The 144179-nt window shown below is 37.7% G+C and overlaps 2 protein-coding genes across 8 annotated transcripts; one reads left to right on the forward strand and one right to left on the reverse strand.

The window, feature by feature from the left end:
- Positions 1–746: 746 nt before the first annotated feature.
- LOC113053449 (unconventional myosin-Ib-like) lies at positions 747–69134 on the reverse strand. 5 transcript variants are annotated; one of them, XM_026218468.1, is made up of 32 exons: positions 68895–69134; positions 59288–59428; positions 55409–55524; positions 36628–36722; positions 33668–33772; positions 32014–32060; positions 29474–29537; positions 24039–24137; positions 23313–23416; positions 20052–20199; positions 18547–18665; positions 17624–17710; positions 17164–17229; positions 14835–14939; positions 13173–13235; positions 12691–12891; positions 12180–12406; positions 11034–11234; positions 9991–10084; positions 8866–9015; positions 8675–8743; positions 8510–8596; positions 8195–8281; positions 7474–7560; positions 6222–6308; positions 4533–4607; positions 4039–4173; positions 3835–3941; positions 3619–3751; positions 3015–3167; positions 2808–2938; positions 747–2732 (listed from the first exon to the last, which is right to left on the reverse strand). In XM_026218468.1, exons 2-32 carry the CDS (start codon positions 59411–59413, stop codon positions 2603–2605), a joined length of 3498 nt encoding a protein of 1165 aa, XP_026074253.1. In that variant the 5' UTR covers positions 59414–59428; positions 68895–69134; the 3' UTR covers positions 747–2602. The 5 variants fall into 5 exon arrangements, with proteins under 5 accessions (XP_026074253.1, XP_026074254.1, XP_026074255.1 ...); XM_026218469.1 differs by lacking the exon at positions 7474–7560 and having other exon boundaries at positions 68895–69133; XM_026218470.1 differs by lacking the exons at positions 7474–7560; positions 8195–8281 and having other exon boundaries at positions 68895–69132.
- Positions 69135–72236: 3102 nt separating this feature from the next.
- LOC113053450 (uncharacterized protein C3orf38-like) lies at positions 72237–86502 on the forward strand. Of its 3 annotated transcripts, none has more exons than XM_026218476.1 (4): positions 72237–72432; positions 72620–72795; positions 74684–75252; positions 86488–86502. In XM_026218476.1, exons 1-3 carry the CDS (start codon positions 72306–72308, stop codon positions 75236–75238), a joined length of 858 nt encoding a protein of 285 aa, XP_026074261.1. In that variant the 5' UTR covers positions 72237–72305; the 3' UTR covers positions 75239–75252; positions 86488–86502. The 3 variants fall into 3 exon arrangements, with proteins under 3 accessions (XP_026074261.1, XP_026074259.1, XP_026074258.1); XM_026218474.1 differs by lacking the exon at positions 86488–86502 and adding an exon at positions 80041–80568; XM_026218473.1 differs by lacking the exon at positions 86488–86502 and having other exon boundaries at positions 74684–75640.
- The last annotated feature ends 57677 nt before the right edge of the window (positions 86503–144179 follow it).

A 144179-nucleotide genomic window follows, 5' to 3' on the forward strand; every position in this document is an offset into this window, starting at 1 on the left:
CCAGACTGTCTTTGATCATCCTGGAGGTGATCATTGGCTGAGCCTTTGCCATTCTGGTTATTCTTCTATCCATTTTGATGGTTGTCTTCCGTTTTCTTCCACGTCTCTCTGGTTTTGCTCTCTATTTTAAGGCATTGGAGATCATTTTAGCTGAACAGCCTATCATTTTTTGCACCTCTTTATAGGTTTTCCCCTCTCTAATCAACTTTTTAATCAAAGTACGCTGTTCTTCTGAACAATGTCTTGAACGACCCATTTTCCTCAGCTTTCAAATGCATGTTCAACAAGTGTTGGCTTCATCCTTAAATAGGGGCCACCTGATTCACACCTGTTTCTTCACAAAATTGATGACCTCAGTGATTGAATGCCACACTGCTATTTTTTTGAACACACCCCTTTCAACTAATTGCCCAATTGCACAGCCTTAAGAGCGTGCATATCATGAATGCTGGGTCTCATTTGTTTTCTGAGAATCTACTGAACCTACTGGTAACTTGTTTGCCACGTAGCAATAAAAAAATGTACGAAAAACCTTGATAATTCTGGTTAGTCAAATTGTACTGCTATTATTTTGAACAATACTGTATTGCCCAATCTGGGTATACTGCATCAAACGGCTCCTAATGTACGTTAACACTGAGAAATGTGCAATGTTTAGTACTGATTTACAACCAAAAATAAATCCTGAACTCAAATTCTGATACATTCATCTTACTTCACAACACTATCAAGTCACCAAACCACACTGATTATCCAAAGTCATTTATTTATTGCTTTAATTTAAAAAGAAAATGATTACTTGTCATTTGTTACACATAGTAGTTAATGAAACACTTCCACGTTATCTGTCTTTCAGAACAGGTTTAGGCACACAACAATGCATACAACAATTATTTTCCTCTCTTTCAATTTAAACGCACAATTCTAGATCATAAAGTAATTCAGCTTCCACAATGATAATCCACTCCCCTAAACTCTTGTTATGCTTTTACCATAAAACAAAAAAACACAAACTCAACAAAAAGCATTGTAGAACTGAAGCAGAGAAGTTATTTTTGTGGGCACTGTCTTCAAAAGATCAGGAGGACACAAATTCATTAAACGTGAGAAAAGATCACATTAAATACGACTTAAAAAAAAAAGAATCCACAACCTTGGTAAACAACATATACTTAAGCAAAGTGTATTGTGTGCCTTCAGTCCAGAGAATGCATGAGGAAAAAAATAAAATAAAAAATAAAACTCCATGCTGTGGGTCAAATCCTAAACCACTGCTTTTATTATTAGCAGATTTGATCCAAAAATAAAATGATGCAGCTCACATTCCAGTGGCAAAAAAAGCATATAGATTTTGGCAAAATACAGCTATATGACAACATACCACCTACTATTATTAGCCTCCTTCCATACAAGGTCCAGGCATATTTAACAGCTCATGTACATGCAGCTTTAAGTAAAGGGACTGACTGAAGCAGACTTAGCAAAGATCGTACCAGCGTTTATTAGCATCATTTTTTTTCTGTAAGGCCTTCTGAAACAAGCATTCCCCAGCTGTCTTGACTGCTGGTCTAGGTCAACCCAGACGTGACAATCAAGTCTTCCTGATGTATGGAGGCATTTCCACATCAGCATAATTGCCTTGGAGATCTTTTTAGTGGAGATTTTTACTGCATTGAAAATTCCATCATAAATGCAGGGCCATGGTCAGTATTTGGGTCCAATGAATAAAATTATGCTCTGCATGAATATTTACGAACAATGCCGGTATAGTACATTGCATTTCAGTGAAAAGTGTTTTTTATGATAATACCCTGATTTAATGTAAAGAATAAAGCAAACATTTATAAACATGAAAAAGCAGGATTCAAAATGATATTGTTTGGCATTTACCATGAAACTGGAAAGAATCCTTATTATTTGGCTTATATAACTAAGTGTCAGCACTATAACATACATAGGATAATGTCTTTCTCCTGGGAAGGAACAGCTAAATAGCACGAGGTTTTGGATTGTAAAAACGCCTTATCATTTGGCAAAAGTCAGAAGGGATTTTATTTTATTCAATAAATGCGCTAGAAACACAAGATGAGAATAGAACAAAAAAATAAACAAACCAACCAACCAACAAGTCTTTTCTGACCACCACCCTAGTGAAAAAGTGCAATATTTAATTTTGTAGCTTTTCAGCATTCAACAAAACCCTATCAGCATCTCTATTTACAAAATTTCTCCCAGCAAGAGGCTCACACAAAACTCAATGGTTTCAAACACATGGCTATCGCTGAGCAGAGTGAGTTTTCAGCCAATGCCAGCCTCAAAGCATTTGGCTGTAATCATAACGGTTATTATTATTATCATTTCAATTAAATACTAGTTCTCATGAGTCCCACAAACTGGGAAGAGAGAATGATGCACTTTCACCTCACTGTTAAAAACAGGTAGGCATTAAATTATTTAGGTGCCAAAAAACCTGCTGCTTTGACTATATAGAATCAAAAATGACAATGACAGGATCAATGTAATTGCACGATTGTTGCAAGGGTGAGGGAGGGTAAAGAATCTCATAGATGACACCACTCAGTAGGCCGAGCTGATCCGCTGCTTACGGTGATGGAACGGACACTTCCAGAAGACGGTTGTTTTTACGCTTGCAGGCGACACCGTTGCCGTTCTTTGGTGTTCCCTGGATGAATTTTACACACACTTTGTCCTGCTTGAACTGCACTAAGAACCTGAAATGGAGAGAGTTAGTTAAGCTACAAGAGTGATACTGAAAAATCAATATGCAATACATATTGGACACTTACTCGTCTGAAATATCGACTTTTAACTGTTTTTTGTCAGCTGAAGTAGCACCAATGCAATGAAGTTTGGTGATAATCTCAATCAGTCGATCACTGCTCAGCAAGAAGTCCCCTTTGGCTGCAGACGTAGATCCCTAAAGAGAGAGCACGGTCAGTAGTAGTCCTAACTCACATGGTGCCCAACTGGAGATGAGTTATCATATGTCATACCTCTTTGATCTTGAGGGCGAAAAAGCCATCATTCTGTGTGCTGACAGAAACACTGCTGAGGTCCGGCAGGGGAACGCTGGCCTTCACCTGGCCCGTCTTCAGATCGGCTAGAAACAAGCTCTTCTTGGTCAGGAGGAAAACTCTTGGAGCTCCCTAAAAATGAATAAGACTAAGATTAGGCTGTACCTTACGATGTAAATGTAGAGATGTTTTACTTTTGTATGATCAATCAAAATCTGCAAGTTTAGTTGTTCATGCTGTCTACCGCAGAGTCTGAGCTAGTACTTGCATTTTTTCAATATTACTTGCTGGTTTTGGGAATAGAATGACAAAAACTCCATTCACTAGCCTCTTCATTACATTCACATTTATTTATTAGCTGACGCTTTTATCCAAAGCGACTTACAATTGCTATACATGTCAGAGGTCGCACGCCTCTGGGGCAACTAGGGGTTAAGTGTCTTGCTCAGGGACACATTGGCGTCTCACAGTGGATTCGAACCCAGGTCTCTCACACCAAAGGCATGTGTCTTATCCACTGCGCCATCAACACCCCCAACCTCTGCGTTGTAATGTCCATTCTACTGGAGTCAACTGTACTCACCTTGCCATTGGCACGGTTGATTTTGCTGACCATGTCTGCAAGCAGAACTTTATCCTCAACAAAGCTGTTCAGCTTCTGGTACTTTGGGTTTTTTGTTATCTCCACATAGTCTCCTTTGAAAGGTTGCCCCACACTGTGAAGCAGAGGATGTATGTTATGGCAAACGTATATGAAGGAAATGCTTAGGAATATTAGGTCAACAACTTCTTTCCCTACCTGCTAGGATACAAGGCCTTCTTATCTTTAAAGAGCTCACTAGCCGCAAGCTTCTCCTTGTAGGTAGCCTTCTTCTCTTCTGTGAACTGGCTGCGGTATTTCTTACACTAATTGAAGGACACCGTAAGGATGGATTCATTTAAAATCAGACATGACAAACGTCTTTACATTTCATTTTACATAGATCTGTCTAAAGACACAAACCCTCCACAGATGGAAAATTCTCCTGAGCTCTTGATGTGTCCTGTCCAGGAAACCGTAGGGGCGAGCTGGCCAGCTCTTATCAACTGGTGACATGGAAGGCATCGTCTTCTTCAAGCCCAGGAAGTACTTCTGCATCTGTAGACAAATACTCATATCAGTCTCTTATGGGAGAAAAAAATGTTTTGGAACCAAATCACACACCCTGCCTTTAATTTGTACTTGTTGTCTACATGGACTTAGCAGTGGAAAATGCATCTTCCTGATGTGTCATTAGCTTGGTATAGTTGCTTAAGGCTAAAGATATGTGAGATGAAAGTAAAAATGGTGAAGCAGGAGCACTAAGCAAACAATGCTCTTCATCAAATGGACTTGCTGCAAAGCTTGTGGTAATTCATAAAGTAAACAGTGACCCACAAATAAGTTAAGACTACTTTTCTGGATAACTAGGTGACAAGCAAAAATGAGTATGTAACTCAGCTACTGAAGTGGCTTACAATTCTCTGGATGGTGAAGGCATAGATTTTCTTGCCAGCATCAGCTCTGAAGAACTTCCTGTATTCCCGACGGACCTGTGGAAAAGTGGGTTGAATTAGTCACTTGTTTGTGTTTAAAGCCTTTTGCGATGACAGCAGGAATGGGACAGGACACTGTCAGGACAGAGAAGTGGTTTGTGACAAACGGGGTCTTAACACCTAAAGAGCAGCACACTGAAAAGCAAAGACAAAAAAGGAATGGATGCTGTGATCCAAACAGTGAGAGATCCACAGTCATACAGTACAAAGGTATCTTTACAGAACCAGTCAAATCAGGTTCAAGAAGTCAACCCTACAAGAAGAAGAAGAAGAAAAAAAAACAGTAAGAACAGCAAAAAACACTTAAAAAACAACAACAGTGGAGACAAAACAAAGGCCGTTAATGTTTGTAAAAGCCAACAGGATGTTAGGAGCCGCATGCAGACAGCATACAGGACAGGCACACACAAACAGTTAGGCTGTCCTAGGGTTGGGCTACTAGAGACAAGTTTTAGTCATTGATAAATTCATGCAATTCTGCTCTGTAATGCAAATGTTATTTCACAAGGCAGACTTTTGGGATAATGACTGGCTTATCCTGTAGCTCATTTCGCAAGAGGCAGCTCTCTTAAATCAAGTACTGAATACAAATACCAGGTGAGTCAATTTGGATTATTATTATTATTTTAACAGTACATTACTTTAGATGGTTTTAAATTCAAAAGGTTTAAAACCAGCTAAACATCATATGATATCATACATAAATTGTATTTATTATTATTTTAATGCATCCATTAACAATTGCTATTTTTAAGAACCAGAATATTTAATGATCTTGGACAACCTGGATCTACCGTTTGATGAAGGAAAAAAAAAAAAAAGAAATGTTTTCTAGATCTGGAAAAGTCATGGCAATGAATAAAAGCTATGTATTCTTTTAATTAAAAAGTTAAACTTTAAAACTAAAAGAATTAATAATTTTTTATATAAGATTTAGTCAAGGTCTATAATATTTTATCAGACAAAAATTGCTTTTTGTGAGTAAAACAAATAAAATATATAGCATAAAATAATAAATAAAAAAATTAATTGGGATTAGGACATTTAAATATTGTTTTATAATTATAATTGACCAATCAGAACCAATGACTAGAATTATTAGTTTTATAATTTACAAATAAAATCTCAAAAAAGGACCCATACATATACACTGATGTGCACAGGACCCTAAAACACCCAAAACACCCACTGACCTTAGAACAGCCCATGCTAAACAGACATATCATCAGGCAGCCTGTGCACTTTCATGCTAACAGCTATTTAGCCCAGTGCCAGTGTTTAGGAATACAGAAGGTAAAGCATCTGCCTCTAAACTCTGCAGAGGAAGCTCTTCTAAAGCTGTGGATTATGAGAACAGATTTGATTCTGCTTCATGGAGACACATCCAGTATCTAAAGCCTTGTGGCGTGGCATTTTGCCCACGCTTATGACAACACTAGTGTGCGTCACTGCCTTGGATGCTAATGGACCTGTGAAACTGAACTCTGGGCTTAGATCATATTGTTAGTTCATAGCAGAGCAGCTGGTTATGCAACACAGAGGTTGGTTAATGTGCATGCGTCCTACTCATTTTCGAATGACTCGAACGCCTGGCAAATGGTATGAAGATACCTTTAGTCCCAACCAGTAGGCCCAAATGACAGCGACCGAGTGCTTACGCCTGGCTTCCTCCTTCAAGCTTTTCAGTTCTCTACGTGCCTGTGAAAGAGCGAGGAAGAACGGGATGAATGCAGAAAGGAGGAAAATATATGTAAAATCAGAGCGAGGAGGTGGTGCATAACACCATGTACAGAGACAGGCACACATCACACAACACTGCACACCACTGCCGGCCGGTAAAGAAATTCTGTGTGTGCTGTTGGTTAAGACAGATGGACATTGTTGAGGTTTTCCTGTGGAGAGCATGTGGCTTTTCAGGGGGTTAACAAAACACGAGCAAAAACAAGGGAAAAAGAGCAATAAAAAAAAAAAAGGAAGAGTACAACTGCTCTCTTAAAGGCGCACACACCACACAAACACATACTAAAACAAGCCACATCAGCCAAAGGCCACTCAAATGGGGTGGGAGGAAACAGCAGTGCAATCCCAACATGCAGAGAGAAGTTCACATGGGCTTGTGGATGGAATGAGATGACTTTTCTCATCTAGAAGATAAAATCTACACCAGTGATACTCAACGCCCAGCCCACAGGCAAAATCCAGCCTCCCATGATGTTACTCAAGCAACCAGAACACTCATGTTATAATGAACGAAGATGGTGACACTTCAGGCAAATACACTGATTATACAGCAATGTAGTCACAGCACTCGATTCAGACAGGGTCTAAAAAACAGTTTTTTTTAAAAATCTCTCTCTCTCTATATATACATATATATATATATATATAAACCATACATCTATTTTATACATAAAACTTAGTCTTCTGTAAAAACTAATAAAAACCTTGCTACAAGCTTTGCATATCCCTGATCTATGCCCTTCCTGGTTAAGACCAAACACAAGTGATGCCAGCCTGCTGTGTGGGACTCGGCCTGCAGGGTGCATGTCTGGATGAGCTTTAATCCATCAGCAGTCAGCGGAAAGAGGCTTAAAAGATTGCATCTGGTTCTGCCCCCCAACACAACACACGCTGATCCTGCTCTCCTTGTTCTTATCCCTCTGCCCCATTTTTGTTTACAATTTGCTACAAAACAGTGCAAGTATGATTCATGCTGTGGGGTCCTGGATATGTTTGCATGCATGATGGATGGGAAGAGCTCAGGAAAGACTGGTCATGATCCACGTCAGGTACATATTGAGGTGTGAGATGGGTTAAAAGGAGGATGGGATGCCTCACGAGGATGGGATTTACTGGTGTATACCTTAGTTCCTTGCCAGCAGGCCCATATGACAGACACGGCCTGTTTACTGCGAGCTTCATGTTTTAAGCGCCGCAGTTCTTTCCGAGCCTGTTCAGTGTGGCATTTTTTTTTTTTTTTTTAAGAAAACGAAGAGGAGAGTGAAAGGGTATTAAAAACAATTGTCTTAAAGGAAGACACAATGGAAACATGCCAAAAGTACTGTTCTTGTTTAAATAACTTGTGATTCCTAGGGCTTAATACGCCTTGTCAGCCATATTAATGTAACATTCAAACTCCAATACAGTTCAAAATCAAAACTCTTAAATGCTGAATTTTGATGAAATCAAATCAGCTCTGACTGAAACTGAAGTCTTCAAAGCTTATGAAGGTAAAAAAAAAAAGAAGCAGACCAAAGTAAAGTCTTGAAACTTTAACACATGCAAGCAGAAACACATCACATTTCCAAAACAATATTTGAATATTGTTAAGAGGTTTATCGAGTAGAAGTTGAAAAAGGGTTAGTTTTAAGAACATAATATTCATACATGCATTCAAACAGATGTTTCACCATCTGCCGCCACCATGTCAGCAAAAGAACAGTATGTTAGTATTTTCTGATTATTTCTGAAAAGATGCTACCTAAAAGATGACAAAACGGTCACACACACACAAAAGGGATGTCATTCACAGCTCTGGTGAGGCGGGATGGGAGAGGACTACGTTTGGCAGGCTCATTAAATACCTTAGTTCCAAGCCAAGCTGCCCAAATGACAGACACGGCGTGTTTATTCTGTGCCTCCTCCTTAAGACGCCGCAGTTCCCAGCGAGCCTGCGGATGTTAGCCAAGGAGGGTGACGTGGGAGCAGAGACAGGATGGCAAAGGTTAAAGTCCCAAATATGACAAGAAGAGAGTGACTGAAAAGAGTAAGTCGCATCAAAAGCAGAAGTAAAACTAGGACTAGAGAAAAGACAAAGCAAAAGCAGTGGAGAAGCTCTCATCATTCACCCACATTTCAACATTTCACCTCCTTATTCAAGGAAAAACTGTGTTCAGTACCTGAGTTCCATGCCAGTATGCTGAAATAGTTGAGACGGCCTTTTCACAGCGCTTCTTGTGTTTCAGCTCACGCAGAAGCTTCCGGGCCTGTTAAAAGGAGTAGCAGAGTAAGGAAAGTCCCTTTGTTTGCTAAAGGAAATGACATGCAGTGCACCTGAACCCTACCTTCCATCCTCGGATGAATGACTGAAACACTAAGGCAGAGGACCTGATGTTCTGGTACTTCTTTTGTTGCTACAATCAAAAACACCCAGCAATCTTGAGTTTAAAATAGTTCCACTTCTGATCTCAGAAACAATGAATCATATGAAAAACAAGTAATGCTTTTTATGGCAGGTGTAGTGAACCGTGCTCACCGCAAATCTTCGGTACCAGGCGGCCACCACCACCTGGCTCTTCTTCATCAAGAGGAAGTGAGTGCGGCACTTCCAGCCACGGTAGATCTTCTGGATGAGCGTTGCCAAATTCTCTAGGCACTGCCTCCTCTTCTCTTCCAAGGAGAAGAGCTGGAAAACAAAAGTAGAAAGGTTCCGCAGGAAGTTAGATAAAACCAGAGGGGTCAATGTTTATATGACGCCATAGACGGGCGACAAAACGGAAATAAAGAAACGTGCCTTGTCTTCTAATTAAACTATAATTTTAAAGCAGAAAAATTACATATTGCGCCTTTAAAGCAGCTTTGTTTCTTGAACCAGGAACTGTTAATGTTTGAGGCTAACAGCAAGAACTCAAAACATATAACTGAACTAGTTCCCTTCCACTGTAATCAAATTTAGGCTCAACAAATCATTCAAATAACTTCTCACAACCTAGAGTAAAGGTGTGGTCACATCATTGAAAGTTGGAAGATTTTATGCCAAAAAAAAACAAAAAACAGTAGTGGCAATAGAGTAGTTATGTATGAACGGCTGACACAGAAGACAATTTCAAATCGAGCTGATTTCTGTTGGTCAACACTGGATTTTAATGACCAACATTTCAGTGCGTAGAAGTGAATGATGACTAGACAACAGGGATGGGCAGGGGTCAAACATGTTATCAAACTCCAGTGGCTTTGAACAAACATCTGGAGATAGGAAATTATGCAGGAGGTATGGACAAGGATAAGATAAATTCTCCACAGTGCTAGATCGGTGACTGATGCCCAGGTTTCAGTAGAGGGGTTTTATAGGCTCCTCTGGAATTTCTCAGCTGGAGTCTTATTTCCCATGATGGGGGGTGAGTGAAACCATGTGTGTGACTGCCTGTTTGCATTTGTTTCTTTCATGAGGACGATTGCCGCTAATTATACAAGAGAAGCCTGAAGGAACATGACTTCCTGCTTGCAAAGTCTTACAAAACCCTTCAAAGACCATTCATAACACTTGCATTGGCCTTTTGATTGCTCATGATGTTAAATGTTTCTCACAAGGAGAGAGCCGTCTTCTGTATAACTGAATCAAGATCACATTCAATGATCTTTATTGAAGTAACTCACTCACCATTCTTGGGTTTCTGATGAAGATCTTTGAACGTCCATAGGCAAACTCCTCAGCAGGAACCTGCAGATCTGTCAGGAGAACCTCAACACCCTTCCTGATAATAAACAGGCCATTACTTGTCAGTCAGCCATGCCCTTTACAAAAAGGGTAGTTGGTAGGTCCAAAACTTTAGTTGAGACCACAAGTGAAAATTAAAAAAAAATATATATATATTTTTTTTTTGAGAAACAATTGAGCTGACAAAGGCTCAAAGGGTTTCAATGTTTTATGCAAAGCAACCTCAAGTTATATATTTTGCTAATATACTCATTCTCTGGGAATTAAACTCACAACCTTGACAATGTTAGTGCCACACCAGATCTACACAATCAAGATTGCAAAAAAAAGAAAAAAAAAAAGAATAAAGGTATTTTCAATGTAGTCTCAGACTTCTGAGGTCTGAATACACCCACATCAAAGGCACATCAATGAACAGACAGCAACAAAATAAGATGTATAGTATGATTTAGCACAGAAACATGCACCATGTGAGTGATAACAAACAGCCTCTGAGTGATCTGAATGAATGAAAACATAGTCTAGCCACTGTCTGCATAGAGATGATAATAACATTCCATTGAAAGATAACATAAGACCTGCAACTCAAAATCTCCAAAAACACTTAAGATTCTCCTAACAAACGGTTTAGTGAATTGACTTATTGTGCAAAAGTGACAGTTATGAGGGCCAATTCTGTCTTGGCATGTTTTCCATCAGATAGAAGTAAATTTGAAAAAGGTCTGCTTTTCTGTAGCCAAACGGTGTTAAAGTAAATGTCAAATCTGCATGGCATGAAGGAAGTTTTAAGACAAGAAACAGCATGTTTAAACATCTATGAATGAGTATAAAAAAGGTCATGCAGGTGGAGGTATGAGTTGCTTAATCTCAAATGTGATGACAATGTAATGACATCAGCAGAACAGTATGTTCAGAAACACAGCGTAGCCTAAAGAAGAGTTCTTTAAAAAACAACAAAAAAACTACAAGATCATTGGTGGACTAACCTGGCTGGGCCCTTCCAGTGGGGCCAGGTCTGCTTACAGAGCATCTTGTAGCGCTCCAGACAGGGCTCGTATGCCTGGCGGAAAGCATAACCAGCCCTTCGTACACGCACATTCTCCATCAGACCCAGGTAGCGCACCTGGTGACACACTAGCGAGTCTGTAAAAATGTGGGCTGCTTTCTTGTCATTGGGTTTGATGCACCTGAAGAACAAAGACATCAATCAATATTCTCATACAATAGAAATGCTAAAATTATTGGGTAAATCTAGAAACAAGTCAAGATAATTTCTCGGCGTTTGTCTTATTTTTAAAAAACTTGCATAAAATTCATGTTCACAGAGGAAAAATAAACAAATAAAATTCACCCTTTAAAAGGTGCACTAAGCAATATTTGAAAAACGCATTTGACCAGTGTTGGACCGATTCCCAAAACACACTCCCTGCCAATCAGTACCAAGGGGCGTGTCTAGTAATAATGGAGAGAAGAGAGCACTGAGTGCACATGACGGATATTAGCATAGATAACGAGATAAACAGATAAAAAAAATTAAAAAGAGGAACAAAACATAAAAAACTTGGGTTATGATCAGGCAAGAAGTAGGACCCGTATAAATATTGGAGCAGCTTTCCCGCAGTGTAGAGAACTCGAGGAGCAAAGCCTGGAATCAGATGCTGAGGTTGCTTTGTTTCTTCTTGACAGGTGAGTTACGTTGATTAATGACTACTGTAAATAATTTGTGTTGGTTTTTGCTTAAATACTCTGCAGCTGGCAGGCATAGCAGATTCTGCCATCGTTGCTGTCATGGTTGTGTACGCATGTGTGGGGCGGAGCTATCAAAATAGGGGCGAGGTCCTGTTGGGGTTTGTTTTGGTGCTTTCAAATATCAACATTGTTTGGAAAAATGTATTTAGTGCACCTTTAATTTACTCAATGTACTAAATTATTAAAACTTTAACAAACTAAAAACATCGAAACAAACTAATTAAAGTTATTTTTAACTAATTTAACTCATATTTTTCATTTTTAAATCGAGTTTGGTAATGTAAAAATATACTGCATATTTCTAAATAAACAAAAAAAAAATAATGATATATTTTAAGATTGCGGATTAATAAAAATTAAAATCTATCTATATAAAATGTTACCTGATATAGTTGGGGTTCTTGGTCAGCAGGTTCTTCATGAGCGTTCCCACTGAGGCTTTGAACTGGAATCCAGCTGTGGGGGGCCGCTTGAGGTTCACTTTAGCTGGGTTCCCCTCAGGAAAGAGAACCTTTATCAGGCCGTGTTTGGCTTTGTACATGGCCTGGGATAGATCCCTGTAGAGGAGGTCATTGTTTTTGTCCACGAATCCCTCCACCCGATACAGCACCTGTGTATACAGAATATAACGTTCAATAACTCTTCTTTAATGAACTGAGATCTTCTCTACAATTTAGCAGAAGACTTTAAAAGGTTTACCACCATGAATCATAAGTGCGACAGCCATTCGTTAACATGCCATTCATTCTTAAATGTAATTCATATACAGCACAGTATCTAAAAGTATTGTGAACATGTGATGCATGGTTTACATGGCATTGTATGTAAAGCTTAAAACACAAAAAAAGAGCTAAGTTTAAGGGATGCTGAAATGGGGGAACTCTGTGTCCTCACCTTGCCAGCGTAGTGCTGGATGCGGAAGCAGTTGTGTGGTAGGCTGTGGTCTGTGAGGAACTTGGAGTTTTTGCTCTGTCTGCTCTCAAAGTGCTGGTGTTCAGCACACACTGTGTTCAACTTGTCCAAGAAAGTCTCATCTGTCACTGTGCCTGGCCTTAAACACTCCTCATCCAACATGGCCAAAATCCCATTCTTGTTCTGAAAACAAAAATTATGGTTATCAGATCAAACACAATATATTACAAACCATGTGAAACTGGAGATTTGGGGGTTTTAAACCATGTCTCTAAGCTCTGAGTTCACCTGTATGCAGTATATTATATATTAACACAGTTTCTGTAAGTACAGTTTAATAGGGTCTATAATAAAGAGAAAATTAGGATTATTTGAGAAAAGAACACACTCTGAAATGTTTCTGACAGAACACAAGAGTCTCTTGTCTGCTGTACTTGTAAAACTACTGTCATATGCAGACTTACATTCTCGATGAGGTCACATATGATGGCGTTGTTGAAATACTCAATGTTGGTCCACTCAATACCCTGTAGACAAAGATAGAGGCAAACCACAGATTTGTTTTCTTTCCATCAGTTTTCTCTTTCTAAAGAAGGATATTCCTAGAACACACTCTTGAGACTAATCCTGTAGCTTCAACAGACACATCTGAGTGATTTAGGAAAGATGTTGACAAGCTTTACTATACTTGAACAGGTAAGCAACCGATATCCAATACCGCATAGGAGTTGCGAATATTACTTAGCTGGCTGAGTGCAATTATTTGATTTAACTGCAATCATGGATTACTATGTTTTTTTTAAAGGTATTATTTTATTTCTTTTCATAATAATAATAATAATAATAATAATAATAATAATAATAATGTTATTCTAACAGGTATACAATACCGATATCCGATATACAATAGTAGGAGTCGCGATTATTACTTAATAGGCTAAGTGCAATGTTTTGATCCTGATTATTATTATTTATTATTATTATTATATTCCTTCTTATAGTAATACTACTACTACTACTACTACTACTAATAATATTATCATTAATAACAACAAAAATAATAGTTATTCTACCTTTACACAGCTTGAAAAGAAAATCATGCTTTTTACTTTTAAGTTAAGTTAGATTTCAATGAAATTACATGCACTGAAGATAGAGGGGAAAAAAACAAATCCCAACCAAACTGCCACGCACATCAATGACCTCTATAATCATTTACAGTTCAGTAATACAGTTCAAACAATGAATACACTGCAGACGGCTGGATATACATGTTGATGTACGTCATGACCGTTTCTGTGATATTTAGGGTCTGGAGTGTAGGCCCATTTATGGCCCATTAGAGAAAGATAGAACTCACTGGATTTAAACAACAAATCAGAGCCAATCAAGGTAATGGATGTAACGAGCTGGAAATTAGTTGTGGGCTAATTGGACTGTGTGAAAACTCCTCAAACTAGAAGGTAGATGCATGTGGGAGAAGGGGTTAAAAAAAATGGGGAACTTGGAATGTGGACTTGGGCAGCATGGTCCCTAGACCCCTGCGTCCCTCCTCGGTCTCCAGAGCAGTGGTATTTTCCCATGCACTCAACTGGAGTGGAGCCAGAGAGTGGAATATCACAGTGCAGGGGTCACGGCAGCGTCAGGACACATACTAGGAGCTCTGAAAGCAAACAGACCTCCAAGCTCTTCAGGGATGTTTGTGTTTACACTGACTGGAGTGAGGGATTGTTTCCGTCTCCACAATCACAGCGTGGAAGGAGAAGGGTTGATAAAAGGAAGCAAACAATAGACAAAGGCTTTTGGAAGAGTACACTAGCTTGGCACATACTGAATACTGCACAGAACTCTGTATAACCCCAAGGCTGAAATAATAAAAATGTGCTTGACAGATGTCAAATAATTCATACAGTAAATGTACTTTTTCTTATTTTAAATTCCATTTATAGCAAGATATTTCTTCATTATGTCTAAATTAATGTGTTCTACATCAGTAAACATGACATTACGTTAACAGTCTGAAAGCACTTTTCTTGCAAGGTAACTTCATTAAAAAAACTGTTAATGGCACAGACGTTGAGAGGAGACCATTTCTGGTCGGCCGTCATGTATGGGGCGTTGCTTACCTCACGGACATACTCCTCCTGCTCCTCGCGGAGAGTAAGCTCGATGAAGATTTGCTGGAGCTTCTCATTGCAGTAGTTGATGATGAACTGTTCAAAACTGTTGTCCTGCAGGAACAGAAGGATGAATGAGAACCCACTGATCAAATGACTTCCGTGATAATTACAATGTACACTGCAAACTAAAACAACACACTGCAAACCAGCACACTAATACGATAACAGTCACTCAACATTATTTACTAAGCACCTTCCTCTAGGGACCTCTATAAGCTGGATACAAGCTAGAGATTTTGGTGACTTTGGGGAGGAATGTCACAATAAGTCTACATTAGGAAATCTTTAAATGTTTGAGGTTTCCCTCAATATGATATCATCTATAACTAAGGTGTCTCACTGAAGTTGCACAACTACAATGCTTTTATTTCAACAAGCTTCATACTGGTTTGTTGCCAATATGTGATGGGAAAATCAGAGAAAATTTAAATGCAGTTGTTTGTCACCCCTTTTCCATTCGTAATTGGGGTTTGATGGAAGTCTGAAAACGTTTGGTGTGACACCCACAACCAAAACGAAATTATTTAAAATAGTTTTGTGGGGCACCGCCTTAAAGAATTCATAGCACATTACTTGTATACCACATGTAAAATAACCCTGAACAAAGTCTGCTATTTCAAAACAGGTTTACATGAAGGGTTGACATGGTACAATATAAATCAAAGCTGCATAATCTTATCTGTATCTTTTAATAGAGGTCTTTAACCTCTGCACTCACAGTAAATGTTATCAGGGTTAAAAATGCAAGGTTAAAAAAAAAATAAATCGAACCATTTCGCTTTCTCATGCTAAACCCCAATCGGTGAACCGACTCCATCACTGAATTAAAGCAACATTAATGCTCAATGTTATGGTCATTGGCTTATGATAAACAGTTAGGATTGTACTATTTAGCCATGATACTGGGGTTCAGGAATCATTCAATCCTCTTCTTTTTTTAATCTTCAGAGAAATCCTACTGCATGTTAGTCTCTGCAACTAAAGCCACCACAATCATCAGTTCCAATGGGCTTGGATGGTGAAAAAGCCCAAAATCACTTCCAAGAGGCAGCATATGGCACGCTTTAAAGCACCAGCTCATTGTTTTACTTGGCAATGGCAGTTTTATCCTGGCAGCCTGAGGCCACACTGGCACGTCAGCCTGAAGCTGAAGGGTTTTGGGAGTAACGAGAAGTAAACCTGTTCAAAGAATAACCTCAACAACTCTTACAAAAAGCTCAGAAAAACTGCAGCTCTCTGGCTGGTTTCAGTGAACCTTAAAGAAATTCAAAAATGAAACCAGAGTCATTATGAATCACTCTTAAGTTCCAAAAACATAAAAGAACCATACAGGTAGTCTGCATTGCTCATGCACTATATTCAAAGTCTTCTGAAACCATATGATATGGGTTTGGAACAACTTGAGCGTGATGAATAATGACAGAATTGTCCTTTCTGGGTGAAATGTTTCTTTAAGGATTTCTGAGTTCATGATGACTAGTGCTAATGTGGTAATATCAAGCATACAGTTAATATTAATGCTACTAGGAAACACTGTGCTTCAGGGTTTTGCTCTAGCAGTGGCTTATGCTGCAGAGATAAAAGAGCAGAATTAAGACTCGAGGATTAAGTGCTAAAATCACAGCATGCACACTGCCATGGGATTTCCTCTGCAGGTCTACTTACTCCATCCTGTCGCCATGGCCACAACAACATAAACAACATTCAGGAGAGAGTGAAACAGTCAGACAGCTGAAGACATGCAATCCACAAATGTAAACCGACATGGATGGAAGGTGAATTAGTAGGCCCGGACAGAATCTGTGGAATTTTTAAAACTGATTCTTGCTGGGAAATTCTTCAGAATGAATTTAAACATGTCAATGAGTTTTAAAGAGATTTAATTATAGCCAAAACAGTAAAAAAAAAATAGAAAATAAAAAAAAATAGATAGAAAAAAAAGTCTAGAAAAAGTACTCTATTACAGTAAACACTTGTGTTAAAAAATATCTAACATAAAAAAAAAAATGAAAAATAAAAAAAAATAATAATAATGCCTGCAAGTGCAATTCTCTACTTAAATTTTGCATTGGTGCACATTATGAGTGCTAGTCCTGAAATGCACACATACAAACTGACACAAACACACACAAACTGAGTTGTGAATGGCTGTGTTCAGTGTGGAAGCCTGCTTTTGCACGCACTGTGATGTGTTAGATACAGATGAACAGGTGGTGATGACATGAATTTTATAAGAGGCATCATTTAAACACACTAAACACACCAAATCACTCACCTCAAAGATTTCAAAACCGTAAATATCCAGGACTCCCATAACTTTCTTGTGCGTTTTGGTTTGAGCCTGATCAAAAAAGAAGCAAGCAAGTTAAAGGTAGAACCCAACTCGCTTTAAAAACAAATAAGTGAAATAGTGCTAGCATTGGTACAAGCATGTCTTGTGTAGTTTCAGAGTATAATTTGAGCATTAGGGTGCCGTCACATTTACTGATGTCTGGCCAATTTCCACAGGCAAAACCCAGTCATATCAATAGGAATTCACAAAATCTGGTATTTTGTGTTAGAGTGAAATATTTCATCATACATATTTCACATTGGGTTCAAGCTAATCATGCAGATTTGATGCGTTGACCAGAAAGCTGCTTGAGTTCAAACTTCGCTACACAGTTGACGTTGTTAACGTGACAGCACCTTTACAGCAAACAACAAAGATTCAATGAAAATCCGTTGAGACATACCTTGATGCTTTCATTGATTCGGTTCACCAGCCAGCTGAACAGTCGGCTGTAAAGGTTTTTGGCAAGAGCATCACGAGCATAATAGGCCTGAAACGGGTGTGACAGTTTACAATCAATGTCCAGAACATCTGAATTACACATTATCTATACAAGCATAAAGATATTGTTTAATCTCTAGCTCCAATTCGCTCAGTGCCTCATGGCTGTAAAAACAAAATGACACCACTTGAGGAGACAGTTATTGAAACGCATCATGTGGCACGGATCCAAATGCACTGAGGCCTGTCTTCTATCAAGAGTTAGTGGCTAAATTCTTAACAACATGATGCTATGCCAAGATCACATCAAAAATTGCTAAGTGGACCCCTCACTTGAATGTTTTTATTGCAATAATCAAGGTTTCGGTTTCACATGCATTCCAGCAGCCTTTAGAGAGGTTTGGCCTGTAATATCTTTCTAACTCTAATTATGATTTTGCATACTCTCAATCTATATCTGCCAGACCTACAGACTGTTATAATGGAGGTTGGCTTCTCTAAATTATCAGACGAACAGTTTCACTGCAGATTACAATCAAATTCCTATAGATTTACATGGAATTCAGAACTTAGTTCAAATAAATAATAATTTTACTAGTATTAATGTATGCCTTAATTCAAACATAAGGGTTATTAAGGGTTATATATCCAATTTTAAGCTTTTTGTTCAATATATTTTAATCCACGAATCTCCAGTTATTAAAAAAAAAAATATTTATATATATTTTTTACTTTATTAATTCCCATTATTTTTCCATGTCTAGACAACATACAAGTGGCCAAAGCTCCAAAGCTTTATACCATCCTTCAAGTAAAGAGTTTGACTCTAGAACCAAATATTTAAATCGTGCTTGATGTGTGATCGGAGAGCGTGCACGTGCTGACCTGAGCCACGTTGAGCGTGGTGGACATCTTCTCCATCTTGGCCTCCACGGTCCGGTAGCTGAATGCTCTCTCCAGCACAGACTGATCGATGCCCAGCAGCTCACACATCTCCTTCAGGTCTGGGACAGGAAGTGCAAAACAAACCCAGGCAGATCAGATTCAAGAATTATTTATGGCTAGACTAGACTGTGTGTTATGTAATCAAATTTGCCAATTCCCAAAGACAAATATAAACCCATCGACTCTAATATAAATCATATTTAGTGTCTTTAAATTTACAGACAGCATTCATTCTAATCAAAGGCCTGTCTCCTAGAACCTATAAATGTTAAGCCCCTTTCAAGGAGTTAAGCTGAAGAGTATTGTAAAAGTGCTTCTCTCCAGGGGTTTTGAGAGGATCTGGACATCAGGTATACATTCCCCTCATCCTACACCAGCTTAATCTGACTCATTCCAGCCCATATCGATCAGGTCAAAAGGGCAGAGGAAAGCACATTATTGCTGATGGGTTTAAAGACAGCAGACAAACCAGATGCTGTAGTATATATAAATGGATGTGTTGACATGGACCTTGATGCTTAGTGTGTGCTTACCTCTATCAAGGCTATATTAGAAACTAATAGAACGACCAGTGAGAAACAACGCTCACTTGCAGTGAATACATTTAGGTAGTAGACACAACATGTTGACTAACATATATTTTTATTTATTTATTTTTATATGTTAAAATTTTAGGTAAACATTTTTGGTTTCCCAAGTAAATTATTTATCTTTTTTTTTTTCTAAAGTATTTAATGCACATTTAAAAATGCATAGATGTCACCGATTTAGATTAAACATTTTTTTTTTTTTTAAGAAACTGGTTCCAAAGTCATTTTGCACACATACTTAATAGAACCGTAAGTATAAGTGAATATTTTAGACCTGAAAAACTTTTAGCATTATTTTGAATGACCTTTTTGCTTTTATTTGTTCATCATGTGGTAAACCGAATGGTTAATAATTACAGGAGAATTGGAAAATAGTTTAAATACTAGCACGTAACAGGACACTTTTGTCACTGTGCAAGATATTAAATCCTTTACTTGTTAGGCAAGGATGCATTTATCGTTCGATTTTTTTTATTTTTTATCATTAGCTTATGCATGCATGGTACAGGACACAATAGTTACTTGGGTAAGTACCAGTATTGTGTTGTTGATTGACGATCAACTGCAAGCTAATACACTGAATAACTCTTGACATATCAATAGATGGCAGTAGTGACCAAACTGGAGAGCAGATGAAGGCACTGTTTCATACAAGACCACAGTACATGCTGCTTTAAAATTACTATTCATTAGATTTTCCATGCTAGCAGATGTTTATACCATTACATCTTCTACTGATTGTGACGTCTAATCATTCACACTTGAAAGTTTCTTGGAAAGTGAACTTTCTTTTACAAACTGGCTTTTTCAGCGTTTTTGGATTGTCAGTGCTTTCTGAAAGAGCCTAGCACTCACCGTTCTTGTCCTTGACTCGACTCTCATCGTAGCCGTTGCAACGAGACTCTGGTTTAAACTCGATATTTCCCAGTTTGAGAACAGCAGCCACCAGCTCCAATATTGACTGAACCTCATCCTCCATGAAGCCCACAATTTGCATGGCATTCTGGGAAAGCAGCAGAAAAAAACCTATTTAGTCAATAGTGGTCTGCTGATAGACATTTAACATGGCAGTACATATGGAGGCTTATGTAAAGTGATTGACTGGCCAGTAACCACACCAGTAAAGGACAGCCTGAAGGGCTTGAACAGAAGTTTCCATCACACCACGTGTCAAAGACAAAAGATTAAGCATTGCAGCTGGTCCGAAGAAACATTTGTATGTGCCACCTTTGAGAATCAAGGAAACAAATAAGAAATAAAATAACATTTTAATAAAAATTCTCAGTGTGTGTGTGGACGTGTTATTTATTTTTCTATAATCTCTATAAAGAAATCTCCTTCTCAGTGGTCACTGAGGATAATGACACAATTCAATCAGACATGTGGGAAGTGTTCTTAACTCAAAACACAGCTTTTATTTCTTTATTTATACAGCTTTATTTTGGGAATAAACTATTACCTGAGATTCACCTTATTCACACATGAGGAAGACTTCATTAAGCCATTCACATTTTGACTTGACAAACTTTTCTTTCCTAGTTGTTTTTGTTGTAATAATAAATGAATAAAACTGAGAACTATGGATATTGAATTAATTGTCTATTCAGAAGATACAATAAATCCTACTTTAGGCTTTTTGTTCAATATCTTTTGATCAATGAGACTTGATTTTTCATGTCGCCTGCTGTTCTACAATAGCTTGTGTTAATATTTGTTCTTGTAAAGCCATAAATTACATTTGAAATGTCATGGAATCACTGATAGATAATAAATGTGCAAGCAGTTCCTTGTCAAAGTCACTGGTCTAAAGGCCAGAGATAACAGAGAGTGAGCTGTAAAGGGCTCAAATGTGATTTCAGATGAATAACCAATTACTTGCTTTATCTCTTAATAAATCATAACACAATTTTATCATTCCAGAGTGGAAAAACTCTTTAATAGCTTCTTCATGTTAACAAGACAAACATGTCATGTCTCCAAGAATGAGGAGACATTCTGCTGAGTTTTGTCTATTATTTACAGTCTAGCATAAATAACAACCATCCTCCGTCGTGGAACTGTTTACTGTCCCCAACACACAGAACCTTATTTATGCTTAACCTCAAACTACAACTGTCTACACTGGAGAAAAAAAAAAGGCATGTTTCTCATTAATTTGATTTGACTCCCCAGGCAAGGGGTTGAAAGTCAAGGCCTGAGTTAGGGTGTTCTGATGCCAGCATGAAGCTTGGGTCAGGCCTTTTGTTCATCAGAACTGCACTGTATTTTCTGATACGCTACTGAATTCTGATCAGTTTAATGTGGACAGATATTCTGGTCATTCAGGTCTCCGCATTAAGGATGACCCAGTGCCCTGGGCTCACCAAAAAGGTTTGGGACAGTAGATGGAAAAGTCACTTGTCTTAATGGGCCAGGGAATAAACAAAAGCAGCAACACGGTCAAAATTATAATATTCAGGGACATTGCTTTCGGTGTTATGTCAGTGTAAAATATATATATATATAGATCCCCCTCACAATCCCATACAACAGCACAAGTAATGGTAATAATATTTTACAATATAGCTTATAAATATATATAAATAAATATATATAAATAATTGTAAAATATTATTACCATAACTTGTACACACACATTCATGTTTATGATTATCACCATTTAATTTTAAGCACTTTCGTCTTCAATACATTCCAGATGCTTCTAAGGGCTGAAATGTGATTCAGATCAAAAGGAATGACAAACCAACAACTTCCTTTCTCTCTCAATAAATGGTGACACAATTTTATTCTTCCAAAGTGGAAAAATTCTTCAAAGAAAGAATGAACGCTCTGCTGAGTTTTGTATATTATTTACAGCATAAACAACAACCATCCTCCCTCGTAGAAGTGTTTACTGTCCCCTACACACAGAGCCTTATTTATGCACACACACACTTATGTTTATGATTATCACCATTTAATTTTGAACAGTTTCGTCTTAAATACATTCCAGATGCTTCTAAGGGCTGAACTGCGATGCGTATGTGTGTGATGCGTATTATCGTACATACATATATCTATACCGGACTCCGCCCCTGACCTGGACCCTTCCTTCCGGAACACTAGCCCACCTTCACGAACCCCGCAGCACAACGAGGACACCAGATCCCCTGTTTATTCTGAACAACCTTTCCCTTTGGACACTTTGTTTTCAGTTTTTGTTATTTTCTGTTAATAAAAGCCCATTGTATCTGTCGTTGGCTCCTTTTGCCACTATATATATATATATATATATATATATATATATATATATATATATATATATATATATATATATATATATATATATATATATATATAGAGAGAGAGAGAGAGAGAGAGAGAGAGAGAGAGAGAGAGAGAGAGAGAGAGAGACACACACATACATATTTATGTTTTTGATTATCACCATTTAATAGAGCAGTTTTGTCTTCAACACATTCCAGATGATTCTCAACAGCAGAGAGGATAATATACAAGCTACTGTATGTATCAGGGTCCTGATCTCCTTGTTTATTTTACAACAATGTCCAACTAACTTTAACCATAACTTATTCCTTTACATAATTTACAGCTATTAATGTATAGATATAATTTTTATTTGTCTCAAGGTCAGTGAATAAGTCAGGCAGGTGCCCAAAGGAAGCAAAACTACTGGCTCAACCGGGCCAGCAGAAAATAATCCTCATTATTAAACCCTGCAATGACAGTCCATCCTCTGCATGACCCATTTTCACAACAATGAGTGTGCATGAGAGAAACAGAAGCACCGGTTGTATTTATATAAGTCAGCTGTGAGCTGGTGGAACTCCCCCTTAAATGAACTTCCCTTTCTTCAAGTAGAGGCTTGAACAAATCTCAAATTACATAATGACGTTAGGCAGAGTCTTGCTCAGATCAAACTCCACCTTAGCGGGGTAAAGGATGATCTTGTTCAGTTAAGCCTTGGAGATAAGGTGCTTTGCTAACTTCTCATCATAGAGGGTGGCATAGATCTGAGCTAATCCCAAGACAGTCTGAACCAATGACTCACATGTTTTAATGTGTCAGGAACCAGCTACTGTCTCTACAGCATAGTAGGCCTGAAAGAAAACTTACTCTGACTGTTCTGAAACTGCCAGCATCGTCCAATCCATTGACTGTTGCTGAATCCAGGCTCAGGTAGTTGTATTTACTGAAGTCTCTGTCCAGCTTCAGCTTTTCTGAAAGAAAAATACAATTACATTGTTAAAATCAATTCACTTGACAACAATCTTTGATGGTCACTCTTTGCACTTTCTATCTCAGGCATGTCCCATCCTGTTCCTGGAGGGACAACATCCTGCAGAATTTCCAACACATTTGTCTGGACGTTTCTAGTGAGCCTGAAGACCTTGATTAGCTGGTTCAGGTGTGTTTCATTAGGTTTAGATCTGAACTCTGCAGGACAATGGCTCTCCAGGAGCAGTACAGGACACCCCCTCTTTATACTGTATTTGCCTAGATGTATCAGCTGTTCCACATGACCCAGTTTCCATCAGATTATTTTACATCTATGTGAAATTTTGGCTCAGCTTACCCCTTTGATGCCTGAAACCAAAGCCATTTATCACATTGTGTTCTCTTTCATTAGAAATGTCAAACAATGACCAGAGTCCAACAGAATGCAAATAAACCACGAATAAACCATAAATTCCATTCCCAGAGTCTTTAACTCAGGTAACTTTGGATGAACTTTGAGTGCGATCCAGTTATCTTTTCCTCATTATGCTCTGAAAGCCCCTGAATGAAATATGCATCCCGAATACACATGCAATCATTACAAATCTGTAGGTGGTCTCTTACTGAGCGTGTCATCTGATGCTCCAGAAAGCAGCTGGTAGAAGATGTGGAAATTTCTCTCACCCCTGGGCTGCTTTACCACACGAGATTTCTCCAAGAGATCTGCAGAAGGGAAGCATCACAGCACAAAGCATTTAATGAGCATACACAGCTGATTTAGCTCAAAAAGAGAGGGTTTTCTGAAAAAACCTAAAAACTGAGAAAGTTTTAGCGATAATGTTTAAACCTAAAAGACAGACCTAACATGAGGAACAAGGCTGGCAATCAATAATATTTACTGTACTTCTGAAAAAGTCACAAGTCAATTGCCGCTTTTCCACTACGTGGTACGACTCTGCACGCTTTGCCTTTCCACTGCAGTTTAGTAACACTTCAAAGTGTGTGGGATTGTAGATTGATCGTTACTCTTGCTCCGGTACCTCATCTACGGACCACTATACAGCCATTTCATTTTTCAAGTTGCATGTGACAGTCATTTAAAAAAGTTGTGCAAACAAATGATACTGCGATGGCTGTTAATGGCTATTTAAATCAAGCTTCTTTGGTGACTCTTGTCACAAATCCAGTGATGCTGGTAGTGACGATTCTTTATGACCAATCAGTGATCTACAGTGCTTACACGTCACATTTTAGTATCAGTACGGTACCACCTCAACCGTACAAAAAAAAAAAAAAAGTACCAGGTTCTAGGTACTGTAGTGTACACTATGGAAAAGCCACCAAAAATAAGCTGTAACGAGTCGTACCATGCAGTGGAAAAGCCCCTAATGTCTTTTCAACTGCATATATACGTACATAAATGTTAATTTCAGCAATCCTAGTGAAGAATTACACACAGATGAAACTGGCTAAAGACAATTCTCTCCTACTATGTACTAAGCAGAACAGCCATTTCAGAGAAAAACAAAGTTGTTTTCCCGTTTACATTAGAATGAATATTTAGATATCCATAGTGAAGTTTTCATTGCTCATTGTATTCAGATTGAGACAGGAAGTCTCAAAGGAGATATTCATCTATCACACCGCCCACGCTTCATCCAGATGTGTGCCCATTAGAAAACAGCAGCATCAGCTCAAAGCCTTGATTACCTAATCATTAACAACATTTATTAGCTTGATAAGAGATAAGACATGGAGAATTGTTAGTATGAGCAACTACAAAAAATATGAACAATAAATTCTACTGATAATTCTGATAATGCTTGACAAAGAACCATTAAAACCTTCTTTGACTGTTCCAACTCATTGCCAGTTGCACTGGGACATGAATACATGATTTTGTGGTGATATGAAGCATGCATCGTGAATATTGTGATGACCTTAATATGCCATTTATTAGGCCGATATCGTTTTACTATTTTTTTTACAACAATGTAAAAGTTATTACCGTCACTTTAGATCAACTTAATGCATCTTTTCTGAATAAAATATATTAATTGCTTTTGCAATAATAATAAAACCATAAACATTTGAATGGTAGTGCGTGTACGGTAGTAAATTTAGCATTTTTTTTTACTGTGTATTATTATTTATTACTAGTATACTGGCTCATTTAAATGAAAACGATTCAGTGGTCAACCTCTTGAATTATTCAACCATTTTAGAATAAATATATGAATTATTATGTATCAAAAGTCTAATGCTATGAGTTATTTACTGCAGGAAACTACTTGTCAATGTTTCTTCAAGTATTTGGTTAATAGTAAAAGCAAGATGGCAATAAGCAGTTTTCACTTAAGCCCCTTTCACACTGCACGTCGGACCCGCAATATTCCCGTAACATTGCCTGGTCGCCTTCTGTGTGAAAGCAACCACGTCCCGGAATTGATTACCGAATCGAACCCGGGTCGGGGACCTAGTAACATTGAGGTAATCGATCCGGAACGAGCGCAGTGTGAACAAAAGCCAGATCTAATTCCGTATCGAAGTCATGACGCGCGTTATTGCGCGACTCTTTTACCGGCTGTTTTGAAGGAAGATCAACATTCACGATGAAAACATATGTGCAAACTGTAATGAAGCAGAGATCAGTTAGTTCCTCACTTTCCGCGCTGACGCCGAGATCGTTTGCTTGCTTCAGTTAAAGTATAACGTGCCAAACGTTGTCGACTCGTACATTACACGTCACGCGCTGATGTCACGTGTCGTTACGGGATCTTCAAGGGTTGTGTGTGAAAGCACGCACATATACCGGGTCATCACTGGCAGTGTGAAAGTGCCAAATCTAGCGACCAGGGAACAATTACAGGAACACTTTACCCCTGTATTTGCCGGAATGGCAGTGTGAAAGGGGCTTTAATGTTTTATCAGATGTCACAACAGTGGCGTAGTGGCTGTGGGCCACCGGCTCATCAGTGGTTTATAGCCCCATTAAAGATCCCCTGTTGTGGAATCTACCTCAACGGTAACCAAACACTAAAGAGTATCCTTTGTCTCCCTCTCCCCCATCCTCTCCTTTAACTTTCAGAGATAAATCATGCTGTCTGGTGTAAGAGTAGCGTCTGAGGAATGCAGGAAAACTTCATCCCTGAGGGGACTCCTCTCTTGACCTTCCACCTTTAGTACATTCGCAGACCTTTGTTATTGCTTTAGCACAGGTCCTGTAATGGCCAGTAACTTCTGTCCTCCACCCAAAAATCAGAAGTCTTCCATCTTCCTTCCCTGCATTGCCTGAGATCTACTCTAAAACCTAGCAACCTTGCTGTGAACCGCCTGCTTAGACAGATGCCTTCTAAGTGGCTGGTCACACGGGACAAATAATGATATTAAAGTAAGTATTATCCAACTGTTCCACTGTTCAGTCCATTGTTTTTAATCATAAGGCCTTTAGGTCATCAAAACTTTTCTATACAATCTGCTACATGCCTTTTGCCATTATTATTGATAGTTTATACTTTTTATCAAGGAAACAGTCTCTTAGTAGAATTGTAAAAATATCCTCCTTCAGATCGTGGTTCACGTGTCTTTTTGCGGTTTACCCTTTACTGATTTAAAAAAAAAGTAAAACATAAGGACATGAGTTTTATATCATTAGTAATATAAACATTTCCATTTAATATAAACAACATTTGCTGGACATTTTACAAGTAGTGATTTACATTACAAGCTATCAGACTTTGATCTTATAAATATCAATAACTTCACCAAATTTAATATTTTTGCTCAGTTTGAGTCTCTGAGTAAACTGAGGTGTTTTTTCTTCAAGTATGCACTTCATATTCTCACTGTAACATACCATGTGAGGCATTACGGTGTTAGACTGATTTGATATGCCTATGATGTCTTAAAATACTCCCTGTTTAGGGTGCTCAGGAGGTTTAGGAACAGAGTTCTGGTGCATGAAGTCTGTTTGTTCATATCATCTAAAAACAGCTTCTAGTGGGTAAAATGCTGCTGTATCGGATGACTCTGAGATTGTTTCTTTGGAGGAAAGTCCTCAGGCTTCAGAACTCTCTGTAGCATCCTGTTAAAGTCTGTCTGTGGACATGCAACCTGGTTGTTTTGAAGCACTCACAATAGATTCTATTGTGCAGACGACATGAAGCTGTAACCGTTTAAACTACACTGAATTTAGACAGCAGAGGCCAACTGCAACACCTGTGTGTAATTTACAACTTAACCCAGTTTTGACATAAAGGGGCTGTAAGTTACAACTTATGCACTACTAAATATTTTGGTGCTGCACCGTTTAACTTGAAATGTAACTTTTTTCGCTGCAACAGTGCAACTAAAAGCACAGAGTTACAAACTGCTTTATGTTCCAATAATGTTATAACTTACGAACGGTCGGTGCAACTCTATCCAGAACTTCAGTAAAAACTGTGCTGGAATTGTTTAAAGCTCTTCAAATCAAACATTGGGGAAACATTAAAAAAACATTAACATTTTGCTCCCACTTCCTGTGTCTTTCATTAATTATACAGATGGAGTCAAAATAAGAGATAACTGGAAGCAGGTGAAGGTCTTGATATCCTTGAGGAAACTCAATGTGTTTGTATTCCAGAGCAGAGGCATTTACAGATCTGGACTGAAGGGGTAACTGTTGAGTGAAGTAACCCAGTGCTGCACCAAAGATCAGCACAATAGACATGTTATTAGGTTGTCAGTTAGGTCTAGTGACTCCCCTGTATGTGATGAAATGATGTAGATAAATCAACTTGGCATCATTAAGAGTGGGAGATTGATCGATTCTCTCATGTGGATGGTGGCACACTATCTGATCGACTAGTTACATAACTGCTGTACTATATAGGTTACAAACTCTCCTCAAATCAGTGAGCAAATGGACGAACTGTGGCAACTGCATAAGATATCTCTCAGTGACAAGTGGTAGCACTTTTGTTTCCATTTAAAGACTTTAAGGTCACTTGTCATAGTGGCACAATCCCATTTTTGACCAGACAAATGTTGCTATAGCTATGTTTTAAAAAATGTGCATGTTTTAGGTCACCACTCATCGTTTCGACTACCAGTTGATTCAACACTATATGTGACCCTGGACCACAAAACCAGTCTTAAGTGTCAATTTTTCAAAATTGAGATTCATACATCATCTGAAAGCTGAATAAATAAGCTTTCCATTGATGTAGTTTGTTTGGATCGCACAATATTTGGCCGAGATACAACAACTTGAAAATCTGGATTCTGAGGGTGCAAAAATAAAAAAAATACGGTGAAAATCACCTGTAGAGTTGTCCAAATGAATTCTTAGCAAAGCATATTACTAATCAAAAATTTAGTTTTGATATATTTATGGTCGAAAATTTACAAAATATATTCATGGAACATGATCTTAATATCCTAATGATTATCGGCAGAGAAGAAAAATCGATCATTTTGAACCATACAATGTTTTTTTTTGGGGTATTGCTAAAAATATACCCCAGCGACTTAAGACTGGTTTTGTGCTCCAGGGTCACATATATTAACCAAATGCATGAGGAAACAAAGCTAAATGGACCACTGGCTTCAACAGTCAGAGTATTTGTGCCAAGCCAACTAGAGCGCTGGACTGGCTTTGTTCTTGCACAGAGACTGGCTCAAGGGCACATTTCAGGAACCATTGCAATAGTCCTACAAAATAAGGACACGCTCTGGATGATTTGTGTGTATGAATGCAGCACAGTTTCCCAAAGCCCTCACTGAGAGCACATAGCTGGGAGCAAGAGTAAAGACACAGCCAGTTGTACAAAATTTTTTTATAAATAAATAGTACAAAGTAAAAATAAATAGTTTCAAAAAATGAAGCTTATATCATCATTTATTCTCCAGTGCATGTTGACTTTCGCCTTTTGTATTTCAGAATTTCTAAATTAATCAGCATATTGGCTTAAAATGACATGAGGGTAAGTAAATAATGACAGATTTGGAGTGAACTATTCCTTTATTTATACTTGGGCACTATTACTCTTCGGGATCCACCTTGTAATTATACTCACAATTACTGATGACTCCACCAAGGGGGTCTCCTTTGAAGTCAAACTCGATATCCATGTACTTCCCCTGAAGAAAGAGAAGAAATTGTTAGCACATCCCATAAAAAGTGCATGGTGGGTTAGCTGATAACATGGTTCTTTATTGCCGTTTAACGTGGCCTTCCTGTGCAGTCAAAATAAGATATGACTAAGAAGCGGGTGCCTGTCCAATGGTGACACTGCATCAAGGCCTTTGATACTAATGGCAGGCTTGCTGCGGAGAACCACGTGGCTCTTCTGTGGTTCTTGATGGTAGGAACAGACACGTGACATCGAGGGCAGTGATCACTGCAAATAGGGCTGAAATTTGAGCCTTCCATGAGGCAAATAGAGAAGAAAAAAAAGAGAGAGACTTTCCCTCTAAGCGCAGTCAATTCTCCAAGTACAGGCCTGTTCATAACACAGGCTGCCAATCATAAAGAGATTTGCAATGGAGTAATGGACTACTGTGGGAGAAGAGGCTTTTTTTGCTGCCATAATGGTAAAATAACCTTTTTTGTCTTTCTGTTGCTGCATACTATTTGGGAAAGGTACAATAATCCCAGCGTCTCTGGAGCCAGTTAATTTTTTTTCTCGTCTATTTATATCCAACAGCTCTTCAAGAGGAAACTGCCTCAGAGGCTGCTGAAGAAACTCTTAGAACTCTAAAATCCTACACCAAGAGAGGAAGAGAAGATTTCTTTGAGAAGAGTTATAACAGTACAGCACTTGGAAATGCACGTGATAAAATGGTGCTTGAGATACAAAACATTTTTATGAAATTCTAAATCTCAAAGTGTTAACATGCCATAACCTCGGAGATGGTTCTGTTTCAAACCCTGTGGAGCTGGCTTGCTGTCTTCGCTCTATGAGCCCTAACCAAGGTGCTGACTATTGCAGAATGTTCTACATAGTACATTACTGTTTACACCACACAAATGGAAACTACTTGTACTTTACTTCAAATCTTAAAAGTACATTTTAAAAAAACAAACAATACTTGCACTTAATATAAAATCAATGAAAGTCATTTAATTGTTCTTAACGAGAGAACACTTTCATTTTATTAATACACTTAATTACTTTATAGGTCTACACTTTGTAATTAATTGGCAAATTGCAAGTTTTAATAGAAATGGCATTACAGTCATTGCAGTACACTATCAGTATTTAAAAGACAACCAACGTAATTATGAAATTGCATATAAAGATGTAAGAAGTCCTACGTAAGAGGGTCAAAAAAGCACTCTTATTGCATTTAATATAAACTATATAACATCTTAATTTAAATGCAACTAATAAGCTATTAAGTGTCCGAAAATATTAACAGAACATACTTAAGTGTGAGCTTAATGCAAAAGTATATTATTTCCAAGTTTTATAAAAAAAAAAAAGTATGCTTTTTCAGAATGTCATTTATTTATTTTGCTTTACTTGTACTTCATGGCATTTTTTATTCTTTATAACCAACATATTCTTCTCCTGAGCAACCATCTTAAATTAAATTAAATTAAAAAAAATAAATTTAAATTTAAAATTTAAATCTTAAATCAATTTTTCCGTTATGCATTATGGGATTGCCTTTGCCAAAGATGATGCAATGCTGCCTTAAAATCTAAAAGACGACCACTTTGTTTTGAGATAAACGGTTCCCAGCTAAAGATTGTTATGTAACACTGTTGGTCTCATGTGGGTGAAGCGAGAGCCTGTAAGAGTGCTCAACAAACTAAATTTTGACCCATGAGTTACAAAAATTTAGTACTGGTAAGTTTCCTGAGGACAAACGTTGACTCAACGCTGTTCTGTTTTCCCGGTTATGTAAACTGAACAGCACCTCTGTTAAACCTCTGAACGCTCACGCTGGACACTTTAGTGTGCTCTCTTAACCTCTGTAAGTGCATACTCTATAGCTCAGTATATTTACTTTGTGTGGTCAGGCCATGACAGACAGATGGAAAAGGGCCAAACTGTTAAAGAGCAGCGGCATCAAACACATTTACATCAACAGAGATATTTAACTATGATAATGTCTGACCTGAAAGGCATTGTGGGAGTCAGTCCTCAAGGATGACAGGGAAAAGAAGAGACACAATGGCATCTGGAGGTGGTTGCTAGACAGAGTTCTGTTTAAATTCTGCTGTATGTACGAACAGCAATCGTTCTAGTGCACAAACTATTTTGGTGACGAAATTTGTGTCATGCACACTGTACGCAGACACGTGCATGTAAAAACTGAAGTATACTTTGGCCTTCAGAATAGGGCCAGATGTGCTCAGTGCCGGTCCATAAAAAGCAAAGCGGGAATGTTGCAGTATCATTTTGCAAAATCAAACTCCCAAGAAAAGCATTGCATCACTTTAGGGGTGGACTGAGAGAAAGCAATATCATAATTTGCCTGTGTTCACATTACGGATCAAAAGTCCATGTTGATCTAATCTAAAGCAAACACACTCTACAGGGAAGAACAGCATCAAAACAGTTGTAAAATACTCTGTCTCTTTAAAACAAAAAAAAGAGATACTTACAAATCGAGACGAGTTGTCATTCCTCACGGTTTTGGCGTTTCCAAAAGCTGCAGTGGAACAACATGTTACGAGTTAGTCATGCCAGATTCATTTAGCACTACATCTGTACTTTGACCGATGTCATCTGGCGGAAAATTGATCCTAAATCCTCTCAGCTACCTTTCACCAAAATTATGAAGCATAAAACATTTAGACTGCCTGACATTACAAATAAAAACAAGTCCACACATCCTTCAATATTGTACATCTATTATAAAAATTAAAAAGTATTTTAGTTAACTCTGATGGACACTGAATGGAATTTACATTTATAGATTTGGCAGATAAATATATCCTAACTTTGCATTCAAGTTTTACAGTTCACTGAGAGCTAAACCCATGACCTTAGCATTGCTTCTGCCATATTTTACTGTTTGAGCTACAAGATGACACCACAATAAATTAATATTTCAGTGTTCTCCCAGATCAAACGAAAAATATATTACTCCAGTACAAAGCATGTATACTGCATACAGTAAGCAAATGTGCAGTATGCATGGAATATCCAGATAACCTCCTACATTTGCACTATACAAAACAGCACAGTGCACAGAATAATGTATCCCACAATGCAAACTTTCATTTTCAATGTGACCAATCAACCATAATTCTCAAATTAAACATCATTATTACGGTACAATCTGTATTTCCACACATGATATGACTAGGCTGCAAAAAGACAAACACATTTAATTAAAATAAATCCCTGAAGTTTTCCATGTCTGTGGAAACTCTGCATACAAAAACAGACACATTACATTTGGTCTGACAGCCATTTGCTTTCAGAGACCATTGTGTTCTTCAGTAAAAACAATTCTTGTTTTGGTGTTTTTTTGTTTGAATATGATTTTACTGAATGTTTTTCAGCAATAAAATAGAACCATTTTTTCATACCCAAATAACCTTTCAGTAAACCGTTCTTAAAATAACTAAAAATAACTTAAAATCAATATTTTAAAACAGATTTTCCACTCTAAAAGAACTATGAACCACAAAGAAATTTGTGAAAGGCTCTTTACAGAACCAAAATAGACCCTTTATTTTTAAAATGTAACGCATTCCTCATTATTACAACATAAAAAACAAATAGTGTCACATTTTCCATCAGAACATGTATTTGAGCTACATAGACAGTCTATGGTAGAGAAACATGCAGCAGGAAATGTGCCGGACCCCCGGTGTGGGGCTCATTACTTCCAGCAGCTAAACTCTCACAGATGTGGGACTTCACTCTGCTCTGAGTCCTGCTGCCAAGAAGCACTGGCCATTCCTACTGTACTTCATCTCAATCTCATCACTTGTGGGCATTTCCGGTTCATGGCGCCACATAAAAAACCCAGCTGTCTTATTGCCAACTGGGACCAAAAGCTTTTGGTCCTTTAGCTGAAAGTAGGGCAAGATAATGGGGAAATACATATGATATAAGTCTCCAATCATCTGCTTGCAAACTTTTCTTCAAGAATCTGAAAAGATCTGCCACAAGGTTTCCTATTAACCTACCTGCTGGTACATTCAAGATATATGAGGCAAGCCAAGGGATCGGAGTTTCTTAAAGGTGTGAAATGACACATAGACAAGACAACAGGTACAAAAACAGATGATGTGGAAGACTCACCCTCAAGCACGGGATTGGACTGAAGCAGCTGCTCCTTCACTTTGTTCACTTCCTGGCCCTTCCCACACACTGCCGCCACATACGACATCACAAACTTACTGGCCTCTGAAAATCAGACCACAGAAGAATGAGGTCAGGGGTCAACTTCTAGACGAGACCTCACTCCAAAAATTCCCTTTACATCAACTCTGCTCATCTTATAGGGAGAAAACGCCTTTCCCGCATCACATCAGGATCCAAACTCCCCCATTCGTTCAAAGCCAACTATGAGATCAGCTGTTTAAAGAGTCGTCAACATCCCATTGAGCTGATAATTAATCATGAGGAGTGGATTGAACAACTCAAATAGAGCGGAAAGCCTGTGGATCACTGTCCAATTTGGTAAATATTAATTATTTGTATGGCCCAATATATATATATATATATATATATATATTATTTTTTTTAAACTGTGTTTTAGTTTTTACCCGGAATGATTTTAATTTACTTGGCACTAGTGGCTGTGTGACATTTATCTTGTTCAACGCTTAATGAATTTTCCATTTTTAGACGTATGAGAGCAGTGACTTGTGCACAGAAGTGCTGACATTAAATGTTTTCTGAAGTCAAGGATGCCTACTTATGATTTAGAGATTTATGGCTATTTTTGGCTCAATTCATAGGACTTAACGTATGAAACATTTTGATCAAATCTAATACATGAAGAGATGGCAGAGTGATAATAAAGCGGATAGAAAATTATGCTATAACTCCTCATTACTTATAGCTTTAAGCATAGGACCTGAACAAGGAATAAAAGAGCCCAATTTCATTTATTTCTGAGCTGGGGTACATTTTCATTAGTACAGAAGAGCATTTTGAAATTAACAGAGTAACCTTGAATAAGCGTCATTGATTTTCATCAACCCTTGCTCTGTAGTCTGCAGTGTGTGGATTATCACAATCCCCATTTATCTCATTGCCTTGACTGTAAGATGTCCTAGATTTGAACGGTTGGCACAGTGAGATGAACATTTTAAACCAAGAGAAGTCCAGTTTTGTACTGCTACATGGCTGTGGTTAATCTTCAGCATTCACAAAGTAATAAAAGATCCTAAACTAAAAGATCATGACAGAGTTGAGCTGACATGAAGACAACTCAGACAAATTAGTCAGAAAATCACAGCACTATACCTGCTTGTTAGATAAATACTTACAATTTCAAAGACGAAAATAAAAATGTGTATTAACTTTTCCCAATTTTAACATTTAAAACTCGTTCATAAAATTAATTACACAAAAAGTTTCTAATCGATTAGCAGTTTGCTATTCAGAACACAAAGGAAAATGATGTGATATCTCAAAGGGAGAATATGAGATTGTATTCATATGAAAACACCGGATGGGAGTCGAATGAAAATGCTGATACATTTATGATTGGCTCATAAATTATCAGAAACGTGTCACCTGTTCCCCATTTGTAGATTTTGATTGATTCCCAACACCTGATGAACTGATTGACACAAGGATCTAAACGCAATTTTTGAAAAAGCTCCAACACAGATGGACAGCACACTTCAAAGAGGCATGTTACTCCGCAAAACTAATTTAATCTAAATCATTACTTTAGATTGCAGATTAATCCAACTTGCATAACCATACCAATGTCAATCTATTCAGAGTCTGTGACATACTGTCTGTTTGTACCACAAAAAAAAAAAAAAAAAAATGCATTGCAAATGCAAATGTAACCAAAGCACATTACCATAAGAGTTAGGGCTGTACGATTAATCAAACACGATTAATCACGACTGTCATGCACATTTTGCCGATTTTTTAACTAGTCAACTAGAAAATGTAACTACAACATGATTACAGTAACTTTTTCTTTATTAACTGTAGTTACATTTCTATTTCAAGTTGTTAACGATGTAAATGTTAAACAAATCTGTTGTTAAATATCTTTGCAAAAAAAAAAATGCATGAACTACAACTACATCTTGTACAAACTTGTTTTATACATATTATATATGATCAGAAATAATACAAGGAAAATTCTTTAAAAGAAATCTCAAAGGTCAAGGTAATTCAAATTCAAAATGACTGAAGGTATATAACCAGTAGACTATTACCGTATTTTCCAGGCTATAAGTAGTACTTTTTTTCATAGTTTGGCTGGTCCTGCGACTTACAGTCAGGTGCGACTTATCAAAATTAATTTGACATGAACCGAGAGAAATGAACCAAGAGAAAACATTACCGTCTACACCTGGGAGAGGGCGCTCTATGCTGCTCAGTTCTCCTGCAGTCTACACTCAAGACATAGAGCGCCCTCTCACGGCTGTAGATGGTAATGTTTTCTCTTGGTTCTAAATAAATGCGACTTATAGTCCAGTGTGACTTTAGTTTTTTTCCTGAAACATGAAATGTCAGATATAAACTATAGTAGTTCTTTACAGGTTTTTGTTAGATTATTTTTTTTAGATTTATTAGCTGATTTTCCATCGTTTTTCTACGTAAACATGAATGTGTTTGACTGTTGCGCTCACGTCTCTTGCAGCGTCTCATGCGTGAAATGGGATTCTAAAAACACGTCGCTCAACTTAAAAGAAGTTCAACTCTCATCTTCCTGCATTTTTTCCTATTCCACTGCCCGCGTTGCATCTTTGTAAACACTGGTCCTTCACAAAGTGCATCACATGATAGTGGTTAATCATGTGCGCCGACATGCGGTTGGATCATTATTTTCACTTCACCTTTAACATTGGCATATTGTCAAAGTGCCTAATTCTATTAAAAATTGTGATTCCTCTTTTTATAAAAAATTTAATAGTGGCAAAACATTAAGTTTAAATTAAATCGATAAAATCACCCAGCTCTAGTCACAACTACAAAAAATATATATATTATTTGAACAATCACTAATGTTAATTAGTTACTGATTAGCTTGACTCATGTTTAAGCATTTTAAGTGGTCTTACCCGTCTTTCCTGCCCCGCTCTCTCCAGTGATGAGAATGCACTGGTCTTTATCTTGATCCCGCAGGGACCGGTAGGACTCATCTGCCAGAGCATAACTGAGAAGAGAGAGAGAGAATATTCAGGCTTTAAAAGTTGATTTAACAAAGCAAAGCTTTCCTTTGCAGTTAGGCACCTGTGTGCACTGTTCTGTTAAATATGTAGCCATTTACTTCAACCATCTAGACCTTTTTAAAATACTTGATGCTAAATTAAGAACACTTTGCAACATTCTCTGATAAGAGGACAGGCAATGCATGGTTTAGAGCTGGGAAGTGCCAAAGATGGTCACACACCAGTTTATCTATTCAAAACTAGTCATATTCAAAATGTTTAACATTGTAGTTATCCACTGGTACTGCTTTAGGACCCACATTTTACATCAGACACCAAGTGGTGACCCAACACAGAACCAAAATTGCCATTCAGATATAAGTAAACCTAGAAACGTCCTTACAATTAAAAGTTGAAGTGTATTACTATCGATAATATTACATAAAATTACATTAAATAAATGTATAAAATATCAATTTCTGCAGCCAGCTGCACTGCACAACATTATTAAAACAGACTCTTGAAAAGGCTGGTTTAACTATGCATGATTATATAGTTAGTTGCATTTTATTAATGCATTTACCATTGTTATTCCCTGCAATGCACAACGGACCGGTGATCCATTTTTAAGACACATTCCTTAAAAATTGTGTACACTGTCTAGGACTATAACACTTATGTTGTGATCTGTAACAGAAAATCTTCTGAAAGAAAATAATCAGTAATTATATTTGTTCTCCCTAAATTCCAGCGCAGTAAACAATAGAAAAGTGGGTCATTGGATTCTATAACCCAGTGGGGGCACTGTAACAATGATGTAATTGTAAATGATTCATTTGAAGAAAAGAAAAAAAGACAAGAGCAGCAGCCTTAGTGCACTTCTGTAGGGCAGGATACTAAAAGGCTGGGTCAGTAGATGTTGCTGTGGACACTATAGACTGGCACTCTCCCGAGTGAGTGATCAGCTTTAAATAAATTAGACTACATATTGCCTAAAAACAGCTACTGCTAATTTCAAGCCATTTTGTTCCTCCTCGCAGTTTCCTCACAGTCTGTACTCTTCAACAATAATTACAAAGGAATTTTCCAACACCACCACTAATAATAGGTCTGATTGTGAGGGAAATGTTGCATGTAGTTCCCCTCCTCTAATATGCATAAAAGTCTGGATTCATCAGGTTCACGGGGAGCTAGTGGTGTGTGTATAGCAAAACAAGAAACTGTAGAACAATGATAAGGCGATCCAAGGTTGAATGCAATTTCTGTTATACCTTCTGAATTTCTGATATGCATGTTCTTAATGATGATGACAAAACTGCCATCTGTGATGTGCCAAGCATATGTTTGGATGCTTAAGAAAATGTCACTGAAAGGCCCTAAAATGGGCCAAAGGCATGTCAGGACTTTTTCAGCTCACAGAAATGGGTAAATAGCACAAATGAAAGACCATATTATGACACTTTGGCTCCAAAAGCAATCTGCCTACAAATAAAGAATTTTTAGGCATTGTAGGCCGTTCCAAAAGTGTGTGGATGAGAGGTTGCATTCTAAAATGCCAGAAGGCACAACAACAAAAAAAAAATTATCAATTGCATATGGTGGAAAAGCTGGGACCGATATAAACAATTCAATAAAATAACAGGTTAATAATTGTTTAATAGATTATTATATACAAGTTTTTTTTATGCTTGGAGAGCTGCATTGTTAGCTACTTGCAAACGCTAATGCTAAACTCTTTAAACAAACTGCGAGGAGCCTGTGTGGTTTACATGAATAGGGGTATTTATATGGCACAAAAAGCTATCTATGTACAGTGTATCAAATCAGTAACATATAAAGTAAAAGTGTTTTAATCAACTGCCACAACCAACAATATCAGACTCCTATTGGTAGTAGCCACATCATGTCACTTCAAATTTGCAGAAAAAAAACTTTGTACAGAACACAGAATAACTTAACTTTCTTGATGCAAATTGCTGTTAGACAGCAACAAACTGACGCTCCACAAACTGGACTGAGAATGAAACCCAAAAAAATATAGAGTCCATCTGATGGAGGTTTGGGCTCTGGGCGGAGGCCTGGGAAAGACTTGAGGAAAAGAGAAGAGTAGGAGAGCCAGAGAGGGCATGCGGCATTACATCAACACAGAAATGTGCACAGCCTATAGCAGATGTTTGAGCTTTGTGAGGTGGCAATAACGCTCTATGTGACCCGAACAAAAGAGAAGCATAATACAATTATCCAAGTCCTGGCAGAGGGCCATGGGAGGGGTCCCATTGAAGGAACATTTCCAAAGTGGCAAATCTGGACCATCATGAGACTTCAGGCAGTCTGAGAGTGCATTGCAAAATCTTTTTTACACTGGCGAAGGGTCCACATTATGAATAGCTTAAATCTGAATATGAATGGACCCTTATGCTTCTGCAGGCCGTCCATAAAAAGCAACAAAATAGACACAAGAACTGTCCCAATGATAAATGGGACGAGACGCATGTGCGGTATTCATCCCTATCCAACTTTAAGCAAAAACTGAGCTTTGGTTTGCACTAAAAGGCCAGGGAATCATTAGATGTACTGTATCTTCATGCCTGCCTGGATCCACACCATGCGCAGGAAATTAAGAGTTCAGTGAGAACATCTTCTCTGAGGGGTCAGCCTACTCTATAAACTCTACTTTACAAGAGGGAGTCATTTCTACAGTATGCAAACATCACTCTATCTGACACAATAGAGAGATGTATTCAAAAAGAACCAATGTGAACATCAGTGTAAGCAATCCATGAGCTTTTGACCTGAAGAGCCCCCAACTGTCCATGAGCTGAATGACTGTTTCATGATAAATGGAGGAGGGATGTCCTTTAACACATGGCCTACAGGAGATTTAACAGTCATTTCAGTTTGATTTAAGGCTGCGGTGAGGCTCAAATCCGCAACATGGGGCACATTGAAAAGAAAATAGTACGTTGGACATTCTTCCATAAAAGGGTAAACTAATCACAAGGGCAAGAGCACCCAAATAGAGCCAGCATCAATGGTGTTAATGTACAGAGCTGGGGGCAGGACAAAATGCACAGTAGCCAAATAATGAATCACACCTCAGCAAGCTGGACAGCTCTGTACACTGGAATAGGATATCCGTATGTGTTTAAGAATGAGCCACAGTGGAAGTAATGTTTTCCTGCTTGTGGTGAAGTAATCACGGACTCCGCTGGAACAAACAATGGCCCATGGAAGCTCCAGAGAAGGAAGGCCAAAAAATGCATTCAACCAGGTGGCCACAAACACCTCAGCTGCTTCCAGCACAATGCTCTTTTTTGGTTTTATAGACTCTAGTGAGTCTTATTTTACATGCACATGGAGAAGCTATTGCACAGCAACAGCAAACAGCCACCGGATGTGATACTTTTCCATATGGGAGCTGTGAAATAAGACAATGTGATTCCCAATCGTTCAATCTCAGTGATTTTGCCAGTAAGTTTTCGCCAGCCTAAGTCTACACAAAAAGCCAAAGACGACGCTGTGAAGGGGCGAGTTGTGGTAAATCACAGATTTTGCAACAAGTTTCTTCTGATCCCAACATTAGGAAAGGAGTGGATTAACTTTTTTAATGAAGATCCAGACCCTATCAGTGAGAATTGGTCCTTTGTTGACTTAATTTTATGGCAGATTAGTTTACAAAATACATGATTTTCAGAAAGATTATTTACACATTTTTAACCTAAATCACAGCAGCATCCATCCGTGAAGGATGTTGGCTGCCAAACATATACAACTGTTAGCCAATCAGAACAGTGGGTGTTTTCTGCAATCAGCCATGCCTATTCAAACAGAGCTTTCCAATGAGGGGGTCAAAACAAGATTGAAAATAGCTTAATACTTCTAAATTATGATGATTTTTGATGTAAAAAATCATGTTAATATTATAACTGGACCTCAGAGAACAATTAAGCAAATAACTTCACTTTTACTATAAAATTAAGAGACTTATCTTCCATTTGCTGATTGTTTTAACACGGGGGTACTTGCACATATTCTATGTTTATGCTCTGTATGTTCTGTCAGGTGTCCCACATCTCCTTTGAGGAGACCTATAGAGACTTATATTCAGGCTCTACTCCTGTGTGAAGCATTTTAAGAGAACATACATTCTTTTGGGAAAGTGTAGGCAGTGCTGCATGCATCCTACGGAAAATCCAGAATTAATTGTGACAAGCTGAGGGGAAAATAAATACTACATCCAAATGTGCCTACTTCTCTACTATACAACAGGCAAAAAAAAAAGAGTAGCATGACTGAAATTAATTACTCTGTAAGTAAGACGGTTGGTAAAAAGTACCTGGATGACTCTATACTTTCATCGAGATCTTGAAGTTTGCATTCAGTGGCATGCTTTAACCACTATTCATGTGAGATATGGATTTGTGCCCTTACTGAAGTCATGATTAAACAGAAGACAGATTTATTTATTTATTTTATGAGGTCATATGCACAAAATTGGACCCATAACATGCATTTATTAAATAGACTGGGTGAATTGTAACTTTAAGCTGACCCTACAGAAATTAGCTTAGCAACATGCTAACAGCAAAAGCTATTGAAATCAAATGCATGTTGAGTCTAATATTAAAGTATAATGGATTATTTTTTCACCAAAACTTTAAAAATGAAGTAAATAAGTATAGTTGATATTTCTCTTGCTTTTTTAGAGCCCACTCAGCATTCAGGGATTGCGCTTTCCATAAAGGATACACATGACTCTGCCATGAATTTTGGTCAATTCAAGCAATTTTAGATTTTTTCTGGAACAGCTTTTGAATTAGAAGCACAATTAGGATACCTTAATATGCTGTCTAAGCAGTTATAAAAAAAAAGCTTTTGGCGACGCGCAGGAAAACGGATGAGCTAAAATGTATTCCACTATAAAACAATAGCGTTTTAGAGGTCTAGCACAAACCTTCATGTGTTCTGGTGTCCTGACGCCCCACCGAGAGAACATCCTCTCTCATTCATTCTCCAGCACTCTTCAGGGATAGAAAGTGGCTTTCCAATATTCAAAATCAACCACAACCCAAATTAGAAATGACATTCACTAATATAGAGGGTGATGCACACACACACTCACACTCACAGAAGGGTGGTAACAAAGGAAGAATATATGAAAATGCCACATAAAAATGCATCACTTGAACGGTCCAAACGGGGTGGTTGACCTAGTATGACCGTCAATGGATGAAGAGCTCTCTGGGAAGCGAGGAGTCTCCACAAGACCATAAACGATGTCATTATGGCAATAACTAGCTGTGGCCAAAGGGATAGTGTTCTACACGAGCCAAAGCTTGTTTATCCAATCCTGTTGCAGGAAATGAGAGCGAGGGATTGTGAACATGCTGGGAGTGGGGTCAACCACATTTTGAGAGCCAAAATAAATAACATTATGGGGTGCAATATTGCAATTATATAATGGTCATAAGTTAACACCGTGTATAGCATGGCTGACTAGCTCAAAGGTTGCTTGCTTATACAAACTTTATAAAACGTCTCATATTTCTATAAAACAGCATGATATAATGAATGTTCTCAAAGTTGACATTATTTTTATGAAGAAAACAAGGGTTTATTTAAAGAAACCGTTACATTACACACACACAAATATTTTTTTTGAGATTGTGAATAAGCAAAGGCTTCTCACAGTGACATAGACTGCAAATGTTGGTAAGGCAAAACTGGACAGTAATGTTTTAGAGAAATGTTAATTAAAACGGCAAATAATTAAACACATGGTTAGGTTCTTTCAAATGTAAGAGTTCATCTGATACCAATGGAGAAAAATGAAGGTCAAGTGTTTAAGTAAGTTGTGAAGTCACTGCTAAAACCCTGAGAAACCAAGCCAAGTCAAAGCAGGAAAGTAAACAAGTGAGAAAAGCAAATACTGGCTGAGGCCAAGTTCATGACACACCATAGTTTTCGACATGTGACCATTACAGATCATAAATCCACAAAGGTCCATGCTACTTTAATATTTGGAAAGCAAATAAGCAAATCATGGACATCTGGCAGTGAGCAGACACGATTACTACATGCCTGTCTGGAATACTGTAGTAGGATAAGTTTTGTTTAAATACTGGACAAGGTTCTCAAAGGAAATAATCAGTAAATCAATTAAACATTTATTTGTTTCCAAATTACATTTCGAGTGAAAGATTTTCCACATTAAAAACTGACAATAGAAAATATTATTCGAAAAGCCAGTCAAACTCCTATAATGTCGAATTATGTTTAACTCTAATTAACTAACAGACAAAAGAAGTGTAAACATTTTTATTTGCATGCAGAGTCATAGCTATTGATGACAGAGGTGATTAAGTTATTACACAACCTGAGCCAGAACAAACAGTGTGGAAATAATAAAGCCCTCATGCAATCCACTAGAAGGGACTTTCCATTTGGGAAGTGAGCATTTCCCCACTATATCCCAATGGACCCATAATGTTTCTTTCTTTTGGGGGGGGGGGACTAATTCAGTTTTGAATTGTAGGCAGTGAATGCTGCAGAGACAGAAGCAGTTTGCTTTGTGTTATACTGACAAAGGGTGAGGGTGGGTGGCCATAATTACATGAGAAAAGAAGCTTCCCTCTCTACCAAAGAGCATATCTGCCAATGCAAAGTCCAGAGTTCATCTATCTCTGTGTTAAAAGCCACCACTGATAATCAATAACCAGAATGACACATTCACTTAAATGTCCATGTGAATGTTAAAAGGTATTTGCCGACACTTGTTATATAATATTACCTGTAAGCATGTGTGGGTTGAGCAACATCATGAATGTGAGTCACTTGCAGCTAATAAAACGGTGTTCAATTGATTGTAAAGAAAATTATTTGAAATAAATACAAAAATAAAGTTTTTATGTCCTTTACAATTGCTAGATCGTGGATTGTGATGTCTTGGGTAAAAGCAAACGCTGACTGTAAGACATCAATTTATGCTAGGGATGTTCATTTCGGTTATTTTTCCTAACCGATAACCGACGCTTGTTAACCGATTATTAACCGTTAACAGACAAGATTATTTTCAATTAGAATTGAAATAAATTAGAAAGAATAAGTGTCAGTGACCAGTTAAAAATACTAATATTTGTTTCCCGGGGATTATTTTTACATGCGCAAAAAGCAACAAACAACAGAACATGTGGATTCACATGGTAATCATATCACATCATGGAATTGCAGAGCTTCTGAAAAACATAATAAAGCTAGGCTTTATATAGCGAATAAATAGGCCTATGAAAGAAACATTTTTACTTGAATAATAAATTATGAAAATGAACGAAAAATGCAGAGTTTCGGTTCATTTTTGTGCCGCTTTATTGTGAATGTATACAAATAAAGGCAAACTGTTTACAATTCCGAAAATCAGTGACTAATAGAAGTTCCTTCCACTGTTAGAAGGAAAAAAAAAATTCCCTGGCGCCGCATGCGCGCACAGAGTTAAGCTTTGCTACTTTGACAATGCAGCCTGTTCATTATCATAATAAAATACAGTCAGTCAAACATATGGGGGGAAAAAAAAAACACACTGATCAGTTTAAATATGTAATAAAAATCTGTGCTGTTAAGCGTTATTACCGTACCGCCATGATGTTATGCAAAACATTTTGTTTTACGTGGATATTGGAACTCGAGTGAAGTAGGCTATAATAACATATATTTTGGCAAACACATATTGCGAATACGGAAACATTTGATTTTGTGTTGAATGAGAGACTCAACGTTGGTTTCAGTTGCGTTTTAGCCTAAATGAATTCATTTTGGCTTGTCGTTTATGTTGCAATAAGTTCTTATAAGCTTTTTTATTCGTGGTTTGTTTTTTTTTTTTTTTTTTTTTTTTTTAAATAGGCTACTGTTAATTGAAAGGATTTGTTGTGGAGTGAGTGGAACTAAAATGGTATAGCTATGTTCGCAGTGTTTATTATAATGTTTATAAACATTTCATGTCGGCATTAGGCCTATTTGTGAATGAAATAAAATGCGACATTAATAGGATATAGTTTCACATGTAGGGAGAAAGTGATGTCTTTTTCCCCCTGTAAAATCCTGGATCATAAATGGACTCTGGGTAAGCAAACAACTGTAGTAACCGAAAGCAACAATTTTATTATTTCCCTACATCTGGAGGGCAGCAGCTGAAGAGACATAATATGGTACTTTAAGTTTTACTTAGGCCTACTTAAAACTATTGTAATCTAACATTGGGATACTTCAGATGGATATGCAGAGATGTAGGTGCTACACATATTCAAAACAGCATAAGGCTTGGTGAAATGTCTAACCTTGCAACTCTCATAGATCTTGATTCCTCATTATACGACCCTTTTAAACAGCAGTATCAGCAAATTTGTGCCAGTCTAGAGTTTAGGCATTGACATGATGAGAAAAGCAGACATCTGGCCCGCACCCTGGATGAAACATGCCTCCTGCTTCCCCATATGTGTCAGAGATGTGGCAGTGAAAAAACAATCTCCCATCTCCCACACACACCCAAATCACCAAATTCACACTTCTACAATTTGTAGGGATGGGGTGAAGATGACCTGCTATTCTGATTATCAGTCCAGTTATCTATACATCTCTTTCTCTGCCTACAAAGACAGTCATGAAAAGAGACACACCCTATACTACAGAAGTAAAGGCTAATGTTACAGTACAGGGATGATCAACACAAATTACATATACACCAGTTCTGGCCTGGAAGTAGGAGTTAAAGTGCCTGGATAATACCAGCATAAATCCCTGTTTTCAACCTCAATGAAGGCCAGACAGCCTTAACCAAAGGGTGCCACATGGTACAACCTAAACATGATTAAATCAAGAAAAGTCTTTTAAAATGGACTTCAAAGCACTATAATGGGGGACAGTTCATCCAAAAATGAACATTGTTTCACCATTTATTTACCCAACCCTGTAATTCAGACATATGATTTCAGGCTAAATGTTCAAGCTTCTGTTTTCCACTCAAAAAGAGTGGAGGTATGATATTTTTTGGAGAACTATTCATGGAGGAATGTTTACTGTTGCTTTCATAAGGATCACTCAAAACACAGAAAATGCAAGAAAAAAAATGATTTGCAAATCTGCAGTAATACAAAAAGCCACATATTACAGTTTGGGGATTTTTTTCTTTTTCTTTAAATTGTGCACTACATTAAATGGTTCTTCGACAATAATGGCAAAAAGAAAACGGAACTATCTATACATTCATGCATTTTCTAAAGTGCTTTTCCTATATAGAATGCTGGAGCCCATTTCTCACAAAAATGTACAAAACTGTCTGGTACCCTTTCCAAATGTACTAATAGGTATGTTTGAAGCACGAATTAATACTAATATTTACCTTTAAGGTATTAATATGTACCATTTAGGTGCATATAAAGTACAAAGATGTACCTTTTATCTTTTATACCTTATGGTTCCACCCCAGCGATATCATCTTGGGGTCATACACAGGGAAACACCCTACATGCTTTAGTAATCCATTGTAAGGCTTCTAATTGTCTAGTTCAAGACAAAAAAAATAAAAAAAATAAAACTCAAATCCCTCTGAGCTGTTATTTTGCAGGCTGGGCTGCACTATCAGCAGGGTGCATTCTCTCTGCAAACAATGCCCTGGTGCTGCTCAATAGCAGAGTGCTGAGAGGTCCCATTACATCACTACACACAATATAATAAAATCCACCCCTTGAGACGTAGCAGCTCAATCTGGGCATGGCACTCTGACCAAAGTCCCCGTCTGCAACACCACCTCCACACCACCCAATACCCCTTTCTTCCAGAACTGATATCAGGATATGCACCTGCCACCAACTCTGTCATGCAGATTACTGAAAAGACCTTCAAAGACACACATGGACACTAACTGGCTTATATGATGTATAATGTCAGTGTTTAATGTGAGGAATGTTGGCTACTGTCCAAGAAAGGGCGACATTATGGCTTTGTCCTAGGGTGCTTTCACATCTCTAGTTTGGTTCATTTGGTCCGAAACAAGGGCAAACAAATTATACATTGTAGCATTTTTAAGCTTTTTTGGTTCCTTTTCACACCACACTGATTGTTTTGGTCCGTACCAGTTAAACCGGACCAAAATGCAGTCACATGACAACATCTACATCACTCATTGGCCATGACGTGTTTCCTAAACTGCTTTTCGATTGGTCAGAATCTACGTGTGGGAATATTCCAACATAAGAGGGAAAGCCAGCAAACAACACGGAGACAACACAACTATGGAGAGACGTCTGCGTGGGCTTGATTTGTCCCTGGCCATAATCTAGTACATTGTTTGTATACACCACAATATGCAAACAATACATTTCTATAATGAAGCGCGGATGTGGCTGGAAAACAATGTTCTAATGCACTGCAAACGGCAAGCGGGAATCGCTCGTAACTTCAAGCGGAGGCGTACATTAATTCGTCTTAACTCTGACATGCTCATGGTCATCTGACCAAATTTCTATGAGGCTACGCACCTCCTCACTACTCCAAGTTTGTCCACGAGCTGCCATGCTAAAGTGCAAACTGGCAACAAACACTTCCTCATCCCATAATGCACAACGCAGTAGACTATGGGAGCTGGTTTAGTCCAAAAATTATCAGTACTTTTTGCAGTTGGGTCTGTTCGAGGTCGGATCACGTTCTCACCACAAACGAACCGTTCCTGAGTTCGTTTGAAAGTGGACCGAGACCACCTCTTCAAGCTGGTCTCGGTACGATTTTTTGGTCTGCTTTTGGTGCGCACCAGAGTGCGATTGCTGCTTTCTCACCTGCCCAAACGAACCGCACCAAAGGGGGAAACGAACTCTGGTATGATTCAACCAAACTAAATGAGGCAGGTGTGAAAGCACCCCTATCCAGCCTAATTTACGTGGACCCCTTCCCCTGTTTTCTGTGAAGATTAAAAAAAAAAAAAAAAAAAAAAAAAAACTATTACTGGAATTCAGCAGAATGGATTGAAACATTTTAAAATGTGTTCTGCAGGTGCAGATTCAACTCATCTATAAGCAATTTGGAATACACTACTTAGGCAACAACTCTGTGTATCATTCAAACAAAATGTGCAAAGCGCATATGTAAATTATTTATAATAGAGTATGTGGTTAACATGCTGCTAAGCTAAATTACTTGGTACAGCACAGAAATACACAGATATTAGGTAAAGTAGCCTATTTTATCTTACCCCATGCACTAAATACAACAGTAGACTTGGAACAGAGCACATGAATATCATTCTAATGGCTACTCAATTAGTGCTAATAGCCTGGAACACAGCTGCAAACTCTCACTGCAGCTTCTTTTGGATGAGCAGTGTTGGGTAGCAGGTGCGAGCAGGGCCACAGCACACAGAAAACCCCAGAGGAAAGAAGAGGGCCATCTAGTTATTACATGTGGGCAATGAGAGTGTTTCGAAGATGTCTGGACAGACAATGCTTGTCTAAAGCGCTTGGCAAAGCTCATCCATTTAATTAAGACGGTGTGTGTTCTGTGGTTAAAGCTCAAGTAAAGACTCGTCATGCCTGCTGCAGGATGTTGTCGACACAGATGCTCATTAAAGGATAAATTATAATTGTGTCATTATTTACTGACCTTTTTGCCATTCCTTTTGTTCTTATCAAGTTGATTTAATGAATTATGTAGCTGTCATATGACAGTTTATATAGACCAATGATGTTAATATTCATAATAGTAATATTATTATAATTATAAACCATAGTAGTAGTCTGTATATTCCAAGTCTGAAGTCATGCAATAGCGGTGTGTGATTTATTTATTTATTATTATGCTAATATTTTGGTGCTTTTGAAATCAAAGCACTTGGAACACAGTAAAAGAACTTGGGCTGGATGATAAATCGCATGCGATATTTAATGCGCATTTTGTCAGTAAAGCGAAATTCAATACACAGAGTAAATGTGTTATTTTACTTTTTCCTAATAAATGCTATGAACCTAGAATTAAAAAAGTTTTGTGATGGATCTTCAAAACACGGGTAAGGAATGATAATGGGCGGAGAAAATGACATTTTAATTATTGGGTGAACTATTCCAATATAGCATTTGACTACACAAAAATAATAATTACCAAAATAAAGCATAAAAACCAAGATTAATAATTTGTGAATATCTTTTGAAGGTTACTGAAGGCCCATGTCTTCTAGTGATTCTTGCTGGTGCATGCTTTCTTTACTCTTTAATCTTAAATTGTTACCTGTATGAGGATACTTATTGGCTCCAAATTTGCAATCTCACATATATTAAAAACTGTTTTTCTTGGCCTCACTGCAAACCATCTGGTAGGTCTTCCTGAGAACACTTTTAGGCCTGAACTATGAACAGCTCGGTTTAGAAATACTAAAATGCTCAATGTGTTGAACACATGGAATCACGTTCTTGCATGAACCTCAGACAGAGATGTCATAAAAACCATTAAAAGGACAGTTAATCCTCAAAAAAAGGAAAAAAGATGAGAATGGTGCACAATGAACACAGACAAGCTCATTCACAATCTGACTCCCCGAAGCACTCTTTCCACACACAGATGGCCACTACGCCACAGACAGCAGAGCAGTGTGAAACTCCGTCTGTTTGGAAGGGAGAGGTGACACCGGGCTTTTGAACCATGTGCGGCTGCCAGAATGAGACGTTTCACACTCCTTCTGGGTCATTAACTAAAACAATCTCAAGAGTTCATGCTCCCATTCCAGCGGTCAGAGAAGATCCAATGCAGAGCATTTCCAAACATCCTATCCATTACAATTTTAGCCTTCTGTTGAATCACATATTTGTTTTAATGCAGATTATTTTTAAGGTAACTATTCCCTCTACCAAACATAATATTAGCAGGCATCGGAAATCAACAATGTTCATAGTATTCAATGTCATGTTTATTAGAATGCTAGATTAGAAAGAATTTTTTTTTTTTTCAGTTGCTTTTATGTAAAACACTTTAACAAAATCTAATAAAAATCTAAAAAAAAAATAAAGTTTTTGATTACTAAAACTTTAAGATTAAAACAACTGCTACACTGACACTGAACATTTTGAGTGATGAATGAACCAAGGGAATCGAATTTGAGTGACAAATTAATCGTATAATAAAGTACGAATAATAAATACTTACAAGGCAAAAAACAAGGTAGGACGACAGAAATAGTTAAAGTGAATTAACATATTAATGTTGTATTCACAAATACAACAAAAACTTCACTCGTACTGACTCTTATTCTGTCTGAAAGAATGAAAAGACCGAGTTGAAGGTTGGGCGTTTCAGCTCCGCCCACAATTGCGAATTAAATATTGAAGCCATAACCCGAAATTATCAAAACATACACGCATAGATATATATCCATTACGTACATGGACCAACTGTCTTGTCCATGTTCTCTCACTTGAATCCTCTCGAATCTTGAGTCTCTTGACCTTCTGCAAGCCCCGCCTTGTTCACGCAGTGATTGACGTGGCGCGAGGGGGCGGAGACGTGATCGGCTCGGAATGCATTTTCAATGTGCACATTGAATTTAGCTACATTCATTGTGGGACATTGAATGAAAATGTAATCGTAAGTGTCTTGACTGTGAGTGTTAATGCAATTAAGAAAAATTGCATTTGAATGATAATTTTGCCCCAGTTTTTGCTTGAACATGTTATACATATCTAATCATTTCTGTAATACATTTTAATTTTAATTTTGCAACTTATAAAGCGTTAAAATTTGTATTCATTTTACAGATTAAAACTAGTGTGTGAAATGGCAAATGAAGATTATGTAATTTATTTTTCATTTTCATTTTGCACCATATGTTACACAAATGTATTGGAAAATGTTAATGTAAATACAGAAATGCATTGCCATTTTGGAATTGCATTCCAAATTGAATAATGCTACCCATATGCTTCCATATCTTAATGCCTCTGGCACACCTGCACACTCTAAACTCTTCATGTCTTTAGTAGAAACCAAAAACACTATTTTAAATTACTGCTCTGTTTAAATCACCCATGTTAATGCCATACAAATGCCAACCAGACTGCATTTGTAGCAGAAAATGAATTGAACCACCTAACAGGTTTGTACTTTGTAGCTTTCTCTATTTCGGTTTTATCACGTGATAGAAAGTCTAAGGCCTTCTCAAGCCGAAGGGCTAACTCATCTAATCTGCGGCCTAATATGCATCAAGCTAAGAAAGTCAAAGTCAAGAGTCAAAGTGCATTTTTAAACATTCACTCACTAAAAAATAAATAATTTTTAATCAATGACTTGACAATCTGGATTTTGGGTTTCTAAATGAAACATGGCTAGAAGACCGCTGCAGTGCTACATTCCTCAATGAAGCAGCCCCTCCTAACTTTAATTTTATGAGCATCTGCAGGACTGTTAGGAGAGGTGGGGGTGTAGCTGCTCTATTTAAAGATGTCTATCAATGCAAGCAAGTGTCATTTGGTAAGTACTTGTCTTTTGAATATCTAGGTATTGTGTTTTTCACGCATTCTGTTTATCATTATCTACAGGCCTCCAAAATACTCTCCAGCCTTTGTTGAAGAGGTCACAAAAATGTTATCAATGATTTCCTCAGAGTTTGACTGTTTTGCTATTGCAGCGGATTTTAATATTCACACAGATAATGCAGAAAACAAAACTACAAAAGAAATAACTGTTTAAAACTCTTTCAGATTGATTCAGCATGTGCATAAACCTACACACAATAAGGGACATACTCTAGATTTAATCATCAGTAGAGGTCTAAACATTTCATCCATTTTTATTAAGGATGTAGCACGGTCTGATAACTTCTATATTGTCTTTGAAATACTGAGCTAAGCTACCACTGTATCTAGATCTGTCTCGGTCAGAAAGAGATGCATTAACAAGAACACTAGTGTGCTAGTGTGCAAGGAAAAAACTGAAGTCAATGCATTTTGAAACAAAGTTGAAGTTCTCAGGGTGTATGCACCAGAACCAGAAAATCTGAGCATATAACACCAGTCTTCAGGTCCTTAAAATTGGCTTCCAGTTACATTGAGGATTGATTTTAAAGTACTTTTACTCGTATATAAGTCACTAAATGACCTAGGACTGAGATATATTTCAGATATGCTCACTGAATATAAACCTAACAGAGCACTCAGATCACTAGGATCAAGTCAGTTAGAAATACCAAGGGTTCACACAAAACAAGGGGAGTCCTCCTTTAGTTACTATGCTGCCCGCAGTTAGAATCAGCTTCCAGAAGAGATCAGATGTGCTAAAACACTAGTCACATTTAAATCTAGACTCAAAACTCATCTGTTTAGCTGTGCATTTATTGAATGAGCCCTGTGCGATGTCCGAACTGATTGCACTGTATTTTATGAATTGCACTGTATTTAAATTAAATGAATGTTTAATCAATTCTTAAATACTTTTCAAAGTTTTTTTTTTTCCTATGATTATTGTACTTTATTTTATGTAAAGCACTTTGAATTACCACTGTATATGAAATGTGCTATATAAATAAATAAACTTGCCTTGACATGACATTGGCCCAACCAATGGAATTTTGAATGGACTCATTTTTACAAGTCTCATTCAAGTTTGGTGACAGTAGTAGAAGAGAAAGTACACACTTCAATTTGAATAACAGATCTCTGGTGCCGGAGTTGACAGAATGACCCTTTAAGCTGCCAAATCTGAACTTGCCCTTGGAAAAGACCATCCCCCGTTTCACCCCTGTGAACTCTATGACAGCCAGCCATTACTTTGAGCTTTTAGTCTAACTGGCTTGTTTCTGCAGGTTTGGGTGAAGAACTGAATTAACCCAGTTGCTGTGAGGAACAATCATATCACATGCTGTCTCTCTGTAGAGCAAGTACACTCAAAACTGCCAATATAAACCCCAAAATTCATGAGCATCTGTTAAAATCGATAAGGGTTGCATGCCCTCGTCATGGATAGGAAAAGATGATTAGGGAAGGACAACTTCCAAACCTTGTCAAAGTCTCATTTTACAAAAGATATAACACACACAAGCCTAAGCAGATGGCCTGACTTGGAGACTAAGATCAAATTATGGAGTCTTTTACAAAGACCTCCCTTAAAAGAAAAAGCTCACAGTCTTTAAGGAGGACCTATTTAAAAAAGACCTTAATCCAAGCCTCTCATCAGTGATGAGAATTAGTCTTAGGCCTAGACATAAACTACGCAAGTAGAGTGTCTAGTCCTACGCAAGTAGAGTGTCTAGTCCTGCTAATGTCCAATTCAGTTTAGCTCCAACTTATCAACAAACTTGCCTGTAAGTTTCTAAATCTGTATATCAAAGTGCCCTTTCACCCTCATTTACCATTTCCTACACAACTCTACTAATATAGTGCAATGAATGAGTGAAAACCAGTGAGTGATTTCACGTCAAGTCCACCAGAAGTGGTGCAAAACACCTTCATCTTCTAACTACATGTGGAAATTAATTTGGTGCGGTGCTCACTGCATTTGGGAATTCTAGTGGTTAGCTGTTGAGTGTACATCGGTCGTACCACTGACGTGAATTATGGGATTGAATGAGTGCATTTGATAATGTACACTATGTTAGCGGTTCTCAATTCCAGTCCTCGCGACCCCCTGCTCTGCACATTTTGTATGTCTCTTATCACTTCAAATGTTTGTTCTATTCAAACGTAAGTGCCCTCCGAAGTGGACATCACAGGATATTCCCCGATGGTTCCAGTTCGAAGCAAATGAATATGTCCCATCTAAAGTGCACTGAATTGTGCGAGATGTGAATTTAAATTGTATTTATTAACCGAGTTATATGATGTCACACTGTGTAAAATGTAAAGACATTGCGCAGTGCAAATCTGTGAATGAATGTTCCGAAGTGAAGTGGACTTCAAAAGATTTCCCCTGCTCAGTGAGTAGGGAGCAATGAACACTGTGTAGAGACCATGTCAATCGCAACACAGTTCATGCTTGGAGCTCACTTCTAACAAGCTGATTATCTGAATCAGGTGTGTTAAAGACAGATATACAAAATGTGCAGTGCAGGGGGTCGCAAGGACTGGAATTGAGAACCGCTACACTATGGTATTAGACAACGACAAATGGCTGTCACCTCAAGTATAGTATTCCGGAAGACTATGATTAGTTGCATCTGGTATATTTATTTAGGATTAGAGCAAAACTGTGCAGGACAGTTACAGTCCAGGAGCAGGATTGGACTACGCAATGGACTATGCACCCCTGGACTATGCAACGTGCATCAATTCATTTTAAAAAATTGAAATACATGAATAAAGTTTATTAAGCAACCAAGTACGCATTGTATTTTACATTTATGCATTTGGCAGACACTTTTATCCAAAGCGACTTACAGTGCATTTTTACACTAGAATTTATTTATTTTTAATCAGTATGTGTGTTCCCTGGGAATTGAACACACACAACCTTCTGTGCAGCTAACGCACTGCTATACCACTGAACCACAGGAACATTGCATTGCATTCTAAACATTGCTGCAAAGGGTAATCTTCAGTTTCCCAGGTCATCCAAATGCAAAATTGAGCACGCATGAGCAAAGATGGCTGATTTCAAATTGCATTGGATGTCCTGCACCAGCTGAGAGACAGTAATTGAGATCGATGAGAATGTTAACGCATAGCTTACTTCAATTATTATACCTTTAAGCTACAAGCCTGGTTCTTCCAATATTTCTAAAAATGATAAAACAAGCACAGACTTGACTAAAACGTACCCAAAAGCTTGACAACAGTTTGAGCACAGATGCTCTTGGTCATTTCGCTACTTCCCCTGCCTGACTGCTGTGTTTACTGTGGTGATGATCATAAATACTATTCAACAGTTTGTGCTGTTAACAGGACCGGTTATGGCTCATTGTACCAGGACGCCGAAATGCACGAGCCCAGGAGGCCAGTGAACCCAGAACCATCTAAGAGATCTGCTTCTCAAGCATGACAGGAAAAGCAGCTGCCCTGGAATGAGCTCAGGGCCTGGCTTCAGATCAGAGGAGCGTCGACCCTGACATCACTGTAACACTGCTTAGACTAAAACATATGAACATGGAAGGGTCCAAGACTGAAGGAGTGCTTGCATACCAGAGCAAATGAACAGAGTAGGCCCAGAAGCTCCCAAAAAACTCAGCTATTTATTTGAACTTCTCCTTATCCCAGGGGAGAGAGTACAGAATGAGTAAAATGAATGAAAAGTGTTTCGCTACAGTCATTTTCATTAGTGAGTAAGTAAGAAAGATCAGGCCATGGTGTTTTTCAGAGTGTAAATGTGCGTCTGCTATGTTTTGATTTGGCGGTCTGGTCAGGCGGCTGGCAGCCCTCTAGAGACAGATGGTCATTAGCTGGAGCAGGACAGGACAGTGTGCCACCCCTCCCCAGAGAGGGCTGGACATCACCTCTCAGAGGTCGAGTAGATAGAGCATACCGTGTTTATGCACACCTTCTCTGCAAAATCACTTCTGCAAACATGACACCACTGGGGGACCTTCACATAAGTTTTGATAAAAAAAAGCTGCATGCCTTTCCAACCCTGTGCATACATGTCTGCAACTTTTTTCACAACTTTGTTTATGGCCGACCAGGACATCTAGGAATCAACTAGACAGTGACTTTATAAACAGTAAGCTTTTTTCACTCACATGTGTGGACTGAGCTCGTAGAAGTTCCTGTTGCGATACTCCTCCACCTTTTCTGCTGTGTAGATGGGCAGGGACTTGTAAGGGTTCATGGAGATCACCACACTGCCAATGTATGTCTGTGGAGGACAGTGAAAGAAGCAGTGAACCACTGATCAACACACAGGAAAACACATGAAATGAGAAGAGACAACATCACCAGTCTACAGTAGGGCTGGGACAAGGCGTCGAGGTCATCGATGACGTCGACGCAAAATATGCGCATCGATTCGTCGACCTGTTTTTATTTCTCTAAAAAACTTTTGCAAAACGTTTACCTTTTGTGCGCTGAATATACGCGATGGCCGGATCAACATTCTGTCCAACGTTATATAACCGATCCAGGGGTTTTTCTGCATTGATCTTTTTTTTTGGCGGCTGTCAAAGCCTTATTTGATCGGTGAGTGATGTAGAATAGAATGACTGCTGCGCCTGACAGAGAGAAAGTGCACGAGCACTCACAGTCTTCAAACAACACGAGCGCTTCTTGCTCTCTCTCTCCCTTGTGCATATTAAATCAAAATCATTAAACACGATAGAAAAAGAGTGAAACACCAAAGTTTCACGTGGAGCATTCAGAGATTTTTTTTTCTCCATGACAGGCTGCTGGCTCCCACTGTTAATTTTTATTTAAATTTTTTTGTGGAAAAGCACTCTCTGTATTAGCTCAAAGCCCTCAAGTTTACATTGGTTACTGTATTCATTCAATTGCTCTAAACAAGTATTTTTATCTGAAATATTTTTTTTTCAGTAAGCTAGGCCCTATGTGTTCAGTAAGCTTGTTTCAGTAAAGCTATGTGTTTTCAAGGCTTCAAGGTTTTATTGAATGCTATCTCTATACAAGTGCAAAGTAATGCATTCTTAGTCAGTCTTTTATTTTGTAATTTTAAGAGCAATAAACATATTGCAATGTTAAGGAATTCATGTTTTTTTTCATTCAGATATGTAAATTAACATGTATAAATTGTTAGTAGTCAATTAATGGGGAGATAATTCAAAATCGAATCGGTCTGAAAAAATTAATCGTTAGATTAATCGATGCATCCAAAAAATAATCACTAGATTAATCGTTTAAAAAATAATCGTTTATCCCAGCTCTAGTCTACAGCAGTGGTCCCTTCTCAATCCTGGTCCTGAAGAAACTCAACACTGCACATTTTAGATGTCTCTCTAAACAAACTCAAACTCAAACTGATTAATCTCATCAGCTCATTAGTAAAGACACCAAGACCTCAAATCTGTGTGTCAGATAAGAGTAGGGCTGTTCCGAATACTATTTTTTGAGCTTCGAAGCTTTGACAGTAATCAACACTGAATATTCGAAGCTTCGGAGGGAGGGGCTGAAGATATTATTCTCTCTAATAAAGGCAGGAATCTCTGTGTCTTGTCAAGTTGCATTTTTATTATATCGAGAACCGTTCATCCAGTCGATTTCACGCATGGCAGGAACAGTTTGTAATCATGCCATGTCATACCAGGCTCATGAGGAAATACAACTGACAGTCCTTGGAAATGTTCGGCCCAATAGTCAAAAAAGTGGCTATATTCAAGCGCGAATTAAGACATTTTTGCGGGGGGATTCCAGGTGTAAAAAAAATAAAAAAATAATTAGCATTCCTAAATTTTTTAATCAAATGCCAACCCACCAAATGAATATTCTAATAATTAAATATTCTAGTACAGCCCTAGATAAGAGAGACATCAAAAATGTGCAGTGCTGGTTGTTCTCCAGGACCAGGGTTGGGAACAACTGGTCTACAGTACAGGTAATACTGAGCATACAATACTGGTACCCAAGTGTTGTCCCCGCAGAATGTATATGCATTACCGAGCCAGTCACACAATGAAAATAATGGCACGTTCCTATCACGAAAATGATGGTAATTGTGAAATTTCACTTGAACCGGTATCGTGACATCCCTAAAGGACACTGAACTGCATTCATCCTTGTCAAATCTAGTTCATGATCCCCTGCTGTGAGGCACAACATTCTGTTGTAGGAACATGGCGGCAGCAGTATAGGGGAGTAGAGCCACAATATGCCTCTGTCTGCACAATCCTGATGGGAATTCCTGGGTATTGTTCAGACAGGCTGGGGGCCCGCAAGCACCCGAACAAGTGAACACAAACAAAAATGTTTGGAATCCCAAGAAGCATCAACAACACAGGGTGGTCAAAAGTGGCCAGCGAGGGCAGCGGTCTCTTAAGTAGTCCATTTCGGATGACTCAAGCAAACACACTGAATAATTTATTACAGCATCTCTGGAATATCAATAAAAGTACAGACATCAAGCCGGACATATGCTATAGGTCAAGCACTTGAAGTTTAGGCAAATTTGCAAACACTGAATTTATCATAAAAGCTTTTTGATCCAGTGGCTTAATGATTATTTCACACATACAGAAGAGACCTGGTATTTGTTAATTCAATGAAGAATATAACCAAATCCTCCCATTCCCCGATGGACTTAAATACTGTTCACAATGGTGACATCTGGGGCACTAGAGATGTGATGACTATGGGTGCATTAGAGCAGGACTAGGCCTTTGTAAATAATTCAACTGGCCCTTAAATGCATCTAAATGAGAGCTGGTGAATCTACATTTTGGATGAATGGGCAACCGACGATCAATAAAAAGCATCAATGAAAGAGTGAGCTACACAATCACATCGGTTCCTTACTACTAAATGTGCAAATACACACAAATAAAACATTTGTTCTTTCGTGCAGCCAATAACACGGAGCAAAGTTTAAAGATAGCGATAAATACAAGGACATTTGTTCCATAATTCTACAGCTCTGATTGCCTGCTGTATCTGAAAGCGGAACCCTTTAGAACCATTTGCGACAGAGCATTGATAAGATAAGCAGATGTTTATCAGTAATATTCATTGTAAAGTTGGTGAAATGTAAGAGATTTGATGGACTGTGATGTAAGCTTCTTGGCATTTAAAGAGATGATACTGAGGGTGGAGACGTTCCTAGAATATTCTCCATTAACCGCTTTTAAAATATAAGCCTGAAGGTATTCCTCAGCAGTATTTCTTCACTTTCATGTCATTCCAAACTTATTTTGTTATGTTGAACACAAAAGCAGAGGTTCTTTTCCATACAACAAGTGACCAATTGGGAAATATTAGGGTTGTATTGACAACTTGATGCTATTTTGTCCTTTTAGGAGCTCAGTGAACCGTCACACGGACAAGTCTGCTTTTGGCAAGAGTATTTGCTTTTGGTGAGTATTTATTTATTTATTATTTAACGCCATGCCAGCCATGTGAGCGACGATAGACTTAGAATTTATGGTTGGTGTGACTATAACTTACTAACAATAAAGATAATTAACCAGTTTGCTCAAAGTGCAAAGAACATAAATATACTCCATTGTAAATTTGGGTCCATTTGAAGTGTAAATAGCTGTGTAATAACCATTCCAAAAGTGTGAGTGGAATTGAAGATTTTTTACCTTTCTTGGAGCATGAACAAGCACAGTCCATTTGAAGTGTAAATAGCTGTGTAATAACCATTCCAAAAGTGTGAGTGGAATTGAAGATTTTTTCATAGGCTGGTTTGGGATGCAACAGCTTTCAAAACCGAGCCCAAATGAACGAGAAAGCCATGAGGAACAGGGACAGAACAATGAGAATGCTATGATTTACACTAGTGCTTCTCTCTACACTCCCATTTATCATTTAGTGGGAACACACTCAGACTAAATTTAGACACTCTTGATGTGATGGGACTGTCTGGAGTAGTGAAAGCCTAGCATCAGACGACTACCAAGAAAAGGAAAGAGCAACTGTTGCATGATGTTCTCAGCAGAAGTAGAAGCATTACTTACATAGATCTCGTTGTGATCGAATCGCTTCTTCAGATTCTCAATGAAGGCGTCTTCTGATAGGGGCTCAATAAGGACCATATCGCCCACCCCTATCATATTGTCGAGAAGTGATGTCTTCACCTCCATTTTGGACAACACCCCCTACAGAGAGAGCAAGACAAATAACATATCACAATCACAAAGTTCTGTAGGCATTGACTTAGATGCACATTTACTGTAGGTCAATGGGGTTAATTTGTTAATTTGTGAGTGTTTATTAATTTACATAAAATACATAAAACATTTCATTCATACTCAACTATTTAAATGTTTACTTAAAGCAAACCCATCACTGAATTGTCACTGAACAGTTAACTTCTAAACAGACCTATTTTCCCTTCTCTGGTCACTAATCCAGATGCCAGTTGCATTTAGGGCCTTCATTTGAGGCTTTACTGAGTCCCTAAACCCCCTAAACAAATGGGCAATGGCAAAGTGTAGTGCTCAGCATAAAGCTCCTCCAATAACAGCCCACATGTTCACTCCTAGCTCACCCGGCGTAGAAACAAAGCACCCAGCATTGCCATTTGTAGACAAAATACAAACATGGCAAAGAAACAAATCTTAAATTGGGAGTAGACAGCATAGCACATTGTGGTTTGTTGATAGCATAAACACGTGTCATTTGTATGCATGACTAAAAAAAATAAGTTGAATGTAAATGAAGGATTAAGAGGTGAAAGCTAACGTTAGATCGTGGACTGATGAGGTTACCTGGATGTGTTTTTGTCTCGAGTACCTCAGATTGCTGCTGTGCAGTTTGATAAACCTAATCTTCATCTTACCTGCAGTTTAGGGCAGGGTTACTCATCAACTTTCAATTTCTATGCAAACTCTACACTGAATATCTCTCATTGAATACCAGCTGCTCTGGAAGAGCAAGTTATTAGCCAATAAACATTCTCCTCACAGAAAACCAGTTTTAAACATCTGATCGGCTTTTTGTTCTCTATAATTCACGATTACCAGACTTTCTGGTAAAGGTTTGGTTTCACACAGACAGATTTCTATCTAGGAAACTGGTTTAAGAATGGCAAAGGCTTAATTTATTCAAAAGCATGGTTCTCTGCATGTGATGTTTGCTGAAGTGTTGTTAAGGGACATTTAGATGTTTTATGTTTCACATTTGCCACATGGCACAAAAGCACAATTTATATTGTGGACTTTAAACAGGAAGACCAGAATAACAGGCCAGAAGGAAACCCGGTGATAAACAGCCACCACCAAATATGTGGTATTACATCTGCCAGTGATGGGGTTGATTGTCTTTGAACATAACATTTATGTCGGAAAAAAAATTTACCATTAGAAACTCCAGAATGCGAGTCCCAGCAAAAGTGGAAACTTGGAAATTGGTGTTCTATTAAAGTTTCCAAAAGCACACTGGATCACGTGGACCATACATTAAACCCCTTTAGTATCAATCTACAGATCAAGACAGCATGAGGATTTTTTATTTCTTTGGCCACGTTTATAATATTTTTGAATATGCATAACTGATTAAAAGATATAAATCACATCTGTAAAACAGACTGGATTCAGGATGGAACCAAAAAAATATAATAACAATAATAATAATAATAATAATAATAATAATAATTAAATGCTTATATTTAGACCTTTCAGCTCTGATGTCAGAAATTAAGGAGCCCATTAAAAAAAAAAAAAATTATCCACTAGCAGGAGTCCAAAAATATTAATACTTGAAACATTAAAATAATAAAAAAAATAATCATATAACAATTTTATGTTTAAAATTAAAGTATAGTTCAATTAAACTATATTTGTAAAAAATCCAACATTTATTTTCTCCCTACCACTGGAGTGTTTTATTCATGTTCAGGGTTATCTCGATATTTTATTTATTTATTATTTTTTATTAAACACATTTACAATACCTACACAACTGAAAACACCTGCCTCAGAGGCCAATATCTGACATTTCCATCATGAGTCTGAGACACACTAAACTCATAACTACTTACACCAAGAATTGTGCTTATGAAATATTATCAAATATTTAAGGCCCTATGAATGTATTTTATTTTCCCCCATTTAAATTTTTCTTTAATAATGACTTAACAAAAATGTATTAACATAAACGATGATACACTAACAATTTAATTCATCTTTTAAAATGTAATCAAATGCACATTTAACAATTTATTTTATTTTCTAGCAAAATCAAATATGGTACATAGGGTTAACTCTTCAAATTAAAACAGTGGAAAAACTGTGCGATATTCCTTCGTTTTAACAACTGTATTATTATTTTGTATTATTATTATGATGAGATATATAAATACAAGTGTTATCTTGTTAGATAAAAAGGTGATATACAGGTTATTCCTTGCTAACACATTATGGCACTGTGCGTTTTATGCATTAAACACTTAAATACTTTATCAAAGAGCCACATTTATTCAATTTGTGTTGTTGCCTATGATACATTCACCTCTATGATTCTGCCTGCTAATAAAATCACAGTTAACCCAGTCAACTACTTAGAACAATTAAGCTCTTTATAAATCGCCTTTTTCTATTTTATCTTTGTTTTTGAGTAATAGTGGGGGAAACCCACTTATCTCTGCGTCTAGTTCAATTTGTGTCTTGGCAGCAGCTGTAACCTGGCAGCCGGGGATATTATCAGTTACCTGCGAAACAGGACAGAGGAGAAGACCACAGACTAAAGGTCAGACAAGACATGAAAACAGTGGTTCCTGTGAGGGCAGAATAATTCCAGAGCTTGCTCTCCCACTGCACAGCAACTCCTGGCAAAACCTACAAGTCTCATTGAATACCAGCCGCTCTGGAAGAGCAAGTTATTAGCCAATAAACATTCTCCTCACAGAAAACCAGTTTTAAACATCTGATCGGCTTTTTGTTTTCTCTAATTCACGATTACCAGACTTTCTGGTAAAGGTTTGGTTTCACACAGACAGATTTCTATCTAGGAAACTGGTTTAAGAATGGCAAAGGCTTAATTTATTCAAAAGCATGGTTCTCTGCATGTGATGTTTGCTGAAGTGTTGTTAAGGGAGATTTAGATGTTTTATGTTTCACATTTGCCACATGGCACAAAAGCACAATTTATATTGTGCACTTTAAACAGGAAGACCAGAATAACAGGCCAGGAGGAAACCAGGTGATAAACAGCCACCATCAAATATGTGGTATTACATCTGCCAGTGATGGGGTTGATTGTCTTTGAACATAACATTTATGATAATAACATTTTCTAGCAGTAGAAAAACTCCAGAATGTGAGTCCCAGCAAAAGTGGAAACTTGGAAATTGGTGTTCTATTAAAATTTCCAAAAGAACACTGGATCACGTGGACCATACATTAAACTCTTAGTATCAATCTACAGATCTAGACTAGCACCGCACATCATGGGGATTTTTTTTATTATTTTTGGCCAGGTTTATAATATTTTTGAATATGCATAATTGATTTAATGACATAAATAAACACCTGTAAAACAGACTAGATTCAGGATAAAAAAAAGGAGATGAAGATAAATTAAAAGCTCAGCTTTCAGCTTCTGAATGTCCATAGAAAATTACTAAATATAATTGTACTTGCAATTATATTTCTGCGGATATGAGCATATATTTGTGATTATGATTACTTTTTTTTTTTTACTAATCTACTTTTAATTATTTATTTTTTTGTCTCAGGATGTACAGTAGCTTGTCTGATTTAAGTTTCAGTAGCAAAGTTCGAATAATTTCAATTCAAACTGACTGCTTTAAATGTTATCGCTTAAACAAAAATGTAGTGTTTATGTAAATGTCATATGCCAATGAATGAAAATAAATATTCTTTGTTGTGTTCATCTAGGCACAGTAAGCATACAAACAGGACACGTCTCGATTATTTTAACTACATTACACTTTTTGAATGGACAAATGAACGAACGAATGAATGAATGAATGAATGAATGAATGAATGAATGAATGGCTATTTGTCTCAATTATGGTTCTCCTTCCTTTTGAGCAAATACATAAAACTTAAGATATGTATTGAATATCACCAAGAAGATGACAAATATTGTGATAAACATTTTTAGCTATACTGCCCCACCCAGCTTCAAACTACTTTCTTTTCTCATTATTGCTAAGGTATTGCTTCTTTAAACAGATGGTCCATGCAGTGTTTCCATATACAGTGCATCAGAGCAGACGTAGCAAATAAAGGCAACATTGTTGAATCCAGATTTCAGATTCACCGCACAGAGCTCTTCAACTCAGCACAAATCCATCAGATTAAGCTGTGTAGTATTTTTAGTTGCACGACTGCCCTAAAAAAGAAGCCACCATGTGCAGCATCAGCATTAGTATTTCTCAGGACTGACCGGCTGTCTCCTTTCAGAACTGGCCCACACGCAAAACTCTGCATCTGCCCTACATTTCTGAGTGCAATGCCAATAATATATCATTTAAAATTCCTGGATGTGAGCCATGTGTTATTTTACACTCCACGGACAAGGCAGAGCAGAAAGTCCCTCTTTTCAACCTTCCTCCTGAAACACCCAGACCAGACAGACATTCAACTCCGATCAAACAGACCCTCCATTTATATCTTAGAACGCATATTTAAGTAAGAACGATTCAGCTCCGTTTCAAATCAACCCATGCTCTTTCTCAAGCTAAGAAAATTCTGCAAATGCAGAACAAAACTTCACATTTAATGGAACAAGTTGACAACAAAATAGGACTTAATCGAGTACAGACAGCTGAATAAAGAGCCAGACACATGGCAGTGATGGCAACTACAGACGAGTTCCAAATGAAGCGATGGGGCAAAGCCATTGTGGCTATTTGGGAGTACTTGCAAGCACCCTCAGTGACCTGTCTGCGCCATGTCCAGGGTAAACCCTCGGATTGACCCACTAGAGCCAGGCTTTGCAGAATAGAACACATCCCTGAATCACATCTCTTGGATCTTTATCATTAAAAATAATAATAATAACAGTAATAAAACAAAGATTTGTGTGGCAGGCTCATTGCTGGTTCATAACTCCAAGGGTCTCGCCTCAGCAACTAACATATTTTCAATTTCTGCTAAGCCCTCATAAAAGCTAAGTCATTTTCAAAATAAGCCTATGAAAATAAAGGGCTTTCAAAGACATGTCGAGATAGAATGAGATGGTATGATGGCTACACATTTCATTCAACACAATCCTGCAGATCATCATCTCTTTAGGGAGAGAGCTCCGTGAACTGAACAGAGTGATCCATCTGAAAGATGAAAAATTATGCCTCCAGAGGATGATTTCCAAGGTAAGAAAGCATCAACGTACATCTGAATCCACAGTCAGCTTGACTTCCTGTCTCTTGAGATACCTTCATCTGATAAATTTTTGAAGGCAGCATATATGTATTCTTTGCTGCCGTTGATATCCCACAGTCCTGTGCGTTCCATTCCGTGATGGTTGAGTTAAAAATAAACATGCGCCTCAAAGTTGTGTTAGGTGGTCAGTTTGTGTTTAAATGTACGTTACTGCTAGAGCTGCACTGATACCGATACTGGTATCGTATCGCGACCGATACTGAGCTCCTGCACTTGATAAAATGCCCCGATACCACACAACATGTGTTAAGTGCCATATTCAGACAAAGAAACACTGACAACAGATCAAAGGACAGCTGAATGGAGTTATTAGAGACTAAGGACATCTACGAAGTATACGTATGCAATGAATATAATGATAAAAATTCAGTATCAGTATTACTGTGTGAAATCCGCTAGGCTGTAGTGTAATACTTGTCCCTCTCATTCTGCACCAGTACAAATACGTGCATGTGTTACACATGTTTTGCTTGCTTGAGTGTTTCTGCATTATATGAGTGGCTTTAGAATATAAATCACAGCACATTTCAGATTAAAAAAAAAAAATATATATATATATATATATATATATATATATATATATATATATATATATATATATATATATATATATATATATATATATACACACACAATTTATTTTGCTTTACTACAGCAAAGCGCGTGGGGGGACTGAAGTTCAGGTTTGTATGAACCTGAATGAAAGCATGTTCAGAAGACTACAGGCTGTCATTGAGGCTAAGGGTTGCCTAACTAAGTATAGATAGTTTTGTAAATACTAACAGCTGTCTGAATAATTTTGGATTGATTGTAATCCATTCCATTACATACTTTTCAATCAAAATTATCGAACATAAAGCCAAATTTGTACTGACACAGTTTAACTGAGTTCTTGTCATATTTTATTACCATCTTCTAAGCCACAGAGAATAAACTGTGATAATGTGAGAAATGTTGAGGGTGTCTGAATAAATTTTGGTTTGACTATCTAATAAATGAAGTTAAGCAACTAACATTATACATACTTTTGGTTTCTGTCCCCAATATTTAAAATAAATGTAAAATATTTACAAACGCAATAAAAATGTCGGTACGCTGTATTGGCAAGTGGCAAAAATAAAAATATCATATCAGGTGTTACTTTTAGCAAGAAATCAGTATTATAGCAATTAAAAAATTGCTTGGTTATCACCAAAGCTCACTGTATTTTGTTGTAGCTCATTTAACAGTTACGCTGCCTCAGAAGCATGTCCGAAAGTGCCTTCGTGTGCAAATGCTGCCTGCAAACTCTTTGCATGACAAGGCAACAAGTCAGCAGCCTAAGCTTTCGGACGCAGGCAATGTGTTAGATAAGACACACATGCAAAATGTGCAGAACGGTTTTGTGAACCACTGCCCTAGGATGCCCTCAATCCAGTTTTGTGTAGCATGCCGTCATTGTCATGTGACCTACAGCGTAAGCTGCATCACTTCACTGCCAATCACTAATGGCCTCCTGGGAGAGTAAGATGCGCAGTTTAAACACTCAGCAGAAACAGTAGGTTATCCAGATACTTTTCACCTATTTTTTTTACAAATACTATGAATTTAGACACTCTTCATTATTATTATTATTATTATTATATATAAATTTTTTGCCTACAATATAATTTTCTTCAAAGACATTACAAAACATTTTCAATACAGAGTTCTAAACTGAACCAACGAGTTCCGAGATGAATCACAACATAAGATTCAAAACAACAAGTAACTGAAAATTGTGTATAAGACATGACAAAACTTACGAGGCTTGTCCTCAAGTTCTTTTAAGAGCGACTGAACTACTCATCACACGAAGTGTTGAGAATGGTGAAATCGAACGCCCTATTAATCTACACACTAAAAGTCCTTAATTAAAATCATAAAATAGCACAAACATTTGAATTTGACTTAATATTTTGAGAGTGCAGGGAGACTGACTCGTAATAATAATTTGATTTGGGAACTGTGCAATGTTGTTATTTTATTTACATCGTGGCCTGTTGTAGTGGGCACAAGGACTTGTGCTTGAGTTCTTTGTGCTCATCTCTGAAGAGTTCTCAACAACCAAACGGCCATGATCCCTATGTGGAAAACTAAACACAAAGACCTTGATGAACAGGGGCATTGCTTTAGAGAACGTGACTCTACTGTACGAAGCCTACGTGACTCAACCCCCTCGAAAAGACAATTCTCTTCAGGCTCTCACATCTTTTGATTGCGGTTTGCAAAGCACCTTTCCAGAGAAGAGCGCTGTACTTGTAGGTGTTCTGTGGGTGGACTAATACATAAGATCCAAGTGAGACAAGCAAGGTGCAGAGAAAGTGCAATACATACAGTACATGTCATCTCTGCAAAGTTTACTGCTACAGAAAAGAAAGGCAGACTTTTTGAACTCGTTGTTTTGTGACAACAGATAAATCTGATTTAGAGAAATATCTGCTGCATCTTAGGAACATTCACTACTCAACATTAGGGGTTCATAGAAGACTACAGTCAGTCAGCACATAAAGTCCACAGTTTCCAGTTACACTGATTAAATACATTACACCAAACCCAATATGAGCAGTTTTCTGGCACTGACTGTTGGCTGTGAGTGGTTTAAATCCACCATAAACTTGGTTCACTGAGAGTGTACATTCCACAGGCAGCAATATGAGGATCTAACATGACAGGAGACCATTTAGCTTTACACTAACAAATGTGTTTTTACTTTTTGTGTGCTTTACGAGAAAACTAAAAGACTCCTTCCATTTGGTCATCTACCCCATTAATCCTTAAAATAGCACTAACAATTGCTCCAATAAGGAAGTTTCCACCGTACTGGGCTACTTATTAATCAAACCAATAAAATCAAGCTTTTATTGTCCCAGTACAAATCATGTTAGATGAAAGCGAACATAATCACATCAATTACGCATGTTAAGTCCAAAGGTTTGAAACATAGCCCCAATGTCTAACAAGAGGAGAACAAAGAAAACAGGAGAGTTATATTTTCAGACAAAACGGCACTGCCTTTTGCTCACTGCCACAATGATATTCTCTGTTATAATCATGCAAAATTAGTATACAACATGAATGCAAAAGTAATGCATTTCTTTCCATAAAGTAACTAACGCAATTAGATATTTTTAATGGGGTGCATTACTTTTAAAAGTTGTTGCAGTGGTTTCTACATGTTCTGAGTTAAGTTGCCATACATCTTCTAAAGTGTTCTGAGTGGTTGCGTACTGACCAGCCCACCCACAACTCCCTATGATATTCTAGTCACTTCCATGCAAGTCTATGGGATATTCTATCCATTGAAGCATTCACCAGGAAAAATGAACAATAAAATCTGATCACTTAGAAAAGTAACAGGACACCTTTCCCAACAATGATTTGATGTATCAAGTATCACTCATGTCCTCACCCCAAACTAGGAGGAACGAGTGTCACGTGTCCAAGTTTAATAGGTTTCGGGATTGAACAATAATTTTCAAAATCAAACATATACATCCAATGTTTGCTGTAACGCGCGCTCTAACAAATGAGGGACAATGGGGAAAAAAAGTGGCTTGAGGACACTGGGTTTTGTTAGATCCAACTCAAACTCAGCAGGCTTCTGACTTCTTTGTCTTTGGCACTTAATTTGAAGACCATTAAGATGCTCACCGCCTTGTTTGTGTGTGTGTGTGTGTGTGTGTGTGTGTGTGTGTGTGTGTGTGTGTGTGTGTTGCCATCTTCACCATCCATGCAAACACTGTTGCGCTCTTTATCATTCAAGTCTCCGGTTATGCGCACGTTGCTTGGCAATTTTAAACCAACATGAAACGTTTTTATTAATCGAGGCTCATGTTCCTTTCTTCCTTCACTGTCTTTTTCCGAAGGGCTACTTTTACTTCTTGAGCTCATTTAGCCGCTTAACTTTCTAAATAAAAGTTCACTGCATTTCCCTTAATACATCTCAGCCGCACGCGATCTGCTGTTTGATTAACTTTAGACCCACACATCCTTTGTGCAACAATAACTACAACATAAAAATGTTCACAAGGTCCCATTTCAGATGAAAAGAACTACACTCGGCGTCTCTTTCGAATTATTGCACTAAATGAATGAATACGAAGCGAATGGAAGTTCACATCAAACCGACAACCCAAAAGACTTTCACCCGGGAAGAAAAGCCAACTTTTAAATGAATGAAAACACAACTTGCCTCAGTTCTTGATTAAAATGTCCCTTTTAATCCACTCTTGAAGGCAAATATCCCGCTCTAGATAGACTGAAGAGGTGATTCGCGTGTCCCCTTGCCAGCACTGTTGTCTGTCTGTCTCTGTCTCTGTCTGTGTGTGTGTGTGTGTGTGTCCCGGGGACGCAGAGAGACTGACTGAGATGAACTGCTCCACTCGCATGGAGAGAGGTGACTGGAGACCCGCTGTGATAATCACCTTAATCCCAGATAAACGCCCATCTTCTCCAACCCATTGAACTGAGCTGCCTCAATTTAGCAATAAGCATAAAACTAACAGCGATACTGCCACCATGCGTCTCTTGGTGAAGTTGCATTACTCGTATTGATTCGGGAGCTGGTAGAGTAACTAACTCATTCAACATGCACTACCAGTCAAAATAGCAAATTAAAAGTTTGGACACAACTACTTTATTAAATAAATAAATGTAGCTTCTTGTAATGACCCTTTGTCTGGACATTCACTTCTGGAATCCATAACCCAAACGCAAGGCTGTAGCTGGGGTTAGCAGGTTGAACCAGTGGGCCATGTTTGAAATTGTTTAATTTCATTCTATTTATTTGTGCTATTTACACAATGTTTAATTTTAATTTAAATAGCACTGCATAGTCTTCACTGTAAAAATTAAATATACAATCAAACCAAAATGTATTCAGACACCTTCAACGTTTCTAACATTATCACAGTTTAGAAAATGGTAATAAAATGTGACAAGAACTAAGAGTTGTCAGAACAAATTTATCTTCATAATGTCATATATCTTTGATAGAAAGGTATGTAATGTATTATAATCAACCAAAACTTCAGACAACTGTTAGTGTGACAGTATTTGCACAACTAACAATACTTTGTTGAACAATTACCAAGCAATGCTTAATTGTGTTCAGTCTGTGATGTGAAATGGTGCATTAGCAATTCCAAAAAAAACAAAAAAACATGGAGAGGTTAAAGTGTCAGAATAATTTTGTCCCCACTTTTTATTATTATTATTATTATTATTATTATTATTATTATTATTATTAAGAATAATAATAATAAAAAAAAATTGTGTGTGTGTGTGTGTGTGTGTGTTTTAATCAGTTTCACTAGTAGTCCACTATATGAAGAATGTTTGGGTATAATATGTCTGAGTTCACTTTATTTTGCTATACTCACTTAGATAAATTAATTATAGTGTCCTGCATCTACTAAAAAAAAAAAAAAAAAAAAAAAAAAAAAATATCAAAAATTATATCTGGTGTCTAAATAATTGTTGGTTTGACTGTGCAAGAGCAGTGAGTGATTTTCTTTCTTTCATTTTATTGGATTAACATTACAGCAGTTGGTAGCCAAATTAGGCGTGGTCACTTTAAGAGACAATGTATGCATCCAATATTATACACATTCACATAAGACATAACCGACAGTTTTTTCCAACATGCTTTCCAATATACAACAAGTTTTTTTTAGCGTGTTGCTATGTGGCTGTTAGATTGATCTGATCCGGGTGATTGTGGTTTCTACATGTTCTGAGTAAATGTATGCTAGCTGGACACTTATTTATGATCAGGAACCAGACCACACTTTTTGTGTTGTAGGTTTTTCATATTATTAGAGAATAATTTTGTTTAAACAAATGGAAAAAACACTCAATATTTCTATATTCAAACTGCTCATTTTAAAAAATGATCTCATAATTTTATTATTGCAATAGTAATTGACAATGAAGCAATGAATAGACATGGTCAATATTATATAATTATTACCTGTAAGCGACCTAAATCGACACCAATTAATTAACAAAGCAATGATTCGCCAAAACAGACATTATGGTGTGATGGTTTCTTTGATAAATCTGTTGTATTTCTGTCCCTAAAAGTACAGTAATGGAAAAACACAAATTTGAGCTATTAAACAGAAGAGCAGAAGTCTCGCCCACAGGGCAGAATGGACCAATCACATAGCAGCTTACCAACAGCACTGGTGGGGGGGGGGGGGGGGGGGGGGCAACAATGGTGTTTCGTGTATTCAGAGTTGTTCACAGTGTTAAAGATATGGATTCTCATGCTAAACATGGTCAAATAAAAAAAAATTGAATGACAGAGAATTTCTGAGCTGAAAATCTTACTTCCGGGTTGGTACAAGTTTCGGCTGTTTTTTGTTTTTTTCGGTCTTGGATCTAATGACGTAGACAATGGTGGAACTCCTTATATGAGCATTTCTCCCGGAAAAGGACCGCGCACATCGACGCGCTTCATCGGGAAATCCTCTGCAACACTGCATAGGATTTGTTCGAGAATGTCTCCAAATAAGTGTATTTTTGGATGTGAGGGAAAGTTTACCATGTTCAGCTTCCCAAAGATCCCAGCGTTACATGAACAGTGGATGCAATTTGTTTTTCCGGGACAGTGGAGTGTATCAAGTGCCTTTGTGTGTTCTGCTCATTTCAGTGACGGCACGCCTCCAGGAGCTCGGCTTTTTACGGAGAGAATCGGAAAGCTATATTTTTCTTTTATAAATATGATAAAGCTAAAGACTTTTTGGAGATATGAAGGATGCAGCACTACTCTGGCACTCAAGATTAACATGAGATTTGGGGAAACTGTGTAAGTTATGTATCCTTTAAATGTCAGAGATTGTGATGTCACAGTAATATGCCAGTAACAAATTAAGCTCACTTTGTTAGATCTGCATTACTTGCAGTTAGTTGCTAGTCACTTTTTTCAATCTTTTTTGATTTTGATAAATGGTAAAGATGGATTTTGTTTATACCTATTTTATTTGGTTAGCAAAAGTCATGTAAGCATATAATGTTAATTTTTTTTTTTTTTTTAGATAATTATGAAAGTGGTGCCTTTTTTCCAGTTGAGCACTTGATCACCAACATGTACAGTAGCCTACACAGAGAGAGACAGACAGACAGATATGTTTATGCACATACGTAGTTGCGTTATTATTGGCTCCAATAGCAAAAGATAAAAATCCACATTTCTATGACTTTCTAAAAGAGAGAAAGACATCAATAGATTGATTACATTGGTCAGAAGCAAGAAAGATGTCAAATTTGCCCTCAGTCCATCAACCATGTTAGAAACCCACACAACAGCATCAACAAGTTTTATGATGCAAAGTAGAGTGTTATTTAAAAAATAATAATTGTTGTTGTTTAATTTGTTAAAATACCTTCTAGTTCATCATAGGAGTTCATCTTTGATTTCTTTTGAGAATGCTATCTTGAACTTTTACTTTAATGGCACGGTTGGCGCACCGGCTCTCTCTGGACTGTGGGGGCGCTGTGGTGCGTCACAACAACGGAAGCAACTGCTTGTTCTACTTTCACTTAGCGCAGATCCACAGAAGAAGCATGTAAGCTGTAGCTTGAGAAAGCTCGTGCAAGTATGTCAAAGTTGTCAATGAAAGAGCAAAGTGGCTGTCGAAAACTGTTAAGGTTATTAACCCTGGACGACTTGTTCGCTCTTAAAGATACAGTAACGAATCGCCTGATCGCTGTAGAGAGCACGCAAGGTAAGACGATACAGCGAAGCGAACAGTTTTCCAGACTCTTCTGTAAACACTGCCCATGTCTGATTGCAACGACCCTCGATTTTGAACAATTGTTACTTTTCTGTATTATATGTCAGGTCATAATAAATATCTTTTTAAGAGCTATGTATGTCGTCGATCTGTCAGAGTCTTATTTCCTGATCAACAGAGGCCATTGAGGCCATCATAACGTACTCACAAGACGCTGAGGAGCTCCTCAAGAGAAAGAAGGTGCACAGGGATGTCATTTTTAAGTATCTGGCCAATGAAGGAGTTGCTATGCTCCCTAACAGTGAGAAACAGCAGTTGATCAGGAGGACCATTGAGTACTGGTCATCTGGGGAGGTAGGTAACACAATCTGTCCGAAACATGTTTGGGTGGTATTTAAATGATATTAAATAATAATAAAAACAAGCCTATTTTTAAAACCATTACTTTTTAAAACTGACACATTTTTCATATTTTCATTAGAGTTAAAGGGTTCATTCACCCAAATATGAAAATAATGTCATTAACGACCTCATGTTGTTCCAAACCCATGAGACCTCCGTTCATCTTCAGAACACAGTTTAAGATATTTTAGCTTTAGTCCGAGAGCTCTCAGTCCCTCCATTGAAACTGTGTGTACGGTCTACTGTCCATGTCCAGAAAGGTAAGAAAAACATCATCAAAGTAGTCCATGTGACATCAGAGGGTCAGTTAGAATTTGTTGAAGCATCGAAAATACATTTTGGTACAAAAAGAGCAAAAAGTACGACTGTATTCCGCATTGTCTTCTCTTCCGGGTCTGTTGTAAGCACGTTCACAACACTGCAGCGACGCTGCTGACGTGTTATCTTTGTTATTGGGCACACACAAACACATCAGCAGCGTCATACATCACAGTCACAGCAGACACGCTCACAACAGACCCGGAAAAGAAGACGATGCTGAATAAAGTCCTAATTTTTCTTATTTTTTTCTTATCTTAAACTGTGTTCCTAAGATGAACGGAGGTCTTACGGGTTTGATACGATATGAGGGTGATTCATTAAAGATAATTTTTGGCTGAGCTAACCCTTTAAGTATATTTCTCCCCTTTTCACGTTACTGTATAAAAGTTTAATTGAAATGACAGTGATAAGAAATTATATATTACTTTGTGTAATATAGTGGAAAGGATATATTTGGGCTACACGATTATGACAAAAATCATAATTGGCGATTATTCCCTTGATATTGTAATTGCGATTTATTAATTACGGTGATCACAATTTACACTGAATGATGTTTATACCATTGTTTGATGCAACTACATGCCGTATATTTATATGAAAATAAATCTAAATCTAATAAAGCTGAAAACACTCTAACTGAAAAAACATTTAGTGCTTTTCTATAGCATTAAGCCTCAAATGTCAACTATACATCAGATTGGTTTCTTCTTTAAATTATTAAAAAGTAAAAATCTGAATGGTATTATAATGTTATACTAAACTTTAAGTAATGGGAAAAACCCTTAATATCATTTAATCTTTCTTTTACATTTTCTTTTCTTTTTTTGCAATGTGTCCTAGCCGAGGATCACTGTTCATTGATCATAAAGGCTAACTTTAATCACATAATCACATTTTTGCTTCTGTCTGGAAGTCATGTTTCACCGCATAATGTTTGCATATGTGACCCTGGAGCACAAAACCAGTCTTAAGTCGCTGGGGTATTTTTGTAGCAATAGCCAAAAATACAGTGTATGGGTCAATATTTAGATTTTTCTTTTATGCCAAAAATCATTAGGATATTGCGTAAAGATCATGTTCGATAAAGATATTTAGTAAATTTCCTACTGTAAATATATCAAAATCTAATTTTTGATAAGTAATATGCATTGCTAAGATCTTCATTTGGACAACTTTAAATGTGATTTTCTCTATATATATATAGATTTTTCAAGTAGCTGTATCTTGGACAAATATTGTCCTATCATAACAAACCATACATCAATGGAAAGCTTATATATCTCAGTTTCAAAAAATTGACTATTGAGACTGGTTTTGTGGAGCACGGTCACATATATCTTGAATCTGGTAATATCTAAAAAAAAACATTGATGTAATGCACAGTATTTTGCCCCGTCTGGATGCCCAACTTATCTGTTTGTGGATTGCATGAGCTGTTAAATAGGCTGGACTTTATTAAAAGTACACTAGCGTTCAAACGTTTGGGGTCGGTAAGCCTTTTCAATGTTTCAAACAGATCTCAAACCGTGAGAAGAACACCATGGTTTCAGAAGATGTTGGAGATGGTCTGTCAGACCTTCTAGCTTTGGGAAGTCAGTTTTGCCAGTGGTTCTTCACCCTTCTGAACTCTCAAAACCCCACTCAAGGGCAGCCGGCTCAAGACTGGGGTCCTCAGCATTTCTGGCCGGATGTGAGACTTCGGCTCCTGTCGTGTGCTGGAGAGCAGCGTGTCGATGAGTTCAACGGGGCAGAGCTGGTCAGTCAGCGGCTTCATGCTTTCGCAGGACAAGAGGGTCTGTTGTTCTGCCCCAACTTGGAGGGTCAAGGGTTAAAGTGTATCTCTTCAGCTCATGGACTAGTGTTAGTGGCTGTAGCCGGGACCATCCACCGTGAAGATGCCTGCCTTGGGATTTTTGAGAAGGTGTTTGGGCTCATTCGCTCACCAATGGACAATAATCGCTGGAAAATAAAGATTGTGAATATAAAAGTAGAAGCACAGAATGCCATCACAGACAGAAAGTTACCAGTTATTACATACGACTCAAAAGAGATGCTGAGGCTTTGTGACTGAGAGATCTACACAAGGTTTGTTTGGACTTGTTTTGACTCGGTCTTTACATGGATGATGTACTTTTCTGTCTAAAAAAACCTTACAGTGGGATAGATCTTCAAAGGATCTTCGTTCATTATTTTTGTTGACTTGAAGGAGAGTTTCCAGTCAGTTTGAATCCTAGCAAAATGATTCTGTAAAATGTATATGACAGATTTGTTAGTGTTTATTATTATATTAATGAAAAATCTAAATGATTTTTTTTTTATTAATTGAAAAAAATTGTTACATTTATTTATTAATTTTCTGAAAATTGGCCTAACAAAAGAGATTTTAAATTTGTCTTTAAGATTATTTCAAGACAGAAAATTGTAAACATTATATATTATATATATAAAAATTATATTATTATTATTATTATTATTATTATTATTATTATTATTATTATTTGGCTAGAATTCAAACTCTGGAAAATTAATGTCATCTTTAGCTCTATATTATTTTAAGATTTTCCTTAAAATACCTAAAATCATTACTGTTTATTACTTCTGGTTATTTATAATTACTTTTATCTATACTTGGATCATTTAACAGTAAAATATATGTAAAGAACATCTCTATGCCTCATGACTTTATATACTTTTTATTCTTATTTGTTTTGTTTTGTTTTGAGTTTGTGTTCAGACACAGTAACATCTGGGTAACACATTACAATATTAGTAATCATATTAGTAACATGAACTAACAATGAATAATATATAATAATAATAATAATACATTTATTTATCTTAATGATTAATTATTTTATTAATCCATTAGTAATCCGAAAGTTGTGTCTGTTAATATTTTAATGGACCGGAGTTAACATGAACTAACAATGATCAGTTGTAATAAAGTCAACAATGTAATTATCATGGTTAGTTAATGCATTAACCAATTTTAACTAATGAAACCTTACTGTAAAGTGTTACCAACATCTTTGTGGATCTGGGAACAACCTATTAGATTTTTATATTATTTTACGTTCCACTACTGTGGCGAACGAAGCTCCAATTTCGTCCCGCAGCGGTGTCACATTCCCTCATTCCCATAATTATGATCATAATCATCAACTCTAGCTTTATTGAGGAAGGAGAGTTTTACACTATTCACACCTGTTGTGGATGTGAGTGGCCAGAAGCGAGTTCTTTGACTCAGTCTCTAACAGAGCAGTGGATGAAGCAGCACTTCTCTCTGGAGGAATGAGGGCGAGGGTGAGCTGGGAAAAGGGCTGTTGAGTACCACAGCAGTGTGTGCTTTCACTGGGGAATGTTACATGTGGGAAATTATTCTTGGCGTTCGCTTCAAAGACTAACGCTTCGATAATATCTTTTCCCGAGCAGTTTTTTAATGCCATAGTTGTGGCAAAAGACGCCACCACAACCATTGATCTTTTTCCTGTTCACCTCCCCGAAAGAAAAATAACAAGCTCCTCTCCTTCTGTCTTTATAGCTGTGGCCTCTCTCTGTTTAATAAGTGGTTTGGCCGAGCTCACAGTCATGACGTCCAGGTTCAGGAATACAGTGACTGGCGTCTGCGGATCACTGCGCCTTCAGAGTGTCTTTAATGGCGACGTGTGTTTCTCATGAAGCCCATGTTAACGTCTTGATAGGAAATCTCTGGGGCTGAACAATTAACTTTTTAAATTGGAGACTCATTTTGTGGGTGTTTCTTATTGCTTTAAAGGTTAAAAAGTAGCATGTGAGCTCTTGAATGTTTTTGCTTGCTTGTAGCCGGATTTAAACACTTCTCTACATGTTCATCCACATATGATACTGTTTCGTAGTGGAACTAGAGAAACCAAACAATCAAACTCATTTTTTATTTATTTATTTTTTATTGCTGTGAACTTATAGCAGTATTTGGAGTTTGCTGGCCCATAATAATAATAATAAAAAAACAAATGAATGTAATGACCACATGAGGGCACAATTGCCCCATTATTTGCGTCGAAATGAAAAGGCTAAGCAATTATTTTAGAAAATCGGTTTGTTTTATGCAACCCAAATGTTTCATAGAGCTGTTCATGTACCAAAGTGTCATTTGTATTTAATTATTTATTTATGTTTTATTGATGACTGTTTGGCTCTAAATCAATATATTTCAAATACCTACATTATTGTTTTTGGAAACTATGATAAAGTAAATGAAAAGTGAACGTTATTCGTTGATGAGTTTGACAGTGTCCTTAGTAAAACAAAGAAAGAGAAAAAAAAAACTCCTTGAACCAAGTAGTCCATCTATTAAACCTTTGACAGCCCAGACAAATCAAATGAATTATTGTCTGAAGTATGAAAGAATTAGAGCTGTAAAGCAAACAGACGGTGCGCTGGAGTGCATCAGTGTACTGTGCCGTGTTTATACAGAACCTGTCTCTCATCTGACCTCCGTTCAGCCTGTAACAACATCACTGGGGCATTAGTCTGGGGAACAAAACAAACTCCCTCATATTAAGCACGGGCTGATTTATGCAAATGTAATGAGTTTGTTTTGCTTATGCCATGATTGCCAATTTAAGAATCCTCGTTCGGTTTCAAAAATGTATTTTCATTGTCTTACAAAAAAAAAAAAAAAAAAAAAAAAAAAAAAAAAATATATATATATATATATATATATATATTAAAAAAGTAACATACAGGTCCATTTGAGGAGGTAAAATTAAATGTCCTATGTTGTTTTTAAGTCATTGTTATATTATATTATATTATATTATATTATATTATATTATATTATATTATATTATATTATCAGTTATCAAACTTTAACAAGATTAGTTTTGTGTGAATCTATTTTATTTCAATATGTTTATGTTTATTAAGTTTAAAACTACATAGAAAAAAAAAAAATCTCTTAAATTGTATATAGATTTCCCAAATAAAATATTTGTATAAAATATCTCATGAAAAGAAAAGAAAAGAAAAGAAAAGAAAAGAAAAAGAAAGAATATGCTCACTTGGAAAAAAAAAGGATTGAATGTTTAAGCTCATCAAATGTAGTCAGCACTATAACTCATAAAATTGTAGAAAATAGAATGAGATTATTTAATAATAATTTATTATTTCCTATTTTAACAATATAGGTATGCAATAACCGGGACTGCATAAAAATAAAAAATAGAACACAGTTTAACATAATTTTGATGGGGAAAATTATAATTTATATCATAAATTATAATTAAAACTGTGACAATTATGTTCTATTTATTTAACATTAGTTACCATAAACTTTCAATGAAAAATACTTGTAATGTTCTTATTATTCTCATTTAATGTGGATGTCATCATTTACTATATACTATTAAACATCAAAGTTGTAATTGATGATATTAATTAATGGACCCGAGCTTACATGAAATAATAAACAGTTATACTTGTATTAATTAAAATGAACAAAGATTAATAAACAATGTAACACATGTATTTTTATTGTTAGTTAATGCATTCATTAATGTTAACCACTGGACCTTGTATTGTAAAAGTGTTACCTTTAAAACGTTTTTATTTTTTTATTTTTACTGTTTTATTTAATACATGTTATCTATACTGTATAATTTATTTATTATATTTAAAATATATATATTATCTTTGTATTTTTAATATATAAATTATTTTTACATAATGACATAATTTCCAAACATACACAAGTATGCATTACTATTAAAAACAAAAAGCCACATATTGGATGTGTGCCTCAATTTCTTTTTTATAGCACTGAACACTGTGTCTGTTTGTGGTGTGCGCTGTAGATGAACAGTTCATTTCATTGTAGAGTTTTCCCAGCAATGCAGCACTCGTTTTCTGCTGTTAGCACATTGTGCATTTCACAGAAACACTGAATAAGAGCAATGCACTGCACAGAACTGTACATGTAAAAATGTCGAAACGCAAGTTTTGCATGAATAAAAATAAAAAACGTATATTTTTACAGCACAACAAATCAATCCTCTCACAGCTGAAGGTGCTCTGTACTCCTCACGGCTCTGTGATGTGTGGACGGGTGTTAAAGAGGAAATGATCATGTTATCTGGGCTGCCAGCAGACTGTCAGCTTGGCTTCGTCTGCTGTCCTCGGGCTCTTCCAGGACATCTGCTGCGCCGAGCGGCCGTGCTGCATCTCAACACTGATCTCCGGTCTGCTGGTAGCCTGTTTATATTAATTGCCCTCGCCTCCTTCGCTGTTTGCCACTGATTACCCTCATTAATTTCATTTCTCCATGAACCCCCTCCCTCCACCCAAACACCCACCCACACTCTCTCTCCGTGACATCAGCACACAGACATTTGGATATTACACAGCTACTCATCATCCACTAAATATTCCAGTTTTCATTATACAAAGGTGAAAGATTTAGTGGTAACACTTTTCAATAAGGGTACATTTGTTAGCATTAGTGAATGACTAGTAAACAAATGATGAACAAGACTCATACAGCATTTGTTAATTTCAGTTAAAGCAGTAATATGTCGTTTTTTGTATATTTTGAACCCTTTGGAGCTTATTTACAGTGGGTCGCTTTATGTGGATTTGTTGCTGCTATCCTTCCTTTTTGCGGAATTTCACCCGGACAGAAAACTTACATTTACTCCCAGAAAGTGGGTAAGAAAATGAATATTTGAGATCTGTGATGTGAATTGTGGTGATTTCAGTGGGTTAGTCCTGCATCTACAGGTGGTTGTGGAGGTCGGCTTTTATAACTCTCTCTCTGAGGTGGTCATCATTAAGTCAGAGCTCATGAAACATTGTTTAAGTCCATGTTTTAGTTCTCGCTCGTTGTTTTTCTTGCAGGCTTTACGCGGCCCAGCTATGCCGGTCTCCTGCTTGTTTTGTCACCTCAGTCCATGGCCATTCTGGGAAAGAGAGTGTGAAGAAATGATTCATTTTACAGCAGTACTGTTACCGGTCTCATGAGGGTGACACTTCAGGGGTCACTGTTTTTTGGATCTTGGCAGAGAAAAACACTCCCACCCGCTGAAGCGCCACTTCCGATCAAAGACCTAATCCAATTAGAGAACGGTATTTTTACGGAGGAATGAAAATGGCAAACGTTAATTTGCCAACTGAGGTCCGCTTTACTGCAGTGGCCCCTTTTTTTCTCAGAAAAGGAAGTTTTGCTATGATGTCCTTTAGTAGTTTATTTCCCCGTGAGGTCTGTAATTCCTGGAGAAAGTATCCGATGGCATTCCCATTCATCTCCATGGCAGGTTCTCAGGTGGCACATCCTGCTAGAATTATGCATCCTGAGTTTGGAGCACATTTCTTTAGACATCCACCTGAGCTATAAACGCCATGTGACTAATCTCACTCGAGTCGCAGGAAATGACATCGTTTTTTTTTTTTTTTTTTTTTATAACTTCTTAATTTTTATTTATTATATGATAAATAAAAAGTTCAAAAGAACAGCAATGGAACTTGAAATAGAATTATTTATTTTTAATGCAAAAGTATTTTATTTATTATTATTAATAATAATAATAATAATAATAATAATAATAACAACAATAAAATCATAACCCTTCAAATGAACAGAAATAATTCGAAAAATGTTTTTGTAATAGTTTTTAAAAATAAATTATTTATTTATTTAGAATTTGATGAATATAAAGTTCAAAAGAACAGAACTAGAATTATGATACCTTTTTTTAGGACTTTTGTTCAATGTAATTCCTTAATTCCAAGAGTCCTTGCTGAAATAAAGTATTATTATTATAATTATTAATATATTAATATAATATTCTGTTTTATACAATATATGTTTTGTGTCACTTCATTTAGAATAGAAATGTAGATTTTTTTCAGCTTTGTGTTTTAGATGGAAGTAATTTTCTTAGGTTAGTTAGTAAAACGTGCTCTGCTGCCTTTGATCATTGGAAAGGAATGCAGAGGAAAGTTCTGGAAACCAAGCTCTGTTTATTTTGCTCCAGCTGTAAGGTGCATGTCTCAGCTTGGCCTGATAGTTACGTTGCTGACATTCAGGAATGTCTCCATTCATCCTCATCTAGCCAGGCCCTCGGGCACCCCCTTCTTTATTTCCCATGTTGCTGCTGTAAACCAAATTCTCAGGCCGAGAGAAGCACTGGAGAGAACTGCATCTGTCAATACATCATCACGAGAGCCAGTTGGCAGCACACACAGCACAGATCAGCAAGTGAGTGTCAGCAGGTTTGTTTTTTCCTCCTGATTCAGTCTACGCTTCACCCCAAAGCTTTCATATACTGTTCTGCCACTTACCAAACAAACAGAAATAACTCAAGGGCAACTTATATATAATACACACACACACACACACACACACATATTATTAGTTATTAGTCATAATGGTATTGAGTTATTATCCCTGTTTAAAAGTACTATTCTTTAAGTCAGAAGACAACATACAAACTGAATCAAAGTAAAATGAACTATTCTAAATGAATTTTTTGCTTATCAAACTGTTGTATAAAAACAATATCACATTCGCAATCATGCGTGTTGATGTGAATAGAAAAACGGCTGTTAATATTTGTGCCTGAATCACAGCCATGCTGATATTCAATGAGATTTGGATTCATTTCAACATTAAACTGACAAAATGTAACACTTTAGAATAATTTTCCATAAGTTAATGTATTAATTAACATGAACAAACAATACATTTATTACTGTATTTTAATCTTTGTTAATGTTAGTTCATGAAAATACAGTTATTCATCATTAGTTCATGCTAATTCACAGTGCATTAACTAAGTTTAAAAAATTATAATTTAATTAAGATTAATAAATGCTGTAGAAGGATTGTTCTTGCTTAGTTCATTTTAACTGTAGTTAACTAACATTGACTAATGGAACCTTATTCTTAAGTATTACCAAACGTACAGCGTTTCCCTAAAATTCAAGTTTAAGAAGCTCAGTCTGATATCAGAATCAGTTTTAGTGTTAACTAAAGCTATTAACAGTAATTGTTAATTGAATGATACAATTATTATTCTTGTTAATTGAAATAAAACTTAAATGAAACATACATTTTAAATGAAAAACGTACCGTTACAAATGAATAGAATTCTCGTCTCTGTTGAAGTGCTACATTTACTAAAACTGAAGTTACTGAAATAAAAATAAATTCAAACTAACCCGTATTAAAAATTCTAACTAATAAAAATGAGAAGAAAAAACACAAACACAGAAAATGAAGAAAAACAAAAAATAACAATTACACTAATAAGACTGGAATCATAAAAATAAAATCTTATTGGTCAATACTATAACAATGTATGGATAATGCTAAAACAACAAATCAGATTTGATGTTAAAGGTGTTTTTTTTCTAATAATAATAATAATAATAAACAGACTGCAGAAGCTTCATTTCTTAGCAAAGTGAGCTTTTACCGCATGGGCTGTGATTTTTTTTTTTCTCTCTCTCTGCTACCAAAAGACCTGCCTGCTCAGGAAATAAAGATCTGATAAAATGAAAAGGCCATTTCTCTTAAATTATAGGAAATTGCAACTTAGCTTCTAAACTCCTGAATTACACTGTGTGTTTAAGAGGGAACCCAGATGAAGAAACACATGTTCCAGACTTAATGTGGGGCAATGCTCTTTTAATGAAGAAACCAGTAAATTAAGCTCTGTAAAGACAACGATTAAAGAGCAAGGCGCTTAACAAAATTAAATATTACTTTATCATAATTAAGAAAATGTTTTCAAGGTTGTCATTGTTACTCACCCAAGAGTGATTTTCATTCTGATATCAACATGGTTATGGGTCCTCTCTCTTTTAATGCCACGTGCAGACTGCATGATTAAGACTGAATGGTAATTCACAGTCAAAATGTTTTACATGAAGCAAATCAGATGATTGCAGTTAATGCTGACTTTGGATGTGCGAGTGAATCTGAGGGCTGAAAGGGTTGTGCATCAGGGTGGATTACAGTATAATCGTAGCTGCCACTTAAATGATCCTTTTTGTTATGGAACTTCTTTCCTCAGATGAAGGTAATTTATCTTCATTTTTCACTCTCTTTGCTGTAATCCCATTTCAGATGGCTCGGAGTATTTTGTTAACTTCGTGAACTTGACCAATTCCAGAAAACTGTCTGAAATGTTGTCTATCAATCATGCGCTCAATCATCTACGAGGACTCTGGGTGTTCAGACACCATTACCGTCGATTCCAGACAGAATTCTATCAGCTTCGTTTAGGAAAAGGTTCAGAAATAGCATCGATTTTATTTCAGGAAATACTAACCAGTCGAAGTGAGCTGTCAAACGGTGGGCTGGTCTTTCAAGGAGCTTCAAGGTGGACACCGGATGAATCTGGGACTCATCCAGGTGACGTTACTAAAATAGATAACCTACCTTTCAAATTTACAGGTGTAGCATTTAAATTTACTACCTCATTTGACAATGTTATTTATAGCTGCTTTAAATCATTGTGATATAAAGTCGACTGTTAGTAGGACTATAAATCTAGAGACATTAACGAAGTGAGAATAAACACAATATTGGCTTTATGCTTGAATCAAGCCTTCAGGACATGAGATACCATTTTGTGAAAAGATGCTTTCATTTGACAACAAACTAAAGACGTGACAGCTCCCTGACGTTTCCTAAGTGCTTTTAAAGAAAGAAAGTGATACAAGAGATTTTTTTTTTTTTTTTTTTTTTTTACTTCAAGAGCTCGTAATCTGAATACAAATGATGTGAGTGGTTCAAAGCGTGGCGAGGTTTTTCCAGTACGCCTCAGGTGATGCTTCCTTGAAGATGGAGCACGATATCCAGACACTGATCCATTGCAGCCAGATCAGCGTTGTACAAATCATTATTCATCCTCCAAAGAATCATATTGACTTTTTTTGTTTTCCTCAGCTACACTTTTCCACAACTCTCTCCCCCGGTCATAAATCTTCATATGCCATCGGGGCGGAGAAACGAAGGTTGTATCTGGTATTGTTACAAGAGTCTGATAAATCAGGCCGGCCTTGGTGTCAGTCACTGTTCGCAGTGTCATGTAGCAGTCGCTTCAATTTGACTTCAGGGCAGAAATTGCACGCAGGTGGGTCAGCGGTCGAGGGAACGGATGGACAGATCATTGGATGCAAAACAGTGTTGTCATTACAATGCTGTTGGAGTCAAATCCATTACAAAGCATGATTTATTAATTTATCCTCTCTTATAAAAACTAGGCCACTTGTATGGCCTCTTTATGTGCAGCTAAATTGTATTAACTCCTGATCCCCCCCACCCACCCCACATTTGTGCTCATTACAAAGTGACCAAATTGAGTTTTAATTGCAGTTTTGAGGGGGAAATGAATTAGTACTTTCTTTTTTTAAACAGTTTTGACCTTCTTTCTGGTTTGTCTGTGCTGTTCTGCAATATGATGGCTTGGTGACAGTGTCCGGTCCCTCTGGCTTGAGATTGGCAGCTGTGTTTGCAGTAAATCTGGACCTGATTTTTTTTTTTTTGCCTGGCTGAGGGCAAACGTGTGAGTGGCATTATCAAACTCTGCACGGTCTAGACTGTCGGCCACACATGGCGATGCTGGTTCCAGCAAAGGAAGGCTGCCATCTGTTTGTGTGTGTGCTTAAACGAGGGAATAGAAATGCATATGGCACACATGCTGGCCACAGAGAGCTGAGAGAAAGCCTTCATGGGTGAAGGAATTCCTATTGCGACCTTGCACAGAGGCTGTGCATAACATATTCATCTACAGAGGAAAGGCATAGCATGGAACACATTGCAAAAATGGGGCTTACATCCAAAAGACAAAGAAAAAAAAGTATTATTTTGCATATATCATACCTTTATAGTGATATTAAAGTAAGTATATCTTGGCAAAATAAATAAATATGCCATCATTCAAAAGTCTCTCATGCTTAAAAAGGCTGCATTTATTTGATACAGTAGAAATCATATGCTGCATTGTTATTATTATTATTATCGTTGTTGAAAACGTCTGTGCATAAAAGCATAGATAGATAGATAAGACAGATAGAAAGATAGATTCTTACTACCCAACTATTTTTAGCAGTATATGGTATAGTAACTATAATACAAGTGTTGACATTAAATAAGCATATCTTCTTTTTTCATTTATAAATCTTGTAATTCGAACCTTACTAACATAGCTAATTAGAAACATTGCTGATATAATACAGATTTTCTAATAAAACAAAAAATGCTAACCGGATTGCAAGGCAGTTCATTCCAAATCATTACTCAATTCAATGATTTACCCATGCACCCATGAAGTACATTTTACACATTGCACACTTCCAGGGCTAAATGCACCAGATGTAATGCTAGATGTAAACAGAGAGCTTTCTCCAGGTGCTACAGATATTGGCTAAAACCACCAATCATTACAAGCATACTGCCTGTGTGAAGTTCCTGCAGTGGGGAATGAAGAGAAAGAGACAGCCAGAGAGAGGCAGGTATTGGACGGTGTGTTTGGGAGTGAGCTGTACACTTGGACAGAGAGGCTAAACACTATTGGCTGTGCTGTCTGAAGGGGCATTAATCTACAGCAGGAACTGTGAAGCTCAGTGAAGTGGGAGCCTCTTAACACCAGGCTCTTGTCACAAGGAGAATTAGACCCTGACAACTTTCTCTGCTTGGTTAATTGAGGTGATAGATACTCTTGACATTTATCTAAGCACTGCTGAGCAGATTAAGACGTATTTTGTTCTCATGCTTCCCTCATATTAGAAGAGGTCACTTGCTGGGGTCTGTTTAATATGCTTGTGCAATTAATAATGCTTTAATTCTGCCCCATATCGCAGACAGTTTTAAGTTCTCTCTTCAGAGCCAGATAACACCAGCACTCCCTCGTCACTCTGTTTGCTTGAAATTAGTCTAATCTCTTTCAAGTTCACCCTCCGGGTGTACGCTCTCCTTGCTCGCTTTTTCCACCTTCATTCTGAAAATGAACCGGATGGAATAAATAAAAATATTGTTTTCCACAAGGTTTCAGCTGAGGTGCTCATCTATGTGGATTTAATTATTCATGCTATAGTCTCACAAGATATCATTTAGTTTTTTTTTTTCTGATAACAATCAAGATGGATTTAAATCTAGATTAAAAACACATCTCTTTCGCCAAGCATTCGAATAATGTATCTTTTTAATTGTGAGTGTAGTTGCATGTGATCAAAGGTGCATTTTTATTCATTAGCTTGGGTTAAACTAATTTTGCTTTGTTGGATCAGCAGCTATGCTAATGATGTCTGTATTTTGTTTCTATGTTTCGCCACAAGCTCCAGTCTGGATCCAGAACACCCGAGAAGAGATGATGCTGACCCTCAGAGGACCCCAGATGATGCTAACCCTGAATCAACAAACAGAACTAACAATTATTGCTAAATGTGTGACTGAATCATATAATAACTTAATTGATAATATTGATAGTTCATCGTCTAGTTGACTACGTCTTGTATTATTATTATTATTTTTATTTTTATTTTTCTAAAATCCTCTCAAATGTGCACAAACTACTAGCTACTACTAAATATTGTAGAAACATAATTTTCTGTAAAGTTGCTTTGTAACGATTTGTTTTGTAAAAAGCGCGATACAAATAAACTTGAATTGAATTGAATTGAATGGATGCAACCTGTAACATTTGTTTGAAACTGAGATGAACTTGGTGGCTCTGAAAAAAAAAAGTGACTCAGCTAATAAGATTGTGTTCAGACAACATTTCGCTAATGTTCCTATTGAGTAACTAAATCACTGTTTCTGAATGTTTCTGTGAAAAACATCCAATGATTGTTCTTGGTTATGAGCATTTTAAAGGGGTCCTATTACAAAGTCTTGATTTTATTTTGGGGGTGTACTAGAAACAGGGTCTAATACTAGGTTGTTTGAAAAACACATTATTTTTCACATATTTTACATATTACTATACCTCTCTCCCCAGCCTGGCATGAATGGCTTGAATAGTTCCTGTATCAAATGAAAGCCCACCTACTGAAATAAGAAATGTGCTGTGATTGGTTAGCTGGGCAAGTGTGTGTTGTGATTGACAGCACTTGGCGCCTGGTCAGGAAATGTCCTGCCTCTTACCAAAGCTGCTTGCAAATCCCGGAAAATGTGTAGTCCAAACGAGTTGTTCGTTGTAGTTTTTGAAAAGTGATTTCTGTTAAATAAAATATCTCCTTTTGAAGTGGACTTTGAACTTTGTAACTTTGCAGATCTTATTTATGCGCAAACAGCAACATTACAGACTACATTATGGGAATGTTCCTTTTGAACATTCTAAAACAAGGCAAACAATCGTAATAGAATATTTAATAAACAACAACAACAACAAAAAAATCTATCTGTGAACTGTGTATAAACTATGATATATATAAACGATGTATAAAAACAATTTATATTGTTTTGAGAACATTATTAAAGACCAGATAACTTTGAATGAATGCTCTATTAATGTTTGTTCATTACTTTGAGAGAACCTTCCCAGAACATTTGCCAAAGTTCTGAGAACATTCCCAGTTTGGTGGGGAGCCGACTACATTCTATCTGTTAGAGAGCAGGCGATCCAAAAATGTGTAATTACTGAATAAAGTGCCCAGTGGAGGAAGAACAATGTCTCATCAGTAACAGTAACAGATTTCTATCTCTTCAATAGAACAGATGTTTGTATCTTTAACAGGTGGGATCGCTAGTTCTATCATTTATCCAAGTAGCTATGGGCTGCAGCCATTCTCAGGGTAATTATTCTTGTAAAACACCATGTTCAGTTTTTTTTTACTAAGACTACTGTGCATTTGCCTGAATTGTTCATTTTTAACTTTGTGCTTGATGCTTCTCGCTATTACTACCAGTAACTACTGTTCATACTGCATAGTGTGCGGTGCTTGGATGGGTTCTTCTGCAAATTGATGATGAAATTGCTTGTTATTGTGTGCTCTTGTGTTCATGCTATATTATGCTCTGTCTGTTTACCCCCGCCCCCCCGTGTTATTTGTGCTCAACTGTAATTGTGTCATGTATGCCTGACAGTCATTTGTCCTGCATGTCATGTTCACAAATCAAGGAATTGTTCATGGATGACAAAGTAAAAAAATTCCTGCAAGATGATAGGCGAAAGGAGAATAACACTTTGGCAAAGTGAGAAGAACACATTTATATTTAAAAAAAGAATATACTTAAGTTCAAACAATAAAATGTCTTCGGATATTTAACTGCATACAGTATAACTGCAAATTATGCATACATGCAACTCAAATAAAAAATGTGTTATAGTTTACATTTATTTTAAACGCAATTAACATTAGAGTGGTGACTTTTAACCTACTTAAGTAGCACATCTTAAGTAGTATAACTTCTATTTGAAATGTGGTTAAGTGAAATGTTGAATATATTGACAAGCATTTATGAATTTCTATTAAAAATATTTGTAATTACACATTATTTAAAATGTACATACACTCTTTAAGTACTGTAAATTACTGTACATTACAAGTGCATACGCTTGCCCTAAGCATGAGGCGTGCTCTCACTCAAATGTAGTACATTGCTTGTAACAGAACCAAGGAAGCTCAATGGGTCTTGGTACAAAGCCAGTGGTAACCCCGGTCTTTAGCATTAGGCGAGGCTGAGCCGTGTGGCTTCTAGAAGGCAGGGCTGCTTTTAGCAGGGTCGTTTTAAACCTTACGAGTCTTCACAGAAACCTAGTTCACTTTCATCTCTGCATGACCATCCCTTTACACGGTTGCCTTTTGAGAGTCGTGTTTCTCTCTGCTTTAGGGCTTTGCCACATTTACTTCATTCACTAGAGTGTGGGTTTCTTCAAATGGCCAGTCTGCCATATAATCACTCATTGAGTGATCTGTTTTGTTCTGTTTAAACACTCTTATTAGAGGTTAGCAGAAGAGATGGCTGGGTCAGATTGTTAATGTTGCCTGCCTGTGTGCGTGCTGTGGTTCAGCTCTGTTAAATGATATCCTGGAGTGCGGTAACTGCACAGTTATCAGAGTCTGGATCTGAGGGAAGATAATTCACTTATCAGATTGCCTGTGATGAGGGACTGTACACAGCTCATGACACACATCAAAGCAGCGCTCTGATCTTGCTCAGGCTGAAGCTGTGGAGGTAGATTTCAGTAAACAGACCGGGGTTGAAAGGATTTTAGGTCCCTATTCGGCCCTCACCGTATGACGGGTGAACTCCAGCTGCAAGCCGCCTAGTGAGCAATGTGGAGAAGTACTGACTTATTCATCAGTGAAGCATTCAATTCATCATGAGGTCTAAAATATATAACACGTAATTTTCCTTTTTAGAGATTCAGATGAAGACTGGGGCTGTCAGGCTTCAAAATTACAGAAAAAAACAAATAAAAGTATCATAAAAGTAGTCCATATGACTTGTGTGCTATATTTCAAGTATTTGGAAGTCATATAGTAGCTTTATTTGAGGAGCAAACTGAAAGCCGTTATTCCATGAAAGTTTTGTCCATATTCATGAGAGAAGTAGCAATGTCAGTGTTAGAAACTAATGGGTCCTTTTAGTTTGATCTTTTCAATTAATTGGTTGATTCAGGTTACAAAACATTTATGATTAACAATCAGATTGGGGAATAAATCTCAATGTTAACTCACTGGCTAAATGATCAGGATCCAAGGAAGAGCTAAAATTATCAGTGTATAAAATCTAACATTTTTCTCTATTTCTGCCAAAAAACTATTGTATGGCTTAAAAAAAAAAAAAAAAAATAATAATAATGTTGTTATATGGACTACTTATTTCAAATTTTATGGTCATTTTGCCTTATTCAAAACTTGACTCTAGACTCTAGTTCTTAAGTGTGTTGTTCATTTTATATATTTTACATTTTATTGTGAAGCATGATGTCAAAGCTTTGATTGCATGACTTGAATTGAGTCTGACTCAGTGAGCTCCTAGTTCCTGAACGAATCAGCTTTTTTGAACGAATCAGTCGAATGAGCGCTTCTGTGACTTACTAATTATGTGATTTGCCACCACCTACTTGGCGGTTTTGATGTCATAAGAATAAATAAGGTTGTGACAAAACTAAATTATCCTTGATTTTCTTTGGTACTGTGACTCCACTCGAATTTGCTGGAGATAAGCCAGTGGTTTGGCTTGACTTGCTTCGTTTGTTTGCACTGGGACTTGACTTAACTTGAGACTTGATGGTAGGGACTTGAGACTTGAACATGTGTGGCTTCCCTCCACCTCTGGCTTTAATGGACATTTTGCTTGCCAGTACAGAAAAACCTTCACAGAATTAACACTTTTTTATGCCAGTGGTTTTATAGTTAGGTAGAAACTTTATGGTGGGTATTTTTTATTGTTTTATTGCAAAATTAAAATCTGTTTTTATCTGTTAATTATTTTGGCAGCACTGAATTGAATTTAGAATAAGTCTAATAAGTAATTAGTCATATTTAATAATCTAATTATGTTTTACTGCAACAATCCATTTTGGACTAATGAAATTGCTCTGTTGTCTGACTGTTTCTTTGAAATGCTGTTCAGGAAATTAGGTCAATGCTGTTTAAATTCTAACACATAAATTCTGATTTTTGCCTAACTCTGTGTGGGATGGAATCTTAAGCGACAAGAAAGTGCAAATTTTGCTATTCATACAAAATCAACATTAATTTAACATGACAGCACTGAGGTTTCTTTGACAAAGTGTGTCTCGCATCATCTGATCAGAGCTGAAAATTCTGTTGACTGTCACGCAGCTGTCTGAAAACACATATCCCTCAGCTCACTCGCTGCACCATGTTCTTATCTTTGATATGCAATTACCTTCCAGTTGGGTGTTTTAGTGTGATGAGTTGCTTCTCTTTCCTTTTTTCCCTGCTGCCATCATTTCCCCATCACGGTCTGCAGCTGCATCATCTGCTTTTGTCTCTCCCACCTGTGGGACAATTTACAGAGTGAACCAAAATCAATGTTATTATAATTAACAAGTACCTTTTTCAATTTGCCATGGCAAATTCAACGTTTGCATTCCCAAGCCAAACTCTTCTGTCTCTCATGCATGTCAACTCATTAATTAAGCTGTCATGCCGCACAGTCGAGCTTCATTCATGCCTTCCTAAATTACAGCCTTGGGAGCATGTGCAGAACTTCTGCAGGTGACCCCAGACTCTTGCCTGCTGTGTAGGGGTGGCAGAGGCACAAGGGAACAATACTTTCAAGTGTCTGTGTTAAATATCTCCTAGCACCACCCAACAAAACTCATTATAGCCAAGGTGGGGTGTGAGAATCTGCCGGATTCTCTATGCCCTGCCAAAACCCTTTGTTTCCTGGTGCCGATGGATGTGTCTTACTGTGTTTTGGAACTACCAATTTAGCCATCATTTGCATGTTTGCTTTAATATAATGTCAAGATAAGAGTAGTCTCGCGTAGACTGAAGGTCTGGAATTCATGGCAGCTTCATTGGTCAAGGCCCGCCCATGTATCTGTTTGACCGACATGTCAAACAACCAAATCATTGTCATGTTTTGAAGCACACAGACTGGTGAGTAAAACTCTTTGGCATAATTGAATATTTTATCCAGCATTTATTGATCGTGATAAGCGCTCGTCGTCACAGATGTAAACACAACAGCTTTCTTCTTTCGTGAGGGGGTTTGGCACCATGATATCTTTGTTTCCAGGTGGAGCGTTAAAGAACGCGACACACACGTCTCGCGGAAATCCTGTAGAATTCAGCCAATCCGATGACGACTTAAACACTCAGTGTTTCCACTTTTGTGTCCCATATGCATCAGACATTTAGCCAACGGTCCATGGGTGTGATGTCTGAGGCCGAGACTAAGATATGAGTAACACTACAAGTAACTTGACAAACAGTATTAATCGAGTCAGCAGTTTGAAATTGAAATGGAAATATGTTGCTGTATCCTATTCCATTTAAACTTTTTCACATTTATTTGGTGTCATCATTTATTTCCTCTATGTTAGATGTGGTTATGATGTGGCATTTGAGAGTAAAACATTTGGTTACATTTACTAAAGAACACTATAGTGTATGAAATAAATGCCATTCATTTTCAAAATATGACATGACTTACTGTTTCTACAAAACATGGTTGACAGTCTTGTTTGTTGTGAAGGAGGTCATTGAATTGCAGCACAGGTTTGGTTTATATTTATTTAATGCTTTCAGTGGCATGTATGTTGGCAAGATTCTCACTCAATGATCCACACTTAACCATTATGTTTTCGCTTTATAACTTTTCCCATAAATGAGCTGGAGAGCAGGAGGGAGGGAATGACTGTGAAAGAGAATGAGTCGAATGCTTACAAGCAGCAAGATGGAAAAATCGGGTTCCTCCTAAACCAGACTAATGCTAATTATTGTCTTAACATGTTCAAGTGTGACCATTGGAAATGCAATGTGGACGTATTTAGATCCAATAGAGTTGAGAAAAAAGTAACATATAAAATGAGCAGTGATGCAATGGGGCGACTAGGAGTGAGGACACTGGAGCTTATATGATGTCCTGCGAGATATTAGTGTTCGACATTAGGTGGTGATATAGACTGATTAGCATCTGATTTGCAGTAGCGACACCTAGTTAGGAATTTTCATTTAAGATGGCACTCAAGTAACGACTTATGTCTTTAAAATATAGTCGTAGTTGTCCATCCCATCACGCAGTTTCTTCAGAGCATTTCTGCATGAAGTCTGATGATGAATCCTCTGTTTCATGATTTGCCAGTTTAACTGATTTATTCTGAAACCTTAGGTTCCACAGCTCTGCTATTATTGTACAAACACACACACACAAACACACACTTATACGGATTCAGTACTTTATGTGCATTGTTAATTAGAAGTATTGTTTTCAGGTCCTTCTCTTACTGCAAGATGAAAATCTCATCAACTGGTTAAATCCAACCACCACTGAAGTCAAACAATCCTGAGACTATTTTTCTAAGTTTACATATTCGTTCATTTTTAGTGTTACAATGTGTGTGGTAAGGCTTTCGTGACTACTCTAGATGACAAGTTGTTTAGAAAAGAAGTTGACTAGTCAGCGAGTCAGTGTTTATCTTATGTAAGTGATGCCATGCAGCATCAGCAGTCTGATGGCCAGCTGGAGAGTGTGTACGTGCAGATGGAGCTCCTGAATCTTCATTCTTGCTGTTTGTGTTGTCATGAATGGTGAAAAACAGACACGTTTCACATGCTTAGAATTTCTGATAGCCAATGTTCTGTTATTTTCAGGGGTTAATTAATAGACAGCTTGAACATTTTTTTCATTGAAACTCTCTTGTGAACATTTGTGAAAAATTTTACATTTGCATAGACAATGTGATTAGAGTTTCTGATCACGTTTGAGAGGAGAAATGTCAAAGTAGGAGAAGAAACAGCTGTGAGGAATTCATGTATGTGCATTCTGAGAGGAAAGGAAGCAATCAGCACTTTCTCTCTTCCTTCCAGTGCAGTGTAGTACAAACTACATTTTTCAGTTGTGAGACCAACCTAGGCTCATTGGAAAACATTCCTCGACCTACATTTATGTACCTATACATACAATTCTCAAGATTACAGCTAAAATAAAAACGATGCAGTGAAGACCAACAACTTTTATTCCTTTTCTCACAAATTATGATTTCAAGGTCAGATTATCAATTATTAAAGGGGTCATTTGATACAAAATTCACTTTACAAGTTGTTTGAACATAAATTTGTGTTGTAAGTGTGTGTACACATCCACCCAATAATAATAAAAATCCACCCAGTGCTTTTTTTTAATCCCATTTCTCAAATCAGGCTGTTCTGAGATTCCTGTCAGAATGATATAGTTTTGCACAGACCTCTCCCACAATAGTTGATTGACAAGGCCATCGTACCTTAGACTTATATACTTTTCATAAAGACCATAAAGAATCAACTCAACTTGCGGAAAATGGGCATTCGATGACAACATAAAATACTTATTTGCGCACATTTTCTTGCAAATACTATGTTATGACCATTTGTAAACTAATACTTTTCAGTGTTTGCATCACATAACCAGCTCCATCTGAGTTTTCTGACAAAGTAAACTTGCTCAGTAGCTCACCCGGTACAACACTGAACTTGTGATGCAGAGCACTCGGATAAAAGTCCAGTAAAGCGCAAGTAACAATAAAAGAGCTCAAAGACTTGCATTAGCAATTAAAAATGGCATGGTAGCTTCAGCAAATGAATTTTTGTTTCATGTCTGCTATTTTTTTTAGCACTTTACCTTTTAACCTTTTAATGGCACTCACTGGACATTTAATTTCCAAGCTGCCATGATATGTACAGCAACCAGTATAATAAAACATTTACAAATTCAAAATCTGAAAGTGACTGTAGTGCAACACACTTGGAATCTGTTACTGCTTGGCCACTCACCTGAACATTTTTATTAATTAATTAATTTATTTATTTATTTTCATTTGGATACACTAGCTTTGCTAAGTAAGTATTTGCACGCAAACTAGTGATATTTGATCCACCTCAGTGTCAAGTGCTTCCATAACATTAAAAATGAAACAGGAGGAAACTCTCCAGTGGCTTTCAGCTGGCAGTTTGATTCAGATTTTATTATCCGCAATGGTTCTATAATAAGCGGGAACTGTCCTTTTGCATTAACCATGCTTGGCGGCACTGCATGTTAACCCCCCAACCAACAAACACTCTCTTAGCTGGAGAAAATGGAAACTTCCACTGCCAGACTTTCTCCTGGTGAGGCAGAGGTGCATGAAGTGCACCAGCCAGACAGAATTTGTTGTGATGTCCCAGCATGCACTGGAGGGAACGTGTGCGATAGCAGCAGCACAGGATCAGGTGACCATATGGCACTTGCTAGCTGGGTTTCACACAATCACTAAAGCAAAACCAAAGCTGCAGTAAACATACATTAACACTAAGAATGATTGCTCTTTTTAGTCAACTGCATTGCTGTATTTTGAATGAAGATATTTTCTGGTTTTCAAATGCAGTGTGCTTACAAATACAAGCAAGCAGACTTGCTTTAATTTCTTAATCAGAAGCTGTCAGGGAAAGCACCAGTGATGAGGCTGCTGTTTTCAGTCTTGAAGTTTATCTGATGTCTGTTCCGTGTTTACCTCTTTTAAAGTTATGATTTGGACCTCAGGGAGTCTATTCCTGGCTAATACTATGCACATGATATAATATCCACCGATCCAAACATCACAACAAAAGACTGCATATATTTGTACAAAATTACAACATAAATATTGTGAAATAATGTTACAATTTAAAATAATTTTCAAACAAAAAATATTCAAACAGTTATACTGTATTTATGATTATTTAATGACTACAAAAAAAAAAAAAAAAAAAAAAAAACAACAACAACATAATATGTGATAAGATAACAACTTATCAAACATTTCATGCTAAATCATTACTGGGGTGCTGGCATACATATTTGATTTTGTTTTTTTAATTTATGAAACCCTGAGGTCCAATTTGCAATGCTATTGATTTTATGTGTTTATGTATTTTTCTTTAGAAAACATATTTTTTTTTCACTGAAGTCTTTCAATTACCGCTTATTTGTAAAGCCTGAAGTAAACAACAAATATTTAAAGGGGTCATATGATGCGATTTCAAGTTTTCTTTTATCTTTGGAGTGTCAAACTGTTCGTGAATAGACAAGATCCCTAAAGTTGCAAAGACTAAAGTCTCAAACCAAAGAAATATTCTTTATAAAAGTTAAGACTCATCCACGCCCCCCCTAAAACACCTTGTTTAAACACACCCCCACATGTCTACCTCACTGTGTGGGAAGATTTGCATACACTCTAAAAACTGCTGGGTTGAAAACAACCCACTTTGGGTTATTTTGACAACCCAGCGCTGGGTCAAAAAGGGACGAACCCAGCGCTGGGTTATTTTAACCCAACCAGTTGGGTTATCATATTTAACCCAGCCTGCTGGGTTGCCTTTTTTATGGTTTAAAATGACTATATTGCAGGGTTTAAAAAAACAGAGCGGGTGTTTTTTATCACTGTATTTCAGAAGGAAAACTACTGTATTTAGAAAATGTTCGATATCATTTCGCATGTGCTTGATAAGGCAGCGTTTGTGAGCTCAGCACCGCTCTGCAGCCGTTACCAGAGAAACCTACCTCTCCCGCTCTTAGCGCCTCCTGCTGGCAGAATGTAAGGATGTGGGGAAACAATGCATTTCTACGTTAAAATTAACCCAAATTGAGCTAGGCATTAAACCTACAAATGTTGTTCATTTTAAATATCACTTTTACACACAAATAATAATTACCAAAAGGAAAATATTTATTAAAAACAAGAGAAAAGTCAAAAAGTAACATGTTAGAAGAAATGCAGAAAAGGATGGCATTAACAGCTACAGAGTTCATAAACAAAGCATTGAACATTTGATGAATATAACTTAAGATCAAATTGGACTTTGTTCAATTGTATATATTGTATAAAAATATACGAAAACACATACAATAAATTTACAATTAGTTAGTTTTTTTTTCCAACTATTCTGGCATGACAGTACACAAATAAATCACAACATTAACTTTGATATTATAACATTTAACAGACGCATGTGTGTGTGTGTGTGTGTGTGTGTGAAAGAAAGTGACAGGTGTATGAATGACAGAGTGTATACTCTTCTACTAAACAATACAGAAAAAGCATTTAACTTTCTTTTTTTTTTTTTTTAACAAATTATACACTTACAGTTTGTTTCATAGTCCATGAATACAGATCATGCATCACAGTCAATTTTCATGATCTCTTTAGCATAACTGATGTAATCATGAAGAAACCCCATCAGCACAGCATGTGACATCTTCTACATCATCCAGGGCAGCGTCCTCCTTTAAAACCACCGCTGCATCAGTTTAGGGGAAAGAAGATTCTCCTCTCTGACCAGGATTCATCCCAAACACCGCCTGTTCTTCATCAGTGGCCTAAGAGAAACACATTTGAAAAAATTAAACATTTAATTAAACTATCCATTTTCAGGTAGAGGTGTATTCACATCCGTAAGGAAAGGTAAATAATCGGTTTTAAAGTTTCAACACTTGTGCGGTTGTTTAATGTCTCAGTCCACCACAGCGCTCCAGAATGCTATAATGGCCAAGTATCCCAGAGTGCAGTCTGGACGATGGGGCGGGGCGACACGTTGGGGCGGAGCGACACGTGTCGCCCCGCCCACCTCAGCGGTTATTGGTTTATGATTAAGATGAGCTTATTGGTGTACAGATGAGTGACGATTTTACAGCTTATTGGTATGGAGAATTATGACGCTGTGAGCAGGATTGGAATGCGGAAGTAGACACTCAGATGAATAAACTTTTAATATAAATTAAAAAGTGAATATAACTGTTGTGTTTTTGCATTTATTGTTGCATTTCCACAACAGCCCGTATAAATACAAAGAGTTTTGGATTACGACGAACAGAATATAAATAAATGGTCTACTCCCTCAATGGCTGTAGTGTAGACGCTACCTCGGCATTACTCGCTGGTTTGAAAATGACACGGCAATATTATGCGAAGTATGGTTATGTAGATAGTCATGGAGTACCTTGATTTATATATTCAAATTATATATACATACATATATATATATATATGTGTGTGTGTGTGTGTGTATATATATATATATATGTGTGTGTGCGTCGTGTGTGTAACAAATTGTCACCAGTCTCTGCACGTCACCAATAATATTCTGAACATTCCCTTGGCCCCTACGAAAATTTACCATGGTTTTGCTACAGTAACTATAGTAAAACTATGGTGTTTTTATAATTACAGCTCACAGTAATTAATATGCCAACAAATATTTTTACTACAATAAATCCATGGTTACTTTTTGCAAGGAAGGAACTATACAGGTTCTAAAGAACTTACCCAAAAACACTTGTTACTTTCTGTTATTTGTTTTCTGAACTGCACTACTGAAAACCTCATTAATCCTCACAATCCTGTCACAACTAAATTAAGAATCCATTATGGGCAATGCATAGCAAATGATGTTATCATCAAATATGAGAAACCTTAAAGAATGATAGACTGATGTAAATGACTGAAACCTGTTGTCATGCATGTGTTTTCCATTGCTTTTTTATTAAAACATTATACACTGCAAAGTTTAACTTTAAATGACATCAATTAATACATCAAAACCAGTTGATTTCAGTCCATTCTCTATTTCCCTTCAATGAACTTAACACACAAATGTGTTTCATGCCACAAAAAAAAAAAAAAAAAAAAAAAAAACAGTCCTTGGAACAAAATCCTGTGTAAACAAAAGCCCAGAAGATCACCACGCCGGTCTCTTCCCTGTACCCTGGTGGGTTAAACTTGAAAAGGGCTCTGCACTGCAAGCGTTCCCTGATGCTGTACATCCGTCTGAACTCGTTCTGGTCAGGAGACAGGAGGACAATTCTTCCAGTTGGCCACAACTTATAGTGTAAAGACAAAATACATTAAAGATAATAATAATAATACAAAAAAAGTTTAACAGCCTTCTACTACAAAATTCAATTGGAGAATGAGCATTAAACGGGGAAATCTTACTGTCTAGCCAGGCAAAATGTGCCACTTTCCGAAAAACTTCGGAGCACATCCCTAAACCATCTGCAAACCAGAGAAAGTGTCAAATATGCAGAGTCACCCGCTGACAAAATAACTTCCCTGAGGATTTCCAGTGGAAGCTGTTGAATCAAAAACATACATAGGTTTATTTATACATGTATATAAAAGTTATTAAACATTATATAAACACTGAATACAAACCTTGCTTTTAAACTCTCATTAAAAACTCTATAGATTGTTGTCACAACTGCATACTCATTCTTTTATAATAACACTAATAAAATGTTAATATATACAGTACTGTGCAGAAGTATTAGTGTTAGTATTTTCACATTGAAAAAAAACAGTTTTAAGCCAATTATTTATATATTTTGCTGTTTTGTGTCAGTAGGATATATTAGTTTACATTTCCACACATTCATTTTGCCATTAATTGTAATAATCCAGTGAGATATTTGTATATATTTGTATGCATGATCCACCTGAAGATCTTTTACATTGAATATAAATATTTCTGTCTTATATGGTGAACAAAATCCACATTAGATCGCAAACAGAAGTTATTTAAAACACTCACTGCTGTCTGAAAATGAATTAAGCTGAAATGTTTTTAAATGTCATTGATGCTGATGTTAACTGATAACTAAGCTATATATTAAATAATCCACAGTGCTGAACAATATAGTACTTGTACATAATACCAATTTCACATCTAAAATACCTCTGCATGTACACACATATGTAATTATTAGTTCTTAATGAATGTATGTGCACAAATAACCTGCTTTGCTGGACTCTGCCTGAAGACATGGTGAATGGTGAAGTTCCTCCCCTCAGTGGTTGAGCTCTAAAAGAACAAATGTCAAGAGGTAGGTATATTGCTAGATATAGTACAGAGTAATGTTTCATGTAGCAACATTCAAACAGCTACATACTTTTGCGGAGTAAAGCTGTCCAGGAGAACAGAACACCACCACCTCCTGATCATGTCATCCTGAAAAATAATAATAATAATAATATACACACAAAAGCATGCATGTCTGTTCAAATAACTTGACAAATGTGATGCCATACCTCTGTAAAATCGAACCTATGAACTAAACCCATGTACAGAGTGTACTGTTACAATCCACAAAGAACAATAAAATTAGCAATTTATAACAATTATTAACAATAATTATTCAAATTGAACGTACCATGGATAAAAAATGATCGAACATTGCATTTCATATTATAAGATATTTACACAACCACTTTTACTCACCTCAAGCAATCAACGGAATAGCGTTATTACTCTGCTGCTGTAGTTGCCACCGTTCTGTTTGTTTCAACGCAAACTGCCCCCTGCTGGCTCGGAGGAAAATGTCAAAGGCGGGGAAAACAAATATGGGCGGGGCGACACGTGTCGCTCCGCCTCGAAGTGTCGCCCCGCCCCATCGTCCAGACTGCACTCTGGGGTTACTCATAAGGGCAGCACTAGTGTGAGGACATGCGATATTGTTTGAATAAATATTGCTTTCAGAAAGCTTCTTTACTGAAACATTAAAACAGACATGACCTTCACATACCTCACAATATTCATGTACATGGAGGGCTGCTCTTCAAACCGTTAGTTCAACAAATAATTAAAATGGTCATAATTTACTCTCCCCATGTTTTTCCAGACTCATACAAACTCTGCTCATTTTTTGGAAAACGTATGAATATATTTAATATTCTCTTTTTGTGTCCTCCATTGCTGGTCTGGGAGACCAGTATTTTATTTTGAACATACATGTTTGCTATCATATAATTTAAGATGTATTCATATATAAATATCAGAATTTACTTCTACAATAACTCTATATTTATGAAGCTTGAAAATACTGATTATCTAGACTATAAATGGATTAACAAATATTATGAGAAAACTAAAAATATATTAATTTATGTTGTAAAGACAGACAAAAGTCTTATAGGTTTGGAATGACTTGAGGGCAAGTAAATGATTTTTTGTGTGAACTTTACCTTTAAGAGCGAAGACCAAGAATAATGACTCTCCAAATCAGACAAGACAAATCCAAACTTGGTTTGAGTTCTGCAATAAAAAACACAGACATCAATGGTCTTAATGAAATGAGCACGTAATCACACTGTTGTTGCACCAAAATGTGAAGTAAATTGGCAGGAGACAACAGAAAAATTTATTTTCTAAAAATAACTTACCTAAAATCTCAAAGGAATGATGCTCTCCCATGTCTCTTGCTTTTAACATCTACAAAAACAAAAAACAAACATTATTTTACTCTTAGTAAAACACAACAACAACTGATAACATGAAATATGAAGTTTACTTGCCTTAAACGATCTTTCCCTCTCTTCAGAAGAAGCTGAGAAAACCACTTCCTCACACAAGCAGACTTGTGTGTCCTTAACTCCAGTTAGTTTGAGTTCTGCAAAGAGGGACATCAATGGTTTCAATAAAATATTAACATATACATACATACATATATAAAATCACACTGTTTTTGCATCAAAATGTGAAGTTAACAGGCAGGACACAACAGAAACATTAATTTTCTAAAAAAAAAAAAGAAGTAATAATTTAACTTACATCAGTCTCAAAAGAAAGAAGTTATCTTGTCTCTGGATTTCAACATCTAAAAAAAAATACACATTATTTTAGTCTTAGTAAAAATAAAGATAACTTGATGTTATTCTGAAGTTTACTCTCCTTAAACCGTCTGTTCCTCTCTTCAGAAGAACACCTCCTCCTCATCCTCACACAGGTCTGTGACTCCTCACACAAACAGCTTCTGTGTCTTTAACTCTCAGCGCGAGGACAATGAAGACAGGAGCTCGACAAGAAATATTACATGTAAAACATACTTTTAACAGTTACCACTTCAACAGCCTCAAAATAATTATGCTAGTCTTTACTACACAATGCCGTTTCCTTTAGGAGACAAACATACATTCAGTTTAACCGCGAAAAAAAAAGACAAATTCACATGAGCGTAACCGTGACCATAACCGTCTGTTAACGCCTCAAAAAGTACAGATAATGTAAAATCTTATGTAAATATGACAAAATACATTCACAGACGTTATATTAAAAGTACATCCTCCGTTCAGTAACGTTATATGAGGCAGTTAAGACCTCCGTGTCTGAGGCGAAAACCGCGTCCGTTTTTTTTTTTAAATATATATAACGTTAAGCTCCTTTGTTTCCGCCTTTCATACAACCGGGTAAACAATAAAAGATAACTTTACATTTTGAATATTTACTTACCATAGTCTTTCACTCGCTTCTCGCTTCTATCACGCTGAGAAAATGGCGGCTGCTCGCACTGGAGACGTACGATTTTGACGTGACGTGCGTGCTCTCCTTCACGTCCGCGTCCTCAACCCAGTCCGCTGGGTTAAAAAAGAGAGTTATTTTCAACCCAAACTTGGGTTAAAACACCCCAAAGTCCTATCCAACGGCCTCAACCCAGCAGTTGGGTTGAAAAAACAACCCAGCGTTTTTTAGAGTGTAACACCTCCCAAATGTTCACATAAAGAAAAGAGTAAATTTGATTCTTGTTGTAGTATTGTTGCTGCCGTCGCCATGTTGTGGAGACCAGGGGCGTAGCCATCTTTTCAGAAGTGAGGGGGACATAAATTATATATATATATATATATATATATATATATATATATATATATATATATATATATATATATATATACACACACACACACACACACACACACACACACACACACACACATTACAATATAATATAAAACATTACAATATAACATTTCTGTAATCTAGCCTACCAGTCAACAGTTTTTGAACAGTAAAATGTTTAATGTTTTTAAAGAAGTCTCTTCTGCTCACCAAGCCTACATTCATTTGATGAATAGAAGGATCCAAAGATCAGCATTTATGTGAAATAAAAAGCCTTTGCAACATTATACAGTATATCATTCAAAAAATAATAATATTTTTGGGAAAATAAAATGTAACATTTTTTTATATATTCAAATAGAAAACAGTTATTTTAAATAGCCTAGTAAAATATTTATGTTTACTGTTTTGCTGTACTTTGGATCAAATAAATGCAGGCTTGGTGAACAGAAAAGACTCGACTGGTAGTGGATACTATAGGCAACTTTAATTATTCTCAAATTTCTAGCTTTTAATTTGCTTAGAATTCTATAACTGTTATTATCTATTTTTGTTATATACAAACACTTATTTATCACATAATAATGCAGAATAGTTTCTATACTGTAATAAATATATATGTCAATTAGCACTGTTTTGTTGATACACTGTATTTATCACCTGCTGGAGATGACTTGAAAAAACATATATTGTCGCAATCGTATATTAATGTCTTCGTGTCTCCAAAAGTTTCAGTTCGTCTGTCAAAACAACTGTTTTCAAACAGCGCTAGCTTGACGCTGTTGCCCATATTAGGAGTTTCCTGTTATGACTTTCTACCGGAGAGCGCGCTCCGGCTTCGAGGATGACCCCAGCGTCCCCCGCGTAATCTACGCCCCTGGTGGAGACGCTGTGTGTTTCTTTGTGAAAGTGAAACTACTTTGTTTGGCCTTCCAAAAGAGGACACAACTAGAAATAAATCGTGAAGTTGTATTTACAATACTGTTCCAGAACAGTTCAACCCAAATATTTATGTGTACAGAGCATTTTACGGAGGACTGTTTCCTGAACCTACAATGCAGACTGTTCTGACTCACAACCTATAAGTATGTTTTCATATTTAAAGAATTAGCCACTAATAATTCAAACGAGTTTTGAGCAGTGTAGAGTAGCGCTTGTTGTTTGGGTTAGGAAGATTCCAAGGGCACGAGAAGGAAGAGGGGGCACGGATGCAATTTCTTGTCATTATCAACTTTCTGTCATTATCATATTACTCTGATGCTATTCCAATCATGTATGAGTTATTTTTCCCATGAAACACAGAAGGAGAATATCTGAGCTGTTGTTTTCATAAAGTGAACGTGAATAGGATCTGGTGCGGTCATACTTTAAAAAAGACAAAAACACATTTCAAATATCACAAACATAGTTCAAATGACACTCTATAGAAAGTCTTCTGAAGCCGTATGATAGCTTTGAGAGTGAAACATACTGAAATTACAAATCTTACTTGACACTTCAGCATTCAACTTCAAATCTTGGAAAAGAGCTGTTATATACCCTGTTATAAATAACTCTTTCGTGTTCCACAGAAGAAAGAAAGTTAGAGAAAATGATAGAATTCTCATGTTTGGGTGAATCTTTAAAGATTTGCTTCAAAGAAAGTGGGTTTTAATAGCTTGACTGTTATTAATAGCTGAACTGAATTCATACAAGCATGAAGAAATGTCTACCTGCACAGTGGAGTAGCCCGAGGCTGATGGATAAAATCTGCAGTGTGAAGGAAATGCAGTCAGCATCTGCAGCCAGCTGGGGAAACACAAAGTCAGTGCTGCTTAAACCGAACTAAAATCTCCAACCAATAGAAATGGGGTTTCAGAATACCACAGTTTTATCATGCCCTGCATCAGGATTAGATGAAAAAAAACATGCTAGTATTGACCCATGTGACTGATTGGATCAGAAATAAGGGTAATGGACACCGGACAAGGGCATCTTATTACTTGAAACATTTGTTGCTGCCTGAAAGCCTCAGTAACATCCATAATTTGGTGGCCTCTTTTTGACCCCATCCTCCATGATGGAAGAGAGACATTTTTTATCAATCCAGCGCAATGGTTTAGAATCCACAATGCCATACGTTCTGGAGATTTAGAAGCTTTTCCTTTACAGAGAGTGTCAAATCCACCTACAGCTGCTTTAACAGTGAATGAGTCACTCTTCAGACTGGGTTATATCATCATAGCTCTGTCTTCCTGTGACAATCCGTGCTGTGCCCTGATGATATTTTAGAGTGTCACAAATGCATCAACATGATCCGCCTTGCTTGTTATAAATATACTGGCTTTGTTGCATGGTGGTGTCTGGTTATGAAATACGATTTCTTTGAGAACCTTAGGCGGGGGTTTAAGCTTCTTATAGCTGCGTAACACATTTGACACTTCACTGTTTGCCTTGTTAACTTGATTTTTTTCTTTTTCTTTTTTTTTGGGGGGGGTGGGGGGGGGATGTTCAAAAAGAGCCAGTGGTAACCCAGTTAACAGGGAACAGTCAAATTTATGAACAAACATTATTCTAGTAACATTAATAGAACATTTGTACAGATTTATCTAGTCATTGATAAGTTGTGTCCCAAATACAGTACACTGTATGCACTTATCCTAAGGTTATTTTGTCATGCGATGTTGAAAAGAGATGAAATGTCAAGCATTCCACACCTAATTTTCAGTGTGAACACACTAATCGCACTATTTATACCACATACTTCCACAGAATAGTACATAAGTATGCATAGAATAGTGCATAAGGGACACACCTGTACTCTGAGAGAGAGAGAAACAAAAACAGAAATCGTTAGTAAATTCCAAAAACAATTACAAAGAAATGGACAGCAATAACTTTTAAGCTTTTGTTTCTTACAGTGTAATGTTCTCAAAATGTTACCACAAAAATGGTGTTTATACTGTACATTATATATAATTTTTAGCCAAAAATTTTTTGTTGGACATTCATCATCTAACGTTTAGTAATTTGTTCAGTAATTTGTCATTTGACGATTACTGCGTCGCTAGATGCTTATGGGGAAAAACACTCTTTTTCTCAGAGGAAGACTTATTCAATCATAGAGTGTAAGTGCATGGCCATTGGTTCATGCAGTGATTATATAATGAACCAATGGCTTTACAGCAATGCTGCACAAGACTATGGCAGTGAAGCCCTGCAGGAGGCAAGAGGGTCGAACTCATTGAGGTCAGCCCTGCTTTCAGATAATTGTTCCAACGGTTGTATGTACAGCTTCAGCACTAGTAATTCAGCCAAGAGCGTTCCTGAAGAGTCAGGTAGAGCCTGAGACTTATCCAAGTTATAGAACCTGGCAAAGGTGCATGGCAGGGCCCAGCCAGCTGCCGCACAGATGTCTGCTATGGACACACCACTTGACCATGCCCAGAAAGAGGTCACACCTAAATTGGAATGGGCTCTCACTCCTATGGGACTCTGAAGGCCCAAGGAGGAGTAAGCTAATGTGATAACATCAACTAACCACAGAGAGATCCTCTGCCTTATGACCAGTGATCCTTGGGTGTGGTGTGTGTACAAAAAGTTGTTCCGATTGCTTGTAGGGGGCAGAACGCTCAATGTAAATGCTCAATGCCCTAACTGGGCAGAGAAGGTAAAACTCCTAGTCTTCCACAGAAGGAGGAAGTGCAGAGCGAGTAATAACCTGGGCTCTAAACAGCTTGAAGAGAACTTTAGGGACATACACGTCTTGGCTTTAGGATGACCTTGGAGTCGTTGGGCCCAAACTCAAGACAGACAGGGCTTACCGAGAGAGCCTGCAAGTCACCTCCTTACTTAAACGATGCTAGCGCCAACAGCAGATCGTTCTTCAGCAAAGGCAGTTTTAAGCTCGCTGACTGGAGTGGCTCAAAGGGGGAGCCTTTAAGAGCTCTCAGAACCATGGGTAGATCCCATGTAGGGACCGTGAGGGGCTGGAGTGGATGGAGCCTCCTGGATCCCCTCAGGAAATGGACCTATAGGAGGGTGGACTTTGAGCGTGGAAGCGGCCTTGTCCAACAGCTCTTGTATGTAGGACAATATCACGCATATCACGTAATTGGGTCCTCGCAACAGATATCACATCAGTCGGAGAAATTTAACCACTTAAAGGTATAGAGGGATCTGTGAGATCATATTCAGGACCCTCTCTGGGAGATCTACTGATTCCCATTGAGAGCCGATAGGTGCAGTGCCCACAGCTTGGGTTGGGGGTGCCAGACTGTTCTGTTTGCCTGAGAGAGTAGGTCCTGCCTCAGGGGAGTGGGCAACGGAGCTGCCGTGAACAGCTGAGACAGCTCTGAGATCCAGAGATGGTTCTTCCAGAGCAGGGCCACCAGAAGCACTCTGTGCCTGTGCTCCTTGACTCACCTGATTATCTGGGGAATCAGTGCGATCGTGGGAGATCCAGAGGAGCTTGGGCCTTTCGTGGGCCAATGTGTCCTTGTTCTTTAAAAAAAAAAAAAAAGTTTGGCAGTGTGAATTGTCTATTGAAAGGTTTCCCAGATTTTCTGAACCATCTGTGGGTGGAGTATCCTCTCCACTGAGGAGACATTGCTCTGAAATAGCATGTCTGCTCCTTGGTTCAGTACGCCGTGTACATGAGCTTCCCTCAATGAACACAGGTTGAGATGTGATTTTACCATCTCGAAAAGGCGTTGAGCCCGCCTTTGTGATTTATATATGACACCACCATCAATGCTGTCTGATTGGACTAGCATGTGGTGTCCCTTCAGGACTGGCAAAAAGTCCTGACTTTTACATTACATTTATATATTTAGCAGACGCTTTTATCCAAAGTGACTTACTATACAAAGTGACTTACTATACAGACTATACATTTTTTCTATCACTATGTGTGTTCCCTGGGAACTGAACCCACAATCTTTTGCGCTGCTAATGCATTGCTCTACCACTAAGCCACAGGAACTCAACATCAGCCTGCCTTTGCACAGAGCTCCCCAACCTGTGTTGGATGCATCTGTTGAGACAACTTTCACTGGCTGGGATACAAATAGCTCTTGGCAAAATTTATCCTGAGTCCCAGTCGCTCTAGGTGGCTGAGCAGGAGGGACCTTTGGGCAATTAGCTTAGCCTCCGACTGTGCTAAAATGATCCAGTCATTGAGGTAATTCAGGATGTGGTTTCCTATCTGTCTCAGAGTCCCGTGATTCACAGCAATTTATTAGAGAAATTTGCAAGACTCATGTTCACTTAAAGTGAACAATCCATCTTGGTCAGAGTGGCTTTCATGTGGGCTTACCCAAACAGGAAATGCTCTCTAAATGGCCGTCACCATCGTGCAGAGCAATACTGCATGATGTGCAATAATGGCGCGGCATTTGAAAGAACGTCTGTGCTCTTTTAGAGAAATTTGCTTTTATTATGCTCACCGGGTGAGAGCAGGGTATGATCTGGCATCTGCGCTGGTTGCTGAGCAGCTCAAAGAGAAGCCGGAGTGGCGAGAAAGCACAGAAGAGATGGCAGCTTCTATCCACAGTGAGCCGTTTTCCTGAAGGTCAGTGAAGAAAGATCGTTGTTGCTGAAGGAGAATCGATCTGAAATCCAATGGCAAAATGCCCGCTTATATAGCAATATGGCCTCACCCATTCTGGCGGGCTCTTGCGGGCTTCACTGCCATAAATGCATTTTAAATAATATTCTCATTATAAAATGGTGACTTTTGCACCAGACTGTGGAACAGGGCTATATATTTCCTCTGAGGTCCAGCAGCGCTTGAGCCTCCAAGGTATTCATTTCAAACGGCAAGAAATTACCATTTTGAAATGCTGAAGGTCAAGCTTGACTTAGGCAGGCACATCATTTTTAAAACAGTGTGTATTTGACTCCAAACTACCTCAGCTTCACTGCATTATGAATGAACCATGCATTATTTAGAGCTTTTCATATCAAACAAATATTTTGCAACATGCACCAACAAATGGGAGGGAGGGGTAAACACCGACCTGTGGGAGGAGCTGCAGGATGGAAGATGATAGCTAACAGCCCGCTGCTCGGGATAGCAGACCAAGTTTTTTCTGTTAGTCATGCCTCCCTGCAATGGTTTAAGGAGGTCTTGAGGAGATTATATAGTAGCTGCACTGTCTCCATCTGACTGCACAGGAATGGCGGCGCTGTTTCACTGTTTTAGATCTTGCTCAACTCTTTTTAAATCAAAGGATTGTGGCAAATTTTAACTTTTAAAAGTGAATAACTCCAATTGTTTTTAAAAGTACTCAAATGTATTTCAAAATATAATCATAATGAATGAAAATTTTTGAGAATTTTAGTTTGTTTAATTTTATTAAATAATAGAGAAAATTCAGTTAATCAGGAAAAAAAAGTTGCCAAAATTGTCACTAGGGCAGTACATTTCAAAAGGTATAATAATGTACCTAACTTAACCCTAAAGGGCACATATTAGTATCCTAAATCTACACATTATTATGTAAAGTTTACATAATAATAAATAATAAATAAATACAAATACATACATAATGTTATTAACATAAAATTATATTTACAGCATTCTTTAATCTTGGTTTATAAATATACTATTGTTTATTATTAATGAATATACTATGTATTATGATACAATTTGTGGAGAAAATTCTCATAATAAAATGAATATATCACAACATAAAACAACCTAAAATATAAGTTTCATTTTCTTAAAGCAGAATGCAATTTCTAAAGTCATTCTTTTCATCTTGGAGTGGAATATATTTTTATAGACACCAGATCTTTCTCTTGTTTGCATGCAAAAAAGTTTGTTACCTCATGTGGGGTATTTCTTTGCGGTGTAGACTTTTTTGGTGTATAATTTATACACCTAACTACACTACTTGCTTCTGCATGCTTGCTGCTCCTGCATTTTTTAAAGGCCGGGTATTGAGGGATTTTCTGTCATGCTCTCTTGCTTTGTTGGATCACGCGAGGTGCTGCTCTCCCACATACAGAAGCACTGCGCTCCAGACCTACTGTCAGTCTGACACTGAGACCAGCATCGCGTGACACATCCGGACATACACCAGAGCGCTTGCCTCTTATCTAAATACGGTGACTTTTATTCTTAAATAAATCTGATGATACTGACTAACCCTTACTTACTTTCACACTTTCTCTAAATTGCAACTTTTGGGAACTTTTTTTACTCTTTCTTTATTTTGCTGTAACTCATTATCTAGCTGCTTCTAAAGTAATGTGCAGTATATTTTAAAATCATATTTAAATAGTTGATAAAACAAGTAAACTTTTCCTCTTTTTTGCTATTATTTTTTTCTCTCACACATTTTAGAATAAAAAATTATCAAAGCTTTGATGTAGAGACCAATTCATTGTTATTGTATTTATTATTTCTTCATTTATTTTAAACCTTTATTATTTGCATCTCTTTTACTGTCCATGCCGAAAAAGAAAAACCTTTTATAATTTGCAGTTATGCCATTTATAATTAAATGCAAAATGTTAATGTTATTCAAGTGTGTCTTTTTAGATCAAAAGATTTTTAATACCATAAAAAATAATACATTCAGCCAAGTGTTTACAAACATTAAACTTTTGACAAGTAGTGTAAAAAAAAATGTTTTAAGTTAAACTAGAATTAAACTGTATTTTATACATATTTTAAGTATTATATAAAAATAATCAGTTAATAACATACACTGTCCTCCCAAGCTGTTAAAACAATGTAAAACTATACAACTTACTTTTCCATTAACTTATAAGACAATAGTATCATCTTATAATTAAACAAAACAATGGCGTCTTTGAGAAGTGATGCACATGTGCGACAGGTCTTTTGACAGATTTTGAGAATATACATATCTCTAGCACAGTAGGCTACTTAACCGAGGTCAAACACACCTGATCTTATTTAACTTTTAAGAAAGTAACCAAAGTGTCCAGTTAAATTTAAGATAAAAGTCCATTGCTTTATCACAGAGAGACTAGACCGACGTCTCTCCTCTCTTAACTTGCTGTTTAGCCTGTCTCTTGCTAGCCACGTAATGCTGATTTCCACCCTCAGCGCTGTCATTTAAATTCCCTCTCAACATGTGAATTTAGGTCAGTCTGCAATCCCCTCACCCACTCACAGACACAGCAACAGCAGTTAAACTAGCTAACATAAAAACAACCTGTTTCCAGAGCGGACTTTGGCTGCCAAAACTGTGTGTAGGCCAGCGGAGGCATAGACATGCAGCTCACGTCCCCTCGCTGTGCTTCCTCTCTCTGCTCCCAGCATTCCAGCAGACAGGCCATATGGCTTCATTATAGCAAGATCAGACTACATGTAGATGTGCAGCCCCGACTTCTGGGGAAGATCGTAGGGAAGACAATGTAAGAAGCAGAGGGACGACTTGAGCTTTTCAACGTCTGGAGCTGTCAAGACTCAGCAGCTGCCATTAATAAGATTTACAGTCGCATGAGTGACATTTAAGATCAATGAGTGAGATGTGTCACGCTGGGATTTTCCAATCAGACCTGTTAAGTGAGATGAACTGTTCGGCTATGATGGAAACAATGTGCTGATCGATATTTCATATAAACACAGTTGCACTGGCACTGGTTGTGATGAGATAATTAGTCTTAGTGAGGCTTACTCTGAAATATATACAAGTGTGTGTCTGTACCAACAATAAAATTAAAAGGTAAAATCACATAGAAATTGCAAGGTAACAATTGCAGGTTACCTTTTGTGCAGTGTATAAAAGGTTTATATTGTAATATCAGACCAAATATTTTTGAGACAGTCTTGCTGTGTGACAGAGTTGGAAATATATTTCAATTATGGGTTTTAAAGAGGATTTATGCAGACAATGATGAGTGGCAGGTCTTCTGAAGTTAACATAAATGTGTTTTTTTTTTTTTTTAAATGTATGAATTAACAGTAACTATAATTAAATTTTGGTTAAATAAATAGATAAACAAATAAACACATAAATAAATAAATAAATAAATAAATAAATAAATAAATAAATAAATAAATAAATAAATAAATAAATAAATAAATAAAATAGTAACACAGTCTCCTTAACAACATCTTATAATAATATTTTAAATAAAATTAAAAATGTGATCTGCCAAAATGAAGTCAGTGAAGTGTGTTAAAATCAACATGCAGGAAGTAATTTTGTTGTCATGTGACAAGAAAACCATAAAACAGGAAATTATGTCACATTGTCAAGGTCAGTTGATTTTTAAATACTAGACTTAATAGATCATATAATAACAACAACAACAACAACAACAATAATATTAAATTGATCTTGGCGTGGCAAGGTTAGTTCAAGTTTTCAAAGGTAATATTGTATAATTTCATGATATTTGTGATTGAGCATTTCATTAGATTTGTAAACTGCTTATTGTAAATATTTTACCTTTAAAATGTATTTGAAAGTGATTAACATGATGTAATGTCACTCATGTGTTTTTATATGTAAGGAAATATTCGATTTTTACTTGATGTCCTCTTTAAAAAAATGTTTCATGAAAATTCATCAAAGGAAAGTGTTTGTAACAAAAATGTACAACAGGATTACATTTCTAAGAAATGTTTTTCATTCAAATAATGTTTGAAATAATATTTTAGCATATTAGGATTATATTTCTGAAATTCAGCTTTTCTATCACAGGAGTGAATTGCATTTTAAAATATAATAGAAAACATTTATTTTAAAAATTAATAATATTTCACAATTATTAGTGTTTTACTACATTTTTGTTTTATCAATGCAGCCTTGCATGATGAGCATAAGTTAATCATTTCAAAAAAAAAAAAAAAAAAAAAAAAAAAAAAAAACAACAACATAAAACTAAAAATTGACTGGCAGTGTAAATGTGAATTACAATAAAATATAACATTATATATTTATTGGTTCTCAACTATTGTTAGCATCACTTGCTTAGATGCCATAACAAGAAAGTGTACTTGTTTATTTATTTTTACATTTGCTGTGCAGATCTCTTTGTGATTCAGTCATTTGTGAAGTGGACTGAAGGTCACTCCGTTGACCCATACTGAGTTTGCTTCTGCTGCTTTTGGCCTTTGAATCTCCCTCAAAGGCTCAAAAACACTAATTCCCGTTTCCAGCAGCAGTAAATGGGAGCGAGAGGGGGTCTTCAACTCCAGGGTGTGTGAACTACTTGAGGGATATTAGTGTCATGTCAATGGGTGAGATGAGAGCTGATGTGGCAGACCTGAAGCTGCATCACCTCCAGGCAGTAATCTGAGCGGCTCAGGCAATCTGCCGCTGTCGATCGGATCGAGCCACTGACCTCATCATGCCGCTTGTTAACTGATCACACCCAATCACATCTTAATCACGGCGGGCCTGTGAAGGCCGAGGGGCCCGCAGCTGCAGCTCTGGGGTCAGGTCACCGCAGTGGCCCTCCATCACAGCATCAACCGCTGGCTAGTCTGCTCAGAGCCCGGGGTCCAACCAATGGTCGCTCTTTACTGTCCAGAATAATCATATGAGTGTGCAAACATGAAACACAATCATATAAAACACGAGAAAAAGAGAATCTTGAAAATGCACCAGTGTCTCAGTAAATCTAATTTATAGTTCAATATAAATCACTAAAATCCATAAACACCAAATGTATACTGAGTTCGTCGTTAGTGCTTTTGGTTGAAGATGTGTGTGTGTGTGTGTGTGTGTGAAATTCCACCTCTGACATTTTGACATTGATTCAGAGATGATTCTGTGATTTACAATTACGATGTAAATAGAGATTTGTAAGTCCATTCAGAATCACTGGTGTTTGTGTTAATGGGGTCAGAGTTTAGAGAGGCGTAAAAAGTCATCAGACCTCCAGTAATCTCTATACCACCCTCATATGAACACATAAAGCACAACGTTGTGCTCTGAAAATGAGATTTTATGAGGCCCCGAAAGCTGCTTTAGATAAAGGGTTGGAGACACTGCCCTCTGAAAAATTGCGATATTTTAAGTCTAATTTTATCTAAATCATATCTAAATCTCGCCAGTAACACAGATTCACTCTGACATCGGTTCCCATATGTCAGTAAACTTTAAACCTCTTTATTCCTATGTGAGAAATTAAAACAAATGGCATCTGACATGAAATAACACAAGCGTACAGTACTTAAATACTATAGTGGATTTTTTGATTTACTCTTTATTTGATGACACTTAGTGCATCAATCTGTAACACTTTTCAGTAAGGTGCCATTTAATAACATTAGTTAACTACTTTAGCTACCGTGAACTAATAATGAAAAATAATTTACAGTATGAATGTTAATTTCAATATGTTCTAATACGTTATTAAAATCAAAAGTTTCTGTTGTTATTATTTATTGGATCTGAGCTAATATGAACAGACAGTGAACATTTTTTTTTTTATTACCTCAGGGGTAACACTTTAGAATAAGGTTCCATTAGTTAGTTAGTTAATGTTAATTAATTTACTAATTAACATGAACAAACAATGAATAATACATTTATTACTGTATTTATTCATCTTCGTTAATGTTAGTTAATGAAAATACAGTTATTCATTGTTAGTTCATGGTAATTCACAGTGCATTAACTAATGTTAACAAGCACAACTTTTGATTTAAATAATGCATTAGTAAATGTTGAAATTAACATGAACTAAGACTTATAAATGCTGTAGAAGGATTGTTCTTGCTTAGTTCATGTTAACGAAAGTAGTTCACTAACATTAACTAATGGAACCTTTTGTTAACAAACATTAGTAACACTTTAGTTTAGAGGACACTATTCAGTATTAACTAACTGGTTATCAGCATGCCTATTACTAGCATATTAACTGTTTATTAGTACTTATTCTAATAAGCCTTATTCTGAATGACCACGTTCTAGATCTCTTCAACCTACCCAATATATATGAATATAACTATTACTACAACAACAACCTACTTACCATCAATAAACAGCAAACTAAGAGTTTATTGAGGGAAAACTTTTGAGGGAATTAAGGATGAATATGTGTTCCCTTATCTAAATGTTTCCCAAATATTAATAAATACTGTAACAAATATAGTTAGTTCATTTGAGTTATTAACTAAGAGTAACCTGTTATAAAGTGTTACCTATTATCTGTCTGCCATTGGTTTATTTATTTATTTATTTTTAATTTTCAGATTCAAATTACTTATTTGCAACACATTACGTCAAACATTGCAATGGCCACTATATGATTATGTTTTTAAAGGAAACATAACGACTGAGCGTTTTGAGCTTTAGAGTTTGAGTTGTCACTGCGTGTAATCGTTCATAAGTGCTTGTTTTCAGGGAATTAAAGCACTGCTAATGGGTCATGCTGTTTTTATTGCACAACAAGACTGGACTTCAGATTGCCCTCTGACCCCAGCAGTCAAACCTGATCAGTGCACTCATGCAGCAATCGCTGAGATCAGGACGCCGGCCTCGGTCTTCTCATCATGTGGGCAGAAAGCAGGACATATCAGATTTGTATTTTATTATATATATATATATATATATATATATATATATATATATATATATATATATATATATATATATATATATATATATATATATATATATATATATATATAACATTGTTTAACATAAGTGTTTTTTTTTTTTTTTTTTTTTTTTTTTTTTTTTTTTACAGTGTCCATCATTGAATATGCATACACCATATAATTCCCTTTTTTATAAAAAATTATGAACATTTACAACACAGTGTCATTTTCAGCCCATTTCAGTACATGATGTATTATGTTTAAAAACAGTCTGTGGTGAAAACTGCATTTTAACCTTTTATTTATTTTTTTATTTTGTAATACAATGGCTACTATTTTGTTTTGATAAGTTAAATAATAAAACAAAACATAAATTTAAATAACATTATTGTTGCATGATTTGCATTAAAAATAATAAATTAAAGCAACATACTTGATAGAAAGGTTAACATGATTATTTTCCAAGTGTTAATGTTATCTTCAATATTATATTCATGACATTAAGATTATAATACAAAAATAAATAAATAAATGTATTGATAATAATACAAATTATTGGTTGACCATAATAATTATCATCATCTTGATATTTCAATTTTTAAGATGAAAAGAGTAGAGGTAAAGATTGTTTAAATGTCGTATGTAGTGAGACAACCGCTATTTCATGTAATTCCAGTTCTGTCATTTAATGCTCATTATTATGATCAAAAAGGAATTTTAAACTTGATATTTTTAATAAGAATAAATATACCTCAAAATAGTTTTTGAGGTCTCACCTCAGGAGCCTTAATTGTTGAGATTAAGAGCTTTTTTCAATTACTTGACATTTTTTATGTGGTCAGAAAAATATGCTCTTGTAAAGGCAAAAAAAATAATAAAAAAGTAATAAAATTAAAATAAACAGAAAAAAGTGTTTCCTAATAAATAAAAAAAGACTGGATAATAATAATTTTTATTATATTTTACTTTCATTTTTTCAATAATACAATGAAGAGATTATTTAACTTTTTTATTTTTATTATTATTTTGTATTTTTATAAATGTTTCAAAGCATTACATTATATAGCAGAAAAGGGGAGGAAGAGGGAAGAAAAACTGAATTGGGTGTGGAGTCGTGTCCTTGTTCTTTAGCTCAAAGACTTTCTGCTCTCCTTTGGGTCAGCCTATTAGATTTTTCCAGACCTAGGTTTTTTCTTTTTTTTTCTTTGGCTGATCTGTCACAGCTTGGTGATGGGGTTAACAGTGTGGGAGAAAAGCTATCTTGTTGAGCTTACGTTTCACTTTCAGGTCCTCCGATTCCCAGTTCGTGCTGAGATGTCAAGTAGGGGTATGTGAAGAAATACCTCTAATGATTCCTCCGATTTCTGTAAGAAGACAGCTTGTGCCAGGACCCCTTTATTGACTGAGCAACAAAGTGGTCTCGCCACTGAAAGACACTCTTGTTTCTCATTCCAGACCCTCCTCGCCGGACGGTGAAATGTGGCTCTGGGGGCCGGTCAGTTCTCCCTCCTGCAGTCATCTTTGAATGGCTGCCACCAGCACACAATGTGGGCAGTGCCAAGGAGCGCAAAGCAAAGAAAAGGAGGAAAGAGAAACTAGATTAGCCCCGTCTGCAAGGCCACTGGGCGTCTGCCTGCACCGAGCAATCCGTGGCTTGGCTCTGCTTGAAACACAGCTGCCAGTTTAATTGCAATGTTAGGATAAACTGCAACTTTTCTTTCTCCATTTCTTTTCCCCCTCTCAACTTTCTCTTCTCATGCTTCAAAATCCCGCTATTGAATTTAGTTCAAGTGGAGAGTCACAGTGCTTTTTAAGACTGGGCTCCATTCAAATTAATGAGTGTGAATTTGAACTGAACGGGTGGTGAACCGCAGGATGTTAACAGGAAGTGAAACTGACTTTAACTGTATTCATTTGAATCATAATTCAGAGAAAGTATTCAAAATTCAAGGATTCAATTCAAAGAAATTGAACACAGTCACAGAATGGAATAATTTAGTCGATTAGTCTAACTCAATAACAGAAATAGCTAAAGGTGTCCATCTGTGAAATGTGTTTGTCCACCACTCAGACATCATCTAAATAATATATAGTATTATTACTATTAATATTATTAGGTCTGTTCAAGACTTTATTTATTTGATCAAAATACAGTAAAAACTGTAATATAAATATATGTAAAAATAAATATTATTTCTATTTAAATATATTTTAAAATGTAATTTATTCCTGTGATGGTATTGTAACCACTTTTCCAGTCTTCAGTGTCATACTTCAGAAATAATTATAATATGAAGATTTAGAAATATTTATTATTATTATTACTGGTCAAGTGTTTCTGAAAGAAGTCTCATCAAATCTGCATTTATTTGAGTAAAAATACAGTAAAACCCTATTGTGAAATATTCTAAAATATGTCAAATACAATAATTTATTGTATTTCATTTTTTTTTTTTTGCATAATTTATCTTTTGTAACATTAGAAATGTCTTTACTGTCACTTTTAAGGATTTCAATCTATCATCGCTACTCAATGTGTAAAACATAACATTACATAGATATATATATATATATATATATATATATATATATATATATATATATATATATATATATATAAATATATATATATATATATATATATTTACCCGTAACTTTTGAATTGTGGTCTATCATGGTTTCCGCAAAACATTAAGCAGCAAAAACAATATACTAACTCTGACGACAGACAGAATAAATTATCGTCAGATATATGCTTTTAAGATATGTGTGACCAAATGATCTGTCTTTTAAAAACACAGTATGAATGACAAATATCTGAATTCTGGTTAGACATGTTCCTCTCAATGTTTCTAATGTTCAGTCCACTACAATGAATACACTGTCACATTTTAGTCCCCCTGTATAAATATTTTAGCTCCTCTCACTGAGATATTAATTGTCCCTTTCCTCCCATGAACTCTTTACATTCTTGCGTTTCTGAGATGAAGTACATGTCTGTGTTTTGAATAGCAGTGGTGGAGTGATTCGTTCCTCTGATACAAGGATTAGCTGTGCATTTATTCTGCTCATGGTTTACACAGCTTCACATTTTCCCATGAATTTCATTAGAGAACCACACAGGATCAACAGGTTGTGCTTATTTAAAATGCAGAAACAACTTCTAGGCAATACATCCATTGCTCTATTGTGGGCTGCTTCAGTCCATCATGGGGGAATGTGACCCTGGTGCTATAAAGTCACACTCACTCATTGCTATCCTGTGACAGATGAGAATACTGCAAGTCTATGGGCATGGCCCAGGCATCCATCAGCCCGCTCCTCTCCTGATTTACTCCTCAGTATAGATGGGGCGGTCCGGCGGAGGCTGTCCCTGCTGCTCCATCATGACTCCCCCATCAGCGACAGCCCAGAGCGCATGCTTCCTTCTGCATCTGCTGTGTGAACGCCATCCATCCATTTCTACGGAGAGGGGATTCTGCTCTAAACAGCTTATGAATCACAGCTGCTTTGAAGTGCTTTGATCCCTTACTTTACCTTTAAAAAACCTCTCCTATGACACCGACGAGATCAGGAATATGTAAACTTTTAAATGTGTTTCCAATGAGCAACGTCAGTGCAATGTGTAGCAAAGAAAAGCTTTTTACACAGTGTTAAAGCAATAAGCCACTGGACGCCTTGTGACACACTGATTTTACCTTGCGAAAAAAAAAAAGAAGCACGCTTTACTCAAATACTACATACTTTAATAGAATATACTGAATGTTTCAGGGAAACTTAATTGTGTGTTAATTGCAATTTAATGAAAATGTATTATAGTTTAAATTTAGATCGAATGCAATTAGTTGAACTTTAGAGTGCTTTTTTGACCCACTTACTGTAAGTAGGACTTTATGTGTAATCTGTCATTGAAATGTGGTTAAAGTGTACTGCTGATTCTGACAAGCATTCATGATAAACTAGTGCATGCTCAATACATTTGAGCACACTTCTTTCCCACAAGGTTTATTAAATCAGATTCCAGTGCCAAGATCAAAACCAATTTAAATGTGGTAAAATCACTCTAACACAGCTGGAACAATGTTGAATCTTTGTGCATTAATATAGTATGTCTACCACTGGTGTGAATTTACCTGCATTTTGAACTCATACGCAGTTTATTTGATTATATATATACAGATTCACAAGCCATCACACAAGAGCATGATCACTTAGAACAAAGGAAACGACTTTGGATAAAATATATCTGATTCACATTTTCCGGTTTGAAACTTGAGCATAAGTCTAAAATCCTAAAGGTCACTGCAAGAAGAAACCTTTTCTGAATTGAACACAAACCAAATTACTGTTTAGAGAAGTCAAAATGAAAATTCTGTCATTGTTTATTCGCCATTATGACCAAAATCATTGTGCTCTGTGTATCTCATTATTGACATCAGCCTTACATGACGTGTCTATACTGCATATTCAATACTTTTGTGGTTTAAAAGTTTTCAGCACTGAGGAATTTCTTTAAGCACCTGGAAAGCTATTGTTAACACACATTAGCCATCTTGATCACTGAGCAATTACACTATTTATTCCTGAGCCTTCGGGCAAATCTGTAATCTTCCGCTTCAGAAATACAGGCATCACCGCTTGCCATTGCAATACTAAGCTGTGAAAGAAAGCGTTTTATCCATGATGTAAATATTACAGCTCTGACCGAGCATCACAAAACAGATCTATATCATTAAAAACTCTGGCATCCAAACCACACAAGTCACAGACAAGAATGTCAATGTCTACATGCAAGATTCAAAAACAATTTCCACCCGCAAGCTATTTGTATTATGAGCGAGTGTGGCTATCTACAGTAATATCATGTATCTGCCTTTTACCTCTTATGATATGATGCCAAGCAGCTCCACATCTGTCATTTATAGGAGCTCATTTCCAAATGTGCACTGTTTGTTTATTGATATTGCCTCGTATAACCACTATGCTGCTTTGTAATATTGATAAATGTGGCTGTCCGCGGTCTGTTGTATATTATATTGCAGCTGCATGAAGTGGAGTACTTCACTCTGCAACACCTCAAGCTATTTATCTCCCTCGTTGTACCTGTACTTTTGCTCAATGAGAATTAAGTTATTTAAACATACTTTTTTTTTTTCTTTCCTATGGTTTTTCATGTGTCATTATATTTAAGCAAGTTTAAATCCAATGATTATAATATTAACAAAACTTGTTCCATGGCTCTATGTAACACTTTATTCCCAATGGTCAATCATAGCATATACAGTCAAATATATTTCTATAATTTCAGTACAAATGTCCCAAGCTAATTATTTCCTAAACAGCTGAAATGAGCTAGATTCATTTCTCTTGATTTTTTTTACAGTCTTTCTTTTTCTTTCTTTCTTTCTTTCTTTCTTTCTTTCTTTCTTTCTTTCTTTCTTTCTTTCTTTCTTTCTTTCTTTCTTTCGATTGTGGTTCATAATTTTTTATTAAATACTAATCAAACAATACAAAGTAATAAAATATGTATGTTTAATATAGGAAACATACCATACTTAACCAGTAAATTTTAGACATAAATCAAATTTGTACTATAAATATAAATAAATATATTTATTTTTTAAATATATATTTTTACCTATTATAATATTTATTTATTATTAATATAACATTTTATAAATTTCACCATAAACAAAAAGCTAAATTGGCTATTGAAGTAGATATTGAACTTAGGTACAAATAATAACAATAATAACTTAGCTAGCTTGCTATTAAAAAGACAGCTTAATAAAAAAAATAAAAAATAAAAAAATAAATAAAATTTGCAAAAAGTTGTGCAGTCAGTAAAGCTAGCCAGTGTGTTTTTATGCACATCAACATTCTTCTGTCAAGCGAAAAGCTGAACAAAACCAGAAACCATCATTTCACAAGTGACAAAACTGTTTCACTTTCTTTAGTGCATAACAAATATTTCACGTCCATTGTATTTATTTATTTATTTGTTAAGTAGTCATGTAATAAGAAGGTTAACATACACTCAGGCTGTAATTTTCATAAACCATTTCAGGTTGATTTAAGACCCTTCTTGACAAGAGTCCTATCAGAGTTTAATGTGTGATAGCAACCAGCTGACTTTATATTGTGCCTTATATAATAATCAGCATCTTCCTAAAGTAATTACATATGAATTTCATGTTGTTTTTTGGTATTATTCAGTAATTACATATGTTATTACATTGTAACTAATGTAAAACGTGACATCTTGAATCATGACAATATTTGCTGAATATTAAGCAGTAACGCCTGCCAGATGAGGTCAGTGCAGCATTAGTGTTGTGTTTTGTTTGACAGGACGTGTCATATGAAAGTGGCCAGCTTTCAGTGAGGTGCTTAGGTTCATATACAGGCTCCAGATGCTGCTTTAAGCTAGACACATTGTATACTTTTATCTTCTTCCTGTCTCTTTTTCTCCAGCCAGAACTCTGCTGCGGAGACTGTTTGACCGAATGCGAATTTCAGTGGGCTTTGTATACAGCAGATCAAAGACTTCGGCGTGATGTCTGCCAGTGCTGAAGTGCCTTTCTGAGCCACTCCGCTGCATCATAATTGCTATAAATAGTTCATAGAGAGTCACCCTGCAAAGATATCAGAGGTTTGAGACGGCTCTATTGCTGTTCAGTCCACTCAGAACAGAGGCCTTCCCAACATTGGGAATTAAAACAAATTTTATGAAGTTGTAAATAAAACAAAGATTATTGGAGTGTTTTTTAAATGGAAATACAGCCAGTAAAGTATTTTAAGCCCCGTTCACACCAAGAATGATAACTATAAAGATAACTATAAAGATAACGATATTAGCGTCCACACCAGCGAACAATATCATTTGTTTATTCTGAGCGCACGTGTGTCTACCGCTTTAAATCCTCAAGCTCGTTATAGCAGGGTGGATTCTGATTGGATGTCAATGTTTGCATCGTTCATCAGCTGGAAAAAAATCGTTCTGAAAATGATTCCAACGAGACCGTTTCTCTATGCCTTTATCGTTATAGTTGTAGTGTGGACTCTGCTGTTCTTTAATATTGAGAAAGATTTTTAGAACTATATCTTTATCGTTATCTTTATAGTTATCGTGCTTGGTGTGAACGGGCCTTTAGTCTTTCTACTTCAACATTTACATTACATTTACATTACAGCTGAAATTAAATAGAATGTAATAATTAAATAATAATTATAATAATAATAATAATGCTCAAATGCTGCACTATTTTGCGGTTTTACCAGGTATTGTGTATTTCTCTTGTAGTGGTGTTTTATCAAAAATAATTTTGTCATATTTTAAGTGTTGGAACCATTTGCTGACAATAGATTTATACATAGAAATCCAGTCTTATGGATTCAGTCAAATATGCCATGCACTTGTGAGGAGGAAGTTGTGGAACAACTTTAGAAGTGTTTCTTTCCATAAATTACATAAATGATCAACATTTCAGGTCAATTTTAAGTCCCCTACACAGTTAAACGTTGTAGATTGCACATTTACATCAACTGGAAGAAGAAGAAGAAGAAAAAAAACAAGATTAAAGAAGAAAAATGTATTTGTGTAAATCAAAAATAATATGATTGAGTAAATCTAACAATCTGTGTTTCCCCCCTTTTATTAGTACACAAAACTTAATCAATATATTTTCTTTAGAAATAAGCAGACAAAATTAAGAAACTTAATTTCAATGTAAACAAAATTACCTATAACAAAAAGCTGAATTTTCAGTTAGGATAAAACTAAAAACATTTGTTAGTCAGTGTTTACTGCTTTATTGTTCAATTTAGTTTACTTAATATAAATAAAGATAGCTCTTTGTTCTCCAAAATATTGAGCTTTTAGTCAAACTGAACAGAACAGGTTTAAACATTTAAACAAATGAACTCAGACACATCACTGATTATATATCCTCTTCACTTGGCAGAAGAGCTATTAAAACACACACACACACACACACACACACACACATTAATACTGCAGGTTTGTACAGCTTTGAATTTAATTTTATTAAATTTTTTTGCTTAGGCAGACTATTAGATTTGTTCACATTGTGTCATAGTAGTACATTTAGTTGTGGGTGATTGGCATTTAAGCAATAATATGATGATTTTTGTTCTTTCTTCAGCCGAGATGCCATCTAGTCAAGGTGTTTGTGAAGCTATATGGGAGATGCTAGTATGTAATCATAAGAGTCTCTAAATGTAGTGTCTATCTAACACAACCTGTTCTCCCTTCCACTGCACCCATCTGGTCGCTCTGGAGAGGGGTGGCACATCAGTCGCAGTGTATTACCGGGAGAAATCAGAGCTGGCTGGCGTCTCCTTATTACTCAGTGTGACTATTCTCTCAGAACAGGCAGCTGGTATACTGGCATCTGTGTGAGAGATGCGAAATCCAGCAAATACTCGGCTCCCCTAAATTTCATTACTAACGGCGGTCCACCCTGAGAGCTGACACCCTTGATTACTCAGACAGAATATTCTGGCATGAGTCGATTGACAACTTTTCATGTACTGAGACGAAATGATGATGTCTAACCTCTCCAGAAGTCAGCGTAACGCTCCTTGAAATTTCCCAGCTAAAGGAACTTGGACTCTGTTTTTGGACTTTGGCGGCTGCAGCTTCTCGCTGGAATTAAAATCCAGGACGGATTTGGATGGGGTTCAGGAAACAAACCCTGAAATTCTGAGGCTGGAGCCTGCACTCCACCACACGCAGCACTGCCAACATTCCTCCGCTGGATAATCAATATCTGTTCTTTCTCTTGGCATATTGGTATTGCTGATGGTTTGGCCAGACAGAGTCTGTAGAAACTGGAATCAACAAAGACCAAAATACGATGGATTGTTGATCCTGATTGTTTTAGCAACAATCTGACATTCAATCTGCCAAAACCTTGCTGGGAGTTGACAGATTTTAATATTCTAAGTGTAGTGAACATGCCGTCAGACAAATTTGAAGACATAAAGTCAAAAAAAAAAAAAAAAATTTAAATAGCCATGAAGAAACCAAACCAGATTGCACATTTACAGTCTCCTCTAGGAGGGTTTGTCAACAAATCACTTTTTTCTTCATTTCTGCAGCCGAGGAATAATGTAATACAGCCGTAATATTAAAATATATTAACACACTCATTGGACTGACATCACAAGCTGTGTATAAAACAGTGTAAGAGCTACTTGGAGGAAATGGCACGTTCCCGTGTCACCCGTCTTTAACAAACCTGGCACAATGAGAGCGGCCGTCTACAGCTACCTGTCAAAAAGCATTTCCACTGAAACGGAGGTATAAAATTGACGAAGGGATGGTCGGAAGACAGAAGAAAATATTATTTGGCCAATCAACTTTAGAGCTACTCGGCATTCATTGCCAGCCCTGTGTGCTGTTTATCAGAAGAAAACTTTGCTGCGGCGAACTTGCGATCGACCCGATAAAGTGCCATGTTAATTAAAGCAGGATGAAGATACAGGGTTTGTAATCCGCGGAGCAAACCCAGGCAGTTTCTCTGTGCTGTGTGGCTTGTTATCTTGCCAGTTCCCACTCCGCCTGGCACTTTTGAAAGCCTCACGCTGAAAGGATCGCTTAAATCGCTTAAATCTTGGATTAAAGGTAGCCTGCGAGGATGAGAGAACAACAAACCAGAGGTGAAATCGGGGGCAGTGAAGAGGATTCATGTGAAGGAGCTATTAAAATATGCAAAATTGTAAATAATAACAAATAAAGACGGATGATCTCACAGAATGTGTAATTGTGAACAGGGGCTGACAACTCAGAATCTTATCAGTTTGTTTGATTCCAGGATTCTTAGTTTCCAGGAACTTAGCCTACACCCTGTTTACACAAGTTTTCATTTTCGATCCTTGTTTACACTGGCATTTTCACTGCTTTTCAAAAATGATCTCCGTTCACACTACACAACCGATAACGCATGTCACATGACCATTTATGCACACTGGGCATGCATGTAAAAGTTTAAACAGGAAGTTGTTTGCTAGTCACTGGCAGGTACAAGAATGCGCAAGATGCAAAGGAAAAGCAAGGACGTCTTTGCAGATTGCACATTTGGTCCATTAACGCTGAAACACAACCGCAGTTTTCAAACTAAAAGGGGCCTACGGTGATTGCGAAAGTCTCAAGGGTGGAAAATGACGGAGAAATTTAAAAGACAGGTGTGACCGTAGTGAAAGTTATGCAATAGTTATTCATTTTAAAACTAGAACGCACTAGTGTAAACGTAGCCTTAAACTGAAGTTAGGTTCAAACAACAGCAGTTAAATATAGATTATTTATACTTATCTCTCATTTCAAGAAGATGAAGATGAAGAAAGCTAACAATTACCATACAATGGAAGTGAAGGCATAACATGATTTTAATCTGTCACCTTAAAAAAAAAAAATATATATTTTTATGTGGTTATGATTTATTATTATTAATATTAAAAAATAAAATATAACAATAAAAAAGTACTGTAGTAAACTGTACCGTAGTGCTTTTATAATCATAGATTTTTTTATTTCTAAAAAAAAAAAAAAAAAAAGAAAGGAGAATGGGTATTTAAATTAGCTTTGCTATTAATTAACATTATTGCCAGCCACAAATACTGGCAACTGGCACCAATGTATCTTGCTTTCTTTGTGGTGGTAATTATGTTTGCCTTAGTTTAATAGACTTTCGACTTAAAATATGGCTGGGAGTCATGCCTCCTCTGAGCTGCTGTTGACGCTGAACTGGTGTGTAATCCTCTTGCTGTTGATTCCTCTGTGGATGGCAGATTAATACGTGTACCGTACGCAGCTCTCCAGATTTCAGAGGCACACAAACACTCAGACTTTCTCTTAGACTCCATAGGGACACTACTGAGGGAAGGGAATTAAAAAATCAGATCAGTTTTAGAAAAGCAAACTGAAAAAAATATTTAGATTAGTCCTGAATTCTGTTAAAACTGAAAAGCATGAGACTCGTTCTGTGGGAAAACACAACTTTATTGTACAGGAAACAATCAAGCCATCGTTACTCATTATTAAGTAAAACTTTAGTGAAATCCTTCACCAGCAGATCTACACTCACCTAAAGGATTATTAGGAACACCTGTTCAATTTCACATTAATGCAATTATCTAATCAACCAATCATATGGCAGTGGTTTCAATGCATTTAGGTGTGTGGTCCTGGTCAAGACAATCTCCTGAACTCCAAACTGAATGTCAGAACGGGAAAGAAAGGTGATTTAAGCAATTTTGAGCATGGCATGGTTGTTGGTGCCAGACGGGCCGGTCTGAGTATTTCACAATCTGCTCAGTTACTGGGATTTTTACGCACAACCATTTCTAGGGTTTACAAAGAAGTGTGAGAAAAGGGAAAAACATCCAGTATGTGGCAGTCCTGCGGGTGAAAATGGCTTGTTGATGCTAGAGGTCAGAGGAGAATGGGCCGACTGATTCAAGCTGATAGAAGAGCAACTTTGACTGAAATAACCACTCGTTACAACCGAGGTATGCAGCAAAGCATTTGTGAAGCCACAACACGCACAACCTTGAGGCGGATGGGCTACAACAGCAGAAGACCCCACTGGGTACCACTCATCTCCACTACAAATAAGAAAAAGAGGCTACAGTTTGCACGAGCTCACCAAAATTGGACAGTTGAAGACTGGAAAAATGTTGCCTGGTCTGATGAGTCTTGATTTCTGTTGAGACATTTGGATGGTAGAGTCAGAATTTGGCATAAACAGAATGAGAACATGGATACATCATATCTTGGAGGTGGTGTAATGGTGTGGGGGAAGTTTTCTTGGCACACTTTAGGCCCCTTAGTGCCAATTGGGCATCGTTTAAATGACCTGAGCATTGTTTCTGACCATGTCCATCCTCTGATGGCTACTTCCAGCAGGATAATGCACCATGTCACAAAGCTCGAATAATTTCAGATTGGTTTCTTGAACATGACAATGAGTTCACTGAAACTAAAATGGCCCCCACAGTCACCAGATCTCGACCCAATAGAGCATCTTTGGGATGTGGTGGAACGGGAGCTTCGTGCCCTGGATGTGCATCCCACAAATCTGCATCAACTGCAAGATGCTATCCTATCAATATGGGCCAACATTTCTAAAGAATGCTTTCAGCACCTTGTTGAATCAATGCAACATAGAATTAAGGCAGTTCTGAATGCGAAAGGGGGTCAAACACAATATTAGTATCCTTTAGGTGAGTGTATTTCAGGAGTCCCCAACGCAGAAATGCATTGTTTATTATATACTGTAAAGTAAAATAAATTTTTATAGCTTTGGCAAGACTGGATTTCAGAAATCAGATCTTAATGCTCACCTTTACATAATAAAGCCATTTAAATTACTTGTCTATTAAATACCTGTAATTTCCTTTCCTCTATCTATCTATCTATCTATCTATCTATCTATCTATCTATCTATCTATCTATCTATCTATCTATCTATCTATCTATCTATCTATATATATATATAGGATATTCCCCCTCTGTTACACTTTTGGTATCATTTTTGACAAGGAACACCAACTTAGGTAAACAATTTCCAGCACTGTGCTAGTGTTATTTATGTTTACCATTTTTGTTTGTACTTTCTTTCTTTAATTTAGCGTAAAAACCGTGTGAGGTCACATATTTCTATTGAAGGAATTATAAAAAATCTACTGCAGATCATGCATATCAAAATCAGCTTACTATAAATATTATTGTCATAATTTTAGACCCATAGCCTATGTGGTATGTGATAAATCTCTTTATTCACAGAAAACTATTAATAGGCCATGTTTAAGTTAAATCATCTGAAAAGCATAGATACTGTGACTCTGTGGCTTTAAAACATTTTTTTTTTTTTTTCCAGACCAACCTGATATAGTAAAACTGACTCAACCAACGGTTTTAGAGCAGGACTGTATGCTTGACCAATCAAAAGTGTTTGGGAAACCTGTTTGATAATGTGGTTTTCGCAAATCCATTTAGTGATGTTCGACTTATTTCCACTGAGGGCCTGTTTACACTAGTGCGTTTTAGTTTTAAAACTGCATTTTACAATTAAATTGATCCTTGTCTACAGTACATTGGTATTTTCACTTTGTTTCAGAAATGTTTTCCATCCACACTACAGAACCAAAAATGCATTTCACATGACCATTCATGCAGGTACAGCAACGTGCATGATGTCACTGTTTACACGGTCATCAAGGACACGCTGAGCGAATGTGGCCAGCCATGCCATCACTTTCAAAAATCTCCAATTTTGTCCATTTAAAATAAAACGGGGTCTGCTGCGTTTTTGAAAGTCTACGTTTTCGAGGGTCGAAAATGCCAGGGAAAGAATAAATGACAGGCATAACCATAGCAAAAGGTATGCATTTTAAAACAAAAATGCACTAGTGTAAACTTAGCCTTAGTGCTTCAGAAGAACTGGCCCTAAACTATCACTATGACTATATTTTCTTAGGCTGACGTTAATGTAGAGGTCATTGTCTAAATGTGAGAGGAGCTGGTGAGTCAGCAGCTTGTATGTTAACCGCCTGGTGAAAAGGAGACATAGACCGGCCCTCTGAACTCTGACCACAAGGCCAGTCTCTATCTGCTTCTGACTGACAGCTCCTGAATCATCTGGCTCCAGTCAAGGACCGCCACCGAGAATGCAAACCAGGGCTTATCACAGAGAAAATATGTCATTCCCACATGCTAAACGAGTCTAGTCTAGTTAATGATAGCAGAGCATCAAAGGGAATTATTTGTTATCGTGACTAGACTGTTTTGAGGGAAAAGCAGGATGCTGATTTTCACTGTCAGCCTTCTCTCATTTGTCCTGGAATAAATCCGAGTCTATTTCTTTTAGTGAACCATACCATGAGAAGAAGTTCTTTGAGTCTCTAGCTGCCATACTGGGAGTCTGATGAAGTCATAACTATTTTTGTCTCATTGTATTACTGGAGCTAAGAGACTTATGCATGTCATACTGTTGGATGGCATTATTGGGTCCAATACTATGTTGAAACCAGTGTAACCGGGTTCTTATCATGGGCACTCTGAGGAGCTTCTAACCCAGACATGCCATTGGTCAGACACCACTATCTCCCCTGTAGAACATAGGTAAGAATCAGACACCAAATTTTCAAGCGACATTTCATTGCCTCCACTTACGGCAGTGTAATGCAAAATTAATCATACTTTAAAGTTGTAATAGGATTATGTCATTTCATTTAAAGGGTGTCTGGTGCAATTAACAGTTCAACAGTGAAAATGCTGAAAGCATCAAAGTTCAGTAGGTCAAACTGTGAACTAATTCCCAAGAACAGTTTAAAATGAAATTAAAACAATATAATGGTAAGACTTTCACATTTTATACTTACTAATTATTGATGATAAATTCAGCCTTTTGACAAATGCATGAGGATCTGCATACTTTTGTAAAGTATAATAATTGTTCAGATGGTAGCTGTATCATTTCAGCATTTACAGTTTTTATTGCTGTCTGAAATAACAACAACCAAAAATGATAAAATATGGAAATCTGTTTCTTCCTTAGAGTAAAAAAAATCAAAGGTTACACTAAGATTTCAGACTTTTCAAGTTGATGGGGTAGTTGAAGGCTGAAGAAGAATCATGCTGTAGGGTTGGAGTGGCAGGGAAGACAAGAAGTCTTTGCCAAGTTGAGCTGTAGGTGATGTTCTTTCACCCATGCTGAGATGTCCGCCAGGTAGCGTGAGATCCATGCAGCTATCTTTGGATCATCTGGTCGAAATGAGAGGTAGAGCTTTATGTCATCAGCTGTAAGGGAAACAGGTCAATTTAAAACACAAAGGGAATCATTTAAGATTTTAAAGGGAATTTGAACAGAATCACTGTTTCCAAATATCCAAACTATAGGGAAAACACTATTAATTAGCACAGTAACAAGATCGGCCGTTTAAGACATTAACTTGTAAGCACAAAACGTCTTGGTTACGTATGTAACCCTCGTTCCCTGAAGGAGGGAACGGAGACGTTACGAATGGGATCTCGCCCGAGAGCCCAATCACCTTCGAGTGGTACAAAACGAGCCAATGGTACACAAAGTACCTTGGTCTGCGGAATTTGCATCGCGAGCTCCGCCCCGCAGAGCGGGTATATAAGGAGCAACGCGAGCAACTCGCATTCAAGTCTTCGCTGAGGAGCCGAGCCAGTGACCCGGCCGTTCAGCGGAACAGCGATGTGGCAAGGGGACGTAACGTCTCCGTTCCCTCCTTCAGGGAACGAGGGTTACATACGTAACCAAGACGTTCCCTTTCAGTCGGTCACGTTCGACGTTACGAATGGGGTCCCTTACAAAACGCCACATGGCTGTCTTCCAGCGACCCGTGTGAGTGATAGCACCCTGTCGTGAGGCCAGCACGAGTGAGGGCCTACAGCTCGCACAGAATACGCTGGGTAGCACATTCCAGCTGGACATATGCTAGCAGGCTGCCTGCCCGTGGGAGGACTTACAGAAGTAGGTATCTACCAAGGTGGTGATACATAAGAACTCTGAGGTACCCAGCCCGCAGGGTGGAATTTTCAACGACAGAGCTGGCAAGGGCTTGCCAAGGGAAAGACACATGCTGCGGAGAGACTTACTGTGGACATACACACGTGGGATTACCCAGAAGGGGAATCACGACACATGGAGGCACCTAGTCCCACACATGGCTGACCAAGGGGCATGTACGCAAGTGTTGGACATCAACAGTGCTGGAGGAACCCAGGGTTCTGACTGAGGAACTCACCTGAGGGGAATAGCGCACGCATCCAGTCCGCGGAGTGGAATGGCGCAGCAAGCGGATAGACACCGAGCAGGTCCTTACTGGCCCGAAGGGGCGAGTATCTGGGAGGACACGGGCTCTACACGGAGATTATAAAATCTTGCGAATGTGTTAGGTGTCGCCCAGCCCGCAGCTCTACAGATGTCTGCTAGCGAGGCGCCATGCGCCAACGCCCAGGAGGAAGCTACGCTCCTAGTTGAGTGAGCTCTCACCCCTAGGGGGCATGGCAGGTCTCGAGCCTGATAAGCCAGGACAATAGCATCCACTATCCAGTGGGATAACCTCTGCTTGGAGACAGCCTTTCCCTTCTGCTGGCCTCCGTAACAGACAAAGAGCTGGTCTGAGGTCCTAAGGCACCGAGTTCTGTCCACGTAGGTGCGGAGCGCACGTACTGGACAGAGCAGCGCCAGGGCTGGGTCTGCCTCCTCCAGGGGCAGCGCTTGCAAGTTCACCACCTGATCCCTAAAAGGAGTGGTGGGAACTTTGGGCACGTACCCAGGCCGGGGTCTCAAGATAACGTGAGAGTTAGCCGGCCCGAATTCCAGGCACGCTTCGTCAACTGAAAATGCCTGCAGGTCCCCGACCCTCTTCACCGAAGCCAAAGCCGTCAGGAGCGCAGTTTTCAAAGATAAAAACTTTAGCTCTACTGAGAGCAAGGGTTCGAAGGGAGCTCTCTGCAGTGCTGATAGAACCACTGCGAGGTCCCAAGAGGGGACTTGCTGAGGGCGAGGCGGATTGAGCCTCCTTGCTCCTCTCAGGAACCTGATGATCAGATCGTGCCTTCCAAGAGACTTACCTTCAACAGGGTCATGGTGAGCCGAAATGGCAGCCACATAGACCTTGAGGGTGGAAGGAGACAGCCTACGTTCCAACCCCTCCTGAAGAAAGGAAAGCACTGACCCAATCGGGCACTTCCAGGGGTCCTCACGCCGTGAAGAACACCAAGTGACGAAGAGGTTCCACTTCAAGGCATAGGCATGTCTGGTGGACATGGCTCTAGCTGAAGTGATGGTAGCTACCACCTGTGGTGGCAAGGTACCTAAACCTTCCGTGACCCGTCCAGAACCCACACATGTAGGTTCCATAGATCGGGACGTGGGTGCCAGAGGGTGCCCCGTCTCTGAGAAAGAAGGTCCCTCCTCAGAGGAATTGGCCAGGGAGGGGCTGTCGCGAGGAGTACAAGTTCGGGGAACCAGGTCCGGCCGGGCCAAAAAGGCGCAACCATGAGGACCTGCTCCTCGTCCTCCCTGATCTTGCACAACGTCTGTGCAAGAAGGCTCACTGGGGGAAACGCATACTTGCGCAGGCCCAGCGGCCAGCTGTGTGCCAGGGCGTCCGTGCCGAGGGTGCCCTCGGTCAGGGAGTAAAACAACTGGCAGTGGGAATTTTCTGGAGAGGCAAACAGGTCTACCTGGGCGTCTCCGAAGTGTTCCCAAATCAGCTGAACCGACTGGGGGTGGAGTCTCCATTCCCCGGGGCGAGACTGCTGTCGTGAGAGCTCGTCGGCTGCACGATTGAGCCTGCCTGGAATGTGAATGGCACGAAGCGACCTCAGATGCTTGTGACTCCACAGGAGGAGATGGCGAGCGAGTTGCGACATGCGGCGGGAGCGTAGACCACCCTGACGGTTGATGTACGCTACGGTCGCCGTGTTGTCCGTACGAACCAGAACGTGCTTGTCCTTCAGCAGGGCCCTGAAGCGGTGCAGAGCAAGACGTACTGCTAGCAACTCGAGGCAATTGACATGCCACTGAAGTCGGGGTCCTGGCCAGGAGCCTGACGCAGCATGCCCATTGCACATGGCACCCCAGCCCGTGGCAGAGGCATCTGTTGACACAACAACATGTCTGGACACCGGTTCTAGGGGCACGCCGGCCCGTAGAAACGAGGGGTCCAACCACGGGGTGAAGTATCGACGGCAGGCCGGAGTGATGGTCACTCGGAGCGTGCCCTGTTGCCATGCCCATCTCGGGACTCGGTCGTGAAGCCAGTGCTGAAGCGGTCTCATATGGAGTAGCCCGAGCGGTATGACTGCCGCCGCGGACGCCATATGCCCCAGGAGCCTCTGAAACAGTTTCAGTGGAACCGCTCTCTTGCCCTCGAATTGTCTCAGGCAACTCAGCAGTGACTGCGCGCGCTCGTTTGTAAGCTGCGCGAACATGGCGACCGAGTCTATTTCCATACCGAGAAAAGAGATCCTCTGCACAGGGGAGAGTTTGCTCTTTTCCCAGTTGACCTGAAGACCCAGTCGGGCGAGGTGTCTGAGCACCAGATCCCTGTGCTCGCACAACCGCTCTCGAGAGTGAGCTAGGATCAGCCAGTCGTCGAGGTAGTTGAGGATACGGACACCCTGTTCCCTGAGAGGAGCCAGGGCCCCCTCCGCAACCTTCGTAAAGACGCGGGGAGAGAGGGCCAACCCGAATGGGAGAACCTTGTACTGATATGCCTGCCCCTCGAAAGCAAACCGAAGAAACGGTCTGTGTCGAGGAAGAATGGAGACATGAAAGTACGCGTCCTTCAGGTCGATCGCTGCAAACCAATCCATCGGACGAATGCATTCGAAAATGCGCTTGGGCGTTAGCATCTTGAACGGGAGTCTGTGTAGAGCTCGGTTCAAGGCACGCAGGTCCAGGATTGGCCGTAACCCACCTGTCTTCTTGGGTACTATGAAGTAAGGGCTGTAAAAGCCGGACTTCATGTCGGCTGGAGGGACCGGCTCTATCGCGCCCTTTGCCAGCAGGGTCGCGACCTCCGCGCGCATGACAGGGGCATCTTTGCCCAACATCGTCGCGTGGACACCCCGAAACCTGGGGGGACGCCGGGCGAACTGAATCGCGTAGCCGAGCCTGAGCGTCCGGATGAGCCAGCGGGAAGGCCTGGGGAGCTCTAGCCAGGCTCCCAGGAACCGAACCAGCGGGGTCAAGGGGACTACAGGCGTACCCACAGTGGGGCAGCGTGGTGGAGCAGACAGCCCCGGCATGGGAGGCATAGCGTCCCTTAGCGGGGGCGGAGTGCGGGCACTCGTCTGACTCCAAGTGGCAAAGAGGGCATGAGAAGGCGAAGCGTTCTTGAGCCGTCTTTGCATGGAAATTGGCAAGGGGAGAGGGGAACGAGAGCGGCGAGGAAGCACGTCGCCAGCTGTCATTCGTGGCCTCTTGGGACCCGGAGGTAGAGGAAACAGCTCTTTTAGTGAAGATATGGGTACCACTGGCCGCAGGGCCAGTGGCGGAACAAAAGGAAAACGAGAACAAAGGATTCTCCCCCGGCCCTCCTCCGGGGGAAGGAGTGGTCCTGCTACCATCTCCTGATGAGCTGACGTCTCCAACTCCAGGTCGCCCGTCTCAGGAACGCCGCTTGGCCTGGCGTTTGGCAGGTTTAGGGGCAGAGACGGGTTGCGCCGCCCTTCTGCGGCCGTCTCCTCGCTGCGGCCGGGGTGAAGGCTGCTGCTGTGGCCGAGCGGGAGTGGAGGAGGCCGCAGGGGGGCGCCCTCGGCGACGAGCAGGCTGAGGTTGCGCCGGCGGCGGGGTGGAAGCAGCAGAGGGCCGCCGGGGCAGGATGTGTCTGAAGGCCTCAGACTGCTTCTGGGCGGCAGAGAACTGCTGGGCAAAGCTCTCTACCGCGTCGCCGAAGAGGCCATCCTGGGAGACCGGGGAGTTGAGGAGCTGAGCCCGATCAGACTCCCTCATGTCTGCCAGGTTCAGCCATAGGTGGCGCTCCTGGACCACCAAAGTGGACATCACCTGACCCAAGGAGCGCGCAGTGACCTTCGTCGCCCGGAGAGCGAGGTCGGTTGCAGTGCGCGCCTCCTGCAAAACCCCTGGGTCAGCACTGCCCTCGTGCAGCTGCCGGAGCAGCTTGGCCTGATAGACCTGCAGAGAGGCCATGGCATGCAGGGCAGAAGCGGCCTGGCCCGCAGCTCTGTAAGCCTTGGCCACAAGCGTGGATGAGAACTTACAGGCTTTGGAGGGCAGCTTGGGACCACCACGCCAAGCGGAGGCGCTCTGTGGACACAGTTGCATCGCAACAGAGCGCTCCACCGGGGGAATCCCAACATACCCCTTGGCCGCCCCGCCATCGAGGGCAGTGAAGGCGGAGGAAGAACCAGAACGGTTTCGGGCAGTTAAAGGTGCCCTCCATGAACTAGTTACTTCCTGGTGCACTTCCGGGAAGAAAGGAACCAGAGGGGGGTGCTGGCGATCCGCACGAGCAGCCCCCAGGAACCAATCATCCAGCCTCGAGCGCTCAGGACAGGGCGGAGGATTCCACTCAAGCCCGATGCTCTCCGCTGCCCGGGAAAGCACGGCCGTCAGCTCGGGATCAGACTCGGACAACGCTGGCACTCCCGAGGGAGGCAACGCAGCCGAACCCTCATCTCCCGAGGACTCAAGCCCGCCTTGTGATGCGGCGATCGACATACGGTCCTCTTCGCGAGCCCCGAATGAGATGTCAGGAGCCTGAGAGGGTCCAGCAAACTCATCCGGGAACTCAACCGGCTGCGGCGTATGTGAGGGGGGTGTGGCCCGAGGAGGTTCGCTCGTCGGGGAAGCCCACACGGTAACCCTCAGATCACCCTGGCCACCAGCCGAAGTAGCTCTCTTACGAGAAGAAGAGCTAGAACGGGGTGTGGCAGAGGGGACTCTATACCTTTTAAGGTAATCGAGTCTCGATCTCAACGCCGAGATGGTCATGTCCCCGCAATGAGAACATGAGCCATCCACGAACGCAGTCTCAGCGTGCTGGAAGCCCAGACACGTGACACAGCGATCGTGACCGTCACGAGGAGCGATATATCGACCGCACCCAGAAACACACGGGCGAAATGACATCTTTAAAAAGACGCAAATCGGCCCGTAACTCTTTTGTGAGAGAAATTTGTCTCTTTTAGAGGTGTTGAAGCGCTCAGGGGAACGCGGGAGCTGTCGCAGGAAACCCAGACGAACCGCTGAATCGCGCCGTCACACCAACACCAGCTCTTGTTTGTAAACACTCCGGTGATTGCAGCAAGCGATGTGCTCGGCTCCGAAGCGAAAGCTTGAATGCGAGTTGCTCGCGTTGCTCCTTATATACCTGCTCTGCGGGGCGGAGCTCGCGATGCAAATTCCGCAGACCAAGGTACTTTGTGTACCATTGGCTCGTTTTGTACCACTTGAAGGTGATTGGGCTCTCGGGCGAGATCCCATTCGTAACGTCGAACGTGACCGACTGAAAGGGAACACAAGATACTTCTCTTTTCAATATGAATAAGGCTTTTTTAGATAAATCTAAAACATATAAACTAATCTAACACATAAACGCATGCACTCACACATTCACACAAGAAGATAGAAAGTTATGAAAGAATGAGTTTAAGAGAATGAAAATGTGGAATCCCAAGTTTACAGCAATACGTGAAATTGCATAGACATAAACAGCCATCAATCACTTAATTAACCCTCGCATTGAGTTCCTCAATGAGGTTAAAGTTATATTAGATACACCAGTATAGATCAGAGTCTGGAGGTTCTTGCGTTGCCTGTGTAAAGGGGTTCCCTTTGTTGTCATTGAAAAGGGAGTTTCCCGAGGTTGCTTATTGGCTGGAAGTTCACTAGTCGTTGAAGTGACGTCTTGGGAATCCCGTAGTTGGGCGTCGTCTGATGATGCGGAGTTATGTGGGTTGGGTGAAGTTGAATGGGCACTAGAGGTCAGACCCTGAGACACGGCATTGCAAAACTAAAAACACGAAACACTCAAACGGAAAAGAAAAACAAACTAAAGTAAAAGAACAGAAGTAAAGTTTGATGAGACTCGGTGGTGTTTCTTCTCATCGTGGATAAGTAGCAGCAGGCGTGCAGGCCGAAGCACGCTGGAACCGTGCTCAAAGAACAGTGATGACTAAACAGCATGGCTAGAAGCAAAAGCTAGGAAGCAAAGCTACAAGCTAAAAGCAGGCATGACTAATAGCAAAAGCTAAGAGGCAAAGCTAAAAACTAAAAACCGGATTTGATGGTGTCCTGAGTATTTAAACTGGCCTTTTGGCCACACCTCAAATGTTGTTTTGACCAATTAGATATTGTCTTTGCTCAGGGTATCATAAATCATATGTTATCTTATCAAGCACGTGGTCCAAATTTTCCTGCTCTTGTAGGGTCTAATTTTGGATATGATTCCTATAACAAGAATATGATACATTAGACAAATAACTGATTGTCAGGAATGTTTCAAGCAAACAGATTCAAACACATACATACTGAACATGAATATGAATCCTTAAGCTACCCAATAGTTATTAAAAGACATACACAATTAGTGATTATAAACATGATAGTCTAATGTGTGGGTTACATATAAATGAATTTGGAGTTAAGCAATGGACTGATTTTCATTTATAAGTCTTTTTGAGTTCATTAAAAGACAGTTTTTGTGCTATTCTCTGACAAAAGATGTTCTATAGGGACCAGGGGTAAAAAGGTCCCCTTAAGAATTTCAGCCTGGTTCTGCTAGGTGAGGGAAGTCAATCCAAGGATCTTGTTTATTACTCTCATGGGTTTACATGTGCTGGCCGGCATTGCATCTTGATTACTTGCCCCAAATATGTCAATCTCTTGAAATTGTCAATAATTGTTCTAGTGGTGTTAATGTTGAAAGCTGTTCTATGAAAGAGTTGGTTGGTTGGTTATCTTGCTTCTGACTTGTGGCACTAGGAATGATTTACAACCTCCTGTTGCCTTTCTGAGGAATTCGGCTCATGTTTCAACCTCAGTCCTGATCGACTCTTTAATTTGTCTGGTTCAGGTCTGATAGGCTACACAGCATAGCAATGGTAGGAGAAGCCATCTTCATGTATGATGGGACCCAGTGATGTAGTGTGTATGGAGAAGAGGAGGGGTCCAAGAACTGTTCCCTGTGGAACCACAATGACCAGTTGATGTGCATTTGGATACATCCCCTTCCAAGGCCACCCTGAAAGACCTACTGGTGAGATTCAAACCAGCGAAGTGGAATCTCTGTGATGCCCAGTGATGAGAGGGCGGAGAGTGATTGACAGTGTCAAAAGCAGCAGATAAATCCAGCAGAATAAGAACTGATTATTTGGAATCAGCTTTTGCTATCCGCAAGGCTTCCGTTACTGACAGTAGCCTGTGAGAAATGTGCCATATTGTTTGAGCAGCATGAAGACAGGCTTCTATTGAGTTGTCTTTGCTATTAATAACTGCCAATGGAATTATGGTATTGGCTATTTTGCAGTTCTTGCACAGATGTCCCAATTACCATCTGAACAGTGTTTTAGAATTACAGTAAGGCGTTTCCCACACCAGTTCTCAGAGGGCCATTTCGCGATGACAATTAACTGTGATTAAGGGACATATCAGTCTTCAGAATATTTCTGCACTGTATTACAGTAGAAATGATTCAAGAGACTTCACAACACTCCTATAATCAGGTACACCAGACAGAACCTGGCTAATGTGTCACAGCAGGATGCTTTCCGTCATCGGTAAAGTGGTGAACCTCCAGGCACTGCCGTTGTAAAAGTACTTTCCTTTCAATTACCCGCAATGAAGATACAAGACAGCGTTTTTTACCCAAATTAACTGCATCACCATCAGAGGCCGCTGGCACAGAGGGGAAAGAGATACGCCCGGAGTGTGCATATGATTTACATTTGGCTTCGTCCACATCTAAAGTTATGTTTCTGGGTAACTTTGCATTCCTTTGAGATGGTGTTAGCTGTGTGATAACCTCCAGGGTTTACTTGCTGTTGAAGGTGCTCTCAGACCCTCTCATATTCAACTCCCCAGTGGAGCTCTGATGAAGCTCTGCCTTTTGAATGTTACATAGTTGTGAAGTGGGTTTGAAGAGCATTTCAAGGAAACGTTTGAACATCGCACAGAGGAAGCATTAAAGACTGTTTCAGGATAGAAGAATTTGATATTGTAGAGTTTGGCTTTTGGTTCAAAATGAATGAGTATATTTGGGATTAACATTTTCAAAGGTGCCGGTGAGGCTTAGTGTTGAAAGTGTCCCCATATAGAAGAAAATACAAACTGATGAATATAAGCTGTTTCTCTTTCACCATCACTTCAATTCAGGCGAAGAAACAGTTAAAGAAGGACACAGTCAGACCACATTGACATGACATTTGTATTAGTTTACTCATTGTTCAAGATGTTTCCTCCTGTTCGTTCTTGAAGTTCCCTCAACATGTTCACTCAACATGTTCACTTCTGATTTTCCTCCCGCACAGAAAAAAAAAAATGATGAGGATAGAAAGTGGAATGAACACTGTGTGGGGAAAAAAAAACAATAGATTTCTAGAGTCAGAGCTAAACAAATGAGCAATTTAAATTCATGTGCATGTCAAATGATTTTCAGCAAGGAATTGACTATGTGAGGAATCTCTGTGTGGAAATACACAGCTGTAATTAAGAACACATGAACTGCTTCTAGTTACACAAGTGCTGATTTCATGGATAGTTGTGTTCCAAAATGTGAAGAACCTGCAATTTATAACATAACACAAGTGCATGTTACATATAGTACATTAGAGCACATGCATATGTATACATTTAAATATATTTATACATATTTGGTATGTTGCATAAGACCGCACACTTTGATTTTTGGTAATGCATTAATGTCCAAATTTATGTACAGAATGTTATTGCTTAATTTGTGAGATAAACAAACATTATAGTATAGATCAGAGGAATATGAAGGCCAAAAAGTCTCAAATTATATTACTTAATATAGACTTAATATATATTAAGTCTCAAAAAATGTATCAATATTAGGTGAGTTTATGCTTAAGTTTATTATCCTCTTATAATGTGGCATGGAGGTAAAAAGGTTACCAATCTTGGCCTCCAGGCCCAGGTCTGGAAATTTTTGATATAGATATTTCAGGTTCACAACTGCAACAAATTGAATTGCAACAATAATGACTGTTTTTGAAAATATGGAAACCAACGTATAATGTGAAAATATATTTATTTTATTTGTTTGTTTGATTGTTTACATGTATAACATAAAACTACCAAAGTTGTATGAAATTTCTAAAAGGCAACAACTCATATGTCATATCTTCGTAAGGAATGGCACTGCATTGTCCGTACATGGGGTGTTTCTGCTCAGGTGGCTGGATGGTCTGCTAAAAAGAAATCATTATATGCTCTGCAAGAACAAAAATGACGGGCCATTGCTCTTTCTTCATCAGATCATATTTTTTTATTAGAAGGGTTTAATTCTATGGACCAAGACCCGTGTGCTCCACATCCATCTCAGTCACATTACAAATGCCAATAGTAATTTCACCCTGTTACCAATAAACACCCTAATCAGAGCATGGAGAGACACAGCTATGTTGACTCTGCTAACTGCATGGCAGTTTCTAATTTCCTCAATTACGTAGAAGCACTGCCTGTCTCACAATCTCCTCTCTCTGACTCACTGGATCAACACAGCCCATATTTGTTCAGTTGAGCTACATTATGCGCTGCGCTGAAGAGTGTGCTCCAAACACTGTGACTGATTATTTATATGCACTCAGAGCGGCAGATAGGAAATTATAACTGCATTTTCAGGCTGAACACTCTTGGCTATGCCATACTGGAAGGTTACGATGGTTCCATGTAATGATGGCTCAAATATCTTTGGGCAGTGACTAAGTTCTGGCCTTTGTACTTGCATAAACGGGGCTTTACTCATTACGGCATAGCAGAAGAGAGATTATTTTTCTTATTCGCTTTAAGAAGGTCTACAATACCTGGATAAATAATCTCATCTTGATGGCAGTTCCTGAGCAGGGCACGTGGTCCCCTGGAGGATTACCATTTGTATCCTACTATTTTTTCTCATGGGCGCTTAGTTCTGGATACAGATTTTTTTTTGTACTCAATCAGAGATGCACCCAGAGTGTGATTAATTCTCTTCGCCTTTCATATAATTTGCATTCGGTTTTGTCCATATCTAACATTATGTCTCCGGGTAACTTTGCATTCCTTTGAGAAGTGTTGAAAATGGTTTATTTAGAAATGGTTTCATTTGTAAACATACAGGGCATTTCCCAAAAGCTTCATAAGCCTTAGAAGTTCGTAAAAACGATCGTACGACTGGTCTTTATATTACGGTCTGTTTTAGGTTAGTGTTCATAAACGATCATGTACTACATTACGAACCATTCTACAAGGCAACGTATCAGCACTTGACAAACGGACAGCGACTCCTAAGTAGCACTTAAAGCACAGCTACGTGCGATTGCTTTATGTGTATTGTTGGGAAACGCACATGAAACAATAACGAAATATCGTAAAATTATTCGTAGAAAACTTTCTTAAGCGCTAAAATCAGTCGTTATCGGGAAACCCGGCCCAGAACAATTTTCAAGATATTCAGCCATTTGTTTAAAAAACAAAGCAAACAAACAAACGATTTTTTTTTGTGATATAATGAACTGTTATGCTTCCAACAATTTATTATTCAATATAAACATTATTTTATTTTATTTATTTATTTTTTATATATTCATCTTATTAATATGGGAGGTATATGGACAGGAAATTACTCTTATTAAAAACCAGTTCCATTTTTATGATTAAATTTTTTTTATTTATTTAATTGTTTTGGGATATATTGTAGTGTTATGCATCTAGCAATTTCTAAGTTTTTTTCTACTATGATGTAACTTAAGTATTTCATATGTGTAGAATTTATTATTATTATTATTCTTTTTTAACTGTTATAACTTTCGATTTTTATAAATAGAGAACAATTTTTACGACATTCAGTTCAGTTTTTTAATTGAACACTTTGGCCGATGTGAACAGGACACTGCAAGAAAATATGCTGTATAAGCATCAGAATTGATGATCATCGTGTGTTAACATAAATCAACACTCAACTTTTGCTTGTGAAATGTATAGTTTCTTATGATTAAAAAATGAAAAGATATCTGTTCATATTATACTTATGGTGAAGATATGACATGGCTGGCTAAATCCAAAATATGGGCTTAGGAAATACATACACTGAATGTGAACAGATAACTGATTTCTGTTCTGCTGCTCATATCAAGGCAGTTAAGTGGGTGACTGCTTATGAGATAAGTCTAGAAGATCTCAGGGGATCATATCATGATGAAAGCAGGACACTGATGAATACTCCATGCTTTCCTTCTCAGGCCACCTAATATTAATGACGGTGGAGAGACAGCCTCCATCACGGGGGTCTGACATTCCTCAAGCATGAACTTCATGCCTCTTCCCCCGAGACACTGACCTCAAGAAAAGCAGAGCCGTTATAGTGACTTAATGAAGATCTGTGTCCAGCGAGCCGGGATTGTTTATGCTCTTTAAAGAGGTAATGAGGTGACTGATGAGCAGCAGTGCTTTTAAAGAGCCTGCTTTTTTGTCCCTGCATAGTCAGTGAATGATCATAATATTATCATTTTTATGTGATTCATAATATTTTTAAGAATAACAGCAGGGTCATTTTACAAAACAGTGAATAGTCAATGCTGTGTTTATCTGAGTATATATTGAAAATACAGGGTTATTATTGTGAACTAAAACTAAAATAATAATAATAATAATAATAATAATAATAATAATAATAATAATAATAATAATAATAATAATAATAATAATAATAAACTTTCATTACTTTTAAAAAAAGTTTAACAATAATATTTTAAAAAGTAAATAAAAATTAAACAAACAAATCAAACTTAATAACATGCAACAAAATTCCTAAAACGTTAATATAAAATTAAAGTGTAAACAGAAAATATAAAAATAAAAACTAACTAAAAATATTAATAAAAACTATATATATAACTGTATATTATAAAAGAATAAAAAAATAAATAAAAAGTTAGTTACTTATTCTTGCTATATCAACAAAAATGCACATTTTAATAAAAACAAAAAAAATGGAAATAAAAGCAAAAAATGTATCTTTTGTCACTTTGTCAAGGGAATGATCTTGAATGATCTTGAAATGTCAGTATCAAATGATTGTGTGCAGTAAACAACTAATAACTGAAATGGATCTTTGTCGTTTCTCCTTCTAAAAAGCACTTTGTTGTTTCATGACCTTGAACACAAGACACATTACTTTAAATCCATCAACCTTGTTATATTTCCTATGATGAAATTATATTCTAACATAATTAAATATGTGTTATTTTAGCTTTACATGGTCTAATGCAATTTATTAACAAATAAACATGTTATTTGTCTGATAGAATGATTAAAACAAACAAAAATTTATTTAAAATCAAACTGAATAAGCCACCCATTTCATAAAATGAACTAGCTGTTGACGTCCCACTTCACTTGTCCATAATGTCTGTTGGTTGCAGTGTTTCAGGGTATTTTTTTTTTTTCTGTCTGAGTTCTGAGTTCCCTGTGAGAGATCAAACAAAGTCTTCGCCATCTCCGCCTGCAGTCTGATCCCCCTGCGCTGCGGAATACTGCCAACAAACAGCAAATCTGCCGTTACAAACCCAAATTAGCACGGCACTGCCTCCCGAGCTTATCACAGCACCATCATGTGTGCATTTGCATGTTATGATTAAAAGTGACATCTTTATTGGGTATGAATAATAACAAGCCAGCATTTTCCAGTGATTTCCGGCTGCCTTTATGTTCTCAGGAGTTCATAGAGTTCATTTTCATGTGAACTCAAACTTGCTATCATGTAAATAGAGAACGAATGAGTATTGTTGTGTTTTTGACTGTTGTGTCCCATTTGATTTTCTCTTTAAGCGTGCTGCTCTCCCTGCTGTCTTGAGTAGAGACAGACGAAAACAATATAATGTTGAAAACCTTCCAGTGCAGACCATAAAATACAGTTGCACTGTCACTGAACCACACTTCAATAGCGTAATGTTTGCATCACTTGCCCCAGACACATAATTTTGATTTCACACTCCTCTGCTGTCTTCCTCTGTCCTTGACAGTTTCCGTTTGATGTGAACAGTTGCATCTGCCAACAATTTGTTTGTGGCCAATCTCAACAAAAACTTAGTAAATCTTGGCAAAAGTACAAAGAAAGTATTTCCAATTCCATCTTGAATGTATTTTTGTAAACATTAACGAATTTTGATTTTGATGGCTGCGACACTCAAAAAATGGGACTGGGAACTCGAATATGGTCATGTGCAAAGCAACTCTCATACAATCAGGTGCAAAGCACACTGGGAGCTGAAAATAAAGGCTAGTGTTTATCCTATGTTTTTAAGCCATTGCAGTTTTTTATTTACTTGTAAGTGAACTTCTTTAATCACATTAGCTGAAAAACATTACCTAGTTTTTGAGAGATTAATTAATAACTTTGAGGCAACTTTTAATTAAGAATCTGGAGACAATTAATTTGAGGTGGAATGTACTCAAAC

The sequence above is a fragment of the Carassius auratus genome, chromosome 34, assembly GCF_003368295.1.
Source record: "Carassius auratus strain Wakin chromosome 34, ASM336829v1, whole genome shotgun sequence".
Taxonomy (NCBI): Eukaryota; Metazoa; Chordata; class Actinopteri; order Cypriniformes; family Cyprinidae; genus Carassius; species Carassius auratus.

Bases quoted from the DNA above. Each gene is read 5' to 3' on its own strand.
- LOC113053449 (XM_026218468.1), bottom strand. From the start codon at position 59,413: ATGGAGGTGAAGACATCACTTCTCGACAATATGATAGGGGTGGGCGAT. The intron at 7,561-8,194 runs GTATTTAATGAG...CACACTGAACAG, and splicing joins CAGCTTGGCTTGGAACTAAG to GCTCGGAAAGAACTGCGGCG. The intron at 2,733-2,807 runs GTAAGTGTCCAA...TCTCCATTTCAG, and splicing joins AAAGTCGATATTTCAGACGA to GTTCTTAGTGCAGTTCAAGC.
- LOC113053450 (XM_026218476.1), top strand. From the start codon at position 72,306: ATGTCAAAGTTGTCAATGAAAGAGCAAAGTGGCTGTCGAAAACTGTTA. The intron at 72,433-72,619 runs GTAAGACGATAC...CCTGATCAACAG, and splicing joins CGCTGTAGAGAGCACGCAAG to AGGCCATTGAGGCCATCATA. The intron at 72,796-74,683 runs GTAGGTAACACA...TGTTTCAAACAG, and splicing joins AGTACTGGTCATCTGGGGAG to ATCTCAAACCGTGAGAAGAA.